At 45.3% G+C, this 142,679-nt stretch overlaps 3 protein-coding genes and 1 pseudogene across 17 annotated transcripts in view; 1 reads left to right on the top strand and 3 right to left on the bottom strand.

Moving 5' to 3' along the window:
• LOC102131002 (homeobox protein NANOG-like) overlaps positions 1-7,077 on the bottom strand; it is an 8,652-nt gene extending 1,575 nt beyond the window's left edge. The window contains exons 1-3 of one of the 2 annotated variants that reach the window (XM_065523498.1): positions 6,501-7,077; positions 2,508-2,770; positions 1-2 (exon numbers count right to left, since the gene is read on the bottom strand). The exon at positions 1-2 is cut by the window's left edge and continues 85 nt beyond it. In XM_065523498.1, the coding sequence (XP_065379570.1) occupies positions 1-2; positions 2,508-2,770; positions 6,501-6,534 (299 nt within the window). In that variant the 5' untranslated portion in view covers positions 6,535-7,077. The remainder of the gene's footprint in view (positions 3-2,507; positions 2,771-6,500) is intronic. The other variant, XM_074008549.1, reaches the window with a different exon arrangement.
• Positions 7,078-28,060: 20,983 nt separating this feature from the next.
• On the bottom strand, positions 28,061-38,571 carry LOC102116230 (myosin regulatory light chain 2, smooth muscle major isoform pseudogene; annotated as a pseudogene).
• Positions 36,292-93,556, top strand: LOC102116612 (solute carrier family 2, facilitated glucose transporter member 3). 13 transcript variants are annotated; one of them, XM_065523681.2, is made up of 12 exons: positions 36,292-36,364; positions 39,477-39,551; positions 44,687-44,745; positions 73,260-73,352; positions 74,319-74,479; positions 76,061-76,301; positions 77,206-77,368; positions 78,619-78,806; positions 85,147-85,251; positions 86,866-86,967; positions 88,408-88,611; positions 91,523-93,556. In XM_065523681.2, exons 5-12 carry the CDS (start codon positions 74,433-74,435, stop codon positions 91,739-91,741), a joined length of 1,269 nt encoding a protein of 422 aa, XP_065379753.1. In that variant the 5' UTR covers positions 36,292-36,364; positions 39,477-39,551; positions 44,687-44,745; positions 73,260-73,352; positions 74,319-74,432; the 3' UTR covers positions 91,742-93,556. The 13 variants fall into 13 exon arrangements, with proteins under 13 accessions (XP_065379753.1, XP_015285811.1, XP_065379754.1 ...); XM_065523679.2 differs by having other exon boundaries at positions 36,357-36,583; XM_065523680.2 differs by lacking the exon at positions 36,292-36,364 and adding an exon at positions 36,561-36,635.
• Positions 93,557-123,825: 30,269 nt separating this feature from the next.
• NANOG (Nanog homeobox) lies at positions 123,826-130,571 on the bottom strand. 2 transcript variants are annotated; one of them, XM_065523676.1, is made up of 4 exons: positions 130,147-130,571; positions 126,717-126,979; positions 125,047-125,133; positions 123,826-124,908 (listed from the first exon to the last, which is right to left on the bottom strand). In XM_065523676.1, exons 1-4 carry the CDS (start codon positions 130,295-130,297, stop codon positions 124,495-124,497), a joined length of 915 nt encoding a protein of 304 aa, XP_065379748.1. In that variant the 5' UTR covers positions 130,298-130,571; the 3' UTR covers positions 123,826-124,494. The 2 variants fall into 2 exon arrangements, with proteins under 2 accessions (XP_065379748.1, XP_045220601.2); XM_045364666.2 differs by having other exon boundaries at positions 123,826-124,911; positions 130,147-130,551.
• Between the last annotated feature and the right edge of the window lie 12,108 nt (positions 130,572-142,679).

Here is a 142,679-nt window from a genome sequence, read left to right as displayed (position 1 = left end):
ACCTGCAGGAAAAAGTGACAGAAATTACAAAATATTAGTAATACAGATGTTCCTTGAATCAAAGAATATCACTAACTTTTATTCCTGGCGAGGCGCCATGTCTCACACCTGTAATCCCAACACTTCGAGAAGCCAAGCTGGGCGAATTGCTTAAGCCTAGGAGTTCGGGCCAGCCTCACCAAAATGGTGAAACCCGGTCTCTACAAAAATTTAAAAAATTAGTCCGGCATACTTGGTGGCTCACGCCTGTAATCCCAGCACTTTGGGAGGCCGACGCGGGCGGATCACGAGGTCAGGAGATCGAGACCATCCTGGCTAACTCGGTGAAACTCTGTCTCTACTAATTATACAAAAAAAAAAAAATTAGCCAGGCGTGGTGGCGGGCGCCTGTAGTCCCAGCTACTCAGGAGGCTGAGGCAAGATAATGGCCTGAACCCGGGAGGCGGAGCTTGCAGTGAGCCGAGATCACGCCACTGCACTCCAGTCTGGGCGACAAAGCCAGACTCCCTCTCAAAAAAAAAAAATTAGCCAGGCATAATGGTGTGTGCCTGTGGTCCCAGTTACTCAGGCACAGAGATGGAAGGATCACTTGCACCTTGGAGGTGGAGGGTGCAGTGAGTCGAGATTGCACAGCTGCATTCCAGCCTGGGCAACAGAGAAAGACTGTCTTAAAAAAAAGAAGAAAAAAGAGAAATGACCATTTTCGATAAAAAATAAAGGTTAAAAACAAAAGAAACTGGAGGCTGCTGGCAGAAAGAAAAAAAGGAAAAAGAAGAGACAGTTTTTATTTTAATGAGAACCAGTGTAAGTTAGGAATTGTCCTAACCTGAAAAGTGGAGTTACGTCTTTTTTTTTTTTTTGAGACGGAGTCTTGCCCTTTTGCCCAGGCTAGAGTGCAGTGGCAAGATCTCGGCTCACTGCAACCTCCGCCTCCTGGGTTCAAACAATTCTCCTGCCTCAGCCTCCTGAGTAGTTGGGATTACAGGCAGCCACCACCACGCCGAGCAATTTTTTGTATTTTTAGTAGAGACGGGGGTTTCATCATGTTGGCCAGGCTGGTTTTGAACTCCTGACCTCAGGTGATCTGCCTGCCTTGGCCTCCCAAAGTGCTGGGATTACAGGTGTGAACCACCGTGCCCAGTCCATAATTCTTTTTGATAAAGGGAATGTTGGAAAGATTTTCACAATATTGGTCTGTGCAAGAAAAGAAACTGGTTAAGTTATATCACATTCACATAATAGATATATAATGAAAGAAAGAGGTGAAGAACCTTCCGATGTAGAACAACCAGACCTGGAACAATTCATCCTGGAGCAACCAGACCCAGAACATCCAGTCCTGGAGCAACCACTCCTGGAACGCTCAGACCTGGTGCACCCAGTCCTGGAACAATCAGGCCTGGAACAGTCCCTTCTCTAACTGTGGAGAGGAATCTCTGCAGTCCTGCTTGCAGTTCCAGCCAAATTCTCCTGCCAGTGACTTGGAGGCTGCCCTGGAAGCTGCTGGGGAAGGCCTTAATGTAATACAGCTGACGACTAGGTATTGTAGTACTCCACAAACCGTGGATTTATTCCTAAACTACTCCACGAACATGCAACCTGAAGATGTGTGAAGATGAGTGAAAATGATATTACTCAATTTCAGTCTGGGCACTGGCTGAATCCTTCCTCTCCCCTCCTCCCCTCCCTGATAGGATGTTTCTCGTTTGGAAACCACATGTTCTGGCTTCCATTATGCCTATCCAGTGAGTTTGATGAAGGGTGGGGTAATGGTTGGAGCCTAATCAGAGAGGTTTCTTTCTTTTTTCCTATTGGATCTTCCCTGAGAAAAGACATTTTGAAAACCTTGGCTGCTAAGGACAACTTGATAGAAGCTGTCTCTGGCTATAGATAACTGGATCTAATACTAGTTTGGATATCTTTAGGGCTTAGAATCTAACCTCAAGGATAAGAAATAAAAGTACAAATTGGTGTGATGAAGATATATTCCTATTGTTTGGGATTGGGAGGCGTTGCTCATTTTTTAAAAAAACTGTTGAAGTCAGGCATGGTGGCTCATGCCTGTAATCTGTAATCCCAGCACTTTGGGAGGGCAAGGGAGGCAGATCACCTCAGGTTAGGAGTTTGAGACCAGTCTGGCCAACATGGTGAAACCCTGTCTCTACTAAAATACAAAAATCAACTGGGCGTGGTGGCAGGACCATGTAATCCCAGCTACTTGGGAGGCTGAGGCAGTGAGCCCAGATAGTGCCACAGCAATCCAGCCCGGATGACAGAGCCAGACTCCATCTCAAAATAAAATAAAATAAAATAAAATAAAATAAAAACTCTATTAAGGTGAAAGGCGAAGGGTTAAGCTGTAACATACATCATCTTCATACTTAAATTATTGCAAGAGAGGGTGTGCTAACACATACCACACATATCTATGTGCATCCACAGAGATCTTAGCCATGCAAATTAGTCTGATTTTTGTTCACCTTATTGCAATGACAAAACAAGCCTACCTGTTTGTAGCTGAGGTTCAGGATGTTGGAAAGCTCTTGCATCTGCTGGAGGCTGAGGTATTTCTGTCTCTGAAATCTATCATTGAATACACACAGCTGGGGGGAAGAGAACACAGTTCTGGCCTTCTGTTTCTTGACCAGGACCTTGTCTTCCTTTTTTGTGGCACTATTCTCTGCAGAAGCGGATTGTTTGCCTTCGGGACTGGTGGAAGAATCGGGGCTGTCCTGAATAAGCAGATCCGTGGAGGAAGGAAGAGGAGAGACTGTTGGGAACAAATAAAAGGATGCTCTTCTCTAAAACTTTCTTCAAATATTAAAATATCCTGGTAAAAAAAATTGTTTTCAAAGTACTTTGATAATTCCCACAACCCGAGATCTAGGTAATAAGCACCTTCTTATTTATTTATTTATTTAGAGACAAAGTCTGGCTCTGACGCCCAGGCTGGAGTGCAGTGCGGTGATCTCGGCTCACTGCAACCTCCCCTTCCCAGGTTCAAGAGATTCTCGCCAGGCGCGGTGGCTCACACCTGTAATTCCAGCACTTTGGGAGGCCAAGGCAGGTTGATCACCTGAGGTCAGGAGTTCAAGAGCAGCCTAAGCAACATGGAGAAACCCCGTCTCTACTAAAAATACAAAATTAGCCGGGTGTGGTGACACATGCCTGTAATCCCAGCTACTCTGGAGGCTGAGGCAGGAGAATCGCTTGAACCTGGGAGGTGGAGGCTGCGGTGAGCCGAGATCGTGCCATTGCACTCCAGCCTGGGCAACAACAGCAAAACTATCTCAAAAAAAACAAAAAAAAAAAGAGAGAGAGATTCTCATAGTAGAGACAGGGTTTCACCATGTTGGGCAGGCTAGTCCTGAACTCCTGACCTCAAGTGATCTAGTCGCCTTGGCATCCCAAAGTGCAGGGATTACAGGAGTAAGACACTGCACCCAGCCATAGCACCTTTTTTTTTTTTTTTTTGAGACAAAGTCTCACTCTGTTGCCCAAGCTGGAGTGTAGTGGCGCAATCTCAGCTGGCTGTAACCTCCACTTCCCAGGTTCAAGCGATTCTCCTGCCTCAGCCTCCCGAGTAGCTGGGACTACAGGCTCGCACCACCGTATCTGGCTAATTTGCTTGTATTTTTAGTAGAGACACTGTTTCACTATGTTGGCCTGGCTGGTCTTGAACTCCTGACCTCGTGATCTGCCCACCTAGACCTCCCAAAGTGCTGGGATTAGAGGCGTGAGCCACCGCACCCGGCCCATGATAAGCATTTTTTTTTTCTTTTTTTGAGACAGAATCTCACTCTGTCGCTCAGACTGGAGTACATTGGTGCAATCTCAGCTCACTGAACCTCTGCCTCCAGGATTCAAGCAATTTTCTTGCCTCAGCCTCCCGAGTAGCTGGGACTATAGGTGCACGCCACCACGCCTGGCTAATTTTTTGTATTTTAGTTGAGATGGGGGTTTCGCCGTGTTGCCCAGGCTGGTCTTGAACTCCTGAACTCAGGTAATCCGCTCACCTCAGCCTCCCAAAGTGCTAGGATTGCAAGTGTGAGCCACCATGCCTGGCCGATAAGCACCTTCTTAACCAACCCTGGACACTTCGGCAAGCTTTCTACCGTATTGAGCCAAGAAGTGTTATCGGTATTTTGCACATAGTGGACCGAGTTGGGAGAGATCTGTAACGGCATGGCCAATATCATTGCTAAGCAGGGATACCACTTTTTGCTTTAAATTGATGCTCAAAAGCCCACACACTGGCTGTTAATCGGTCAGAATGGAGATCCACCAATTCCCGCCTATTGCATCTCACCTTAAATCACTTTCTGTTTATGATCTTCATTGCCACCTAAGTGATTTTTTAAATGACATGAATCTGGGGATCCTATATTACCAGTATCTTGGCTGGGCGTGGTGGCTCACACCTGTAATCCCAGCACTTTGGAAGGTGGAGGCGGGCAGATCACTTGAGGTCAGGAGTTCAAGACCAGCATGGCCAACATGGTGAAATCCCAGCTCTACTATAAATTACAAAAATTAGCCAGGAGTGGTGGCACTAGCCTGTAATCCCAGCTACTAGGAAGGCTGAGGCAGGAGAATCACTTGAACCGTAGAGACGGGGGTTGCAGTGAGCCAATGTTGCATCACTGCACTCCAGCCTGGGCAATAGAATGAGACTGTTGTCTCAAAAAATAAAAAATAAAGCCAGCAACTCACTGCCCAGTTCTCAATGCTAGAACCAGCAGGATATGTGAATTTTGATAGGCTTCTGTTTCAATCCAGGATTTTCCTTTACCAGCCCTCTGACCTCATCTCCAAAATTATTCCTTCGTTTATTAAAATGAGGTAACCAATTAAAATGGTCTAGCATAGGGCCTGGCATATACTGATTTTGTAACTAGAAATTAATTTTCTATACTACATAGTTTCAGTTGTCACTTAAATATGTATTTGGTCTGCGGTGACCCCAGTGTTCAACTCTCAATTCTACCCTGCAGTCACAGAACAAATGAAAAAGCTCTAAAGCAGCAAAAATTCAGTCTCCTGCTTCTTGCAAGTAGACCTGAAAAGCAAAGGAAGTTGTCAACTATTGATTAGAATTGGGGGAAATCTTAAATATTAGCTAGCTATCCAAACTGACACTTGAAGTGTGCTAAAGAAAACATGCTCATTCCCAAACCCAGCACTGTATTTTTAACATTTGAAATTATAAAGGCAAGAACATTAACACGAAGTTTAGAAAAACTGAGTGAATAGCCTGGTGCAGTGGCTCAATATCTGTAATCCCAGCTGGAGAAGCACTTGAGGTCAGGAGTTCGAGGCCAGCTTGGGCTACCAAGTGAGACCCCATCTCTACAAAAAGAATTTTTAAATTAGCTGGGCACAGTGAAGCACGCCTCTCTTCCTAGTACTTGGTAGGCTGAGGCAAGAGGATCACTGACCCCAGGGTTGAGGCTGCAGTGATCCATGATCACACCATTGCACTCCAGCCTGGGTGGCAGAGCGAGTCCCTGATTCTCAAAAAGAGAAAAGCAGGGTGACATTCAAATCTAAGGCTCAAATATAGCAATCGTGTTTACTTACTCCTTTTCCACAACCTACTCTTTGCAACATTAGTCATAATGTAAATGCACTTTTTAAGCTATTTTACAGTGTCAGTGTTACCAATGGCATTCTTGGTAAAGTTGGTTCATTCTTAAGTTTTTGAAAACTACTGAAAAATTGATTTTCAAAAAAGTGGTAGTGGCTTAATGAGTATCCCGAGTATCCCCCACCCCTTGCAGCTACCAGTCAGAAGCCCGAGTACTAGCACAGGTTTTGAAGGCAAACTGGACTTCTAGCTACGTTCTATTTGACTGTCAGTAGACTAAACTTTCTGGAATTATCTTTACGGTAAAGTTGGGTCAACACTTCCCAGGACTTAGGAGAAGTACACATGGGAGGTGCTCCCAAACTCAGAGCTGCCCAGTAACATCCACAAACCCAGAGAATGGAGAAGAGCCAGCCGTTAGTGACGTAGAAAGAATTACACAAATTATATATTAATCACAGAAATCTCATCGTGATCTGCCATGCCATTTTTGGCAAAACAAAAACATCATGCTCGTCCCTGAGCTATGATGTTAGGTCTTCTGGTTAATTAGCAGTAACATCTTCTATAGCTGTGTGTCCAGTGCTATGTGAAGGTGTACGCATCACCTTCATTTAACTTTGTTTCCACCATGCCTAAGCCCGTAGGTTCTCAAATTTACTGCACTGTTCAACTGCCAAATTCTGTGTCCTTCAACTCAGTGCATAATCCTGAGACCTGGGACACAGTTAAAAGGGCAGGTGCCACCAAGTTACAATTGAAATGGGTTTTTTCTCCAGAGGATTAGTTGATATTAACCACTTGCTTATAGTAATAGGGTATTAATGCTCAAGAGGGAAATGATCCCTTAACCCTCTCTACTTCCCTTTTCTCTTAAGGAACTTGGCCTTTCAAGGATAAATTTCTTTCTTACCAGTCTCTGTGTGAGGCATCTCAGCAGAAGACATTTGCAAGGATGGATGGTTTTCTTCAGACCCACAAACCGCAGGTGGAGGTGACCAGTCTTTACAGTCGGATGCTTCGGAGCAAGGCAGGTTTTATGGACAAGCTGGATTCACACTCATGTCATTATTGGAGAAGAGTAGGAAAAATTTAAGAAGTGGACTGGAAAAAAGGCTAAGATGGCTTTAAGACTTTTTTCTGGAAGATCTTAGAGAAATATGATCTCCAGGAGCGAAAGTATCAAGAATTTGGGATGAAGTGAGTCGCCTTCACAGCAACAGGAGGCAACCAGCTCAGTCCAGCAAAATGTTAAAAGCCTGGAGTCTCTAGATTTATAAAGAAAGCTCTATCACCCTTCGACCCACCCCTCCTGGCAGGCACACCCCCACCCTTGTGAATTCTCAGTTAATCCCGTCTGCCAGTCTCACCAAGGCCATTGTAATGCAAAAGTAGCTGTGGAGTAACCCAGACGAGGTCGGGCACTAGAAAACTGGACAACAGAACCTGAAGACAAATCCAGCAATAAATACTTCTAGGTTCACCACGTTTCCAACTTTTAAATCAGGAATGATGATATTGTCATGTCTTTCAATATTACCTCATGCCCATCTTGTGTGTTTGGGGGGTTTTTTTGAGGTGGGAGGGAGGTGTGTTTTCCAAAGGAATAAAGTTTTTAGAGTTGGATTCCAGCACTAACATTTACGGTCATAAATAGTCTAAAGTGGCCGGGTGCAGTGGCTCATGCCTGTAATCCCAGCACTTTGGAAGTCTGAGGTGAGCAGATCATTAGGTCAGGAGATCGAGACCATCCTGGCTAACATGGTGAAACCCCGTCTGTACTAAAAATACAAAAAATTAGTTGAGCATGGTGGCATGCATCTGTAGTCCCAGCTACTCAGGGGGCTGAGGCAGGAGAATCACTTGAAGCCGGGAAGTGAAGGTTGCAGTGAGCTGAGATCGTGACACTGCACTCCAGCCTGGGTGACAGAGTGAGACTCTGTCTCAAAAAAAAAGTCTAAAGTTTTCCATTGTCCTTTCTATTCCCAAACCCAACATTCAAGAAACCTGGCCAGGTACGGAGGTTTACGCCTGTAATACCAGCACTTTGGGAGGCCGAGGTAGGTGAATCACCTGAGGTCAGGAGTTCAAGATCAGCCTGGCCAACATGGTGCAACCTCATTTCTACTAAAACACACAAAAAAATTAACTGGACTGTAGTGGTGGGTGCCTGTAATCCCAGCTACTCAGGAGGCTGAGGCAGGAGAATTGCTTGAACCCAGGAGGCGGAGGTTGCAGTCAGCCAAGATCGTGCCACTGCACTCCAGTCCGGGTGACAGAGTGAGACCCTGTCTCAAAAAAAAAAAAAAAAAAAAAAAGAGAGCGAGAAAAGAAAAAGAAACCTAAGATTTCTTTCTCTTTTCCAATCTCCCACCCAGAAATGTAAACTGTTAGCAAGTCTCAATTATGTAATTTTTGAAGACACAACTCTGACTCATTCTCCTCTGCACTCTGCCCCTAAGGTCTGTACCCGGAGCAGTTGGCTTTGCTCCCACACAAGCTGACTTTTGTCATGCAAAGACTCCGACTGTTGAGAGTAAAAGTATTGCTGGGTGAGAAGCAAGGAGATGAAATGTGGCGTAATCTTTTTTCTTCTCAGACCTCCATTCTGGAGAACAGTCAGAACAGGGTCATCGGGGAGCAGGTAAGTGGAACTAGGTATATCATGCTTCAGGCAGGTAGTCCATGTCTCATTAGAAATAGGAAGATTTATTTTAAAAGGGAAAAACATGCCCTCCTGTCTTTCTTAATTAGCACAGTTTGGTAAGTGGGGGCTGTCAAGACCATCAAGACTCACCAAGGCTGAGCTTGCCCGCAGCTCTCCAAAGGGCAGGTACCAGAAGCTTTGTTCTTTGCTGAAGGGGGACTTTGCATTAAAGTCTGAGCTGAATTCCCCCATCCCCCGCCCCCTGTCCCATTGTGTCTAGGGTAAGAGTCTAGGGAGTGAAAGATCAAAGGGAAGGGGGCTGGTGGCTGGAAGGCCAACTTACTAGTTCTTTGCCAAGGAAAGCCATTTGAATACAGTTGAGGTTTAGGAAGCTGTCTGACTTCAGATTTGTTGGAACAGGCTGGCGTAAGGATGTGTTAAAATGAGCTAGCAATTTAGTAGAGTAGATCAAAACAGACCAAAAAGGCAATTATAATCTTGTGTGATAAGTACTGAAAAAAGTGCACTGGATGCTAAGAGAGTACAAATAATAGAGGTTGGGGTGGGGGAGGGATGGGCAGGGAAGACTGGACAATCTTCAGTGATCTGAGAAGGAAAAACGTGGAGAGAAGAGAATTCCAGAAAATTAACAGTTTGGGTAAAGGCACCAGAGAAAATGATGGGTTCCAATACTGTTGTTTAGCAAGACTCAAAGGCAGGGGGGCAACAGGAGGGAGTTGTGGGAGAGAACACGGCAACTAACACTTAGTGAGCAGATTACTATCAGAGTCTTGTGAACCAGAACGACTCCATCTTAAATAGGAGCTGGGGAAAATGAAGCTGAGACCTACTGGGCTGCATTCCCAGATGGTGAAGGCATTCTAAATCACAGGATGAGACAGGAGGTCAGCACAAAATACAGGTCATAAAGACCTTCTGATAAAACAGGTTGCAGTAAAGGAGCCAGCCAAAACTTACCAAAATCAAAATGGCAGAGAGAGTGACCTCTGTTCATCCTCATTACTACACTTCCATCAGCGCCACAACAGTTTAGGAATGCCAAGTCAACCTAAGGAAGTTATCCTATATGGTCTGTAAAGGGGAGGCATGAATAATCCACCCCTTGTTTAGCGTATCATCAAGTAATAGCCATAAAAAAGGGGAACCAGGCGACCAGGCTCATGCCTGTAATCCCAGCACTTTGGGAGGTCAAGGCGGGTGGATCATCTGAGGTCAGGAGTTCGAGACCAGCCTGACCAATATGATGGAACCCTGTCTCTACTAAAAATACAAAAATTAGCTGGGCGTGGTGGCACACACCTGTAATCCCATCAGGAGGCTGAAGCAGGAGAATCGCTTGAACCTGGGAGGCAGAGGTTGCAGTGAGCAGAAATCACGCTCCTGTACTCCAGCCTGAGCAACAAGAGCGAAACTCCGTCTCAAAAAAAAAAAAAAAAAAAAAGTGGGGGAACCAGGTCAGGCACGGTAGCTCACACCTATAATCCCAGCACTTTGTGAGGCCAAGGTATATCACCTGAGGTCAGGAGTTCGAGACCAACCTGACCAACATGGAGAAACCCATCTCTACTAAAAATACTAAATTAGCCGGGTGTGGTGGTGCACACGTATAATCCCAGCTACTCGGGAGGCTGAGGCAGGAGTGTCAATTCAACTGGGGAGGCAGAGGTTGGAGTGAGCCCACACCATTGCACCCCAGCCTAGGCAACAAAAGCGAAACTCAGTCTTAAAAAGAAAAAAAAAAAAGACAACCAGCAACGCTCTGAGCTGCTCTGTCTATGGAGTAACCTTTCTTTTATTCCTTTACTTTCTTAATTTTGCTTTATTTTCTTAAGTTGCTTTTACTTTGCCTTGCAGACTTGCCCTGAATTCTTTCTTGCGCTAGATCCAAGAACCCTGTCTTGGGGTCTGGATCGGGATCCTTTTCCTGTAATATTAATATGCATGAGGCACTGTCTTGTCCATATTGTAGCCATCTTAATTATATCTAGCCCAGGGCCTGATACCTGTGTATGTATATATTTGATCATGTTGGTTTATATGGAGATGGAGATGTCAAATTGGTCATTGGAAATTAGAGTCCAGAGACCTGAGAAGTAATAGGTGACCACAGGTAGAAAAAGACTGTACACTTTAAATTAAGTATTTTCTAATTAGTCTATATTCTCCTGGTATTTCTTTTCTTTTCTTTTCTTTTTTTTTTTTTTTTTTTTTTTTTTTTTTTTGGAGACGGAGTCTTGCTCTGTTGCCCAGGCTAGAGTACAGTGGCACGATCTCAGCTCACTGCAACCTCCACCTCCCGGGTTCAAGCGATTCTCCTGCCTCAGCCTCCTGAGTAGCTGGTATTACAGGTGCCCGCAACCGTGCCCGGCTAATTTTTTTGTATTTTTAGTAGACATGGGGTTTCACTATCTTGGCCAGGCTGGTCTCAAACTCCTGACCTCGTGATCCACCCACCTCGGCCTCCCAAAGTGCTGTGATTATAAGTGTGAGCCACCACGTCTGGCCTCTCCTGGTATTTCTCCTACTATCTCGGCTCGCTGCAACCTCCACCTTCCAGGTTCAAGCGATTCTCCTGCCTCAGCCTCCAGAGCAGCTGGGACTACAGGCGTGCGTCACCACACCCAGCTAATTTTTGTACTTTTAGTAGAGACAGGGTTTCACCATGTTGGCCAGGATGGTCTCGATCTCTTGACCTTGTGATCCACCAGCCTCAGTCTCCCAAAGTGTTAGGATTACAGGCATGAGCCACTGTGCCCGGCCAGTCCAAAATCTTAAAGCCATCTTTGTCAACTATGCCTTCAAAATATATCTAGAATTCAATGGCATCTTTCTTGTAATTTGATTTCTTTCATATGCTTCTGTTTTCCACTGTTGAGTGAGTTTTTGATCATCACATGAACAAAAGGGCTTGGTGAACCAGCAGAGTGTCAAAAAATGATTATGCTTTTTAAAAACATGCATTTCTTTATTTCTTTCATTACTGCTTGTATCACAGGACTGCTGGGCTGGAGATGACCTGTTTCTCTTGCCAAAAGAGTAGGTTCATATTTGGCATGTGTGCCAACCCAAGCTGCAGCTGACCTTTCCTAAGTGCTATAATGAAGAATCAAGTGTAGGATAGGGAGGGGGACACTTCATTAAGGAGGTCATATTAAAGCTAGGTAGATTTCTGGAGGAAGAACCAGAGACAAAACATTGGTGGCAAAACCCCTGATTCTGGAGATTTCCTGCCTTCTTCCCACATCACTAAGGGGCCAACTTAATGGTGCTATGGGAGAACCCAAGGAGACAAAGACAGAGTGTAAAGTACAGGACTAGAGGAAGGATTCTGTGATTCAGCAGTTTGACTTGTGACTCTGAATGAGAAAAAGCCAAAGGAAGATTTTGATCTAAGGAGTATCTTGATATGACCATCTTTAAAAAACAACAACGAAAAATCATTCTGACCGATACATTGGGACTAGATTATAGGAGGGCATGGGTGCCAACAGAGATGACAGTTGGGAGACTTTTTGAATAACTCAAGTGATAGGATTTGGATAGCGCAATAGGTAGCCTTGGAGATGATTAGAAAAGGTCAAGTGCAGCTTGGGTTGACATACATGCCAAATATGAACCTACCCTTTGGCCAGGCAACACAGGTAAGTAATACACATTCTGTCTATGTATCCATCTATGTATCTACCCATCTATCTACCTACCTATCTGATTTATCTCCCTACTATCACTGGAATATAAGCTCTGTGAGGGCAATTATTTTCATTTTTTGCCTGTTTTATTTATTGCCTTGTCTGCAACCCTAGAAGAGTATGTATGGTTCATTCACCAGCATCCTCAGCACCACCTAGGAGCTTGTTAGAGATGCTGATTGATGGGCTTCACCACAGAACAGGAATCTTTGGTGGTAGGGACCAGGAATCTGTGTTTTAAAGTTCTCCCTGTGATTTTTTTTTTTATTTTCATGACAGCCTACCATTGAAACCAGGTGATTTTTCTGAATGCTATTGAATACTCTGAATGCTAAGAACTACTCTTCTAGAGAACCAGGCAAAAAGTAGAAAATCATTGTTTGTTGATGAAGGAAGGGGCATAAATGAGAACTAAGGTTTGTAAACAAATAGAGGGTAGGAGTCATTTTCTTACATTTAAATATTGAACTGTACATCAATGTGATATGCAAAATAACTCTTAAAAACAACAATGCTCTTTGCCTCAGGTCCCCTACACTGACAATTCAATGAGCCTTGAACAATGAGTCTTTAATTTATGATAAACAGTCATCCTTCCTCTGGGAGGTAGAGTTACTCTCCAATTACCAATGATGGAAGTATGAACCCCACAGCTACTGAAACTACTTAGTTTAGAAATAACAAATGGAATTATACGGCATATTCTTCACTTATTTTGCCTATTATACCTATAAAAACACAAGCATACTTTTTTCCCTAAAAGAACCATTTTATTATGAAAAATTGTAGCTAGCTGTGGTGCTTCACGCCAGTAGTCCCAGCACTTTGGGATACTAAAGCAAAAGGACTGCTTTGAGCCCAGGTATTTGAGGCCAGCCTGGGCAACAAAGAAAAACACTGCCTCGAAAACAAAAACAAAACAAAACAAAAAATCAATTAGCTGGGCTAGGCGGCACATGCCTGTGGTCCCACCTACTTGAGAGGCTGAGGTGGAAGGATCCTTTGAGCCCAGAAGGTCAAGGCTTCAGTGAGCTGTGGTTGCTTCGCTGCACTCCAGCCTCAGTGACAGCCTGACCTTGTCTCAAAAAAAAAAAGGGGGGGCTGTCTGGGCGTGGTGGTGCACACCTGTAATCCCAGCTACTCAGGAGGCTGAGGAAGGAGAATCCCTTGAACCTGGGAGGTGGAGGTTGCAGTAAGCGAAATCGCGCCACTGCACTCCAGCCTGTGAGAATGGAAAAAAAAAAAAAAATGCTGGGGGAGGTAGCTCAGGCCTATAATCTCAGCACTTTGGGATGCTGAGGCAGAGAATTGCTTGAATCTGGGAGGCGGGGGTTGCAGTGAACTGAGATTGCACCACTGCACTCCAGCCTGGGCAACAGAGCGAGACTCCATCTTAAAAAAAAAAAAAAAGAAAGAAAGAAAGAAAGAAAAGAAAAATTTCACACTTACATAGTGAACAAGAAAGAAAGAAAGAAAGAAAAATTTCACACTTACATAGTGAACAATATAATAAATCTTAACATATGTTAACATATGTATCCATCATCTAGTTTTAATTAACTTGCTCGTGGCTGTTTCATCAATGACCTTACCATGAGAAGAAATTTTGAAGCTGAATAAAAGATTCAACTAACAGAAAAATATGTGAGACACCACCAACTCCTTTTTCCACAATGAGCATCTCTTATTGGGCTAGGCATCACTGAGACCTATGGAATGAGATCTCTGTAGGTGGGCCCAGAAATCTGTTCTTTACGAATCTCTGATTTTTATTTGTTTGTATGTTTACTTTTCTTTTTTCCTGCCCCATGATGTAGAGCTTGAAAGAATCTCTGATTTTTGCATATACTAAATTAGAGAAGCACTGCTCAAACTACAGTGCTTGGCAGCATTAAAAAAAAAAAAAAAAAAACTTACCAATTTATCAAATTAATGAATCATTTCCAATAGCTAAAACATTGACATTCAGAAAATTGCAGAGTTACAATAACTTTTTTTTTTTTGAGATGAAGTTTTGCTCCTATTGTCCAGGCTGGAGTGCCATGGCACCATCTCAGCTCACAGCAACTTCCCTCTCCTGGATTCAAGTGATTCTCCCACCTCAGCGTCCGAAGTAGCTGGGACTACTGATGCCTGCCACCACACCCGGCTAATTTTTGTATTTTTAGTAGAGATGGGGTTTTGCCATGTTGGCCAGGCTGGTTTCCAATGCCTGACCTCGTGATCCGCCCGCCTCAGCTTCCTGAAATGGTGTACAGGCTTGAGCCACCGCACCTGGTTTTTTTTAATTATTATTTTTTCTTTCCTATGGTGCTAGAAAAAAAATTTCTGACTCATGGTTCAGCTTTGGATTTGTCAGATTGTACTCTAACTAAAGGCTTTTTAATACTCAAGGACTGAATTATTATTTATACCAAATTCTAAGATCTCCTGGAGAGTTCGGAAGACTAAACCATCAAACCGCATTGTCAAAAATTGTCCTGTTTTTGCTTCCTGAAAAATATGAGGAAAAAAAAATGTCCTGACCTTGGATACTAGTGTTGCCAAGGTATTTCTGACTTCCTCTTTCCCACTCTACCCTCAGGGGATCTTTGACCCAATATAAAAAGGGATTTCTGTTGAACCCCTGATAAGTCTAGCCCGCATGGGAAGGAGGAATATCTAAGAATGCGTTCCAAAGTTTAGCAAACAAAAATAGAACGTTGCTCTGGAACAGATGTTACTGACCCCGAAGACAGTCGCCTCCTCAATTTCTCAGTAGGTGTTAGAGAAGGAGGAAGAAGAACGTGTGGGTGGAGCTGAAGAAAGTGAAGTGGTGATGATGTTCCTGGGGAGAGAAAAGTCCAGCACCTATGACAATTCTCTTATCTTGACCTTAGGTGTCGCCTCAGTTAGCTGATGTGGGATAAAATAAAGCTGTTGACCCTAATCATACAGCATCCAAAGAGTGAATTATCTAAATAGTGAGTTATCCCGGCCGGGCGCGGTGGCTCAAGCCTGTAATCCTAGCACTTTGGGAGACCGAGACGGGCGGATCATGAGGTCAGGAAATCGAGACCATCCTGGCTAACACGGTGAAACCCTGTCTCTACTAAAAAATACAAAAAACTAGCCGGGCGAGGTGGCGGGCGCCTGTAGTCCCAGCTACTCGGGAGGCTGAGGCAGGAGAATGGCGTGAACCCGGGAGGCGGAGCTTGCAGTGAGCTGAGATCTGGCCACTGCACTCCAGCCTGGGCGACACAGCGAGACTCCGTATCAAAAAAAAAAAAAAAATTGTTCAGGGTCAGTTACAGATCAAACTGCTTGTTCTATTCTTCCCCCCTCCCCTTCAACTACTGCACTTGACTAGTATTAAAAGCTTTTTACAAAAATAAATAAATATTATACTTAAAATATGACAGGACATCAGAGTATTTCAGTTACTGTAAAGGGATTGGAGGAAGAGGGAGTAAGAGGTCCCAGCCTCCAGGAGTAAATGAGTTTAATTATGTGAAAGAAAGAGCTCAAACTTGTGGCACACAGTGTGATGTTGAAAAGGAAATTCAGATTTAAGAAAGCGTTTGTGGGCCGAGTGTGGTGGCTCACGCCTGTAATCCCAGCACTTTGGGAGGCCGAGACAGGCGGATCACGAGGTCAGCAAATCGAGACCATCCTGGCTAACATGGTAAAACCCCGTCTCTACCAAAAATACAAAAAATTAGTCGGGCGTGGTGGTGGGCGCCTGTAGTCCCAGCTACTCCGGAGGCTGAGGCAGGAAAGTGGCGTGAACCCGGGAGGCGGAGCATACAGTGAGCTGAGATCACCCCACTGCACTCCAGCCTGGGAGACAGAGCAAGACTACATCTCAAAAAAAAAAAGAAAAAGAAAGCATTTGTGGGTTTTTTTGTTTGGTTGGTTTTGGGTTTTTTTGTTTGTCTGTTTTTTGAGACTGAGACGTGCTCTTGTCACCCAGGCCGGAGTGCAATGGCATGATCTTGGCTCACTGCAACCTGCGACTCTTGGGTTCCAGCGATTCTCCCCACTCAGCCTATCCAGTAGCTGGGATTACAGGCGCTGGCCACCATGCCCAGCTAATTTTTGTATTTTTAGTAGAGACAGGGGTTTTGCCATGTTGGCCAGGATGGTCTGGAATTCCTGACCTCGTGATCTGCCCTCCTCAGCCTCCCAAAGTGCTGGAATTACAGGCGCTACTGCTCCCAGCCCTGTTTTTTGTTTGTTTGTTTGTTTTGGTTTGGTTTTTTGTTTGTTTGTTTGTTTGTTTGTTTTTTGAGACGGAGGCTGGCTCTGTCGCCCAGGCTGGAGTGCAGTGGCGCGATCTCGGCTCACTGCAAGCTCTGCCTCCCGGGTTCACGCCATTCTCCTGCCTCAGCCTCCCGAGTAGCTGGGACTACAGGCGCCCACAACCGCGCCCGGCTAATTTTTTGTATTTTAGTAGAGACGGGGTTTCACCGTGGTCTCGATCTCCTGACCTTGTGATCCGCCCGCCTCGCCTCCCAAAGTGCTGGGATTACAGGCGTGAGCCACCGCGCCCGGCTGTTTTGTTTTGTTTTAGACGAACTCTCACTCTGTTGACAGGGCTAGAGTGCAGTGGCACAGTCTTGGCTCACTGCAACCTCTGCCTCCCGGGTTCAAGCAATTCTGCCTCAGCGTCCCAAGTAGCTGGGATTACAGGTTTATGCCACCATGGCCGGCTAATTTTTGTATTTTTAGTGGAGACAGGGTTTCACCATGTTGGCTAGGCTGGGCTCAAACTGTTGACCTCAGGTGATCCACCCGCCTTAGCCTCCCACAGTGCTGGGATTACAGGCATGAGCCACTGCTCCTAGCTAAGAAAGCATTTGTTAAGGGTACTAGTTTTGTTTTGGTTTTTTTTTTTAATTTGAATTGAGAAACAACCCCCATATGGTGAACAAGTCTGAAGTAAATATTGTTTTTTTGAGATAGCCTCACTCATCACCCAGGCTGGAGTGCAGTGGCTGGATCTCGGCTCACTGCAGCCTCTGCCTCCTGGGTTCAAGTTATTCTCCATCCTCAGCTTCCCGAATAGCTGGGATTACAGGTGTGCGCCACTATGCCGAGCTAATTTTAGTATTTTTAGTAGAGATGGGGTTTCGCCATGTTGGCCAGGCTGGTCTTGAACCCCTGATCTCAAGTGATCCGCCTGCCTCGGCCTCCCAAAGTGCTGGGATTACAGGTGTGAGCCACCTCACCCAGCCCAGGCTGATAATTTTTAAAATAAGCTCTCTATTTTAGATTGATAGATGAATTAAGAAGATGGTACACAGAATTCTCATACTCCTCATACCTTGTTCTGTCATTGTTAATATTTACATAGGCATCGTACATTTGTCACAATTGATTAATCAATATTAATCTTTTTGTTTTTGAGACGAAGTCTTGCTCTGTTGCCAGACTGAAGTGCAGTGGTGCGATCTACGCTCACTGCAACCTCTGACTTCCTGGTTCAAGCGATTTTCCTGTCTCAGCCTGCCGAGTAGCTGGGATTACAGGCATGTGTCATCACGCCCAGCTCATTTTGCTGTTGTTGAGGCGGAATCTAGCTCTGTTGCCCAGGCAGGAGTACAATGGCCCAATCTCGGCTCACTGCAACCTCCCACTCCTGGATTCAAGGGATTCTCCTGCCTCAGCCTCCTGAGTAGCTGGGATGACAGGCACCCACCACCACTCCCAGCTAATTTTTGTATTTTTAGTAGAGACAGGGTTTCACTGTGTTGGACAGGCTGGTGTCGAACTCCTGACCTCGTGATCCACCTGCCTCGGCCTCCCAAAGTGCAGGGATTACAAGCATGAGCCACCATGTCCGGCCTATTTTTTTTTTTTTTTTTTTTTGAGACCCAGCTAATTTTTGTATTATTAGTAGAGACAGGGTTTCTCCATGTTGGCTAGTATGGTCTCGATTTCCTGACCTCATAATCCTTCCGCCTCGGCCTCCTAAAGTGTTGGGATTACAGGCGTGAGCCACCCCGCACGGCCTCAATAGTAATTTTTATGGAATTCTGTTATCAATATTGGTTAATATTGATTAATCAGCTTTTTTTTTTTTTTTTTTTGAGACAGAGTCTTGCTTTGTTGCCCAAGCTGACGTGCAGTGGTGTGATCTCGGCTCACTGTAACCTCCAGAAGTGATTCTCCTGCCTCAGCCTTGATATTTTTTGTTGTTATTGTTGTTTCTTTTTAAAAATTTTTATTTATTTATTTATTTTTGAGATGGAGTTTTGCTGTTGTTGCCCAGACTGGAGTGCAATGGCGCGATCTTGGCTCACCGCAACCTCTGCCTCCCGGGTTCAAGTTATTCTCCTGCCTCAGCCTCCTAAGTAGTTGGGATTACAGGCATGTGCCACCACGCTTGGCTAATTTTGTATTTTTAGTAGAGACGGGGTTTCTCCATGTTGGTCAGAATGTCTTGAACTCCCAACGTCAGTGATCCACCCGCCTCGCCTCCCAAAGTGCTGGGATTATAGGTGTGAGCCACCATGCCCAGGCTGTTGTTTCTTATTTTTTTGGAGATGTCACTCTGAGGCCCAGGCTGGAGTGCAGTGGTGCCATTTTGGGTCACTGCAACCTCCACCTTCCAGGTTCAAATGATTCTCCTGTCTCTGCCTCCCTAGTAGCTGGGATTACAGGCAGGAGCCACAACGTCTGGCTAATTGTTTATATTTTTAGTAGAGATGAGGTTTCACCATGTTGGCCAGGCTGGTCTTGAACTCTTGGGCTCAAGTGTTCCTCCTGCTTTGCCCTTCCAAAGTGTTGGGATTACAGGCATGAGCCACTGTGCCTGGCCTAAAAACTTGTTCTTATATTTTTGTGTATTTATTTTTTGAGACAGAGTTTCACTCTTGTTGCCCAGGCTGGAGTACAGTGGCATGATCTTGGCTCACTGCAACCTCCACCTCCCGGGTTCAAGCGATTCTCCTGCCTTAGCCTCCCAAGCAGCTGGGATTACAGGCACCCGCCAGCACGCCTGGCTTTTTTTTTTTTTTTCATTTTCAGTAGAGATGTAGTTTCGCTATGTTGGGCAGGCTGGCCTTGAACTCCTGACCTCAGTTGATCCACCCTGCTTGGCCTCCCAAAGTGCTGAGATTACAGGCGTGAGCCATGGCACTCGGCCTCTTTTTTTGTTTTTGGGACAGGGCCTTGCTCTGTCATCCAGGCTGGAGTGCAACTTTTTTTTTTTTTTTTTTTTTTTTTGCAGAGTTGAGGTCTTGCTAGGTTTTCCAGGCTGTCTGAAACTCCTGGACTCAAGCTGAGGCAGACGTTAAAATAATAATAATAAGTACTGCATTTATTCACTCCAAGAAAAGAGCTAAGGCCTAGAATGTGGCAAGGCAAGGGTTAAAAAGAAAAGAAGAACAAGTTTTCCTCTGTTAGCAGCTCACTTCAAGGACAGTTATAAGATAACACTGTCCGAAAAGCCAAGGCCAAAGGAATGGGCTCTAGATAACCCTGCCTTCTAGGGCAAGGTTGAGGAAATAAAAGAAAGACAAATTCTTTTCTTTTTTTTTTTTGAGACGGAGTCTTGCTGTGTTGCCCAGGCTGGAGTGTAGTGGCACAATCTCAGCTCACTGCAAGCTCCACCTCCCAGGTTCACGCCATTCTCCTGCTTCAGCCTCCTGAGTAGCTGGGACTACAGGCGCCCACCACCTCGCTCGGCTAATTTATTTGTATTTTTAGTAGAGACAGGGGTTTCACCGTGTTAGCCCAGATGGTCTCGATCTCCTGACCTCGTGATCCACCCGCCTTGGTCTCCGAAAGTTCTGGGATTACAGGCGTCAGCCACCGTGCCCGGCCGAGAAAGATAAATTCTTCTTACTGACACTCCTTTCCTTGGTCTCTTAAGCATGACTATGTTTTACAAATGTCTGTATTTAGCCAGTTCTTGTTTTCCTTTCCAAATATCTACAAGACCACCAGCTAAGCAAGGCCGTAAGTTATACACTATATGATTAACTGCATTTGTTTTGCTTTTGTAAGCCTATTTATTTATTTATTTATTTATTTATTTATTTATTTATTTATTTTTGAGACGGAGTCTTGCTCTGTCACCCAGGCTGGAGTGCTGTGGCTGGATCTCAGCTCACTGCAAGCTCCGCCTCCCGGGTTCCCGCCATTCTCCTGCCTCAGCCTCCCGAGTAGCTGGGACTACCGGCTACTTTTTTGTATTTTTTAGTAGAGACGGGGTTTCACCGTGTTAGCCAGGATGGTCTCGATCTCCTGACCTTGTGATCCGCCTGTCTCGGCCTCCCAAAGTGCTGGGATTACAGGCTTGAGCCACCGCGCCCGGCTGTAAGGCTATTTATAAAAACTCCCGCTCTGTCTTTGTTCAAAGCTTAGCTTTTTGGACTTGAATCCACTGAGCCGGTGTGTACCTTACATGAACAATCCTCTTTTATTGCCCTGTACTGGTCTCTCTATTCCTCAGTTTGCCGCAACAAAGTGATCCTCCTGCCTAGGCCTCCCAAAGTATTGTGAATACAGATGTGAGGCTCCATGTCTCGGCTAGAAATGTTTAAAATAGGAGTTATCCATGGTTCCAAGTAAATTCTCAAATCCTTAAATGTGCTGTGCTCTAATCTGTCTTTATTCCTACTTAGTGTTACTGGGAACTGTAAGGTATTGGGAATTGATTTTTTTTCCTTTTTTTTTTTTTTTTTTAGACGGAGTCTCTATCTGGAGTACAGCGGCAGGGTCTCGGCTTACTGCAACCTCCAACTCCCTGGTTCAAGTGATTCTTCTGCCTCAGTCTCCCGAGTAGCTGGAATTACAGGCATGTGCCACCATGCCCAGCTAATTTTTGCATTTTTATTAGCGACGGGGTTTCACCGTGTTGGCCAGGATGGTCTCAATCTCCTGACTTTGTAATCCGCCCACCTTGGCCTCCCAAAGTGCTAGGATTATGACCCTGAGCCACCCTGCCTGGCCCAATTTCCATATTAATACATTCATTTTACTTGAGAAAGATATTTAACTATGTTTTTATTTTTTTCTGGTAAGATGTTTGCAAGAGTACAAATATTCATCCACAGTATATACTTTAACCGTCTAAAAATCTTTATAACTGGCTGGGCAGGGTGGCTCATGCCTATAATCCTAGCAGTTTGGGAGGCCTAGGTGGGTAGATCACTTGACGTTAGGAGTTCAAGACCAGCCTGGCCAACATGGTGAAACTCTGTCTCTACTAAAAATACAAAAATTTGCTAGGCATGGTGGTGGGTGCCTGTAGTCCCAGCTACTCGGAAGGCTGAGGCAGGAGAGTCGCTTGAACCCAGGGCTGGGTGCAGTGGCTGACACCTGTGATCCCAGCACTTTGGGAGGCTGAGGCGGGTAGATTACCTGAGGTCAGGAGTTTGACACCAGCCTGGCCAACATGGTGAAACCCCGTCTGTATTAAAAATACAAAACTTAGCCAGGTGTGGTGGCTGCCACCTGTACTCCCAGCAACCTGGGAGGCTGAGGCAAGAGGATTCCTTGAACCCAAGAGGCAGAGGTTGCAATGAGCCAAGATCACACCATTTCACTCCAGCTTGGGCAATAAGAGCAAAACTCTGTCTCAAAAAAAAAAAAAAAACCAATAAGTCCGGGCGCGGTGGCTCACACCTGTAATCCCAGCACTTTGGGAGGCTGAGGCAGGCAGATCATGAGCTCAGGAGTTCGAGACCAGCCTGACCAACATAGTGAAGCCCCTTGTCTACTAAAAATACAAAAATTAGCTGGGCATGATGTCATGTGCCTGTAATCCCAGCTACTCGGAAGGCTGATGCAGGAGAATTGCTTGAACCCGGAGATGGAGGTTGTAGTGAGGTGAGATGGCGCCACTGCACTCCAGCTTGGGCAACTGAGTGAGACTTCATCTCTAAATAAATAAATATAAGTTAAAACAAAAATTTAAAACATTTTTTTGCTGGGTGTGGTGACTCACGCCTGTAATCCTACCACTTTGGGAGGCCGAGTGGGGTGGATCACCTGAGGTCAGGAATTTCAGACCAGACTGGCCAACATGGTGAAACTCCACCTCTACTAAAAATACAAAAATTAGGCCGGGCGCGGTGGCTCAAGCCTGTAATCCCAGCACTTTGGGAGGCCGAGACGGGCGGATCACGAGGTCAGGAGATCGAGACCATCCTGGCTAACACGGTGAAACCCCATCTCTACTAAAAAAATACAAAAAACTAGCCGGGCGAGGTGGCGGGCGCCTGTAGTCCCAGCTACTCGGGAGGCTGAGGCAGGAGAATGGCGTAAACCCGGGAGGCGGAGCTTGCAGTGAGCTGAGATCCGGCCACTGCACTCCAGCCTGGGCAACAGAGCAAGACTCCGTCTCAAAAAAAAAAAAAAAAATACAAAAATTAGCTGGACGTGATGTCCCGTGCTTGTATTCCCAGCTACTCCAGAGGCTGAGGTGAGATAATCGCTTGAACTTGGAAGGTGGAGGTTGCAGTGAGCCAAGATTGCACCATTGCACTCTATCCTGGGCAACAAGAGTAAAACTCCATCTCAAAAAAAAAAATTTTTTTTTCGTACTCTCTCTCCTAAGCCCAGGAGGTTGAGGCTGCAGTGACCTATGATCATGCTGCTGTACTCCAGCCTAGGTAACAGAGCAAGACTTTGTCTCAACAAAATTTTAAAATATTATTCAGCTTTGGCCAGACATGGTGGCTCATGCCCATAATCTTAGCACTTTGGGAGACCGAGGCGGGTGGATCACCTGCGGTCAGGAGTTCAAGACCAGCCTGGCCAACATTGTAAAACCCTGCCTCTACTAAAAATACAAAAATTAGCCGAGTGGCATGTGCCTGTAATCCCAGCTCTTGCGAGGCTGAGGCTGGAGAATCGCTTGAATTCGGGAGGCGGATGTTGCCGTGAGCCGAGATTGCGCCACTGCACTACTGTCTGGGTGACAAAGCGAGACTCCGGATCAAAAAAAAAAAGAAAGAAAGGAAAGAAAAAATATTATTCGGCTTTAAAAAACAAGATCTTGCCATTCACAGCAGCATGGAGGATATCATGATAATTGAAATAAGCCAGACAGAAAAAGAATATATTACATGATCTCTCTCATATATGGGATATAGGAACAGATATAGGAACAGATATAAATACATCAGCCTCCTGAGTAGCTGGGATTACAGGTGTATGCCACCATACTCGCCTAATTTTTTTTTTCTTTGTACCCAGAACTTTCCTGGCATCAGTGAGTTTTAAAATTTTTTGACAGAGCTTAGGTCTCATTAAGTTGGCTGGGCTACCATTCATCTCTTCACGGACGTTTAGATTGTTTCCATATCTTGGCTATTGTGAATAATGCCGCAATGAATATGGGATGCAGTTATTTTTACAAGGGCTGGTTTCATTTCCTTTGGATATATACCCAGAAGTGGATCACAGGGTAGTTCTGTTTTAATTTTTTGAGGAATCTCCATACTGCTTTCCATAATGGCTGCACCAATTTACATTCCCACCAATGTAAACACTTCTTCTTTTCTCCACTTAGCACCAACACTTGATTTGGGTGGCTGGAAAGTCCAAGACCAAGGCCCCAGCAAATTCACTGTCTGGGGATGGCATGCTTCCTGGTTCACAGGTATCTGTATTCTTGCTGCATCCTCACAAGGAAAAAGTCCAGGAGAGAGCTCTCTGTTGTCTCTCTCTTTTTTTTTTTTTTTTTGAGATGGAGTTTTGCTCTATCACCCAGGCTGGAGTGCAATGGCACGATCTCGGCTCACTGCAACCTCCGCCTCCCAGGTTCAAGCCATTCTCCTGCCTCAACCTCCCAGGTAGCTGGAACTACAGGCATGCGCCAGCACGCCCGGCTAATTTTTTTTGTATTTTTAGGAGAGATGGGTTTCACAATGCTGGCCAGGCAGGTCTCAAACTCTTGACCTCAAATGATCTGCCCACCTCCGCCTCCCAAAGTGCTAGGATTACAGACATGAGCCACCGCACCCGGCTTAGCGTCTCTTTTTTTTTCTGAGACGAAGGCTTGCTCAGGCTGGAGTGCAGTGGCATGATCTCGGCTCAGTGCAACCTCCGCCTCCTGGGTTCAAGAGATTCTCCTGCCTCAGCCTCCAGATCACCTGGAATTACAGGCACGCACCATTGCACCCGGCTAATTTTTTGTATTTTTAGTAGAGACGGGGTTTTCCACCATGTTGGCCCGGCTGTTCTTGAACTCCTGACCTCAGGTAATCTGCCTGCCTTGGCCTCTCAAAGTGTTAGGATTACAGACTTGAGCCATGGAGCCTGGACCTGGTGTCTCTTTTAGAAGTATACTAATCTCATTTATGAGACATCACTCTTATTACCTAATCACATTCCAAAGGTCCTATATCCTATTACCATCACATTGGGGTTTAGGATTTCAACATATTAATATTGAGGGGGTAGAAACATTCAATTTGTAACAATAATTTAAAAAAAAAATTTTTTTTTTTGAAAGGGAGTCTCACTCTGTCACACAGGCTGGAGTGTAGTGGCATGATCTTGGCTGACTGCAATTTCTGCCTTCGAGATTCATGCAGTTCTCAGGCCTCATTCTCCCAAGTAGCTGGGATTACAGGCATGCATCACCATGCCTCGCTAATTTTTGTATTTTTAGTAAAAATGGGGTTTTGCCATGTTGCCCAGGCTGGTCTTGAACTCCTAGCCTCAGGTAATCCACCTGCCTTGGCCTCCCAAAGTAACTATATATACATATATATATACACATATATATACACACATATATATACACATATATATATACATATATATATATATATATATATTTTTTTTTTTTTTGAGATGGAATCTTGCTCTGTGGCCTAGGCTGGAGTACAGAGGCATGATCTCAGCTCACTGCAACCTCCATCTCCTGGGTTCAAGCGATTCTCCTGCCTCAGCCTCTGCAGTAGCTGGGATTACAGGCGCCCCCCACCATGCCCGGTTAATTTTTGTCTTTTCAGTAGAGACGGGGTTTCACCATGTTGGCTAGGCTGGTCTCGAACTCTTGACCTCATGATCCACCTGCCTCGGCCTCCCAAAGTGCTGGGATTACAGGCGTGAGCCACCGTGCCCGGCCCACAGTAACAATATTCTTAATGCAGTGTTTGAGGAAGAGGGGCCATGGACTGCATAAGATAAATTTTTGGCCCAGCGCCATGGTCCATGCCTGTAATCCCAGCACTTTGGGACAGTGAGGTGGGTGGATCATTTCAGATCAGGAGATTGAGATCAGCCTGGCCAACATGGTGAAACCCTGCCTCTACTAAAAATACAAAAATTACCCTGGATTCGTGGCAGATGCTTGTAGTCTCAGCTACTTGGGAGGCTGAGGCAGGAGAATAGCTTAAACCCAGGAGGTAGAGGTTGCAATGATCCAGGATCACACCACTGCACTCCAGCCTGGGGGACAGAGCAAGACTGTCTCAAAAAAAAAAAAAGAAAAGAAATTTTCATAGTAGACTATGTAAAAGGAAACCATCCCGTGAAGAAAATATTTTCTTTTTTCTTTTTTTTTTTTTTTTTTTTTTGAGACGGAGTCACGCTCTGTCGCCCAGGCTCTGGAGTGCGGTGGTGCAATCTCTGCTCACTGCAAGCTCCACCTCCTAGGTTCAGGCCATTCTCCTGCCTCAGCCTTCCAAGTAGCTGGGACTACAGGTGCCCGCCACCACGCCCAACTAATTTTTTTGTATTTTTAGTAGGGACGAGGTTTCACTGTGTTAGCCAGGATGGTCTCGATCTCCTGACTTTATGATCCGCCTGCCTCGGCCTCCCAAAATTCTGGGATTATGGGCGTTAGCCACTGTGGGGCCTGTAATCCCAGCTACTTGGGAGGCTTAGGCGGGAGAATCTCTTGGACCTGGGGAGCAGAGGTTGCAGTGAGCCAAAATCATGCCACTGCACTCCAGCCTGGGAGACAGAGTGAGACTCCATCTCAAAAAAGAAAAAAAAAATTTAGATTCCCCACAACATAATGAAATGTTCAAACGCTATTGAATTATACACTTTAAAGGGGTGAATTTTATATATTTGAATTATATCTCAATAAAGCTCTTTTTAAAGTTAGATTTCAGGCAGGGAGTGGTGGCTCACGCCTATAAACCCAGCACTTTGGGAGGCCAAGTTGAAAGGATTGCTTGAACCCAGGAGTTCAAGATCAGCCCGGGCAACATGATGAGACTTTGTCTCTGAATAAACAAACAAACAAAAAAACCAACAGGCATAGTGGCTTGTGCCCATGGTACCAGCTACTGGGGAGGCTGAGGTGGGAGGATCGCTTGAGTCCAGGAGTTTGAGGCCACAGTGAGCTGTGTTTGTGCCACTGCACTCCAGTCTGGGCAACAGAGCAAGACTTTGTCTTAAAAACAAACAAACAAATGAAAAGGCTGGGCACACGGGCTCATGCTTGTAATCTCAGCACTTTGGGAAGTCGAGGAGGGAGGATCACCTGAGGTCAGCACTTTGAGACCAGCCTGGCTAACATGGTGAAACCCCATCTCTACTAAAAATACAAAATTAGCTAGGCATGGTGGAAGGCTCCTGTAATCCCAGCTACTTGGGAGGCTGAGGCAGGAGAATTGCTTGAACCCGGGAGGGGGAGGTTACAGTGAGCCGAGATCACGCCATTGCACTCCAGTCTAGGCAACAAGATCAAAACTCCATCTCAGAAAAAAACAAAACAAAACAAAAAAACTAGTATTTATGTATAAAGTGCAAAGGAATGAGATATAACATTCATATACATTTCAAGACATGCAATACAGTATTATATATTGCTTTAGGAGGCATGCAGGCATAGTAAAATATTAAGTGTGTGGAAATGCTAAATGCAAAACGCAAGGTAAGTTTATTCTTATGGGAAGAGGGATGTTGTCAGGGAAGTATAAATAGAAGGCTTTGGCTGGGCGTGTAATTCCAGCACTTTGGGAGGCTGAGGCAGGTGGATCACCTGAAGTCGGGAGTTCAAGACCAACCTGGCCAACATGGCAAAACCCCGTTTCTACTAAAAATGCAAAAATTAGCCAGGCGTGGTGCCAGGTGCCTGTAATTCCAGCTACTCGGAGGCTGAGGCAGGGAAAATTGCTTGCACCCGAAAGTTGGAGGTTGTGGTTAGCTGAGATTGCGCCATTGCACTGCAGCCTGGGTGACAGAGCAAGACTGTCTCCAAAAAAAAAAAAAAAAATCAACTTTCCCGGAGCATAATCAGGTTTATAGAGAAATGCCATGTTTGGAGGGGATGGTTATTTTATTTTATGTATTTATTTTGATACGAAGTTTCTTTCTTGTTGTTCACACTGGAGTGCAATGGCATGATTTCAGCTCACTGCAACCTCTGCCTCCCAGGTTCAAGCAATTGTCCTGCCTCAGACTCCTAAGTAGCTGGGATAACAGGCATGCGCTACCACACCCAGCTAATCTTGTATTTTTAGTAGAGATGGGGCTTCACCATGTTGGTCAGGCTGGTCTGGAACTCCTGACCTCAAGTTATCTTCCTGCCTCGTCCTCTCAAAGTGATGGGATTACAGGCGTGAGCCACCGTACCAGGCGTGGAAGGGATATTTAGAGATATATTGACAAACTGCAGAATGTTCTGAACTCATTAGCTTCTACAATGGATTTCCCTTTCAGTCTCAAGACATTTCCAGAGGTTGGTAATTTATTTATTTACTTTTTTTCTGAAATAAAATCAACGTCCACTGTAAAAATTTAAAACCACAGTAGTATAAAAATAGGATATATTGCCGGGCGCGGTGGCTCAAGCCTGTAATCCCAGCACTTTGGGAGGCCGAGACGGGCGGATCACGAGGTCGGGAGATCGAGACCATCCTGGCTAACACGGTGAAACACCGTCTCTACTAAAAAAATACAAAAAACTAGCCGGGCGAGGTGGTGGGCGCCTGTAGTCCCAGCTACTCAGGAGGCTGAGGCAGGAGAATGGCGTGAACCCGGGAGGCGGAGCTTGCAGTGAGCTGAGATCCAGCCACTGCACTCCAGCCTGGGCGACAGAGCGAGACTCCATCTCAAAAAAAAAAAAAAAAAAAAAAAGGATATATAGGAACTTCTTTGCACTCCTCTCATTTAGTTCTACTCCACGGAATTAATGATTGTTAATATTTTCTTGTTTATCCTTTCAGAACTCCATTTATTGGTGAGAATGGTTTTATATAAAATGTCTTAGTCAGTCAGGAAGCTGAGGCAGGAGAATTGCTTGTACCCGGGAGACGGCAGTTGCAGTGAGTTGAGATCCAGCCACTGCACTCCAGCCTCTGCAACCGAGTGAGACTCTGTTTCAAAAAAAGAAAAGAAAAAAGAAAAAACATCTTAGCCAGGCACAATGGCTCATGCGAGTAATCACAGCACTTCCGGAGGCCAAGGTGGGAGGATCCCTTGAGGGCAGGAGTTCGAGACCAGCCTTGGTAACTCGTAGAGACCCCGTCTGTAAAAAAAATGTAAAGAAAAGCTTCACAACACAGTCTACTTATTTAATATACATCAAAATATGTTAAATCTGGAAAGCAATTTTTATTGAAGGGCAAGGTAATCTTTCCAACATACATTTTAAAATTTCATAGGGGTAAGAAAGTTGTAGAGGCAGAAATGGTGCAAGACCATTAGAAACACCATCACACCAGCTGGGTATGGTAATATACACTTGCAATCCCAGCTACTCGGGAGGCTGAGGTAGGAAGATCCCTGTAACCCGGCAGTTTGAGACCAGCATGGGCGGCACAGTGAGACCCCCGTCTCTTAAAAGCAAACAAACAAAAAACAGCCGGGCGTCGTGGCTCATGTCTGTAATCCCAGCACTTTGGGAGGCCGAGGTGGGCGGATCATCTGAGGTCAGCAGTTCGAGACCAGCCTGACCAACATGGTGAAACCCCGTCTCTACTAAAAATACAAAATTGGCTGGGCGCAGTGGCTCATGCCTGTAATCCCAGCACTTTGGGAGGACGAGGTGGGCAGATCATGAGGTCAGGAGATCGAGACCATCCTGGCTAACACAGTAAAACCCTGTCTCTACTAAAAATACAAAACAAAACAAAAAAAATCAGCCAGGTGTGATGGCACGTGCCTGTAGTCCCAGCTACTCGGAAGTTGAGGCAGAATTACTTCAACCCTGGAGGCAGAGGTTGCAGTGAGCCAAGATTGCGCCATTGCACTCTAGCCTGGGTGACAGAGCAAAACTTGTCTCAAACAACAACAAAAACCAAAAAACTGTCACAGTGGGATTTTAACAGAGGACACTAAGAGCATCCAAACACTACTTATGAAACAAATTGATAGAGCCTAGACTATGTCTCAAGTTATAACTGAAAATATACAGCTTATGAAACTAAGAGATGAGAGTACAAATTCAGGCTCAGTCAGTAATTGTTATTTATTGATGAAATCACGTTATTTCCCAGCAATTTAGCTTCCTCATTTATAATTTAGAGTGATGATTGCTGGGAAATGCAGTCTCATGCATGTAGTCTTTCAATCCTGACCTGGCCTCATAAGAATAGACCGTGGGCCTGGAATACTTCTTTACCAAGAGATAAAAGAGCCCAGTCGGGTGCAGTGGCTCACGCCTGTAATCCCAGCACTTTGTGGGGCAGGTGGATCACTTGAGGCCAGGAGTACAAGACCAGCCTGGCCAACACAGTGAAACGTCATCTACACTAAAAATACAAAAATTAGCCCGGTTTAGTGGTACACATCTGTAGTCCCAGCTACTCAGGAGGCTGAGGCACGATAATTGCTTGAACCTGGGTGATGGAGGTTGCAGAGAGCTGAGATTGCACCACTGTTCTCCAGCCTGGGTGACAGAGCAAGACCCTGTCACAAATTTCAAAACAAGAGGCCGGGCATGGTGGCTCATGCCTCTAATCCCAGCACTTTGGGAAGCCCAGGCAGGCAGATCGCCTGAGGTTGGGGTTTGAGACCAGTATGGTCAGCATGGTGAAACACTGTCTCTATTAAAAATACAACAATTAGCTGGGCATGGTGGCAGGTGCTTGTAATCCCAGGTACTCAGGAAGCTCAGGCAGGAGAATCGCTTGAACCCAGGAGGTGGAGGTTGCAATGAGCCGAGATTGTGCCATTTCACTCCAGTTGGGCAACAGAGCAAGACTCCATCTCAAAAAAAAAAAAAAAAAAAAGAGAGAGAGAAAAGAAAAAAGAGCCCAAGTGACCTGTGCTGGTTTATTGCCTCTGTGAGACTGTCTTTCCCTGTGGCAAGCCCAATGCACCAGAGGGGTACGCATAGCCAATTTCCTGCACTGGCTGCCAGGAAGCTGATCCTGCTCTGTAAGTAAAGTGTTGCTCCACCCATGGCTTGATTGCATTGTTTTGCACAACTCTGATGGCGAGGTGCATTGAGTGGAAACATTTGGACTTTTTTTTTTTTTTTTTTTTGAGACGGAGTCTTGCTCAGTCGCCCAGGCTGGAGTGCGGTGGCAGCGATCTCTGCTCACTGCAAGCTCCTCCTCCTCCCGGGTTTACGCCATTCTCCTGCCTCAGCCTCCCAAGTAGCTGAGACTACAGGCACCCGCCACTATGGCTGGCTAATTTTTTTTATTTTTTAGTAGAGACGGGGTTTCACCATGTTAGCCAGGATGGTCTCGATCTCCTGACCTCGTGATCCGCCCATCTCCGCCTCCCAAAGTGCTGGGATTACAGGCGTGAGCCACCACGCCCGGCTGGACTTCTATTCTTGTTGGTTGGCACAGTGATGATCTTTGCAATCCTCCATGTGGTAGGAGTCATTCCCTTGGTGTTGGTAACCAGCGTTCAGTGTTCTGCTCTCCTGGGATTGACAACCGGAGGCACCATATTTTGCTTAATGATCAAGTGAGGCTGGGCGTGGTGGCTCACACCTGGAATCCCAGCACTTTGGGAGGCCAAGGCAGGCGGACCATCTCGGGTTAGGAGTTTGAGACTAGCCTGGCCAACATGGTCAAATCCGGTCTTTACTAAAAATGCAAAAATTAGCTAGGCATAGTAAAAATTAGCTGGTGCCTGTAACCCCAGCTACTCGGGAGACTGAGGCAAGAGAATTGCTTGAACCCAGGAGGTAGAGGTTGCAGTGAGCAGAGATCGTGCCATTGCACTCCAGCCTGGGTGACAGAGTGAGACTCTGTCTCAAAAAACAAACAAAAAACAATGATCAAGTGAGATAATATTTAAACATTTCTACATAAATATACACCATATATTAAAATTCTATATACAGTCTAGTGATGTTAAAAATGTTGATATTGGGCTGGGTGCAGTGGCTCACACCTGTAATTCCAGCACTTTGGGAGGCCAAGGCAGGTGGATCACCTGAGGCAGGGAGTTCGAGACCTGCCTGACCAACACAGAGAAACCCGGTCTCTACTAAAAACACAGTATTAGCCAGGCATGGTGGCACATGCCTGTAATCCCAGCTACTCAGGAGGCTGAGGCAGGAGAGTCGCTTGAACCCTGGAGGCGGAGGTTGCACTGAGCTGAGCTCTGCCATTATACTCCAGCCTGGGGCATCAAGAACGAAACTCTGTCTAAAAAAAAAAGAAAAACAACAACAATAAAAAGAAACAAACAAAAAGACTTGATATTGTCCTTAATTCCTTCCAAAACTCACGTGAGCTTCTGCCAATAACTAGAGCGGAAGGACAATCATCAGATATATTTAGCATCGAAGGAACAAAAAGGACAAAATTATTAATTCTGTACCGCAATCAATAAAAAGCTAATGTCTGTATTTGTACATTTGGTAATATGATTACGTGTTAAATGGTGGCATGTATATGTGAGTGTGTGCCTGTGTGTGTGTGCCTGTGTGTGTTTTGAGTGGAGTGAAAAATAAGGCAGTAAATGGTTTTTCTACCACTGGCTGGAACACGAAAAAGTTTATAGGCACACCCAACAACAATGGAAACACAAATCATCTCCGGAAGTCAATATATTCCTTCTACTTCCTGTTATTTTACAAGAAACACTTTCTTACCTAGTTTGTTTTTCCTTATGCTTTCTCTTGGACATTTCTCTATTGTATTTCTTCCTCTTTTTACAAAACCATTGACTTATCTGCAAAAAATGAGGTGAGGGAGGTGATTAATAAAGGAATAAGGATATTGGTCTATGTGAGTAACAGTACTATAGAAGTGACTTTGTCTATCAATGAAGAAATGTCTATTGTCGTCATACCTGTTTATGTGTCATGCCAAATTCAAACGAGAGTGATAGACTCTCTTGTATTGTGGGGCACCTGTTTAACTTAAACTTTGCCCAGAGAGTGTCCATGAGGGATTTGCTGACTAATCTACCCTTAGAATATTGTTTCTTATTTTCCCTTTTCCTTTTTTCCAGTTCATCTTCCAGCTCCTTTTCATTTTCCTCTTCTTTTTCTCGCTCTCTCTTTCCGCCTGCTTCTCCTCCTCCTTCTCTCCATTTCTGCTCTCCCTTTTGTTCATTTTCACTGTAATTTCCATTTGATTGTTCTGGATTTTGATCCCAAGGCATAGCTGGTTGTTTCTGTATAAAAAGATCTGTGGAATAAGATCAAGCTGCAGCTAAATTTGACTTTCAGATCATAGTCAACAATTTTTCATATAAGAATATTTTGATTTTCCTAAATTAGCAATGTTGTACATTGGTGGAAAACATAGAGCAAAGAAAAAGTAAACTTACCAAAACTTAGTGAAGATTTTCATAAATAGAACAGAAAATTAAAAATAATTTCCCAGGCCAGGCATGGTGGCTCATGCCAGTAATCCCAGCACTTTGGGAGGCTGAAGTGGATGGATCGCCTGAGGTCAGGAGTTCAAGACCAGCCTGGCCACAATGGTGAAACCCCATCTCTACTAAAAATACAAAATTAGCCAGGTGTGGTGGCGGGCAGCTGTAATTCCAACTACTTGGGAGGCTGAGGCAGAGAATTGCTTAAACCTGGGAGGCAGAGGTTGCAGTGAGCTGATATTGCACCATTGTACTCCAGCCTAGGTGACAGAGCCAGACTCCATCTCAAAAATAAATAAATAAAAATAGAAATACAAAAATTAGTCAGGTGTGGTGGTAAGTGCCTGTAATCCCAGCTATTCGGGGGGCTGAGGCAGGAGAATCACTTGAACCTGGGAGGAAGAGGTTGTAGTGAGCCGAGATTTTGCCATTGCATTCCAGCCTGGGCAACAGGAGCAAAACTGTGTCTCAAATAAATAAATAAATAAATAAATAAATAAATAAATAAATAATAGTTTCCTGCTGGGCACGGTGGCTCCTGCCTGTAATCCAAGCACTTTAGAGGCCAAGGCAGGTGGATTGCTTGAGTTCAGGAGTTTGAGACCAACCTTGGCAATATAGCAAGACCTCATCTCTACTAAAATAAAAAAATTAGCTGAGTATTGTGGCATTCACTTGTGGTCCCAGCTACATGGGACCACATGAGATGAGAGGTTTGTGTGAGCTCAGAAGGTTGAGGTTGCAGTGAGTTATGATCATGCCACTGCACTCCAGTCTGGGTGCCCGAGTGAGACTGTATCTCCAAAAAGGAAAGAAAGACAAAGGAAAGAAAGGAGCTATCTGTTGAAATTAATAAATTTCCTTGTGATATTAGTCAAAAATAAATGACATTGAAATGAATAAATCATGAGATGCAACAAATTTTGTTGCAGGAAGTCAGGGACCCTGAACGGAGGGACCGGCTAGAGCTGCAGCAGAGGAACATAAATTGTGAAGATTTCATGGACATTTTTCAGTTCCCAAATAATACTTTTATAATTTCTTATGCCTATCTTACTTTAATCTCTTAATCCTGTTATCTTTGTAAGCTGACGATGTACGTCACCTCAGGACCACTGTTGTGTTAACTGTACAAACTGATTATAAAACGTGTGTTTGAACAATAGAAATCAGTGCACCTTGAAAAAGAACAGAATAACAGCAATTTTCAGGGAACAAGGGAAGAAAACCATAAGGTCTTACTGCCTGTGGGGTCGGGCAAAATAAGAGTCATATTTTTCTTCTTGCAGAGAGCCTATAAACGGATGTGCAAGTAGGGAAGATATTGCTAAATTCTTTTCCTAGCAAGGAATATTAATAATACCCTGGGGAAGGAATGCATTCCTGGTGGGGGAGTCTATAAACAGCCACTCTGGGGGTGTCTATCTTATGTGGTTGAGATAAGGACTGAAATTCACCCTGGTCTCCTGAGTACCCTCAGGCTTACTAGGATTGGGAAACTCCACCCTGGTAGATTTGTGGTCAGACCGGTTCTCTGCTCTCGAACCCTGTTTTCTTTTGTTTAAGATGTTTATCAAGACAATATCTGCACAGGTGAACACAGACCCTTATCAGTAGTTCTGATTTTGCCCTTATCCTGTTTCCTCAAAAGCATGTGATCTTTGTTCTGCCTTTCGCCCTTTGAAGCATGTGATCTTTGTGACCTACTCCCTGTTCGTACACCCCTCCCCTTTTGAAATCCTTAATAAAAACTTGCTGGTTTTGTGGCTTAGGTGGGCATCATGGTCCTACAGATATGTGATGTCACCCCCGGAGGCCCAGCTGTAAAATTCCTCTTTGTACTCTTTCTCTTTATTTCTCAGCTGGCTGACACTTATAGAAAATAGAAAGAACCTACATTGAAATACTGGGGGCTGGTTCCCCCGATAAAATTTACAAAAAACTCCATAGTAAAATGATAATCAATAAAGCCAAAAGTTGGTTCTTTGATGAGATTAATAAAATCATCTGCAAAGACTGACCAAGTAAAAAGAATGCACGCATAAATAATATTACCATGAAGGAAATATAAGTTTATTGTACTTGAATGGACATACTTCTTTTTCTTTTTTTAAGATGGAGTCTTGCTCTGTTGCTCAGGCTAGAGTGCAGTGGCACAATCTCAGCTCACTGCAACCTCCCCCTCCCAGGTTCAAGTGATTCTCTTGCTTCAGCCTCCGGAGTAGCTGGGATTACAGGCACATGCCACCACGCCCACCTAATATTTGTATTTTCAGTAGAGATGGGGTTTCACCCTGTTGGCCAGGCTGGTCTTGAACTCCTGAGCTCATGATCTGCCTGCGTTGGCCTCCCAAAGTGCTGGCATAAGCCACCACATCCTGCCTAAATACACTTTTAAAATACTCAACTCAAAGGCCAGGCTGAGATGAACATTTTAGTACCTACTTTTTGGTGAATATATGTATGCATTTCTGTTGAGTGTATACTTAAGAGTGGAATCCTTGGATCATGGGATAGGCATATATTCTAATAAATATTGCCAAACAATTTATCAATTTGTACCCCATTGACAAATGTGTGAGAAGTTCTGAATGTTCCACATTCCCCAGGTTTGGCATTCACTTCCTTTTTTCTCCACACCGCAATTCCTATCTTTGTTTTAGCCATTCTAGTGGGCGCGAATTGGTATCTCATGTAGTTTAAATGTCAAGTTCCCTGATCAACAATTCAGTTGCACACCTTTTGACATGTTTATTGTTGACTGGAATATCCTCATTTGAGAAGTGCAGTATAGACCCTTTTAATGGCCCTTATTTGCCATTGACTTATCAACCCTTTACTAAAGGCCATACTGTCATGGTGAGGCTCCAGGTAACTCCAAGGTAAGCCTCATGCTTGGGGTGGGGGAGAACAATCTCTCCAAAATACCTTTGTGCTGTCCGTAGGGGCCTTACCCTAGATAGCACCAATGAGGCAGCAGAGGATGACCTTTATTACTCCAAATCCCAAAACCCTAGAAAGTCTTTTCCAGGAGGTGGAGAGAAGGACCACGGGGCTTTTCAACCAAAAAGACCCCCTGAGTCCGAATTAACTCTTTTTTCTTTTTCTTTTCTTTTCTTTGTTTTTTGAAACGTAATCTTGATCTGTTACCCAGGCTGGAATGCAATGGTGGAGTTCGGCTCACTGTAACCTCTGCCTCCTGGGTTCAAGCGATTCTCCTGTCTCAGCCTCCCAAGTAGCTGGGACTACAGGAGCCCACTACCACGCCCGCTAATTTTGGTATTTTTAGTAAAGACGAGGTTTCGCCATGTTGGCCAGCCTGGTCTAGAACTCCTGACCTCAAGTTATCCGCCCTCCTCGGCCTCCAAAAGTGCTGGGATTACAGGTGTGAGCCACCGTGCGCGGCCTTAAAGAACTCTTCACCGGATCTCGCCCTGGGCCTTCCCAGCCGAGCGGGCCCGCCCGCGGGAATAGCCGAGGCACTACCTCCCGGCCGCAGGCGGTGAGGGGCTCGGGTATCTTTCAATGTAGATACGCTCACACCCTCCTAACAGCGGCGCCAAGGGTGGTGGGGCCCAAAACTGTTTCCCCGTCAAGAGTTCCCCTGCCCCGGTCGCAGGAAGACGCCTGAGGGGGGCGCTCGGAGGGATCCCAAGCGGCCTCCAGGGCTGGACCTTGCGGTGCGCAGTTGAAAAGCCGGGAGGGGCCGGACCACCCCGAGCGCAGGTGGGTGCTTGTCTTGCTTACGGAGGGCGCCCGATGAACCGAGTCACGTTTTGCGACCACATTAACGGACCATTCAAAGTCGAATCCTAGGCTTTTCGAGGCAGTTAGTGGGTGCCAACGGCTGCGGGCGGGGCCGGCGGGAGCGCAGTGGGGCGGTCGCTGTTACTGCCCGGCGCGGCGGCGGCCTGGGGCCAGCGCAGAGGCGCAGCGGCCCGGGAGGTGAGCGCTGAGCGAAGCCGCGGGGCCCAACCGCAGTCACGGGGTCTGGGAGGTGGGTGCGCCGCGCCGTCCCTGAGGCCGGGGGCTGCGGGAATGAGGACCTGAACTGGGGTAGAGGTGGCTGAGCTGGAGTCGAGGTGGGCGGCTACTCGGAGGTGGGCCGGGCTAAGGGAGAAGTGTCCTGCGGCTCTGGGAAACTAGCCTTGGACCCTTGGAGAAGCGATTTGTGATTTACTGAGCACCTACTATGTCCTGGGCGCCACTCTAGGTGCTGGGATCCCATAGCAAACGAAGCCACCCCAGCCCTTGCCCTCCTAGACTGTATATGTATATATATAGACAAGACAAGAAAATGTATAGATATGTAACAAAATGCCGTAAATTTTCATGAATAAAAATGTAGTAGGGCTAAGGGAGTGGACTGTAAAGTTGGGAGTGGGGAAGGGGTCGGTCTGAGAGGCCTTTGTGAGGAAGTCTTTTGGCAGGAGACCTGAAATGAAGTGAGGGAGCCTTGGGAGCATTATCCAGGCGGAGGGAACTGGATTCCGGAGGCGGAACTTCCTTGGCCTTGAAAGATACCTACCAGGAGTTTAAGTGCTGTGCGGGTGGCTCAGCTTTGTAGATTTGTGCGAGATGAAAATTGGAATTGTCTTAGAAAATTATGGATCGATCATTCATTTATTCAGTGCTGGATTCATTCAGTGATTTATATCTGAAGCGTGAGAGAATGGGAGTAAGGCCAAGTGCCCTTGGCAAAATACTGTTACTAGTTTTGTCCCAGTTTAATACACAAACTAAATTTAGAATTTCCATTGATTTTTAAGAAGAGCTCATCTGAGTTAATTTTACATATAAGTAAACAGTACCTCACTTTTTTTTCTTTTTCTTTTCTTTTTTTTCCGTGCTCAGCCCTCTATTGGAGATTCTGCCTCCCCTGGGACTGATGTCCTCTTGAGCACACTCCCACGGTGGGTGGCTGCCCCGGGTGGGTGTGCGCTGGTGGCTCAACAGGGTGTAGGGTAGGGGTCTAGTGTCCTGTCCTCTGAGAGGGAACTTTGGTGAACTTACGTTTCGGTAGGGATGCACGTGAAGTGGTATTGGATCCCAGGACTCGGGGCCCCTTCCTCCTGGGGGCACACAGGTTCCCTTCCTCCTTGGGGAGCAGCCCAGGAATGGCTGTCTTGGAGTCTTCCCTTAGTGCCTCCAGGACCTGGAGTCCCATCTCTTCAAAAGGTCGTCTTTCCTTGGAGGGGTCAGAGACTCCTGCCCAGGGCTCTAGAGTCACGGTGAGAACACCTGCCTCAGTCTTGCACTGCACTTCTCTTGGCCTGATTTCTCCACTGGGAGCTGGGACCCGAAGCCCTCAAAGGGAGGATCCCCGGAGAGAGGGTCGTGGGCAGAGAGCTGGTACAGACCGCAGGGAGGGGTGACTGGCTGGGGGCCCAGAGCATCAGGAGGGCTGGGGTGGCCCAGTCATCTTTGTCCTTGGCGCCATGTTTGAGGATGCAGGTGAACTCCACCTAGTTGAACTTGCCTTTCTTATCAATGGGCGCCTCCCAGTACATCTCATCCACTTCCTCATCTGTGAAGCTGTCACCCATGGTGGTGAGCAGCTCCTGGAGGTGGTCCTCATGAATGAAACCTGAGGATTCCTCATTGAAGCAGGTGAAGGCGTTTTGGATCACATCCTGGGGCTCTGTTCCATTCAGCTTCTCCCCAAACATGGTGAGGGAAGTGGTGGAAGGTGATGGGCCCTGGGGCCTCCCTCATCATGCCCTGCAGGTATTTATGTTTGGGGTTCTTCCCCTGGGAGGCCAGCTTGTTGTGCTGTCCCCCTTGTCATTGAAGCCATCATGATTCTGGTCAATCATGTTGAAAGCCTCCTTAAACTCCTGGCTGTGGAACTGGTCGAACATCGTGAAGACATTGGATGTGGCCCGCTGTAGTCGCTTCTTGGTGGTCTTGACTTTGGTCCACTTGCTGGACATTTTGGCTTCAGGTGGGTGGGGCTTCACTGGGTGCTTGGAGCTGGGCTGACCATATGACTTTACTTTTTCCGAAAAGTATATTTATTTGAGTTAAAAGGCTTCTGAGGTTTTTTTGTTTGTTTGTTTGACTTTGTTTTTCCCAAGTGTGAATGATCTAGAAGATAAGAACTCTAGATACAGGAACAAAAAGAGTGAGGCACAGGGTGGGGAAGATAGCAGAGAGAAATGAAAATGAAATAAGGAGGCTGTGGAATAGTGGAAGGGACAGTCTGTCCTAATTCTCCTCCTCCTCCTAATAGGAAATAATACAGGTTCAACATAACGTATCTCAGCAGACCTTCAGAACTATCAATCCAAGTCAGGAGAGCTGGTAGAGGAGGAAACAGAGTCACATTTGATAACTGGTTAAGCAGAATCATGATTTCCAACTTCCCTGTGGCTCACTGAAGCAGTTTAGGCTAAGGTGATGCTATGAGGAGAGGTGGCTTGTTCTAAGTGTTTTAAATTTTATGTGGCAAGGTAAACCACAAATTACAGAATTTTATGACAGCAAGATTACCTAATCCAATCGTTGCTCATTTTGCAGATGGGGAAACTGCTAGTTGGTGACAGAGAAACAACTCAAAATATAGGAGAGACATTTTTGCCTTACCTTCAGCTGTCTCTCCCCAGAACCCTTATTTGATAAAATGCTTCTCAATGGCTTCTGAATGAGTAGAATCAGCTTTGTTGAGGATCCCAGAATTGAGTTAATCTAAAACATCATTAGTATTATATAAATTTTCACTTTCTTCCAGAAGTATTTATTGGAGTGTCCATTGGCAAGGGGGCTAAACCACAGCCTCTTCCCTCAAGGAGCTTAAGTAGATGGAGTAAATGAATAACTAGACAATTACAATTTACAGGAAGCAGTACCTTGGAGAGAAATTGGAGAGGGAGTCAATTCCTAGGATAGCAGAGAGATGGACAACAGACCGCATGTGAGTATTAAAACTGATGTCAGATATCAAATTGGTTGGTCAGGGTTATGTTGATAATCCCAATACCTCCCATCTGCCTAAACTTTTCTTGTCTTGATGTGTAATAGATGTAAGTGGTGGTGGGAGAGACTATTGCAGCCAGTAGACTTGGTACATTCCCAAAATCTTTTTATTCATAAGTAATTACTATTTGCCATTTGCAGCCTTTTGTGCTTTAATATTATCAAGAACAAGACGAATGATAAAATATTTATGATCAGCATTGTAATTGCAAACAGGCCTCAGTAATAATCATACGCAACTGGTTTTGAGGGAATTTCCTTGTAAAGAACCATGGCTATATACGTGTGAAGAGTAACGTAGAGTAATATATGAATGTACACAATAATAATAACTTTATAGAGCAGACCATAGAGTGTAACTGAGTCATTGTACTTGCATACTGTGATAAAGATCCAGAAAATGTATTCAGCAATATATGAGCCTTTGGATTGGGCTGGAGGATAGGATAGGCAGCATCTGGTATTTAAATTATATAATGCCTAATTTATCGCATGTGCTCACCTCTGGAAACACTTTCACTAAGCTTGTTTTCTGGGAACTCACTCACATCTTGAATGCCTTGCATCTCTGACTCTCAGATTTTTTCTGAACATTTTAGTAGTCACGCTTAGAGAGGCAGAGCATACTTAGTCAACACTTTTTTTTTGAGATGGAATTTCACTCTTGTTGCCCAGGCTGGAGTGCAATGGTGCAATCTCGGCTCACCACAACCTCCACCTCCCAGGTTCAAACGATTCTTCTGCCCCAGCCTCCCAAGTAGATGGGATTACAGGCATGAGCCACCACCACCGGCTAATTTTGTATTTTTAGTAGAGATGGAGTTTCTCCATGTTGATCAGGCTGGTCTCAAACTCCCGACCTCAGGTGATCCGCCCACCTTGGCCTCCCAAAGTGCTGGGATTACAGGCTTGAGCCAGTGAGCCCGGCATGCTGTTTTTGTATTTTTGTAGAAATAGGGTTTCACCATGTTGGCCAGACTATTCTTGAAATCCTGACCTCTGGTGATCCACCCGCCTCGCCCTCCCAAAATGCTGGGATTAGAGGCATGAGCCACTGTGCCTGACCAGACATATTCTTTTATTCAGGTATTTTTTCTCTAGCAAAACAATTTACAGGCTAATATGCAGCATTTTTCTGGGAAGATGTAGTAGTTCTTTATTTATATAGTTCATTTATTCACTGAACTATTTCTCAAGTAGCTATTATACTACAGGCACTGTTGGTGCCTGGGACTGCCCTGATAGAGAAGGAAGTGATAAATTCCAAGAAGAAAAATAAAGCAAGATAAGGGGATAGAAAATGTTGGAATGGGCAGGGAGGATTTTGATTATTCTAAATGCAGGCATACCTCAGAGATAGTGCAGGTTTGGTTCCAGACTACTGAAATAAAGCTAATATCCAATAAAGCGAGTCGCAGAAATATTTTGGCTTCCCAGTGCATATAAAAGTTATGTTTACGGCCGGGCGCGGTGGCTCAAGCCTGTAATCCCAGCACTTTGGGAGGCCGAGACGGGCGGATCATGAGGTCAGGAGATCGAGACCATCCTGGCTAACACGGTGAAACCCCGTCTCTACTAAAAAATACAAAAAACTAGCCGGGCGAAGTGGCGGGTGCCTGTAGTCCCAGCTACTCGGGAGGCTGAGGCAGGAGAATGGCGTGAACCCGAGAGGAGGAGCTTGCAGTGAGCTGAGATCCGTCCACTGCACTCCAGCCTGGGGGACAGAGCAAGACTCCGTCTCAAAAAAAAAAAAAAAAAAAAAAAAAAAAAAAAAAAAGTTATGTTTACACTATACTGTTGTGTGTTTCCTGTACAATATCATTGTGTCTAAAAAGATGTATATACTTTAGGATCACCAGGTCAGGAGCTCGAGACCATCTTGGCTAACAGGGTGAAACCCCGTCTCTACTAAAAATACAAAAAATTAGCCAGGTGTGGTGGCGGGCACCTGTCGTCCCAGCTACTCGGGAGGCTGAGGCAGGAGAATCACATGAACCTGGGAGGCGGAGCTTGCAGTGAGCCGAGATTGCACCATTGCACTCCAGCCTGGGTGACAGAACGAGACTCCGTCTCAAAAAAAAAAAATGTATATACTTTAATTTAAAAATACCTTCTTGCTAAAAAATGCTAACAATCATCTGAGCCTTCAACATGTCATAGTCTTTTTGCCTCTGGAGGGTCTTGCCTCAGCATTGATGGCTGCTGACTGATTAGGGTTGTGGTTACTAAAGGCTGGGATGGCTGTAGCAATTTATTTAAGTAAGACAGCAGTAAGGTTTACTGCATCTATTATAGACTCTTATTTTCACTAAGGAGTTCTCTGTAGCATGTGATGCTGTTTGATAGCATTTTAGTCACAGTAGAATTTCTTTCATAATTGGAGTCAGTTCTCTCACACCTTGTTACTGCTTTATTAACTAAATTTATGTAATATTCAAAATCCTTTGCTGTCATTTCAGTAGTCACAACATGTTTCCTAGGAGTAGATTCTTTGTCAAGAACCACTTTCTTTTTCTTTTTTTTTTTTTTTTGAGACAGAGTCTCACTCTGTAGCCCAGGCTGGAATGCAGTGTAGTGGAACGATCTCAGCTCACTGCAACCTCCACCTCCCAGGTTCAAGCGATTCTTCTGTCTCAGCCTCTCGAGTAGCTGGGACTACAGGCACCTACCACCACACCTGGCTAATTTTTGTATTTTTAGTAGAAATGGGGTTTCACCATATTGGCCAGGCTGGTCTCAAACTCTTGATCTTGTGATCCACCTGCCTCAGCTTCCCAATGTCCTGGTTTTACAGGTGTGAGCCACTGCACCCGGCCAAGAACCACTTTCTTTGCTTATCCATAAGCAGCAACTCCTCACCCATTCAAGTTTTCTCATGAGATTGCAACAATTCAGTCTTATCTTCAGGTTCCACTTCTAATTCTAGTTCTCTTGCTATTTCTACCACATCTGCAGTTACTTCCTCCACTCAAGTCTTGAACCCCTCAAAGTCATCCATGAGGGTTGAAATCAACTTCTTCCAAACTCCTGTTAATGTTGACATTTTCAGCTCCTCCCATGAATCACGAATGTTCTTTTTTTTTTATTTTGAGACGGAGTCTTGCTCTGTCACCCAGGCTGGAGTGCGATGGCGCGATCTCGGCTCACTGCGAGCTCTGCCTCCCGAGTTCAAGCCATTCTCCTGCTTCAGCCTCCAGAGTAGCTGGGACTACAGGCACCACCACCACGCCCAGCTAATTTTTTGTGTTTTTAGCAGAGACGGGGTTTCACCGTGTTAGCCGGGATGGTCTCGATCTCCTGACCTTGTGATCTACCAGCCTCGGCCTCCCAAAGTGCTGGGACTACAGGTGTGAGCCACTGTACTCGGCATGAATGTTCTTTTTTTTTATTTATTTAGAGATAGGACATTCTTTTTATTTTTATTTTTATTTATTTATTTTTGAGGCAGAGTCTCACTCCCATCGCCCAGGCTGGAGTGCAGTAGCACGATCACAGATTACTGCAACCTCAACTTTCCAGGCTCAGGTGATCCTCCCACCTCAGCCTCCCAAGTAGTTGGGACTACAGGCGTCTGCCACCGTGTCCCACCCCTCCCCTGACCTAATTTTCTCTATTTTTAGTGGAGACCGGGTTTCACCATGTTGCCCAAGCTGGTCTCAAACTCCTGGGCTTAAGCCCAGCTTGGACTCAAGAAAGCAGTCCACCTGCCTCTGCCTCCCAGTGTTGGGATTACAGGCATGAGCCACCACGCCCTGCCACTAACGTTCTTAATGGCATCTAGAGTGGTGAATCCTTTCCAGAAGATTTTCAATTTATTTTTCCCAGACCCATCCAAGAAGTCACTATATATGGTGGTTATAAGCCATATTAAATATATATTTAAAATAATAAGACTTGAAAGTCAGAATTACTCCTTGATCTGTGGGCTGCCGCATGGATGCAGTGTTAACAGGTACGAAAACAAAACATCAGTCTTGTATGTCTCCATCAAAGCTCGTGGGTGAGTATGGGTGTTGCCAATAAACAGTAATATTTTGAAAAGAAACTTTTTCTCTGATCTGTAAGTCTCAACATTAGTCTTAAAAAATATTTCATAGGGCTGGGTGTAGTGACTCACATCTGTAATCCCAGCACTTTGGGAGGCTGAGGCCAGTGGATCACCTGAGGTCAGGGGTTCAAGACCAGCCTGACCAACATGGTGAAAGTCTGTCTCTACTAAAAATACAAAAAAATTAGCTGGGTATGGTGGCGGGCATCTGTAATCCTAGCTACTCAGCAGGCTGAGGCAGGAGAATCTCTTGAGCCTGGGAGGTGGAGGTTGCAGTGAGCCGAGATCCTGCCGTTGCACTCCAGCCTGGGTGACAGAGCGAGAGTCGTCTCAAAAAACAACAACAACAACAACGGGCCGGGTGCGATGACTCGTGCCTGTAATGCCAGCACTTTGGGCAGCCGAGGTGGGCGGATCACAAGGTCAGGAGTTCAAGACCAGCCTGGACAATATGGTGAAACCTCCTCTCTGCTGAAAAATACAAAAATTAGGCTGAGTGTAGTGGCACGTGCCTGTAGTCCCAGCTACTCAGGAGGCTGAGGTAGGAGAATCATTTGAACCCAGGAGGCTGAGGTTGCAGTGAGCCGAGATCGCACCACTGCACTTCAGCCTGGTCCACAGAGTGAGACTCTTTCTCAAAAAAAAAGAATAAAAAAATCAGTAAATTCCCACTTAAAAATGGCGAAAGATCTAAATAGACATTTCTCAGAGAAGACATACAAATGACAGACAGTTATATGAAAGGGTGTTCCACATCACTGATCATCAGAGATATACAAATCAAAACTATAATGAGATACCATCTCACTGCAGTTAAAATGGCTTTTATCCAAAAAAGAGGTAATAACAAATGGTGGCAAGGATGTGAAGAAGGGGGAACCCTCCTATACTCTTGGTGGGAATGTAGATATTAATACAGCCACTACAACTATCATATGATCCAGCAATCCCACTTCTAGGTATGTACCCAAAAGAAGGAAAATCAGTATATTGAAGAGATATGAGGACTCCCATTTTTATTGCAGCACTATTCACAACAGTCAAGATTTGGAATCAACCTAAGTGTCCATCAGCAGTTGAATGGGTAAGGAAAATGTGGTACATGTACACAATGGAGTACTATTCAACCGCAAAAAACACTGAGATCCTGTCATTGGCAACAACGTGGATGAAACTAGAGGCCATGATGTTAAGTGAAATAAGCCAGGCACAAAAAGACAAACTTTACGTGTTCTTATGCATTTGTGGGAGCTAAACATTAAAACAATTGAACTTATGGAGATAAGGGTATATAATGATTTTTTGTTTTGTTTTGTTTGTTTGTTTGAGAAGGTCCCACTGTGTCACTCAGACTGGAGTACAATGGCGCCATCTCGGCTCACTGCAACTTCCGCCTCCCGTGTTCAAGCAATTCTCCTGACTCAGCCTCCCTAGTAGCTTTAGTAGAGACAGAGTTTCACCATGTTGGTCAGGTTGATTTTGAACTCCTGACCTCAGGTGATCCACCCACCTTGGCCTCCCAAAGTGCTAGGATTACAGGTGTGAGCCACCACACCCAGCCTATAATGATTACTAGAGGCTGAGATGAGTAATGGAGGTGGGAGGAGTAGGGATGGCTCATGGGTACAAAGATACAGTTAAGCCTGGCCAACACGGCAAAACTCCATCTCTACTAAAAATACCAAAATTAGCCTGGCTTGGTGGTGACGCCTGTAGTCCCAGCTAGTAGGAATGCTGAGGCATGAGAATTGCTTGAACCTGGGAGGTGGAGGTTGCAGTGAGCCAAGATTGCATCACTGCACTACAGCCTGGGCGACAGAGTGAGACTTTGTCTCAAAATACATATATATATAGGCTGGGTGCAGTGGCTCACCCTGTAATCCCAGTACTTTGGGAGGCCAAGGCGGGTGGGTCACCTGAGGTCAGGAGTTCGAGACCAGCCTGACCAACATGGAGAAACCCTGTCTCTACTAAAAATACAAAATTAGCCAGGCATGGTGGCGCATCCCTGTAATCCCAGCTACTTGGGAGGCTGAGGCAGGAGAATCACTTGAAGCCAGGAGGCAGAGGTTGCAGTGAGCCTAGGTCGCACCATTACACTCCAGCCTGGGTAACAAGAGGGAAAGTCTGTCTCAAAAAAAAAAGAAACGTAAAAAGTATAATTTGAAAGTTTGTAACACAAAGAAATCATAAATGCTTGATGTGATAGATACCCCATTTACCCTGATGTGATTATTACACATTGTGTACTGGTATCAAAACATTTCTTGTGTCCCATAAATATATACACCTAGTATATACCCATAGCAATTTTTTTTTTTTTTTTTTTTTTGAGAGAGACGGAGTTTCACTCTTGTCACCCAGGCTGGAGTGCAGTGGCTTGATCTTGGCTCACTGCAACCACCGCCTCCAGGGTTCAAACGATTCTTCTGCCTCAGTTTCCTGAGTAGCTGGGATTACAGGCACCCACCACCATGCCTGGGTAATTTTTTTGTATTTTTAGTAAAGACTGGGTTTTGCCATGTTGGGCAGGCTGGTATCCAACTCCTGACCTCAGTTGATCCCCCCGCCTCTGCCTCCCAAAGTGCTGGCATTACAGGTGTGAGCCATCACGCCCAGTCAAAAATTAATTTTTTTAAGAGATGGGGTCTTGTTCCATTGCCCAGGCTGGTATTGAACTCCTGGGCTCAAGCAGTCCTCCCGCCTCAGCCTCACAAAGTGCTAGGATTACAGATATACGCCTCCATGCCCAGCCAAAAAGTTAAAAATTAAAAAAAAAAAAATTCAGTAAACCATGCTATAAAGAGATATGCTGTCATCCAGGCTAAGTTCTTCCGTTTATATGGTATAAGCACAGCAGATTTACACAATGAAACTAATGCCCCTGAAAAGAGAGTCAGCCTGTCTTTTGAAGCTTTGAAACCAGGCATTGACTTCTCCTTTCTGGCCATAAAAGTCCTAGATGGCATAGACCAGGCACGGTGGCTCACGCTTATAATCCCAGCACTTTGGGAGGCCGAGGTGTGCAGATCATGAGGTCAGGAGTTTGAGACCAGCCTGGCCAACATCGTCAAACCCCGTCTCTACTAAAAATCCAGAAATTAGCCTGACTTGGTGTTGTGCGCCTGTAGTCCCAGCTACTCAGGAGGCTGAGGCAGGAGAATTGCTTGAACCCAGTAGGCAGAGGTTGTAGTGAGCCGAGATTGAGCCGTTGCACTCCAGCCTGGGCAACAAGAGTAAAACTCTGTCTCACAAAAAAAAAATAACAAAAAAACAAACAAAAAAACCCCACGAAAGTCCTAGATGGCATCTTCTTCCAATATAAGGCTGTTTCATCTACACTGAAAATCTGTTGTATAGTGTTGCCACTTTTATCAATTATCTTAGCTAGATCTGGATAACTTGTTGTAGCTTCTATATCAGCATTTGCTGCATCACCTACCTGGTACTTTTAGGTTATAGGGACAGCTTTTTTCCTTAAACCTCATGAACCAACTTTTGCTACCTTCTAACTTTTCTTCTACAGCTTCCTTACCTCTCTCAGCCTTCATAAAATGAAAGAAATTTGGCTGGGCCCAGTGGCTTATGCCTATAATCCCAGCATTTTGGGAGGCTGAGGCGGGTGGATCACCTGAGGCCAGGAGTTCTAGATCAGCTTGGCCAACATGGTGAAACCCTGTCTCTACTAAAAAATACAAAAATTAGCTGGGCGTGGTGGTGGGTGCCTGTAGTTCCAGCTACTTGGGAGGTAGAGGCAGGAGAATAGCTTGAACCTGGGAGGCGGAGGTTGCAGTGAGCCAAGATCACGCGACTGCACTCACTCTAGCCTAGGCGACAGAGCAAGACTCCGTCTCAAAGAAAAAAAAAATTAAAGAAAGTTAGGACCTTGCTCTGGATTAGGCGTTGGCTTAAGAAAATGTTTAGTGGTCTATTTATATTTAGACCACGAAAACTTTCTCTATATCAGCAAACATCTGTTTCACTTTCTTTTCTTTCTTTTATTCTTTTTTTTTTTTTTTGAGACAGAGTCTTGGTCTGTTGCCAAGGCTGGAGGCAGTGGCGCAATCTCGGCTCACTGCAGCCTCTGCCCACTGGGTTCCAGCGAGTCTCCTGCCTCAGCCTTCTGGGTAGCTGGGATTAAGTGGGTACAGGCACACGCCACCATGCCTGGCTAATTTTTGTATTTTTGGTAGAGATGGGATTTCGCCATGTTGGCCAGGCTGGTCTCAGACTCCTGACCTCACATGATCCACCCACCAAGGCCTCCCAAAGTGTTGGGATTACAGGTGTGAGCCACCATGCCTGGCCCCTGTTTCACTTTCTTATCATTTGTGTGTTCACTGGAGTAGCACTTTTAATTTTCCTCAAGAACTTTTCCTTTGTGTTTATAGCTTGGCTACCTGTTTGGTGCAACAGGCCTTGCTTTTGGCTTATCTTGGCTTTTGACATGCCTTTATCACTAAGCTTACTCGTTTCTAGCTTTTGATTTAAAGTGAGATATGTTTGACTCTTTCACTTCAATAATTATATGCCATTTAGGGTTTTTAATTGGCCTAATTTTCAATATTATTGTCTCTGGAAATAGGGAGGCCTGAGAAGAGAGAGAAGGAGAGAGAAACGGGGAATGTCCAGTTAGCGGAGCAGTCAGAATGCATACAGTATTTATTGATTAGATTTATTGTATTTTTATTTTTATTTTTATTTTTATTATTTTTGAGACAGAGTCTCATTCTGCTTTCCAGGTTGGAGTGCAGTGGCACAATCTCAGCTCACTGTAACCTCCGCCTCCCAGGTTCAAGAGATTCTCCTGCCTCAGCCTCACGAGTAGCTGGGACTACAGGCATGTGCCACCAAGCCCAGCTAATATTTTGTATTTTTAATAGAGATAGGGTTTCACCGTGTTAGCCAGGATGGTCTCGATCTCCTGACCTCCTGATCCCCCCGATTCGGCCTCCCAAAGTGCTGGGATTACAGGTGGGAGCCACCGCGCCCGGCCCACATTCATTGTCTTGTGTGGCTGTGGTTCATGCCAAAACAAAGACAATAGTAATATCAAAGATCACTGATCACAGATCACCATAAGGGATATAATAATAAGGAAATGTTTGAAATATTGCAAGAATTACCAGAATGTGGCACAGAGACTCAAAGTGAGCTCATGCTGTTGGAAAACTGAGGCCAATAGACTTGCTTAACACAGGATTGCCGCAAACCTTCAATTTGTAAAAAAGCACAATAGGGGCAAAATGCAATGAAGCGAAGTGCAATACAGTGAGATATGCCTGTGGTGTGGTCAGGAGGGCCTCTGTACGGTAAATTTAAGCAGAAACCAGAATACATAAAGAGCCGGCCATGAGGAGATCTGGAGAAAGAGTGTTTCAGGTAGAGGAAACAGCATATGAAAATACCCTAGAGTTTGAAGGCTTATCCGAGTAGAGCCTGGGTCAGCTGACTCTTTTTGTACAGATAGAGGCTTTGTGGGACATAGCGGCTCAGTCACCAGTTATCAGTTCAAATGTCATAGCATTTAAGCAGCCAGGTTCATTACATAAACAAGTGAGCATGTCTATGTTATAGTAAAAGAGACTTAACAGTAAAAGCTCAGCCGGGCGCCGTGACTCACACCTGTAATCCCAACACTTTGGGAGGCTGAGGCCATTGTATCATGACGTCAGGAGATCTAGACCATCCTGGCTAACATGGTGAAACCCCATCTCTACTAAAAATACAAAAAATTAGCCGGGCCTGGTGGTACGTGCCTGTAGTCCCAGCTACTTGGAAGGCTGAGGCAGGAGAATGGCTTGAATCCGGGAGGCAGAGGTTGCAGTGAGCTGAGATTGCACCACTGCACTCAGCCTGGGTGACAGAGGGAGACTCCATCTCAAGAAAACAACAACAACAACAAAAAATAGTAAAAGCTCAAGCCACAAGGGGAAAAATTGATAAATTTGGGCTTATCAAAATGAAAAGCTTTTGCTCTGCAAAAGATCCCATGTATATGGTGAAAAGACGGGCTACATTCAGAGAAGATATTTGTAAACCACACATCCCAAAAGACTTGTTTCTAGAGAATGTAAAGCACTCTCAGAATTCAACAGTAAGCTGTAATCAAAACAACGTGGTGGCCAAGCGCGGTGGTTCACGCCTGTAATCCCAGCACTTTGTGAGGCTGAGGCTTGCAGATCACAAGGTCAGGAGATTGAGACCATGCTGGGGACCATGGGTCCCCCAGCAGCCGCCCCCACCCGACCCCACGGCGGCTGGGGTACCCATCGACGGGGGGTGGGACACATGGAGAAACCCCGTCTCTACTAAAAGTAAAAAATTAGCGGGGCATGGTGGTGCATGTCTGTAATCCCGGCTACTCGGGATGCTGAGGCAGAATTGCTTAAACCCAGGAGGTTTAAGCGGAGGTTGCAGTGAGCCGAGAACGCGCCGTTGCACTCCAGCCTGAGCAACAAGAGTGAAACTCCGTCTCAGAAAAAAAAAGAGTTAACAAGTAAGTGAGGTGGTGAGCAGCCTCAATTCCTGACTCAATACTGATGGAAGCAATCTGTTTAACAACCTCAGAAGGCCTGTGTAAGGCAGTGAGTCATTTGTGGGTTCTCATCTGGAAATGATCCCAAATCCTAGAACCCTCACCGCAAGGCGTTTTTCTTGCAGTGATTTATGGAGTCTTGGCATTCCAACTGGTCCTTCAAGCTGGGATTCTTTCCCTTTGTGCCTCTGATCAAGTCAGCACACACCTTCTCCAAGGATTTCACGCTGTGGCTGGTTGGGGTAATCCTCATTCAGTGAATTGTCACCTCTGGATCCAAGAGTGTATTTCCGGAGTTTTGTAAAGCCTAGGGCAGTGTGGCTATCCTGACCAACTAGTTCCTCAAGGAATGGCCAGGAGGACATGGCTCTCCCTCCAAGAGCCCTCTACTACCTTTTAGACCTCATTATACTCTCGCCCTGAGGCAATTTCCTTTCCTTTTATCTTCTCCATGATCTTTTCCCTAAATGTTCCCAAATTTATCCTCTTCTCCGAGGGCCTTGCTTCTTCAGGCCTAACTAAATAACACCATCCACAAGCCACCTCAGCTGTACTTATGCTAATTCTCACTTCCAGTTTTTCTCCAGGGGCGGTACTGGGAGGGATGGCGCAAAGATATACACTGCCACCTGGTGGCCAACTGCTAACCAGCTCTGGTAATACCAAGGATGCTATTAGCACCACAGCAATGGGCTCTGGAGGCGGATTTGCAAAACCACTAGGCGTGCGCGGAGCAGTGTCAGCTCTTTGGTTGGTAATAGCATCTCTCTGCCTGTAATTATCTTTCCTAGTCTATTTCTCTCAAAATTCTTTTCATCTTTCATGGTCCATATAAATGCCACGTTTCCCATAATCGCCTTCCTGAACTTTCAAGTTAGAGGATCTCACTTCTCTGAAAGTACTATAGGGTAGGTTCAGCATTTCGCTTGTAACTCTTATGATGCTGCTCTTTGCCTACTTCAAACTGTTGCTGACCCCCTAAAAACTCAGCTCCTTTTAAGTGCATGGCATCAGGATGTTGTAATAATCTGCTGATCTCCTGGGTCACTTTCCCCACATTCCCTGAAAATTTAGAAGTCTGATTGATTTTCTTGGTTTACACCACTCCTACTGTCATCAGTCCGGGCTATTCCATGATGCATGGAGATGGCTGGCCCTCAGTTTCTTGTCCACTCATTTCCAATCATCTCATTTTCCAGTCCACCCCAGTCATTTATTCCCATGGTTAATACCCTAGCCCTGGTCATTTATAATAAACGGGCTCCTTGCAAAACCTGTATATTTTGCACCTCACATTGACTATCACTCCTTTCCAAAATTTTTTTCTTTCTTTCTTTCTTTTTTTTTGAGACAGCGGAGTCTTTCTCTGTCACCTAGGCTTGAGTGCAGTGGCACGATCTTGGCTTATCGCCACCGCTGCCTCCTGGGTTCAAGTGATTCTCCTGCCTCAGCCTCCTGAGTAGCTGGGATTACAGGTGTGCGCCACAACGCCTGGCTAACTTTTTGTATTTTTAGTAGAGACAGGGTTTCACCATGTTGGTCAGGCTGATCTCGAACTCCTGACCTCAGGTGATCCGCCCTCCTCGGCCTTTCAAAGTGCTGGGATTATAGGCACCAGCCATCACGCCCAGCCTGTTCAACTGATTTTTGACAAGGGCACCAAGATTATTCAATGGGGTAAAGAATAGTCTTTTCAACAAATGGTAAAGGGACAAGAGGATAACCGTATGCCAAAGAATGCAATTGGACCTTTACCTCACACGATATATAAAAATTACCTCAAAATGGATGAAAAGTGCTACAACCATAAAACTCTTAGAAGAAAACATAAATGTTAATCTTTGTGATCTTGGATTGGCTAATGATTTCTCAGCTATGACAACCAAAGCATGACCAAATGAAAAACTGGATATATTGGATATATTCAAAATTTAAAATTTTGGGCTGGGCAGGGTGGCTTACACCTGTAATCCCAGCACTTTGGGAGGCTGAGGCAGGCGGATCGCCTGAGGTTGGGAATTCGAAATCAGCCTGACCAACATGGAGAAACCCCATCTCTATAAAAATACAAAAAATTAGCCAGGCGTGGTGGTGCGCGCCTGGAATCCCAGCTACTTGGGAGGCTGAGGCAGGAGAATCGCTTGAACCCAGGAGCCAGAGGTTGTGGTGAGCTGAGATTGTGCCATTGCACTCCAGCCTTGGCAACAGAAGCAAAACTCCGTCTCAAAAAAAAAAAAAAAAAAAAAAAAAAAAACAAGCGGGGGAGTGGGGAGGGATAGCATTAGGAGATATACCTAATGTAAATGACGAGTTAACGGGTGCAGCACACCAACATGGCACATGTATACATATGTAACAAACCTGCATGTTGTGCACATGTACCCTAGAACTTAAAGTATAATTAAAAAAAAGAAAAGAAAATTAAAATTTTTGTGTTTCAAAGGATACCCAAGAAAGTGAAAAGACAACCCACAGAATGGGAGACAATTATAGCAAATCATGTGTATGATAAGGGGCTTGTATCTAGAATATGTAAAGTCCTATTGCAACTCAGTAATAAAGTACCACCCATTTATTTGAACAAGGAGAGAATGATTGGTTTTGTCAGATGCTGAGTGGTTGAGTAAGAAGGCTTGAGAATGGACCATTGGATTTCATAAGATGGTGTTTGTTGATGACTGACAGGAATGGTTCAAATAGAGAAATGGGGCAAATGCCTTACTGGTATAGGTTCAATAGGGAATTATTTAAGGAAATGAAGAAATTTCACTTTTTTTTTTTTTTTTTTTTTGGAAAAGAGTTTTGCTCTGTCACCCAGGCTGGAGTGCAGTGGCATGATCTCAGCTCATTCTAGCCTCCACTTCCTGGGGTCAAACAATTCTCATGCCTCAGTCTCCCAAGTAGGTGGGATTAAAGGTGTAAGCCACCACACCAGGCTAATTTTAATTTATTTTTGTTTGTTTGTTTTTAGTAAAGACAGGGTATCACCATATTGGCCAGGCTGATCTCAACCTCCTGGCCTCAAGTGATCCTCCTGCCTTGGCCTCCCAAATTGTTGGGATTACAGGCATGAGCCACCACGCCTGGCCTGGAATTTTGCTTTAAAAAGGACTATATGGGCCAGGTCCAGCAGTGCCTGCCTGTAATCCCAGCTACTTGGGAAGCTGAGGCAGGAGAATTGCTTGAGCCCAGGAGTTCAAGACCAGCCTGGGCAACATAGGGAGACTCTCTGTCAAAAATAAATAAAAGGGATCACAGATACAGGGTACTATTCTATCCTCTGAAGCTAAAGGTAAGATTAAGAGAACTATTTAACTTTTAGAAAAGAATATATGTGTTTGTTTTGTTTTGTTTTGAGATGGAGTTTCATTCTTGTCACCCAGGCTAGAGTGCAATGGTGCGATCTCAGCTCACTACAACCTCCACCTCCCAGGTTCAAGTGATTCTCCTGCCTCAGCCTCCCAAGTAGCTGGGATTACAGGTGTGCATCACCACATTCGGGTAATTTTGTATTTTTAGTTGAGATGGGGTTTCACCATGTTGGCCAGGCTGGTGTCAAACTCCTGACCTCAAGTCATCCACCCACCTCGGCCTCCCAAAGTGCTAGGATTATAGGCATGAGTCACTGTGTCTGGCCTATATGTGTTTTACGAATGGTTTTTGTTTATGGTTTTTTTGTTTTTGTTTTTGTTTTTTGAGACAGAATCTTGCTCTATTGCCCAGGCTGGAGTATAGTAGTGAGATTTCGGCTCACTGCAACCTCCACCTCCTGGGTTCAAGTGATTTTCCTGCCTCAGCCTCCCAGGTAGCTGGGACTACAGGCATGTGCTACCACACCCAGCTAATTTTTGTATTTTTCGTAGAGATGGGGTTTCACCATGTTGGCCAGGATGGTCTTGATCTCTTGACCTCATGATCCACCTGCCTTGGCCTCCCAAAGTGCTGGGATTACAGGCATGAGCCACCATGCCTGGCCCAACCATCTTCTTAATTCTAAGACAGATATACTCTGGAACTTAGGGTTTGTTTACCATCTGATCCTTCTAAAATTTTGCATTCCAGCCTGAGTGACAGGGCGACACTCCATCTCAAAAAAAAAAAAAAAAATTTAGCCCTCATTAATACCCACTGCAAAGGCTTGTCAATACCGATTTCCTGTTCCCACTGCTGAAATTCTGACTCAGCAGGCCCGGGGTGGGGCTGAGAATTTATGTGTCTAACAGACTCCCTAAAGATGCTGATGTCATTCGTCCACAGACAATCACACTTGGCTAACGTAGGGTGCTGCTCCATTTAATAATTTCCATCGATGCTGTCAATAGTGCTCTTCCACAGTGGCTACGCGTTCTTAAATTGTGCATCTTGCACCACAGTAAAAGTTTAACGTGGGTTAGAGATAGCTTTTCTTTTGCAAAGTAGAAGAAAGTAATGAAAAGTAGAAAAGAAAAATAAGCAAACCACACACATTATTTTTTGAGACAGGGTCTTGCTATATTGTTCTGGTGGGAGTGCAATAACTGGCTATTCACAGGCGCCATCCCACTATGGATCAGCACGGGACTTATATGGGCCATGCTCTGTGGAGAAGCTAGTTCACTTCTCCTTAGGTAACCTTGTGGTCCCCCGCTCATGGGAGATTATCATATTGATGCCAGACTTAGTGTCTACACCTGGGAGGTGGAGATTGCAGTGAGCTGAAATCGTGCTACTGCACTCCAGCCTGGACATCAGAGTGAGACACGTTTAGGATAAGGGGGGCGTCACACTGGTTGAGGAGAATAGGCGGCTGCAGGGGTAGTAATAGCCTATTTAAATTTCTTCTTAAACTCCCAACTTAGGCCGGGCGCGGTGGCTCAAGCCTGTAATCCCAGCACTTTGGGAGGCCGAGACGGGCGGATCACAAGGTCAGGAGATCGAGACCACAGTGAAACCCCGTCTCTACTAAAAATACAAAAAATTAGCCGGGCGCGGTGGCGGGCGCCTGTAGTCCCAGCTACTCAGGAGGCTGAGGCAGGAGAATGGCGGGAACCCGGGAGGCGGAGCTTGCAGTGAGCCGAGATCGCGCCACTGCACTCCAGCCTGGGCAACAGCGTGAGACTCCGTCTCAAAAAAAAAAAATAAAATAAAAAAATAATAAAAAAAAAACCTCCCAACTTGCTGATACAGCCATTTGGGGAGCAAGGGGGTGGTCATCAAAAAACAGAGAGTTGGGCACAGTGGCTCATGCTTGTAATCCCAGCACTCTTGGAGTCTGAGGCAGGAAGATGGCTTGAGCTCAGGAGTTCGAGACCAGACTATGGGCAACATAGGGAGACCCCATCTCCAAGAAATAAAAAATGAAAACAAATGGAGGAAGCATGCTTTTGTTTTATCTGCCCCCCGAAAAGAAATTGAAATTGACATAACTGTCTCAAGAGGATGTAAAGATGAAATGCCTTATGTCCAGAGTGGGAATCAAGGGGTTACTCTGGGAAGTGATGAAGACGTCTTACTGGGCGGATGATGCTCATTGATTTCCCAAGCTATATATAAAGGGAGATGCTTGGCTGGATGCGGTGGTTCATGCCTGTAATCTTAGCACTTTGGGAGGCCGAGGCGGGTGGATCACAAGGTCAGGAATTCAAGACCAGCCTGGTCAATGTGGTGAAACCCCATTTCTACTAAAAATACAAAAATAAGCCGGTCGTGGTGGTGAGCACCTGTAATCCCAGCTACTCGGGAGACTGAGGCAGATAATTGCTTGAACACGGGAAGCGGAGGTTGCATTGAGCTGAGATCACGCCACTGCACTCCAGCCTGGACAACAGAGCAAGACTCCATCTGAAAGAAATGAAATGAAATAAGTGAAATGAAACGAAGAAATGAAATCCTGTAATCCCAGCATTTTGGGAGGTCAAGGTGGGCAGATCAACTGAGGCCAGGAGTTTGAGACCAGCCTGACCAACATGGCGAAACCACCTCTTTACAAAAAGAAAAAAAATCAGCCGAGCATGGTGGTGGGCGCCTGTAGTCCCAGCTACTTGGGAGGCTGAGGCACGAGAATTGCTTGAACCCGGGAGGCAGAGGTTGCAGTGAGCTGAGATCGTGCCCTTACACTCCAGCCTAGGTGACAGAGCAAGATACTTTGTCTCAAAAAAAAAAAAAAATTTAGGGCCAGGCACAGCGGCTCACACCTGGAACCCTAGCACTTAGAGAGGCCAAGGCGTGTCTATCACTTGAGTTCAGGAGTTTGAGATCAGTCTGAGCAGCAAGGTGAAACCCTGTCTCTACAAAAAAATACATAATTAGCCGGGCATGATGGTGGGAGCCTATAATCCCAGTTATTCGGGAGGCTGAGGCAGGAGAATCGCTTGAACCTGGGAGGTGGAGGTTGCAGTGAGCCGAGATTGTGCCATTGCATTCCAGCCAGGGTGACAGACTGAGACCTTGTCTCAAAAAAAAAAGAAAAAAGAAAAAGAAGAAAAAAAGTTAGACCATTCTAAACATACTTTTTGCCACTGCCTTTTTTTGAAGTAATGGTGAGTATCTTGTATGAGGAAGCAAACCACGCAAATGTTAACAATCACAGCAAAAACATGAACATGTGTGAATATACTTTGCTGATAATCAACATAGAAGTAATATTCTATATCACCTATGAGCTTGCACAATTAAAAAAAGATTAATATCAGTTTTGGCAGGGCTATAACAAAAAAAGCACTCTATATAATTATAATAGCAGGAATAAAAATTGCCTTCGTTAAGAGAGGGCAATCTAGCAATTCTTTCTGAAATTTAAAATACACCTACCTTTGAACTAGCAATTCCATATCTACAAGTTTTTTCTACAAAATGACCTCAGAAACTCACAAGGATATGGAGGCTAGGCGCAGCGGCTCATACTTGTGATGTCAGCATTTTGGGAGGGTGAGACGGGAGGATCACTTGAGCCTAAAGGTTTGAGACTACCCTGGAAAATACGGTGAGACCCTATGTCTACTAAAAGTAGAACGATTAGCGGAGTGTGAGGACGCACACCTGTAATCCCAGCTACACTGGAGGCTGAGGCAGGAGAATCACTTGAACCTGGGAGGCGAAGGTTGCAGTGAGCCGAGATTGCACCACTGGACTTCAGCCTGGGCGACAGAGTGAGACTCCATCTCAAAATACATAAACAAATAAATAAATAAAAGAAATTCACAAGGATAAATGCACAAATATGTTTATTGCAGCATTATTTGTAATAGCAAAGCAACCTAAATGGATGGTAAATTATAGTGTTCCCTACCATATCACATACCATTGTGCAGCATATCTGAATGTACTGATGTAAATAATGTCCATAATATATTATTGGGTGAGAAAAATGTAAAAATGTTGAAATGATATATATATTTATATAATGTCATTTTTGTAAAATTACACACGTAGGGCTGGGCGCTGTGGCTCAAACTTGTAATCCCAAGCACTTTGGGAAGCCAAGGTGGGCGGATCACGAGGTCAAGAGATCGAGACCATCCTGGCTAACCTGGTGAAACCCCGTCTGTACTAAAAATACAAAAAATTAGCCGGGCATGGTGGCACGCGCCTGTAGTCCCAGGTACTCGGGAGGCTGAGGCAGGAGAATTGCTTGAACTGGGGAGGCAGAGGTTGCAGTGCTGGAGTGAGCTGAGATCACACCACTGCATTCCAGTCTGGGCAACAGAGCAAGACTCCGTCTCCAAAAAAAAAAAAAAAAATTATACATGTATACAAGAAGAGAATATGTGTCTATATTCATCTATATATAGGTACATTACATAATATGTGTGCTAATACATGTGTATACACATACTCAAAAGTTTTTTCTGTTTTTGTTTTGTTTTGAGATAAGATCTTTCTCTGTTGCCTAGGCTCGAGTGCAGTGCTGCAATCATAGCTTACTAAAACCTCAAATTCCTAGGCTCAAGCCATCCTCCCATCTCAGCCTCCCTAGTAGCTGAGACTACAGGCACGCATCACGACACCTGAGATGAAATTTTGCTTACTGCCCGGGCTGTTCTCTAACTCCTGGCATCAAGTGATCCTCCTGCCTCTTCCAAAGTACTGGGATTACAGGCGTGAGCTACTGTGCCCAGCCTGTTCTCAAACTTGTTAGTCACAATTAAACTTGATATTGAATAGGCATGCTGAGAATATCTTTAATTTTATATATTTTTCCCATTTGTGTCATTCTAATTTTTTTTTTTTTTTTAGACGGAGTCTCACTCTGTCGTCAGACTGGAGTGCAGTTGTGCGATCTCGGCTCACTGCAACCTCTGCCTCTCAGGTTCAAGCCATTTTACTGCCTCAGCCACCCAAGTAGCTGGGACTACAAGCTCACACAACCACACCCAGCTAATTTTTTGTATTTTTAGTAGAGACAGGGTTTCACCATGTTGGCCAGGATGGTCTCTATCTCTTGACCTCGTGATCCACCTGCCTCGGCCTACTAAAGTGCTGGGATTACAGGTGTGAGCCACCGTGCCCGGCCTGATTTTTTTTATAATAAACATTATTATTATTATTATTTGGAAATGGAGTTTTGCTCTTGTCATCCAGGCTGGAATGCAATGGCGTGATCTTGGCTCACTGTAACCTCCGCCTCCTGGGTTCAAACGATTCTCTTGCCTCAGTTTCCTGAGTAGATTACAAGCACCTGCCTCCACACCCGGCTAGTTTTTGTATTTTTAGTAGAGATGGGGTTTCACCATGTTGGCCAGGCTGGTCTCGAACTCTTGACCTCAGGTGACCCGCCCACCTTGGCCTCCCAAAGTGCTGGGATTACAGATGTGAAACACCTCACTCGGCCAATTATTATTATTTATTTTATTTTATTTTATTTTATTTTTTTGAGATTGAGTCTTGCTCTGTCGCCCAGACTGGAGTGCAGTGGTGTGATTTCCGCTCACTGCAAGCTCCGCTTCCTGGGTTCACGCCATTCTCCTGCCTCAGCCTCCCGAGTAGCTGAGACTACAGAGTCCGCCACCACACCCGGCTAATTTTTTGTATTTTTAGTAGAGACAAGGTTTCACTGTTAGCCAAGATGATCTCAATCTCTTGACCTTGTGATCCGCCCGCCTCAGCCTCCGAAAGTGCTGAGATTACAGGCATCAACCACTGCGCCCAGCCAACATTATTTTTTAAAAATATACAATGAATAAGCCGGGTGCAGTGGCACACACCTGTAATCTCAGCCCCTTTGGGAGGCCAGGGGCATGGATCACGAGGTCAGGAGATCAAGACCATCCTGGCTAACACGGTGAAACCCCGTCTCTACTAAAAAAATGCAAAAAAATTAGCCGGGTGTGGTGGCGGGCACATGTAGTCCCAGCTACTCGGGAGGCTGAGACAGGAGAATGGTGTGAACCTGGGAGGCAGAACTTTCAGTGAGCCAAGATCGCATCACTGCACTCCAGCCTGGGCAACAGAGCGAGACTCCATCTCAAAAAAAAAAACAAAAAAAACCGTATATGTATATGTATATGTATATGTATATGTATATGTATACACACACACACACACACACACACACAATGAATAGGCCAGGCATGGTGCTCGTGCCTGTAATCCCAGCACTTTGGGAGGCTGAGGTGGGTGGATCACCTGAGGTTAGGAGTTCGAGACCAGCCTGGCCAACATGATGAAACCCCATGTCTACTAAAAATACAAAAAATTAGCCAGGTGTGGTGGTGCGCGCCTGTAATCCCAGCTACTTGGGAGCCTGAAGCAGAAGAATCGCTTGAACCTGGGAGGCAGAGGTTGCAGTGAGCTGAGATTGTGCCACTGCACTCCAGCCTGGGCAACAAGAGTGAAACTCCGTCTCAAAAAATAATAATAATAATAATAAATATATACCTAGATGTTTTCACATCAATATATATTGCGATACATCATTCTTTTTAATGGCTACATAGTATTTCTTTTTTTTTTTTTTTTTTTTTTTTTTTTGAGACGGAGTCTCGCGCTGTCACCCAGGCTGGAGTGCAGTGGCCGGATCTCAGCTCACTGCAAGCTCCGCCTCCCGGGTTCACGCCATTCTCCTGCCTCCGCCTCCCGAGTAGCTGGGACTACAGGCGTCCGCCACCTCGGCCGGCTAGTTTTTTGTATTTTTTAGTAGAGACGGGGTTTCACCGTGTTAACCAGGATGGTCTCGATCTCCTGACCTCGTGATCCGCCCGTCTCGGCCTCCCAAAGTGCTGGGATTACAGGCTTGAGCCACCGCGCCCGGCCGGCTACATAGTATTTCATTGTATGACAACACCATTGATTCATTCTACACTTATTGAGAGGCTACTCTATAACAGGCACCAGGCTGGATTGAAGGAACAAAGAACTTAAAATAGAAATTGACAGAGGGGTCAGGTTCAGTGGCTCATGTCTGTAATCCCAGCACTTTGGGATGCCAAGGTGGGCAGATCACTTGAGGCCAGGCATTCGAGACCAGCCAAGCCAACATGGCGAAACCTCGTCTCTACTAAAAATACCAAAATGGGCCAGGTGTTCTGGCGCAATCATAGTTACTTAGAAGGCTGAGACATGAGAATTGCTTGAACCTAGTAGGTGGAGGTTACAGTGGGCTGAGATTGTGTCATTGCACTGCTGCCTGGGAGACCAAGCAAGACTCTGTCTCAAAAAAAAAAAAAAAAAAAAAAATATATATATATATATATATGTATATATATATATATAAAAAATAAAAAGAAATTGACAGAGAGGGAGCTTCTTTAGAAAGACTGGTTAGGGAGGTCAGGCACGGTGGCTCACGCCTGCAATCCCAGCACTTTGGGAGTCCAAGGCGGGAGGATTACCTGAGGTCAAGAGTTGGAGACCACCCTGGCCAACATGGTGAAACCCCGTCTCTACTAAAAATACAAAATTAGCCGGATGTGGTGGCACACACCAGTAGTCCCAGCTATTCAGGAGGCTGAGACAGGAGAATTGCTTGAACCTGGGAGGTGGAGGCTGCAGTGCAGTGAGCCGAGATCGCACCACTGCACCCCAGTGAGACAGAGCGACACTTCATCTCAAGAAAAAGAAAGAAGGAAGGAAGGAAGGAAGGAAGGAAGGAAGGAAGGAAGGAAGGAAGGAAGGAAGGAAGGAAAGAAAGAAAGAGAAAGAAAGAAAGAAAGAGAGTGAGTGTTTAGGGAAGGTCTTTTTAAGTAGTGACATTGAAGTTGAGGTCTAAAATAATATGCTAGCCATGGGAGAAAATAACATTTTCGGCAGAGGGAACATATATATAGGGCCCTGAGATACAAAAGAGCTTGGTGTGCCTGAGGAACTGAGAAAGTATCAATGCAGTTGGAACTAGCAAATAGGAAGAAGTGAAAGTTCAAGATGAGAGGTTAGATAACAATTCCCCTCCCCTCCCCCACCCTCCCCCCACCTCCGGAGCCAGAGTGTTACTCTGTTGCCCAGGCTGGAATGCAGTAGCTTGATCTCGGCTCACTGCAACCTCTGCCTCCTGGGTTCAAGCAATTCTCCAGCCTCAGCCTCCCACGTAGCTGGGATTACAGGCGTGTGCCACTATGCCCAGCTAATTTTTGTGTTTTTAATAGAGACAGGGTTTCACCATGTTGGTCAGGCTGGTCTCGAACTCCTGACCTCGTGATTTGCTTGCCCTGGCCAACCAAAGTGCTGGCATTACAGGCATGAGCCACCGCACCAGGCCTTTTTTTGGAAGATCAGTTTTGGACATACTGAGTTTGAAGTGCTTACAAGATATCCATGTTGAGATTTATAGTGGGCAGTGTCTTTTGCAGGTGAAGCTTCAGTAGAGTGGTTGCAATGGAATGTGGGTAAGAGTGCTTTAACCTTTGAGCAAAAATCATGTTTCCTTTGGAAGTTATTGCTGAAGATCATTAACTAGTGGCCGGGTGCAGTGGCTCACACCTGTAATCCCAGCACATTTGGGAGGCTGAGGTGGGCGGATCACCTGAGGTCGGAAGTTCAAGACCAGCCTGGCCAACATGGAGAAACCCCATCTTTACTAAAAATACAAAATTGGCTGAGTGTGGTGGTACATGCCTGTAATCCCAGCTACTCGGGAGGCCGAGGCAGGAGAATCGCTTGAACCTGGGAGGCGGAGGTTGCCATAAGCAGAGATGTCACTCCCTTGTGAGCCATTGCACTCATGGGCCATTGCACTCCAGCCTGGGCAACAAGAGCGAAACTCCATCTCAAAAAACAAAAAAACGGCCGGGCGCGGTGGCTCACACCTGTAATCCCAGCACTTTGGGAGGCCGAGGCGGGCGGATCACAAGGTCAGGAGATCGAGACCACGGTGAAACCCCGTCTCTACTAAAAATACAAAAAATTAGCCGGGCGCGGTTGTGGGCGCCTGTAGTCCTAGCTACTCGGGAGGCTGAGGCAGTAGAATGGCGTGAACCCAGGAGGCGGAGCTTGCAGTGAGCCGAGATCGCGCCACTGCACTTCAGCCTGGGCGACAGAGCGAGACTCCATCTCAAAAAAAAAAAAAAAAAAAAAAAAAAACAAAAACAAAAAACAAACAAAAAAAAAAACAGAAGAAGAGAGAGGAATCAGTGAGACTCATTAGGAGACTACTTCAATACATCAAGGGACAGTCTATAATGGTTTTGACAAGTATGGTGTAGCAGGCATGAATGAGTGGAAGGAATCTAAGAGTATTGTGGAGATAAAAGTAACAGTTTTTGTTGGTGGATTAGATATGGAAGATGTGGGAAAGAGAAAAATCCTGAATAACTCCTAGCTTTTGCAATTTGGTGAATAGTGATAAAATATTTACTGAGATGTAAAAGACTAGAGAAGGAAAGATTTGGGGGTTTGAAAGATAAACAGGACTTCTCCTTTGGCTATGCGTAATTTGAGAGGCTTTTTGACCACCCAGGTACAAATAAGACAGGCTATAGATATATGACTCTAATCGCTTCTTAGCCTTTTGGCCAAGATCAAGTGATATATGACTCTGGAAGTCAGGGGAAAAGCCATCAGTTAAAAAGTTAACTAACTTACAAGACAGCCCATTATATTTTGGATAGCTCTAGTTATCAGAAAGTTCTTGCTGTTACACTAAGGTAACTGTAAATGTTATATAGATTTGATGCCCATTTCCATTTGGGGTTCCTGAAAAGTACACACTTTTCTAAGTACATTAAATATTGGAAGATAGTTATCACATTCTCTCCCAACATCTTCTATTTTCTGAGCTAAACAAACAATTCTAGTTTCTCCAGCTGTCCTTCATGACCTATTTCCAGACATGTTATCATTCTGGTTGGTCATATGCCATATAAGGTAGGATGCCAAGGACTAACGTGACCAGAATAATCATACACAAAATGTAGGACTATCATCCCTCAGATTTGCCATTCTTTCAGAAATATGTTTGCCTTTTATAGTTTATCTGTTTTCTTTCTTTTTCTTTTTTTAAGACAGCATCTTGCTCTGTCACCCAGGCTTCAGTGCAGTGGTGAGATCTTGGCTCACTGCAACCTCCGTCTCCTGGGTTCAAGAGATTCTCCTGCCTCAGCCTCCCAAGTAGCTGGGACTACAGGCATGCCGCCATGCCTGGCTAACTTTTTTTTTTTTTTGAAATGGAGTCTCTCTGTTGCCCTGGCTGGAATGCAATGGCACGATCTGGGCTCACTGCAACCTCCACCTCCCAGGTTCAAGCGATTCTCCTGCCTCAGTCTCCTGAATAGCTGGGATTACAGGCGCGCGCCACCATGCTTGGCTAATATTTGTAATTTTAGGAGAGACAGGTTTCACCATGTTGGTCAGGCTGGTCTCGAACTCCTAACCTCATGATCCGCCCACCTCGGCCTCCCAAAGTGCTGGGATTACAGGCATGAGCCACCATGCCCGGCCCTGTTTTCTTTTTTATTGTCATTAGTGTGTCAGTGTTCCTACCTGTCTCTTCTTATTTTCGTCTAATCCGTTGTTGGATTTGGAAATCAAATAACCAATTGAAGCTATCAGATGTTAACATTTTGCTTTGTGTGTTTAGGATATTTTGTAATAATTTAAAAGGAGAGAGAGAGTGCTTCCTGAGGAGACCAAAGCCTTTCTATGAGTTATGCTTTGAATTTTAGCGAGAAAACCTTTCTTTTTTCTTTGTTTCCTCTAGACTATATATAAAATAAATGAGTTTCCCAGACAGTTGAGTGTCAGATGGGTGAGGTATTTCAGCCTTTTGCAGAGGATCTCACTGGAGATTTTCTGAGATGTCTTGCTGAAATCAAGGTGCATGGTGTCTGAGGCGGTGGTTCTCAAACAGCGGTGATTTGTTCCCAGTGGGCATCTGGCAATGTCTGGAGATATTTTTGTCGTCATGATTGTAGGAAAAGGATTACATCCGTCTAGTGGGGAGAGGCCAGGGATTCTGCTAAACATTCCGCAATGCATGGGACAAGCCTCTGTGACAAGTAATGATCTGGCCCCAAATGTCAGTAATACTTATGTTTAGGACTATGGTATTTCTCTGATTTTATTAACTTTATGGCAAAAAGTTAGATAAGTTTTAAACTTAATGAAATAATTCCACTTCCACTGCCCTCTTCTTTTAGTACATACAAATCATCTCTGAATAATCTTTCTAGACTTTAGTGGGAAAAAAATGAAGCGCTGCTTTTTTCCACTTTTGTAAAATGGAAAAGTTTACATTTTTCTGTCACCATTTTCAATCTCCATAATTTTTAAAATATTAACAGTGCCCAGTGATTAAATTTGGACACTATGTTCATATACTGTTACTTAAAGAAAAATTATACTCTCACCATATCTCATTTTCCTTTCTGGCCTTTTGTTTCTCTTCCCCATGTTTATTCATTTGTCGCAGTTGTAAGGTTTTTCTTGAGGAGGTAAGTAATCCTGCTTTTCTTCTGTCATCTCTAAAAACTACGTAAATACAATACAACTTAAACTAGAAGCTCTGTTCTTATCTTTTAGGAACCCTAGTGAGACATGTAGCTATTTTGGAACGAGGCTATACTAATCATGTTGACTGGTTACTTATTAGTGAGAGAGACGGGGGCAGAAGTCACTGTCCTGTCACCAGGTAGATAAGAATGTGGGAGACAAAGAATGATGCTGTTCTCTGCACGTCCTCCACGTGGGGACACTGGAATCTTTTCCTGGGGCTGTGGTATTTCTTTTGTATTGACTGTAGCTGTCAGGATCAAAGAAGAACTAATGAGACAAAAGTAAATAGCTTCATTCTCAGGCTACCTGAGAGGAGTATGGTCTGATGGAGATTAAAAGATGAAAGGGGAGAAACAGATTTTCTCAGCCGTACCCAGATACAACTAAGTCACTCTTTTCACATGCTTCTGATTTTTCAAATTCTACGTTACCACTTAGAATCTAGTGGCAAAGGCTGGGCGCGGTGGCTCAAGCCTGTAATCCCAGCACTTTGGAAGGCCGAGACGGGCGGATCACGAGGTCAGGAGATCGAGACCATCCTGGCTAATACGGTGAAACCCCGTCTCTACTAAAAATACAAAAAAAACTAGCCGGGCGAGGTGGCGGGCGCCTGTGGTCCCAGCTACTCGGGAGGCTGAGGCAGGAGAATGGTGGGAACCCAGGAGGCGGAGCTTGCAGTGAGCTGAGGTCTGGCCACTGCACTCCAACCCGGGCGACAGAGCGAGACTCCGTCTCAAAAAAAAAAAAAAAAAAAAAAGAATCTAGTGGCAAAAATGATCTTTTCCTAATGCTTTTTTACTTACTACATTTTTATTATTTTTTAAGATAGAGAACAATAATGTTTCCTAATCTCAATGCTTTTATATTTAGAGCTAGAGATTTATTCAATCAGCTAGTTATTTATTAAATTATATATTGGCTATGTCTGTATGTTCCAGACCCAAACATGAACCAAGGAAAGGCTCCAAAAACTTGGCAGTTTCAAGTATGTATTTGAAAGAGGATTGATAAGTGAATACCTGATTAGTAGTTGAAATATTTATATAATTTTTCACCTTTCTTCTGGGGTAATGACTACTTCAGATGCATGAATCACGAAGTATTTGTTAGGGCAGTGTATTTGTAGAACCCTTGAGACTGCACAGAATAAAATAGCTAATATCTTTCTTCGGCCATAAGACCACCTTCTAGAATTAGAGAACTGAGACACAGGTTTAATGACTTAAGTTTTCAGCACAGTCTGTAGGATAGTCTGTAGCACAGTCTGTGCTGATACTTACGTTTTCTCACTTCTAACCTTGTCTTTGTTCTAAAAACAGAGGTGAGAGAAGATTGTTTGCAGAAAATGCTTTCCACCGTTATACCAAGTGTGTTTCTCTCCAGAAAGCCTCTGAAGCAACCAAGTTGGGGTTCAGGGTTGAGGTCGAGGAAAGCAATGGAAAAGCAAAAGTAAAAAAAGCACAGACCAAGAAAAAACATTTTAATTGAGGCAAAGCATCTAGGATAAAAGAGACATATTTGATGTATCTGGAATACAAGTAGTATGTAGGTGCTGTGACAGAGAAAAATACGCCCTAAGAGTTTACTTCGTAGCTGGTCTGAATGCAGTGGTCTTTACAACTAATTGATCACAACCAGTAACAAATTTCTTTGTTCCTTCTCCACTCTCACAGCTTCACTTGACTAGCCTTATAAATAAATAAATAATAAATAAATGGCCTGGCCTGGTGGCTCACTCCTGTAATCCTAGGACTTTGGGAGGCCACGGTGGGTGGATCATGAGGTCAAAAGATTGAGACCATCCTGGCCAACATGGTGAAACCCTGTCTCTACTAAAAATACAAAAATTAGCCGGGTGTGGTGGCACGTGCCTGTAATCCCAGCTACTTGGGAGGCTGAGGCAGGAGAATTGCTTGAACCCAGGAGACAGATGTTACAGTGAGCCAAGATCATGCCACTGCACTCCAAGCCTGGTGACAGAGCGAGACTCTGTCTCAAAAAATAAAGAAAGAAAGAAATAATAAATAAATCAATAAATTAGTTCATTCCTTACCTGAGGGCTTACACTTGAAGTAGCACTACTGGTATTCAAAGACTGCGGCAGCATCCTCAAACTTGTTTTTCCAGCATTATCCTTTACTAGACTCCTGTAAGTGCCTTATTCCTCAGCTAAACTGGACTAAGCACCATTCCCCAGTCTTCCCACAGACTGCCCACCACCAGACATGTGCCCAGGCCATTCCGCCTTGCTGAAATGCTCTTTTCTAATCTTTATCTCTTCTTTCTTAGTCTACCCATCTTTCAAGATCCATTCCAAATACCAACTTCAAGAAGCCTTTCTCGGTGTTTCCATGTGAATAAAATCTCATGATTCTTGGCTCTTTTTTTTAGCACTTTCTTGTCTTGTCCCCTCCAGCACCAGATTATAACTTGAGGTCAGAGACTTTGGGTTCCCTGCATCGTACAGCAGAGTGTTGTGCATTTTGTAGGCTTTCTGCTTTTCTTTTTTTTTGAGACAGAGTCTTGCTCTGTCACCTAGGCTGGAGTGCAGTGGCCTGTTCTCGGCTCACTGCGACCCCGCCTCCCAGGTTCAAGTGATTCTCCTGCCTCAGCCTCCTGAGTAGCTAGGACTACAGGCTCACCCCACTACACCCAGCTAATTTTTTTTTTTTTTTTTTTGTATTTTTAGTAGAGGTGGGGTTTTACCAGGTTGGCCAGGCTGGTCTCAATCTCCTGACCTCGTGATCTTCCCACCTTGGCCTCCCAAACTGTTGGGATTACAGGCGTGAGCCACTGTACCTGGCCCAGGCTTTTTCAGTATATATCCATATATATTTTAATTTTTTTAATCACCTTTAAAAAAAAGCTCATTCAATTCTTTCTGGGATTAGAAAGCTGTTATTTCTTGATTGACTTATGTGTACGTATGTAACAGTCTTGCTGTCTTGCCCAGGCTGGAGTGTAGTGGCATGATCACAGCTCACTGCAACCTCAACCTCCAGGGCTTGACTGATCCTCCCATGTCAGCCTACCAAGTAGCTAGGACCACAGGTGAGCGCCACCATGCCTGGCTAATTATTTGTATTGTTTGTAGTGATGAAGTTTTGCCATGTTGCCCAGGCTGGTCTTGAACTCCTGGACTCAAGCAATCCTCCCACCTCAGCCTTCCAAAGTGCTGGGATCACAGGCATGAGACACTGCGCCCAGCCTATGGATGTTTTTATCAAGATGTTATATTGTCCGAAGATTGAGAGGTCCAAATAAGAACTCAGTTAAAGCGGGTGCAGTGTCTCAGGCCAGTAATCCCAGCACTTTGAGAAACAGAGGCGGACTGATCACCCTGAAGTCAGGAGTGCAAGACCAGCCTGGCCAACATGGCGAAACCCTGTCTCTACTGAAAATACAAAAATTAGCCAGGTGAGGTGGCGGGTTCCTGTAGTCCCAGCTACTTGCAGGCTGAGGCAGGAGAATCACTTGAGCCTGGGAGGCAGAGTTTGCAGTGAGCCCAGATTGTGCCACTGCACTCCAACCTGGAGAACAGAGCAAGACTCTGTCTCAAAAAAAATAATGGAATTGGAAAAAGCAAAATGTTTGGCTAGGATGGGCAGGCACAAGGATGCTTAGGTAATAGAGACTGGAAAAGAGGATGGAATAGACATAGGAGCATTAAGTTGGTGGCTACCTGGGGCAAATGGAAAAAGGAAAAAAAGAACAAGAAAGAGAATTGTTTAAAAAAAAAAAAAGACAAACTGAGATACAAATATTGAAGAGCTGGAAGGAGAACAGTCAAGACATAAGAGTTGTGTCTAAGGGAAATATTTCTAGGTTTTGATTGTCCTAGGGAGGTTACGTTCTGTGCACGTCAGAAGATGACAGGCAAGAAAGGAAAGCGGGAACTAATAAGGAAGTGAAGGTAACCCCTTTATAACCTCCCACTGGTTCATTCCTTGGAGATAGAAATGACTCAGGGAGGCAGATGAGGATAAACAAACACTGCCTTGAAACGGTCTCTATGCTTAGCTACATTCTGTCTGCAGCTGCTTGAATCTAGGAGGCAGAGGTTGGAGTGAGCCAAGATCACGCCATTACACTCCAGCCTGGGTGACAGAGCGAGACTCCGTTTCAAAAATATATATATAATTATGAATATTCACATTGTAACCACAAGGTCTTTCTTTTGATATACTATAGTTTTTTCACGAAGATTAGTTCTGGACACCATACTTTAAGTGGTACATGAAATACACTTGGAATGGCCTTTAAAAAAGACCAGTAAAGAAAAAAAACAACTTGAAATGATATTATTCACCGTCGTTTAGCACCAGAATGTTAGATAAGAGACTTAATAAGGATAAAAATATATATATATATATATATTTTTTTTTTTTTAACCAATAATGGGATTTGTTTCATGTAGGGAAGGGTTACCGAGTGAGTTAAAGCAATGGAATAATTCTGCTCAGAGATCTTTAAACTATATACTCATATATCTGTAAATAAAATTGGTTAGATCAGTTTTCCCTCAAACTTTAGCTCCCTTTTTCCACTGTTTCCTTTGACCTCCACCTGGAGAGCCTGTTAAGACACAAATTCCTGAGCTCTGCTCTCAGTAATTCTGATTCTGTAGGTCTGAGGGGATAGGAGGGGCTTGAGTGTGCATTTCTATTTCTTCTTTTTCTTTCTTTTCTTTCTCTCTTTCTCTTTCTCCCTTCCTTCCTTCCTTTCTTTTTTTTTTTTTTTTTTTTTTTGAGACAGAGTCTCACTCTGTCGCCCAGGCTGGAGTTCGGTGCGCGATCTCGGCTCACTGCAAGCTCCACCTCCTGGGTTCACGCCATTCTCCTGCCTCAGCCTCCCGAGTAGCTGGGACTGCAGGCGCCCGCCACCACGCCCGGCTAGTTTTTTGTATTTTTAGTAGAGACAGGGTTTCAACGTGTTAGCCAGGATGATCTCGATCTCCTGACCTTGTGATCCGCCTATCTCGGCCTCCCAAAGTGCTGGGATTACAGGTGTGAGCCACCGCGCCCGGCTCTTTCTTTCTTTCTTTCTTTTTGACAAGGTCTGCCTTTGTCACCCTGGCTGGAGTGCAGGGGCACCATCTCGGCTCTCTGCAGCCTTGACCTCCCAGGCTCAAGCTATTCTTCTGCCTTAGCTTCCTGGGTAGCTGGGTTTACAGGCGTGCACCACCATGCCCAGCTAATTTTTTAATTTTTAGTAGAGATGGGGTTTTGCCAGGTTGCCCAGACTGGTCTGGAACTCCTGAGATCAGGAGATCTGCCCTCCTTGGCACCCCAAAGTGCTGGGATTACCCGCCCGCCTTGGCCTCCCAAAGTGCTGGGATTACAGGTGTGAGCCACCGTGCACGGCCAGAAAATGCAGTTTCTAATCATAATTCACAACTTATTAATATTCTGACCTTAAATTGGTCATTTAAATTATCTTTCAGTTTTTATACCCATAAAATGGTGATAAGATTAACTACTTACTTCCCACAAAAGTTTTGAGGATCAATTGAAATAATGTATAAAAACATTATTAAAATACCATATGCATATTAAGACAAAGATGTAGCTCACTTGTTTTTGCTTAGAATTTACGATTTATAGCCAGGTGTGGTGGCTCACACCTGTAATCCCAGCACTTTGGGAGGCTGAGGCGGGTGGATCAACTGAGGGTCAGGGGTTCGAGACCAGCCTGGCTAATATGGTGAAACCCCCTCATTACTGAAAATGTAAAAATTAGTTGGGCGTGGTGGCATGCGCCTGTAATCCCAGCTACTTGGGAGGCTGAGGCACGAAAATTTCTTGAACCTGGGAGGTAGAGGCTGCAATGAGCTGAGAGTGTGCCACTGAACTCCAGCCTGGGCGACAGAGTGAGACCCTGTCTTTAAAAAAAAAAAAAAAGGAATTTATTATTTACCGCCAAAAAAAAAATAGCAACCCAGCAATCTCATTCCTAAGTATATACCCAAGAGAAAAGAATTCATACATTGAGCAAATATCAGGAATGTTTATAATAGCTCGAACTAGAAACAATGATGCGTACATCAGTGGGAGAATAGATAAATAAATGTTGGCATAGCCAAAAGTGGAATACTACTCAGCGGTAAGAAGGAATGAACTGCCAACACCACCACATAGTACTCATAGACACTACACTCAGTGAAAAAAACATCTGAGCACAAAAGAGTACATACTCTATGGTTCCATTTAAAGGTCAAGAACAATAAAATTCATTGATGATGGCAGAAGTAAAAATAGTGGTTTCTTCTGGAGGGGAGGCTATAGACTGGAACCAGCACAAGGAAACTTTTTGAGGAGCAAGAAATGTTAAAGAATCTAGATCTTGATCAGGGTAATGGTTGTATCTGTGAATACAGATGTAAATATTCACCCAACTGTAAACTCCAGATTAGTGCATTTTTATCTGCTTTATTGTATGTGTACTTCAGTAAAGAAGAAAAAATAAAGGAAAAGACATAAATAAAGAAGGGAGAAACTCACCCTCAATTCTGTCACCACTAGAAGACAATTTTTTTTTTCTTGAAATGTTTCCATTCTAACCAGACTTAGAGGGTAATCTAAGTCTGTTCATGCTGCTATAACAAAACAAAACAAAACAACACAGGCCGGGTGCAGTGCCTCATGCCTGTAATCCCAGCATCTTGGGAGGCCCAGGTGGGTGGATCACCTGAGGTTAGGAGTTTGAGACCAGCCTGACCAACATGGTAAAACCCTGTCTCTACTAAAAATACAAAAATTAGCCGGGTGTGGGTGTGGTGGCGGGTGCCTGTAATCCTAGTTAATCTCTCAAAGATAGTGAATGATGAGGGGAGAAAGAAGGGACTTTTACTAAAGGGAAAAGATGTAACAGCATTGTACTGGCAGGGTCCTCCAGGGTATCGATGCTTAGTTGTGACTGAGACATCTGGGAGGCTGCAGGCAAGGTCAGTTCTCCTACTGAAGCTTCCAGCCTGCTATCTACCCTGTCGACCTGAAAGGAAAGGAATTTAAGATAGGAAAGTTTGAAGGGATTGGTGGGGTTGCGGGAAAGGACATAGAAGATGGCTTTAGGTATACAAATTGAGCTGCCCCAAGGTGGCAATCTAAAATAATATCCACTTCCCCAGCTGAATTATTCCAGGCAAGGTGAAGATGACTGGTTCCCCCCACTAAGAAATGTCTCTCTTTTTTTTATTTTCACTTTTTTTTGAGATAGAGTCTTGCTCTGTTGCCCAGGCTGGAGTGCAGTGGCATGGTCTCGGCTCACTGCAATCTCCACCTCCCAGGTTCAAGCGATCCTCCTGCTTCAGCCCCTCCTAGTAGCTGGGATTACAGACACACACCATCATGCCCGGCTAATTTTTGTATCTTTAGTAGAGATGGGGTTTCACCATGTTGGCCAGGGTGGTCTCGAACTCCTGACTTCAGGTGATCCACCTGCCTCGGCCTCCCAAAGTGCTGGGATGACAGGCATGAGCCGCCACGCCTGGCCAGAAATGTCTTATTTGTTAGGTTTGTAGTGAGCCAAGTGTTCTTTCTTCCCCCATCCAGGGGTTAGGTTAGGGATAGCAGAACAGTATTTAATAAACCAGAAGACTCAAATGGGAACAGGATGCAGTGGGTAGATCCAGTAGGTTACATGGCCCTGAGAGATAAGAGACTCAAAGAGCTGCCCAGCAGTGAAGACACAAACTACCACCACCCTCCCCCACCACCACCCCTGGGCTTCTGTGGAGTCTGGGTACAGATCAGACTGCACTGTGTTTGTTTCCAAAATGATCAATTCTTAGTGATCCTACCCAAGGCTGTGTTGTCCTCTGCCTTCCCAGTTCTTGAGTGGAATTCTTTGCCTACCTTTACCTGATGCAAGTTTTTAAATATTTCCAAACTGACCAACCCAGTTTCTCTTAACTTCTTCCTTCCCCAATTTTCTTTCCACTTTCACCAAGTTAACTTCACATTCTTATCTCCAGATAAGTTCTTTAGTATAATCTATTCCTTTGTCTTCCCCATTAATTACCTAAATCTCATGTGATGTTTGTCCTTTTCATACCACTCACAGGTCAAATTCTCCTAATACAGCTCCATAATTAATAAGAAACAGTCACCAATCACAAGTTTTAAGGACCACTCTCTCCTCCCTGTCTTCCCTCCCTCCAGGTCACCCCAGCTCTGATCTTTGCCATCACAGTTGCTACAATCGGCTCTTTCCAGTTTGGCTACAACACTGGGGTCATCAATGCTCCTGAGAGAGTGAGTACCAGGCCACAAGAATTAGAATCTGGAATAGGGAAGTTACTCCTTTAAGCAGAGTTTCAAGAAATCAGAATTTAAGGCCAGGCACGGTGGCACCTGTCTGGAGTCCCAGCTACTCCGGAGGCTGAGGCCTAAAGATCACTTGAGCCCAGGAGTTAAACACCATCCTGGGCAACACAGTTAGTGAGGGTCCCTCCCCAAACTAGGGGATTTTAAGACAAACTTTATATCTATCCTGTCCAAGACTGAAGATGGAGACAATATTGGTGGGGAAAATTAGTGGGTTCATTTAATCAAAGCAAAAAGCTCATTTACTCCCTGAACCCTGGGCGGTGCTGTTCTTCCTCCCACTCTTTCACCCACAGTGATAGACTTCCTGTATTATCCCTTAGGGGTTAGGCACAAAGAAGCTGGATTCGCTTTGCGAGGGCCGAGGTGAACATCAGTGCTGCCACCTACTGGGATATTCAGGACAAATGAAAAATTACTATTCCAGGGAGAGTTAACATTAACTCCAATATGTTGTCTGCCTCTCCCATTCCCGTCTATTTATTCCCTTGATTCTCTAGGGAGGAAATGATCCCTAATATTTGTTTTGTTTGTTTGTTTGTTTTGAGACGCAGTCTCGCTCTGTCACCCAGGCCTGAGTGCAATGGCGCTATCTTGGCTCACCGCAAAACTCCGCCCCACAGTTTCAAGCGATTCTCCCACCTCAGCCTCCCGAACAGCTGGGATTACAGGCGCCTGCCACCACAACCCGCTAATTTTGTACTTTTAGTAGAGACGGGGTTTCACCATGTTCGTCAGGTTGGTCCCCAACGCCTGACCTCAGGTGATCCATCCGCCTCAGCCTTCCAAAGTACTGGGATTACAGGTGTGAACCCCTGCGCCCAGCATATTTGTATCTTTTGTTCTCATCCAATTGTAATAGTGTGTCCTCCCACCAACCCTTTTATTTTGCAGATCATAAAGGAATTTATCAATAAAAGTCTGACGGAGAAGGCAAATATCCCTCCCTCTGAGGTGCTGCTCACGTCTCTCTGGTCCTTGTCTGTGGCCATATTCTCCGTCGGGGGTATGATCGGCTCCTTTTCCGTCGGCCTCTTTGTCAACCGCTTTGGCAGGTATTGACTAGAAACTGGGCAAGGAAGTGGGCTCTACAGCTGCACTGAGGACAAGTGTGGAGAGTTAGAGCAGGGAGATGATGATGCCTTTGAATAAGAACACCTTGAATTCTAATCAAGGGAAACCTAGTCCAACTGGCCCCGAATATGACTGCTCTTCTACCCTCCATAGCTCCCGCCCAGCTACGCAAGAGATGAACTGTGTGAGTGATTGGCCTTTGCAGTCCAGCTAGGGCTAGTTCAGAATTATTCCCTAGTAAGCTCAACTATGGGGTTTCCAGAAACATACTTAATTTACAAGGTCCAAAGTTGACTACTTTTCTAAAAAAAAAAAAAAAAAAAAATGGGGTCTCATATAAATGTTGTTGTTATCTTACACAGGATTGGTAGGAATTATCTTTAGTCTCTGGCAAATGTAGATAATGGCCAAAAAAAGAAAACTGAATCTTCTTTTTTTTTTGAGACGGAGTCTCGTTCTTGTCACCCAGGCTGGAGTGCAATGGTGCAATCTTGGCTCACTGCAACCTCTGCCTCCCTGGTTCAAGTAATTCTCCTGCCTCAGCCTCCTGAGTAGCTGGAATTACGGGCACCCACCACCACACTTGGCTAATTTTTGTATTTTTAGTAGAGATGGGGTTTCACCATGTTGGCCAGGCTAGTCTCGAACTCCTGACCCCAGGTGATCCGCCCACCTCAGCCTCCCACAGTGCTAAGCTTACAGGCATGAGCCACCGCACCTGGCTGAAAACGGAATCTTCTTATTTTATACTAGCGTAGTAACCTATTTTAGAAGGTAGAATATATTTTCAGTTATGACTGACGAAGGAACTGTTTTAATTTGCCAATTAGATATTCTAGAAATGGAGTGGAACTCACGTTTAAAAACTGATAAGGCAACCTAATTTACTTGCTAATGTTCTTCCCCCTGTGCCCTCCCTCTGCCCAAGAAGTAGGGTCTTGCTCTGTCACCCAGGCTGGAGTGAAGTGGCCCGATCATAGCTCACTATAGCCTCGACCTCCCAGTCTCAAGCAATCCTCCCACCTCAGCTCCCTGAGTAGCTGGGACTACCGGTGGGCACCATCATGCCTAACTCCCAACTAGAAATGTTCTGATAATAGAAAGTAAAAAAGGTCTGGGTGTGGTGGCTCACACCTGCAATCCCAACACTTTGGGAGGCCGAGGCGGGCAGATCATGAGGTCAGGAGTTAAAGACCAGCCTGGCCAAGATGGTGAAACCCCATCTCTATTAAAACACAAAAAAAATTAGCTGGGCATGGTGGCAGGTGCCTGTTATCCCAGCTACTCAGGAGCGTGAGGCAGAGAATTGCTTGAACACGGGAGTCAGAGGTTGCAGTGAGCCGAGATCACGCCACTGCACTCCAGCCTGGGCAACAGAGCGAGACTCTGTCTCAAAAAAAAAAAAAAGAAAGAAAAGAAAAGAAAGAAAGTGAAAAAGAAAAGTTAGACCAAGAAAGGAGTTGATATGAGCCTGGAGAAGAGCAGAATAATGAGGACAGAAGAGGAGAGGTTAGGAGCCTCTCACTTTGCTAATTCCACTTTGTCTTTGATTAACCTTACAGGCGTAATTCAATGCTGATTGTCAACCTGTTGGCTGTCGCTGGTGGCTGCCTTATGGGACTGTGTAAAATAGCTGAGTCGGTTGAAATGCTGATCTTGGGCCGCTTAGTTATTGGCCTCTTCTGTGGACTGTGCACAGGGTTTGTGCCTATGTACATTGGAGAGATCTCGCCTACTGCCCTGCGGGGTGCCTTTGGCACTCTCAACCAGCTGGGCATCGTAATTGGAATTCTGGTAGCCCAGGTACTCTAGAACTTCTCATACTTAATGAGTGTTAGTTTCATGGGTCATTAAAAAAGTTAACATAGATAAAGCACTGAAGAATATCTGGTATATGTTCAATTATATATGGAAGTTTTAGATATTGTTACTATAGCTCATAGATAGTAGCTCAAGAAGCAGGTTGAGTAGAGAAAGGAAAAGAAACACAATTTCTTTTTTCCTTTTTTATTTTTTATTTATTTTTTTTTTGAGACGGAGTGTCACTCTGTCCCCCAGGCTAGAGTGCAGTGGCACCATCTCGGCTCAACCTCTGCCTCCTGGGTTAGTTATTCTCATGCTTCAGCTTCCCGAGTGGCTGGGATTACAGATGCGTACCACCACGTCCAGCTAATTTTTGTATTTTTAGTAGAGACAGAATTTCACCATGTTGGCCCAGCTGTTCTCAAACTCCTGACCTCAGGTGATCCACCCACCTCGGCCTCCCAAAATGCTGGGTTACGGCCGTGAGCCACTGTGCCTGGCAATTTTTTTATTTTTTCCAATGGTAAAATAATGTATGATTTTCTGAACTTTTGTTTTGTTTTGTTTTGGAGACGGAGTCTCACTCTGTCGCCCAGTCTGGAGGGCAGTGGCATGATCTCGGCTCACTGCAACCTCCACCTCCTGGGTTCAAGTAATTCTCTGCCTCAGCCTCCTGAGTAGCTAGGATTACAGGTGCCCACCATCACGCCTGGCTAATTTTTGTATTTTTAGTAGAGACGGGGTTTCACCATCTTGGCCAGCCTGGTCTTGAACTCCTGATCCACCTGACTCAGCCTTCCTGGAATTACAGGTGTCAGCTACTGCACCCAGCCAACTTGTTTTTTAATGAACTTGTGGCCTATGAAGTATGGGGTTTATAGCATTATCTTTGTGTGGTTTCTAGATCTTTGGTCTGGAATTCATCCTTGGGTCTGAAGAGCTATGGCCCGTGCTATTGGGCTTCACCATCCTTCCTGCTATCCTACAAAGTGCAACCCTTCCATGTTGCCCTGAAAGTCCCAGATTTTTGCTCATTAACAGAAAAGAAGAGGAGAATGCTAAGCGGAGTGAGTATCTTTCACTCTTTAGTATACGAAGTATATGGTTGTGGTTTGTTTTAAGGATGAGGGTACTGGACCTATTTTCTGTCGTACCCTTTCCCTGACCATCAGAATCCAAGTGAAGACGGTTCTGATTACTCTTCCTTGTTTTTTCTTTTTTTGAGACAGAATCTCGCTCTGTCGCCCAGCCTGGAGTGCAGTAGTGCGATCTCAGCTCACTGCAACCTTCGCCTCCTGGGTTCTAAGCAATTCTCCTGTCTCAGCCTCCGGAGTAGGTGGGATTATAGGCGTGTGCCACCACCACCACGCCCAGCTAATTTTGTGCTTTTTTTTTTTTTTTGGAGACAGAGTCTCCCTCTGTCGCCCAGGCTGGAGTGCAGTGGCATGCTCTCGGCTCACTGCAAGCTCTGCCTCCCAAGTTCACACCATTCTCCTGCCTCAGCCTCCTGAGTAGCGGGGATTACAGGCACCCACCACCATGCTTGGCTAATTTTTTGTATTTTTAGTAGAGATGGAGTTTCACCGTGTTAGCCAGGATGGTCTCAGTCTCCTGACCTCGTGATCCACCCGCCTTGGCCTCCCAAAGTGGTGGCATTACAGGCATGACCCACCGCGCCTGGGCAACTTTTTTTTTTTTTTGAGACGCAGTCTTGCTCTGTTGCCCAGGCTGCAGTGCGGTGGTGCAATCTCGGCTGACTCCAACCTCTGCCTCCCAGTTTCAAGTGATTCTCCTGCCTTAGCCTCCCAAGTAACTGGGACTACAGGTGCGTGTGCCACCACGCCAGCTAATTTTTTTGTGTGTGCCACCACGCCAGCTAATTTTTATTAGAGATGGGGTTTCACCATGTTGACCAGGCTGGTCTCGAACTCCTCACCTTGTGATTCGCCTGCCTCGGCCTCCCAAAGTGATGGGATTACAGGTGTGAGCCACCATGCCTGGCCCATCTAATTTGTATTTTTATTAGAGATGGGGTTTCACCATGTTGGCCAGGCTGGTCTCGAACTCCTGACCTCAGGTGATCCACACGCCTTGGCCTCCCAAAGTGCTGGGATTACAGGCATGAGCCACCGCGCTGGGCTCTGATTACTCTTGAGTAAAATTTTCAGCCCCTAAAGAATGAGGTGAGAAGGCAGGTTCAGGAATGCATGCTATCGATCACCTCATCTCATGCAGCCCTTTCCTGGCTGCCTTACAGGAAGAATGAATTTGGGGCAGCACATTGTCTTTATCCTTTCCTCTTTCTTCTTTTCACCAGTCCTCCAGTGGTTGTGGGGCACCCAGGATGTATTTCAAGACATCCAGGAGATGAAAGATGAGAGTGTAAGGATGTCACAAGAAAAGCAAGTCACCGTGCTGGAGCTCTTTAGAGTGTCCAGCTACCGACAGCCCATCATCATTTCCATTGTGCTCCAGCTCTCTCAGCAGCTGTCTGGGATCAATGCTGTGAGTATGATACTTTAGGGTCAAAGGTGTCTTACAAAATTTCACTTAAAATGCCGGGCATGGTGGCGGTGTGCCTCTGTAGTCCTAGCTACTCAGGAGGCTGAGGCAGGAGAATCACTTGAACCCGGGAGGTAAAGATTGCAGTGAGCTGAGATTGCGCCACTGCACTCTAGCCTGGGTGACAGACTGGGAGTCTTCATCTAAAAAAAAAAAAAAAAAAAAGACAAAAATTAGCTGGGCGTGGTGGTGCTCTACTCGGGAGGCTGAGGCCGGACAATCGCTTGGACCTGGGAGGTGGAGGTTGCAGTGAGTGGAGATTGAGCCATTGCACTCCAGCCAGAGCAACCAGAGCAGAACTCCTTCTAGAAAGAAGAAAAGAAAGACAGACAGAAAGAAAAGAAAGACAGAAAGAAAAGAAAGAAAAGAAAGAAAGAAAGAAAGAAAGAAAGAAAGAAAGAAAGAAAGAAAGAAAGAAAGAAAAGAAAGAAAGAAAGAGAAAGAAAGAAGAAAGAAAGGCAGGCAGGAAGGAAAGAAGGAAGGAAGAAAGGAAGGAAGGAAAGGAAGGGAGAAAGAAAAAAGAGAGAGAAGAAAGGAAAGAAAGAGAGGGAAGGAAGGAAGGAAAACAAGAAAGAAAGAGAGAAAGAAAGAAAGAAAAAAAGAAAGAAAGAAAAGAAAAGAAAAGAAAAAAGAGCCTGGAAGGACACTGGCAACTTCAGACTGAGCTGACTTTACCAGTCTGTATGTGTTTACAACTAGAATAGGCAATGATTGTTTAAAGAGCTAGCATTTGGCAGGTAGCCCTTGTATTCCATGCAAATATCAGCTTCCTGCTATTGAATGTGGGTTGCGGGAAGAGAGTATTCCTATGCCTTCTAGTGGATCGTGGATAAAATATGGATATGAAGAGCACCCTTGTGCTTCATCCCCTGAGGGTTTTCCATTAGTCTTTGATCAATGAGATTAAATAATTTTGTAACAAAGCATTTTGCAAAACTTACTATTGTGAGCATCAAAATGCTCAAAATTAGTAGAGATGGGGTTTCACCATCTTGGCCAGGCTGGTCTCCAACTCCTGATCCACCTGATCCAAGTTGGTTCTTGGCCTTTTCTCCTTCCTAGCACACCAGGATATTTGTATTTGAAGTGGCAGTGCTTCTTGTGAGGGGTTAGAGGCTGTTTTATCAGAACGTACAAGGAGCCAGATGTGGTGGCTGCTACTCAGAGGTTGAGGTGGGAATATCACTTATGTCCAGGAGTCAAGCCTGGGCAATATAGCATGACCCTGTCTTAAAAACAAAACCAAACAAAAAAAACTTGGAAGGAAATACACAGTAGTTAGAAAAAGCCTCCTAGGTGATTGGTGATTTTGATGAATCCCAGTCTCAAATTCCTCATTTGGAAATGATAATGTAGGCCACACGTGTTACTGGAGAAAAATGTGCTCCCGAGACCTTCCAGAGCAGCAGAGCTGGGACTCGGCAGGTGAGGCAGCTACGTGCAAGTGTAGCCCTGAGAATGAGCACCTCTTTAAAGAATGTACCTTGCATTAATTCTGTGCCTATTACAAAAAAAAGAAAGAAAGAAAAAAAAAAAGAAAAAAAAAGATTGTGCCTGAGGCAACTCCCTACCTGCCTCAAGACAGTCCTGGCCCTGCAAAACAGGATTAGAAAAAAAATCACCTGTGGGAAATTACAGATGATCCATGAGCACTCTGAGAGACAGACTCCTCCCACTTCAGAGTATGGTGTGTGCTTGCTTGCTTGCTCTTTCTTTTCCTCCCTCCCTCCCTCCTTTCTTTCTCTTTCTTTTCTCTTTTCTTTTCTTTTTTTCTTTTCTTTTCTTTTTTTCTTTTCTTTTCTTTCTCGCTCTGTCACCCAGGCTGGAGTGCAGTGGTGCAATCTCGGCTCACTGCAACCTCTGCCTCCCTGGTTCAAGTGATTCTCCTGCCTCAGCCTCCCGATTAGCTGGGACTACAGGCACGTGCTACCACGCCCCTCTAATTTTTTGTATTTTTAGTAGAGGCAGTGTTTTACCGTGTTAGCCAAGATGGTCTCTATCTCCTGACTTTATGATCTGCCTGCCTTGGCCTCCCAAAGTGCTGGGATTACAGGTGTGAGCCACCACACCTGGCTCTTTTTTTTTTGAGAGGTAGTCTTGCTCTGTCACCCAGGCTAGAGAGCAGTAGCGCAATCTCAGCTCATAGCAACCTCTGCCTCCCGGGTTCAAGTGATTCTCCTGCCTCAGCCTCTCAAGTAGCTGGAATTACAGGCAGCCAACACAACTCACAGCTAATTTTGTGTTTTTAGTAGAGATGGGGTTTCACCATGTTGGCCAGTCTGGTCTTGAACTCCTGGCCTCAAGTGATCCACCCACCTCAGCCTCCAAAGTGCTGGGATTACAGGCATGAGCCACCACGCCCGGCCTGTACATTAATTATTGTTGGACTAAGGTGGCTCCCAATTTAGTCAATGAGCAGATTTTGCTCCACATATAATCATCACCTAAAGCTGGCTGCACCAGAATTATGGGGGATGGGATTCCTGAGTCGGCTGAATGGAAAGTCTGTGTATAAGAGGGCTGGAAATTGTCTGTAAAAAAATAAATCTGGGCCGGGGGCGGTGGCTCATGCCTGTAATCCCAGCATTTGGGTGGCCGAGGTGGGCAGATCACCTGAGGTCAGGAGTTAGAGACCAGCCTGGCCAACATGGCAAAAGCCCGTCTCTACTAAAAATATAAAAATTAGCCGGGCGTGGTGGTATGCACCACCTAAAAATCAATCAGTCAATCCATCTGATGCATAGGAGGCTTGAAAATCACTTTTCCAGCCTACTTTTGTGCAAACGATGGTGTTTTTTTTTGTTATTGTTGTTGTTTTGAGACAGAGTCTCACTCTGTCACCCAGGCTGGAGTGTAGTGGCGCGATCTCGGCTCACTGCAACCTCCGCCTCCCGGGTTCAAGTGATTCTCCTGCCTCAGCCTTTTGAGTAGCTGGGATTACAGGCATGTGCCACCTCACCTGGCTAATTTTGTGTTTTTAGTAGAGACGGGGTTTTTCCAGGTTAGTCAGGTCTCTAACTCCTGACCTCAAGTGATCCGCCCGCCTATGCCTCCCAGAGTGCTGGGATTACAGACGTGAGACACCTTGCCTGGCCCAAGAAGTTTTATTGAGATGTGTACATGTACATTAGGTTTTTGATGTGTAGACATTATGATAAAGAGAATTGTCGTAACTATTTATAGCTTATTTAAACTGCTCAAGTAATGACTTTTGCACCAACCTAATATCTTTCCCCACAAGCTTGATGTCATCATAAAATATGTTGGGATTTTGTTTTGTTTTGTTTTGAGACAGAGTCTTGCTCCGTTGCCCAGGCTGGAGTTCAGTAGCTCGATCTCGGCTCACTGCAACCTCTGCCTCCCGGGTTCAAGCAATTCTCCTCTCTCAGCCTCCTGAGTGGCTGGGACTACAGGCACTTGCCACCACACCTGGCTAATTTTTGTATTTTTAGTAGAGATGGAGTTTCACCTTGTTGGTCAAGCTGGCCTTGAACTCCTGACATCAGATGATCCGCTTGCCTCTGCCTCTCAATGTGCTGGGATTACAGTTGTGAGCAACTGCACCTGGCCAATTATAATCTTGTTTTAGAAAATATAAATATACATAGTTTGTATCTTACATCTTAGGGATTTAGAGAGTTATTTCTTGAGAAGGTAAATCCCAATGTAGAGGTCCATATTCATCAAAAAGACTAATAAATATTGCTATGGAGGCAAATACTCTGGGTGAAACAAACTGAAGCGAACCTAGGTAACCTAGATAATGTTCCCTTGTTAACTTGTGGTCTGAGTCCAATATTTTAATATTTCTTTCTTTTCTTTTTTTTTTTTTTTTTTTTTTGAGACAGAGTTTCACTCTTATTGCCCAGGCTGGGGTACACTGGTGCGATCTCGGCTCACCGCAACCTCCACCTCCTGGGTTTAATTGATTCTCCTGCCTCAGCCTCCCGAGTAGCTGGGATTACAGGCTTGCACAACCATGCCCTGCTAATGTTGTATTTTTAGTAGAGATGGGGTTTCTCCATGTTGTCAGGGTGCTCTTGAACTCCCAACTTAAGGTGATCTACCCGCCTTGGCCTCCCAAAGTGCTGAGATTAGAGGCGTGAGCCACCGCACATGGCCAGTTTCTCATAGCTATGGTAGTTGTAGCAACCTTATTTTTTTTTCTTTTTTTTTGATACAGAGTCTCGCTCTATTGCCCAGGCTGGAGTGCAGTGGCACAATCTCAGTTCACTGCAACCTCCACCACCCAGGCTCAAGCAATTCTCCTACGTCAGCCTCCCAAGCAGCTGGGATTACAGGTACCCACCACCACACCCAGCTAATTTTTAAATTTTTATTAGAGACAGGATTTCATCATGTTGGCTAGGCTGGTCTCGAACACCTCAGGTTATCCGCCTGCCTTGGCCTCCCAAAATGCTGGGATTACAGGAATGAAACACTGTGCTCGGCCAGCAAACTTACATTTTAGCGCAGTGCCTAGTAAATAACAAACATAGTAATTTATTTAATATATATTAAATTACAATAGTAGCTGGTATTATTTCATAAAACACTTCAAAAGGGCCTAGGCCTAGGAAATACAGCCCAAACTCTGCTTATTCAATGAGCAGGATAAGGTTATTCAATTAGTTCACTATCAAATTGAGACATCAATGTGTCTATCAATGTTTTGAGGGTTTGGGGAAGAGTCAATTAAACAAGCATTTAGCTGGGCGTGATGGCACATGCCTATAATCCCAGCAACTTGGGAGGCTGAGAGGCAGGAAGATCACTTGGGACCAAGAATTTGAGAACAGTGTGGGCAACAGAGTTGCTGTCTCAACTTATAAAAAAGAAATCAGTTAGTAGGAATTACACCTTCATATAAGTTGGTGAAGTGGACATAAGCAAGAGTAAACGGAACAGTGGGAATAAGCATAGTTAGAAGGAACAATGGAAATTAGTAGCTAACATTGAGAACATTTAAAAAGAGAAAGGAGGGGCCAGGCGCGGTGGCTCAAGCCTGTAATCTCAGCACTTTGGGAGGCCGAGACGGGCGGATCACGAGGTCAGGAGATCGAGACCATCCTGGCTAACACGGTGAAACCCCGTCTCTACTAAAAATACAAAAACTAGCCGGGCGAGGTGGCGGGCGCCCGTAGTCCCAGCTACTCAGGAGGCTGAGGCAGGAGAATGGCGCAAACCCGGGAGACGGAGCTTGCAGTGAGCTGAGATCCAGCCACTGCACTCCAGCCCGGGCTACAGAGCAAGACTCCGTCTCAAAAAAAAAAAAAAGAGAAAGGAGGGCGAGGTGCAGTGGCTCACATGTCTAATCCTAGCGCTTTGGGAGGCAGAGGTGGGCGGATCACGAGGTCAGGAGCTCAAGACCAACCTGACCAACATGGTGAAGGCCTGTCTCTGCTAAAAAAAACACAAAAATTGGCTGGGCACGGTGGCTCACACCTGTAATCCCAGCACTTTGGGAGGCTGAGGTGGGCGGATCACGCGATCAGGAGATCGAGACCATCCTGGCTAACACGGTGAAACCTTGTCTCTACAAAAAATTAGCCGGGCCTGGTGGCACATGCCTGTAGTCCCAGCTACTTGAGAGGCTGAGGCAGGAGAATCGCTTGAACCCTGTAGGCGGAGGTTGCAGTGGCCAAGATCACGCTGCTGCATTCCAGCCTGGGCAACAGAAAGAGACTCCGTCTCAAAATAAAAAAAAGAAATACAAAAATTAGCCAGGCGTGGTGGCAGGAGCCTGTAATCCCAGCTACTCGGGAGGCTGAGGCAGGAGAATCGCTTGAACCCGGGCGATGGAGGTTGCAGTGAGCCAAAATCGTGCCACTGCACTCCAGCCTGGGTGACAGATTGAGAATCTGTCAAAAAAAAAAAAAAAGAGAGAAAGGAGATAAGATTTAGAAGATAATTCATTTGCAGAAGGGATATTAGGATTGAACAAAAACCGTAAGGACTTCTTACCTCCTGGGACCTTTAAGTATTTTTTAAATTTTATTTTATGGAGACAGAGTCTCGTTCTGTCTGGCCTCCCGAGAAGCTGGGACTACAGGTGTGCCCCATCATGCCTGGCTAATATTTGTATTTTTAGTAGAGACGGGGTTCCACCATATTGGCCAGGCTGATCTTGAACTCCTGACCTCAGGCGATCTGCTTGCCTCGGCCTCCCAAAGTGCTGGGATTATAGGCCCGCGCAACCATGCTCAGCCTTAAGTATTTTTTGAGGGTTCTGTGTAACTGGTATGAAGTTTGTATCAAAGTTGCATGTTTTCTTTTCTACTAGGTGTTCTATTACTCAACAGGAATCTTCAAGGATGCAGGTGTTGAAGAGCCCATCTATGCCACCATCGGCGCGGGTGTGGTTAATACTGTCTTCACTGTAGTTTCTGTAAGTTGGATGGTTTGATAATTTTGGGGGGAGAAAAGAATCCTTGCTACAGATGTTGAAAGATGGATTGCACAGTTCCACCATTATTTAGTTACACCTTTTTTGTTGTTTATTTATTTTTATTTTTTTTAATTTTTTGAGACAGAGTCTTGCTCTGTTGCCCAGGCTAGAGTACAGTGGCACGATCTCAGCTCACTGCAACCTCCACCTCCTGGGTTCAAGTGATTCTCCTGCCTCAGCCTCCCCGAGTAGCTCGGACTACAGGCATGCGCCAACACGCCTAACTCATTTTTGTATTTTTAGTAGAGACGGGGTTTTGCTATGTTGGCCAGGCTGGTCTTGAACTCCTGACCTCTGGTGATCCGCCTGCCTTGGCCTCCCAAAGTGCTGGGATTACAGGTGTGAGCCACCACGCCCAGACTATTGTTTAATTTTCCTTTGGAAAAAAGAGATACATTCAATGCTGAATGTAGTCTTCACTCTTCAAGCAAATATGGGATGGATGGGAAAAGAGGAAGTATAGAAGGGACTATGCAGTATGCTTTGAACTTGGAATTGGAGGAGAGGTTTTTGGAAAAACTTTCAAACTGTTTTTCCTGTTTTTACACTGAAACAACAATAATAACAGAAGATTTCTGTGACCCCCAAAATATTTAAGGATTTGTCCCCATCACGTAAGCAATCAGTTCTGCAGTGGACACCATCTAGGTGTCCTGTGATTTAATTCTGACACATCCTGGAGATAGCATCGGATCTCGCAGGTTGGTGGCACAGTTCCCAAGACTGCCCCCCACTCCTGATGCCCATCACAAGCTCCAGGTTGTTTACCTGTGCTTCTGACCCACCAGCTATAGATCGGGATTCCCACCACGCCCTCTTTGGGTTGGATTAATTGGCTACAGTGGCTCACAAAACTCAGGAAAAATGTTTCCTGGTTTGATTTAAAGGATATTTTAAAGCACAGAAATAAACAACCAGATGAAGAGATTCACAGGACGAGGTCTGGAGGGACCCTGAGCGTGGGAGCCTCTGTCTCCGTGGAGTTGGGGTGCACTCCTAGCGCATAGATGATTTGTTGCTGACCTTCCTGTCAGCTTCCACGGGTTCAGATATCTGCAAGTTCCCCACACCCTGCCTTTGGGCCTTTTCTGCAGACTTAATTGGTTCTCTATGATTGAAGCATGGACAACTGTTCTGAAACGTGATTGGACAAAAAGGGAATGATCTGAACCCAGCCAGGCCTGTCTGTTTGGATTATTTTGGCCTCTCTGTAGCGTTTCGGGTGGGGCAGGACCCACTCTGAAATGAGGGTTTTATGACCCGCAGTCAGATTAGCGTCCTGCCAAGTGGGAGGGCAGGAGAAAGTCAGAGAAGAATTCTATTTTCTGAGGCCTGCGGCATCCCAACATTATGACAAAAGACTCTACCAAGGGCTAGGGGGATTTTGAGCCAGGACCTGTGAATGGAACACAATATGTATGTATATAAAATCATAAATCACAGGAGGTGTATCCGTAACAAGTGTCCTGCTGTTGGTAAGGCAGATTCCAAGTAGCTCAGACACTGTTTTCATGGAAAGGAAAACTGAAGTTTCATGTCATATTCTTCTTCCAGCTATTTCTGGTGGAAAGGGCAGGAAGAAGGACTCTGCATATGATAGGCCTTGGAGGGATGGCTGTTTGTTCCATGCTCATGACTGTTTCTTTGTTATTAAAGGTGAGTGCTCTTTGAGTGAAGAAAAGCGAGGGAGGGGGAAAGGAGGAGAGGTTACAGTTGACTTCTGTGACACAAGGGGTGGGTTGTTAAGGTTGCAGTTTGTCAACAAAGTCAGAGGAGAGAAGCAGGACGCCCAGAGTTTTTAAGAAACGTGGGTCTTCAGAGAACTAGAGATAAACTGTTAGAATCCTTACATTTATAGAACATTGTTAGAGTCTATAAAATAAATTATCTAATTTAATTCTTTGTTTGTTTGTTTGAGACAGAGTTTTGCTCTTGTTGACCAGGCTGGAGTGCAGTGGTGCAATCTCGGCTCACCGCAACCTCTGCCTCCTGGGTTCAAGTGATTCTCCTGTGTCAGCCTCCCCAGTAGCTAGGATTACTGGCATGCGCCACCACGCCCAGCTAATTTTGTATTTTTAGTAGAGACGGGGTTTCTCCATGTTGGTCAGACTGGTCTCGAGCTCCCGACCTCAGATGATCCACCTGCCTCGGTCTCCCAAATTGCTGGGATTACAGGCATGAGCCACCATGCCTGGCCTAATTTAATTCTTAAAATAATATCAAGGTAATCACACTTTATAGATGATGACAGGGTCTCAGTACAAAGTGATATATATGAGATCACATAGATGGGATTCAAAAATTCAAGCCTGGCTGGGCGCAGTGCTTCATTCCTGTCATCTTAACACTTTGGGAGGCCAAGGTGAGAGGATTGCTTGAGCCCAGAAGTTCAAGACCAGCCTAGGCAACATGACAAGAAACTGTCTCTAAAAAAAAAAAGTACATTTTTTGTTTGTTTGTTTCTTTGTTTGTTTGGTGACAGGGTCTTGCTCTGTCACCCAGGCTGGAGTGCAATGTCGCTATCTCAGCTTGCTGCAATCTCTGCCTCCCAGGCTTAATTGATTCTCCTGCCTCAGTCTCCCTGGTAGCTGGGATTACAGGCACGCGCCACCACACCCAGCTAATTTTTGTGTTTTTTAGTAGAGACAGGGTTTCACCATGTTGGCCAGGCTGGTCTCCAACTCCTGACCTCAAATAATCCCTCACTTCACCCTCCCAAAGTGCTGGGACTATAGGCGTGAGCCACAGTGCCCAGCCAAAAGAAAAACAAAAAATTGTGTTTTAATTAGCCACGTGTGGTGGCACATGCCTGAAGTCCCAGCTATTTGAGAGGCTGAGGTGGAAGGATTGCTTAAGCCCAGGAGATCAATGATGCAATGAGCTGTTATAGCACCACTGCACTCTAGCCTGGGCAACAGAGTAAGACCCTGTCTCAAAAAATAAAAACAGAAATAAATCCAAGCCTATTGATTCCACAGCCACTCATCGTATTGTACGCCAGAGACAAGAGGAGCTTGCCATTAGTTGCCTCTGGGAACCTAGATTCTGGGTTACACTGTCTTTAAATTTAATTTTCTCTGTTCCTTCCTCTTACAGGATACCTATAATGGGATGAGCTTTGTCTGTATTGGGGCTATCTTGGTCTTTGTGGCCTTTTTTGAAATTGGACCAGGCCCCATTCCCTGGTTTATTGTGGCCGAACTCTTCAGCCAGGGCCCCCGCCCAGCTGCGATGGCAGTGGCCGGCTGCTCCAACTGGACCTCCAACTTCCTAGTCGGATTGCTCTTCCCCTCTGCTGCTGTAAGTAAACTCAACTTATCTATGTATCTATGTATCTATGTATCTATGTATCTATGTATCTATGTATCTATCTATCTATCTATCTATCTATCTATCTATCTATCTATCTATATTTTTTTGAAACTGAGTCTCGCCCTGGTGTGCAGTTGCCCAATCTCAGCTCGCTGCAAACTCCACCTCCCGGGATCAAGCAATTCTCCTGCCCAAGCCTCCTGAGTAGCTGGGACTACAGGCGTGCGCCACCACCCCCAGCTAATTTTTGTATGCTTAGTAGAGAGGGGGTTTCCCCATGTTGGCCAGGATGGTCACCAGCTCTTGACCTGGTGATCTGCTCTCCTTGGCCTCCCAAAGTGCTGGGATTACAGGTGTGAGCCACCGCGCCTGTCCCACTCACCTTGTCTTAAAACCAGCCTACTTAGGCTGACATATTGAAGATACACATTAATACAGTAGTCAGGCTGGGGGAGGTGGCTCACTCCTGTAATCCCAGCACTTTGGGCGGCTGAGGCAGGCGGATCGCCTGAGATCGGGAGATAGAAACCACCCTGACCAACATGGAGAAACCCCGTCTCTACTAAAAATACAAAATTAGCCGGGCGTGGTGGTGCATGCCTATAATCCCAGCTACTCGGGAGGCTGAGGCAGGAGAATCGCTTGAGCCCAGGAGGCGGAGGTTGCGGTGAGCCGAGATCGGGCCATTGCACTCCAGCCTCGGCAACAAGAGTGAAACTCCGTCTCAAAAAATATATAATAATAATAATAATACAATAGTCCTTCCTCATCTGCAGTTTCAGTTACCTGAGTGTAAAAGTATTAAATGGAAAATTCCACAAATAAACAATCCATAAGTTTTAAATTGCACCCGGGCGCAGTAGCTCAAGCAGGTAATCCCAGGACTTTGGGAGGCGGAGGCGGGAGGATCACTTGGGGTCAAGAGTTCGAGATTGGCCGGGCGCGGTGGCTCACGCTTGTAATCCCAGCACTTTGGGAGGCCGAGGCGGGCAGATCACGAGGTCGGGAGATCGAGACCATGGTGAAACCCCATCTCTACTAAAAATACAAAAAATTAGCCAGGCGCGGTGGCGGGCGCCTGTAGTCCCAGCTACTCAGGAGGCTGAGGCAGGAGAATGGCGTGAACCCAGGAGGCGGAGCTTGCAGTGAGCCGAGGTCGAGATCGCGCCACTGCCCTCCAGCCTGGGCTATAGAGCCAGACTCTGTCTCCAAAAAAAAAAAAAAGAATTCGAGATTAGCCTGACCATCATGGTGAAACCCCATCTCTACTAAAAATACAAAAATTAGCCAGGTGTGGTGGCACAAACCTGTAGTCCTAGCTACTCGGGAGGCTGAGGCAGGAGAATCACTTGAACCCAGGAGGTGAAGTTTGTGGTGAGCCAAGATCTTGCCATGACACTCCAGTCTGGGTGACAGAGCTAGACTCCATCTCAAAAACAAAACAAAACAAAAAAATTTACAAATAGAGACGGGGGCCTGCTATGTTGCCCAGGCTGGTCTCAACCTCCTGGGTTCAAGTGATCCTCCCACCTCAGCCTCCCAAAGCTCTGGGATTACAGGCATGCACCCCTGTGCCCAGCCTAAGAATGTATCTTTTGTCCATAAAATTGTGAAGAAGAAAAAAGAGGATGGGTGAGGTGGCTCACGCCTGTAATTCCAGCACTTTGGGAGGCTGAGGTGGGCGGATCACGAGGTCAGAAGTTCGAGACCGGCCTGGCCAATATCGTGAAACCCTGTCTCTATTAACAATTCAAAAAATTAGCTGGGTGTGATGGCAGGAAGCGCCTGTAATCTCAGGTACTTGAGAGGCTGAGGCAGGATAATTGCTTGAACACGGGAGGCAGAGGTTGCAGTGAGCCGAGATGGCACCATTGCACTCCAACCTGGCAACAAGAGTGAAACTCCATCTCAGAAAAAAAAAAAAAAAAAAAAAGGTGGCCAGGCACAGTGGCTCACACCTGTAATCCCAGCATTTTGGGAGACCAAGTCGAGAGGATCACCTGAGGTCGGGAGTGTGAGACCAGCCTGAACAACATGGAGAAACCCCATCTCTACTAAAAATACAAAATTAGCCAGGCGTGGTGGCACATGCCTGTAATCCCAGCTATTCGGGAGGCTGAGGCAGGAGAATCACTTGAACCCAGGAGGCGGAGGATGCGGTGAATGGAACTCATGACATTGCATGCCAGCCTGGGCAACAAGAGCAAAACTCCATCTCAAAAAAAAAAAACCTGTGGGTAACTGGGGACTACTGTAATTACTGATGCCATGAAAGATTGGACATCAAGGGCTGTAAACCAGATTTTCAATAACACATAGGAAAAAAAATGACAGCAGGAAAGATTGAAATGGGATGGCAAAACTGGGAACTTTATTCATTTTGTTATTATGTGAGATGGAGTCTTGCTCTGCTGCCCACGGTGGAATGCAGTGGCTCACTCTCGACTCGCTGCAACCTCCGCCTCCTGGGATCAAGTGGTTCTCTTGCCTCAGCCTTCTGAGTAACTGAGATTACAGGTGTATGCCACTACTCCCAGCAATTTTTTTTTTTTTTTTTTTTTTTTTTTTTTGTCTTTTTAGTAGAGACAGGGTTTTGTCATGTTGGCCAGGCTGGTCTCAAACTCCTGGCCTCAAGTGATCCACCCGCCTCGGCCTCTAAAAGTGCTGCGATTACAGGCATGAGCCACTACACCCAGCTCAGAAACACAGATTTTAAAAATAATACTCAAGGCCGGGTGCAGCTCACTACAGGCGTAAGCCACTGTGCCCAGCCTCTGTTTTTATTAAATATGGAAAGGTTATAGCTTGAAGCATATTAGAAATATGAATGTGAAGGAAATTGAGTTTGTCAATGACCAGATTTTTATAAAAACCTTCCTTTCTTCTGTCCTCTCACTAGCACTATTTAGGAGCCTACGTTTTTATTATCTTCACTGGCTTCCTCATTACCTTCTTGATCTTTACCTTCTTCAAAGTCCCTGAGACCCGTGGCAGGACTTTTGAGGATATCACACGGGCCTTTGAAGGGCAGGCGCAAGGTGCAAATAGATCTGGGAAGGACGCCGTCATGGAGATGAACAGCATCCAGCCTCCTAAGGAGACCACCACCAATGTCTAAGTCATGCCCGCTTCCACCTCCCTCCCAGCATGGGAAAAGCCATCTCTCCCTGAACAAGGAGAGACCTCATCAGGATGAACCCAGGATTGCTTCTGAATGCTGCCACTTGATTCCTTTCTCGTCCCACGCACTCCATGAGCACCCCAAGGCTGGGGTTTGTTGGATTTTCAATGGCTTTCTAAAGATTTTATTTCCTGGACATTCTCTTCTGCTTAGGAGAGACCGAGTGAACCTACCTTCATTTCAGGAGGGATTGGCCACTTGGCATATGACAACTTTGCCAGCTTTTCCTCCCTTGGGTTCTAATATTGCCGCATTAGGGGATACAGGAGAAGAAAAGTAAGGTGCAGTTCCCCCAAGCTCAGACTAACCAGGAAGCAGATGCACATATGAGTGTGGAAGGCAGAGGGGGTTTATGTAAGAGCACCTTCCTCACTTCGATACAGCTCTACACGGCAAATTAACTTGAGTCTTATTTATTTCATCCTCTGGTTTAATTACATAAATATTTATTTTTTAAGTGTAATTTTGCCAAATAATAAAAACAGAAGGAAATTAAGATTAGAGGGAGGTGTTTAAAGAGAGGTTATAGAGTAGAAGATTTGATGCTGGAGAGGTTCAGGTGCAATAAGTAGAATTTAGGGAGAAATGTAGTTCATTATTGGAGGGTAAATGATGTGGTGCCTGAGGTCTGCATGTTACCGCTACCAGTTTCTGTCTTTCAGATGGAAACTCTTTAATTTCTCAGAAAAGTTGTATGCCTATTTAATAAAGCTACTGATTTCCTTTGGAAATTTAAGGTAATAGTTTACATGTAGTAGTACTTGAAATCTAGGATTATTAACTAATATGGGCATTGTAGTTAATGGCAGTTGATGGGTTCTAATTTTGGACAGAGTTGAGGGAAGGGAAAGTGATTTCTAGAAAGCCTGTTCCCCTCACTGGACGAAATAACTCCTTCTTCTTGTAGTAGTCTCATGACTTTTGAAGTAATCCTGTCACCTATCTTGTGGGAGAGCCATCCAAATGAGAAACCTAAAATAATTGGTTCTTGGCAGAGATTCATTATTTCTCTACTTTGTTCTTTAGGAGATTTTAGGTGTTGATTTTCTGTTTTATTTTAACTCATACCTTTAAAGGAATTCCCCAAAGAATGTTTACAGCAAACTTGGAATTTGTAACTTTAGCTCTGGGAGAGGATTTTTTTCTGAGCGATTATTATCTACAGTGTGTTGTGGCTTTAGGGTCACGGCACGCTTGCATATGTCTGTTACCATGTCACTGTGGTCCGATGCCGAGTGCCCTTAGGGGACTTGAATCTTTCCAATAAACCACGTTTGAGATAGCATGAGTCAATGTGCAGTGTAGCCACACTTGAGAGGATGAATGTATGTGCACTGTCACTTTGCTCTGGGTGCAAGTACGTTATTGGTGACTTATTTTCTCTGTGTTTGTTCCTACAGCCCCATTTTCATATGTTGCTCAATCTCCCTTTCCCTTCTTGGTGTTTACACATCTCAGAACCTTTAGCCAAACCCTTGCCAATGACAGTATTTTGGTTCTCAGTTCTCACTGTTGCCTCTGCTCATGGAGCTTTTGAATAAAAATGCACCTAGCTATGGAGTGGGGTTTAGCTGGAAAGGTGACCTTCCAACTTCACGTCAACTTCTGGCTCTTCAAACAGGTTGGCAGTAAGGCAGGGAAGTTGTTTTCCTATTCCTCACTGAGAAGACTGTGAATATTTCCAGATGGATTTTCCATTATTAATGTTAGTTTGATTCTTTGTTTTAAAATAAAAATTCTGAGTGTACATGACATCACGGACACATTATTATTATTATTATTTGCCGTTCCTATGACAACAAAATCTGCTTTAAATCCTGAGTTGACTACTCAGTACCTGTTGTGACCTTGAGACTTGTATGAGACCCTCATACTCATATGAGACTCTGTTCTTAGAGTCTCATACATATAAGAGAATAGCAATATTTGGCTGGGCCCGGTGGCTCACGCCTGTAATCCCAGCACTTTGGGAGGCCGAGGCAGGTGGATCACCTGAGGTTAGGAGTTTGGGACCAGCCTGGCCAATATGGTGAAACCCTGTCTCTACTAAAAATACAAAAAAATTAGCCGGACGTGGTGGCAGGCGCCTGTAATTCCCAGGTACTCGGGAGGCTGAGGCAAGAGAATTGCTTGAACCCAGGAGGTGGAGGTTGCAGTGAGCCGAGATTGTGCCATTAGACTCCAGCCTGGGGGATGAGAGTGAGACTTTGTCTCAAAAAAAAAAAAAAAAAAAAGAGAATAGCAATATGTGTTTACTATGCAGATTAAGTGAAAAAGCCTTTGTGCCTTGCTTTTCATACTTGATGAATTACGTTGCTTTCTTTCCCCAGTGAGAACTAGTTTTGTTTTGTTTTTTCTGTTTTTCTCTTGTGTTCCTTTCCGCTTCCTTCCTCCTCCAGTCTTTGCTCTCTACAATTCATCCCACACTGCTGTCAGGGCATCCTTGTGACATACAATAGTTCCTGCTGTCCCCAGGGGACTGGTTCCTAGACGCCTTCTTAGATATCAAAATTCAGGGATACTCAAGTCCCTTACATAAAATGCACATAGTCTGGGCGCGGTGGCTTATGCCTGTAATCCCAGCACTTTGTGAGGCCAAGGCAGGCGGATCACGAGGTCAAAAGATCCAGAACATCTTGGCCAACATGGTGAAACCCCGTCTCTACTAAAATTACAAAACTTAGCTGGGCGTGGTGGCACTCCAACCTGGCGACAGAGCAAGACTCGATCTCAAAAAAAAAAAAAGAGAAAAGCATGTAATTATTATTGTGATGATTTAAATGCAAATAATCTATGCACATCATCTCATGCACTTTAAATCATCTCTAGATTACTTTTAATATCTAATACAATGTAAATAATTGTTAAACTGTATTGTTTTTTATTGTTGTATTTTCTTTCTTTCCAAATATTTTCCATCTGTAGTTCTTTGCATCTGCAGATACAGAAGGCGGACTGTATATCACTATCCTACTTAAAATCCTTTGGCCGGGCACGGTGGCTCACGCCTGTAATCCCAGCACTTTGGGAGGCCGAGGCGGGTGGATCACGAGGTCAGGAGATTGAGACCATCCTGGCTAACACGGTGAAACCCCATCTCTACTAAAAATACAAAAACAGTTACCCAGGCGTGGCGGCAGGCGCCTGTAGTCCCAGCTACTAGGGAGGCTGAGGCAGGAGAGTGGCTTGAACCCAGGAGGCGGAGCTTGCAGTGAGCCGAGATCGGGCCACTGCACTCCAGCCTGGGCGACAGAGCGAGACTCCGTCTCAAAAATAAATAAATAAATAAATAATCCTTCAATAGCTTCCAGTTAACTACAGAAGAAAACTTAACCCCCCTAGTGGATCATGTAACCCCTCTAAGACAAGATCCCTGCTACCTCTGCAGTTTGACTTACCATTTATTTCTTAGCTCCTATTTATATAAAACATCTTCCCCATTACCACATTCATTCACACCTCCATGCCTTCATTTATAAGTTCTGACATTCCACATAGTGAAAATATTTGAGGAGCCACCTTTTCTATTTCTATTTACCCCAGTCATGTGCTCCATAAAGCCCTTCGTATTCCCAAAATGTTCCTTACACCGTGAAATTGTGCATATTAGAAAGAATGAAAAGATGAAATACCCTGACTGTCCCAAAAGTGCCTGGTGAGTACACAATTATTAATTTGTTTTGAGGCAAGGTCTCATTCTGTCACCAAGGCTGGAGTGCAGTGGCATAATCACAGCTCACTGGCAACCTTGACCCCCTGGGCTCAAGGGGTCCTTCTACCTCAGCTTCCCCAGTAGCTAGGACTGTAGGGGAGTGCCACCATACCCATCACCAGCTAATTTAATTTTTGGTAGAGATGAGGTCTTGCTATGCTGCACAGGCTGGTCTCCAACCACCTGAGCTCAAATGATCCTCCCACCTTGGCATCCCAAAGTGCTGGGATTACAGGCGTGAGCCACTGCACCCCACCTCTCCACAATTGTCATAGCTCCCTCTTTTCCACCTTTGCTTTCTTATGATTTATTCTCTGTATCACCAATTTTTTTTTTTTTTTTTTTTTTTTGAGATGATGTCTCGCTGTGTCGCCTAGGCTAGAGTGCAGTGGCATGATCTCGGCTCACTGCAACCTCCACCTCCCGGGTTCCAGTGATCTCCTGCCTCAGCCTCCCAAGTAGCTGGGATTACAGGCACACACCAACACACGCGCCTAATTTTTTTTTTTTTTTTTTTTTTTTTTTTTTTGAGACAGAGTTTCGCTCTTGTTGCCCAGGCTAGAGTGCAATGGTGCGATCTCAGCTCACTGCAACCTCTGCCTCCTGGGTTCAAGTGATTCTTCTGCCTCAGCCTTCTGAGTAGCTGGGATTACAGGCATGCACCACCAGGTCTGGCTAATTTTTTTGTATTTTTAGTAGAGACGGGGTTTCTCCATGTTAGTCAGGCTGGTCGCGAACTCCTAACCTCAGGTGATCCACCCGCCTCAGCCTCCCAAAGTGCTGGGATTACAAGTGTGAGCCACCATGCCCGGCCGCGTCCATCTAATTTGTGTGTTTTTAGTAGAGACAGGGTTTCGCCATGTTGGCCAGGCTGGTCTGGAACTCCTTACCTCAAGTGATCCGCCCACCTCAGCCTCCCAAATTGCTGGGATTTCAGGTGTGAGCCACCATGCCCATCCCAGAGTGATCTTTTAGAATTGAATCATGTCACTCTGCTGCTTAAAGCCTTCCAATTACACCTTACCACTTAAAATAAGATCCAGACTCCTTCACCATGACTAGCAAATCTAGTGACCTTAGGTCCCAGTTTAAATTTCCTCAATTCATTTTCGTTTTCTTTTTTTTTTTTTTCTTTCTGAAACAGAGTTTCCCTCTTGTTCACTAGGCTGGAGTGCAATGGCATGATCTCAGCTCAGTGCAACCTCTGCCTCCTGAGTTCAAGTGACTCTCTTGCCTTAGCCTCCTGAGTAACTGGGATTACAGGCGCATGCCACCACGCCCAGCTAATTTTTGTATTTTTAATAGAGACGGGGTTTCGCCATGTTGGCCAGGCTGGTCTCCAACTCCTGACCTCAGGTGATCCTCCCGCCTTGGCCTCCCAAAATGCTGGGATTACAGGGGTGAACCACCGCACCCAGCCTGCCTTGATTCATTTTCAAAACTTCCCTGTTACAGTTACCCTACCTAAAAGGTTTGCCTTTTCAATTTCACCTCTTATTGTCCTCCTTGCATACTGAAGTCAAGCCCCATTTGTCTTTCCAGTCGTCATATACATCATATTCATTATCACTTAGGTTATTTTTGCACTTGTCCCCTGGTGCTTGGAATATTCTGCCTCCGTTTTTCATGACTGAATCTATCTTATGAATTAGGTCTTAGTTAACAACTTCTGTAGAATATAAGTGTCATAAGAAGCATACTTTGTTGTCTTATTCATGCCTAGAACACTATCTAACATTTAATTGACTTTTTTGTGTGGTTTTTGTTGTTGTGTTTTTGGTTTTTGGGTTTTTTTGAGACAGAGCTCATTGTGTCGCCCAGGCTGGAGTGCAGTGGGGCGATCTCGGCTCACTGCAACCTCTGCCTCCCGGATTCAAGAAATTCTCCTGCCTTAGTCTCTGGAGTAGCTGAGACTACAGGTGCAGGTCACCATGCCCGGGTAATTTTTGTATTTTTAGTATAGAGGAGGTTTCACCATATTGGCCAGACTGGTCTCAAACTCCTGACCTCAGGTGATCCACCTACCTCAGCCTCCGGAAGTGCTGGGATTACAGGTGTGAGCCCTAATTGATGTTTATTACGTGTATCAGTCTGGGTCCTATCAGAAGACAAAAATCACACTTTTTTTGTTGTTGTTGTTTTGTTTTTACAGGGAAAGGTTAATATAAAGAGTACCAAACTACAATAAAAGTAACTGTAAGATGTAAGATAAAATGCAGTTTCCTAGAGCTGAGGGAGATTATCCAAGAAAGGACATACTTGGAAGGAAGGCCACTGCCATCTCCTCAAAACTGAGGTGCACACCCTACTGGAGAATGTAGAGTTGCAGTCCACGGGAGAGCAGAGAAGTGTGGTGGTTTGCCTGGGTCAGTGCTGGTGTTCAGGCCCTGGGCAAGCAGGGAACACACAGCTGGTGACCAGACATGCAGATGTGCAGAGGGAGTCGCACCAGAGGGGTAGGAGGCCTGGAGTGTGGCATCCCTGTGGAAAGTGACCACCAGGCCAGGGCATGGCTGGGGCAGGTCACCACCAAATTTCCTCTCATCTGTACTGCTGACCTATGGTGCAGCCACTGGAACCAGCAAGAGAATCCCCCTTCATCCTAGAGTATCCTTCCAGCACCATCTACTGAGAAAGCGTTGTTCTTAGTACTCTAAAAAGGAAATGCTTAAAGGAATTCCATCCATTTAAAAGCAGGTATTGAGGGATGAATTGGGAGCTGACAGTAAATTGATAACTAGCACAATAAGTGTCAGATGGCTGCGTAGATAATAGTGAGATTTGGTTGAGGGGATTTCCCCCTTCCACACCTCCCAAAGCCGCCTGGGCTTTTAGAGAAAATTCAAGGTAAAACTTGTCCCCAACCCTGAAGCCCCCCTTCCTTCTTTTTGGAATCAAGTGTTTGTTGCAGAAATTTGGCCAAGGTTCCAAGTGGTCCCAGTTGGTTGAGGTTGGGCCAGGGGGTCGCCTGCCCAGGGTTGGGCAAGTGAGACAAGGAAAAGGTGGAGGGAGCGTCTCTGGGCCTGGGGCTTCAGAGCTGCAAGATGCAAGAGCCAAGCTGCAGGTGAGGCTCTGCGCCGTGGGCCTTCATCATGCCGTCCTCTCTCATCATGAGCTACAGATACCCAAAGAATGGCACCGATGAATCATCTAGTAACAAATCTGTCTTTCTGATCGCGGGCCTTCGCTGCACTGGCGTGGCTGAAACTGCGGTTCTCACCAACGTCCACCTTCTTCCTCCAGTTCGCCGCCCTGCGCCCAGCGAGCACCGAGCCCGCCAGCTCCAGACTTGGCGCTGCGGCCGCCATCACCCACTTCCCACCGCCCCAGCGCCTCAGGAGGCTCGGACTGGGGGGGTTGGGGGTAGGGCTGCAAAACTGGAGACCCTGCAAAAGGCTGGGTCTGGGCCGCGCTGTCTTCCCCGCGAGTCCCCTTCACTGCGCAGGCGTGGGCAGCTGCGGAACCCTGTTTTCGTTTTTGGCTTTTTTTTTTTTTTTGGACGGAGTCTCGCTCTGTCGCCCAGGCTGGAGTGCAATGCAGGATCTCAGTTCACTGCAACCTCCATCTCCCGGGTTCAAGCGATTCTCCTGCCTCATTCTCCCAAGTAGCTGGGATTACAGGCTCCTGCCACCATGCCTGGCTAATTTTTGTATTTTTTTTTATTTTGAGACGGAGTCTCTTTCTGCCACCACGCCTGGCTAATTTTATATTTTCAGTAGAGACAGAGTTTCGCTATGTTGGCCAGGCTGTTCTCGAACTCTTGACCTCATACAATCCACCCGCCTCGGCCTCCCAAAGTGCTGGGATTACAGGTGTGAGCCACCGTGCCGGGCCTCTTTTTTTTTTTTTTTTTTTCTTTTTTAAGATGGAGTCTTGCTCTTGTCGCCCAGGCTGGAGTGCAGTGGCGCTATCTCGGCTCACTACAACCTCCGCCTCCGGGGTTCAAGCGATTCTCCTGCCTCAGCCTCCTGAGTAGCTGGGACTACAGGTGCCTGCCACCATGCCTGGCTGAGTTTTGTATTTTTAGTAGAGATGGGGTTTCCTTATGTTGTCAGGCTGGTCTTCAACTCCTGACCTCGTGATCCGCCCGCCTCGGCCTCCCAAAGTGCCGAGATTACAGGTGTGAGCCACCATGCCTGGCCTAACCCTGTCATTCTTACTTGGTTTTGCTCATAATCACTAATATTATTTGCTGTGACCCAGGATATACCTGGAACCCAGTGACCTTGACCTACCTTCAAATGCAGGTAAGTGAATTTAGCTGCCCTTTCTGGATTACTCTAGGCTGTGTTACTTGATAGGGTTGAATGCTGAGTTAGGATACGTTTCAGGGATTACATGCAAATTTCATTTTTTAAAATAAGGAAATTGGTCAGGTGCTGTGGCTCAAGCCTGTCATCCCAGGACTTTGGGAAGCTGAGGAGGGAGAATCTCTTGAACCTGGGAGGCAGAGGTTGCAGTGAGCGGAGATTGTGCCATTGCACTCCAGCCTGGGCGACAGACCAAGACTCTGTCTCAAACAAACAAACAAACAAACAAACAAACAAAAAAAGAAAAAGAAAAAAAAAGTGAAAGAAGGCAGTCATAAAAGACCACATATTATATTACTCAATTGATATGAAATTTCCAAAATAGGCCATTCTACAGAGAGAAAGAACACAGAGTTAGTGGTGGCCTTGGAAGGGAAGAGGAGGTGGTGAAGAACACAGAGAGGGCCGAGTGCAGTGGCTCACGTCTGTAATCCCAGCACTTTGGGAGGCTGAGGCAGAGGGATCACTTGAGCCAGGAGTTCAAGACCAGCCTAGGCAATATAGGGAGACCCAGTCTCTACAAAAAATTTAAACTTTAGCCAGGTATGTAGGCCGGGCGCAGTGGCTCATGCCTGTAATCCCAACACTTTGGGAGGCTGAGGCGGGCAGATTACAAGGTCAGGACATTGAAACCATCCTGGCTAACATGATGAAAGCCCGTCTCTACTAAAAAGACAAAAAATTAGCCAGGCATGGTGGCACGCACCTGTGTTCCCAGCTACTCAGGAGGCTGAGGCAGGAGAATTGTTTGTACCCAGGAGGCGGAAGTTGCAGTGAGCCGAGATTACGCCACTGCACTCCAGCCTGGACAACACAGCGAGACTCCGTTTCAAAAAAAAAAAATTTAGCCAGGTGTGATGGCACATGCCTGTGGTCCCAGCTACTCGAGAGGCTGAGGCAGGAGGAACACTTGAGCCTGGAGGTCGAGGTTGCAGTGAGCCCAGGTCACACCACTGCACTCTAGCTTGGGTGACAGAGAGAGTCCCTATCTTGAAAAAGGAAAGAAAAGATATAAAACCAAAATATCCTCTGATAGGAAACTGGTAAACATAAATTTTGCAATGTCCGTGGAATGTAGTACTATGCAGATACTCTGCATAATTAGGTAGATATTTGGTGCTACAACATCCATGATGTGTCACTGAGTAAATAAAAGAAGTTAGAGAACAGCATCTTCAATATGTCCCCATTTGTTAAAATAAAAAAAGAAGGAAGACAAGAAAAGGAATCTTACTTATGTAGGCTTATGTAAATATAGAGAGTTTCTCAAGGGATATTGAATAAATTGTTAATAATGATTAACTCTTTGCAGTGAGCCGAGATAGCACCACTGCACTCCAGCCTGGTGACAGAGCAAGACTCCATCTCAAAAAAAAAAAAAAAAATTAAAAAAAATTACCTCTGAATAATGCAAAGAGATCTTATTGAGAAGACCTTTTACTTTTTAATTTTTTCCATCTTGCTTTTTAAATATTTTGCTACTTTTAAAAACATATGTACACACAACAAAAAATTTAGAAAATTCTCAATCATCTCTCTTTTTAAAACATTGTAGCTTTTTCCTTCTTCACAGATTTGGGAAGCTTCCTTGATCTTGGAGTTTTCCCAGGAAGGTGTCACAGAGTGTGAAGGCCACAAGATAAAGTCTAGGTAATTTAAAAGGAGATCCCTGCATAAAGGATGAACATGAGATAAAACCATGGTTCAGAAGACAGCAGTCGTCTTTTGCTTTTTCACCTTGGTGCTGGACAGAAGAGGAAAAAAAAAAACCTCGCTAAGAATTCTTTTGTTGTTGTTGTTGTTGTTGTTGTTGTTTTGAGACAGAGTCTTGCTCTGTAGCTCAGGCTGGAGTGCAGTGGTTTGATCTCAGCTCACCACAACCTCCGCCTCCCGGGTTCAAAGGATTCTCCTGCCTCAGCCTCTTGAGAAGCTGGGATTACAGGCATGCGGCAACACATCGGCTAATTTTTTTGTGTTTTTAGTAGAGATGGGGTTTCACCATGTTGGGCAGGCTGGTCTCGAATTCCTGACCTCGTGATCCACCTGCCTCGGCCTCCCAAACTGGTGGGATTACGAGGATGAGCCACTGCATCCAGCCCAAGAATTCTTAACTACACATTGGTCCCCATGCAGTTTTGTTGGCTGATTTTATGCTACCTGTGTGACTAAAAATCTACAAACAGAAAATATAACTTAAAGCGGTTCTAGGTTAGTGCAGGTTCTAAACAACTGAGAGAAGCAAACATAAATCTTTTCTGGAGGAATGCCAGTCCAACTCAGAGTTCAAAGTAGTCAAAATTATGAAATACGAGGCGAGGTTTGGTGGCTTATGTCTGGAATCCCAGCACTTCAGAAAGCGGAGGTGGGTGGATCCCCTGAGGTCAGGAGTTCAAGACCAGCCTGGCCAACATGGTGAAACCCCATCTCTACTAAAAATACAAAAAATTAGGCTGGGCAGGGTGCTCATATCTGTAATACCAGCACTTTGGGAGGCCGAGGCAGGTGGGTCACCTGAGAGTTCGAGACCAGCCTGACCAATATGGACAAATCTCATCTCTACTAAAAATACAAAATTAGCTGGGCATGATGGCACATGCCTGTAATCCCAGCTACTTGGGAGGCTGAGGCAGGAGAATTGCTTGAACCTGGGAGGCAGAGATTGTGGTTAGCCGAGATCACGCCATTACACTCTAGCCTGGGCAAGATCAAAAATCCATCTCAAAAAAAAAAAAAAAAATATATATATATATATATATACACACACACACACACACGAAATATGTGTCTGGGGTCGGTGGGTCACATCTGTAATCCCAGAATTTTGGGAGGCCAAGGCAGACGGATCACTTGAGGTTAGAAATTCGAGACCAGTCTGGCCAACATGGTAAAACACTATCTCTACAAAAATTCAAAAATTAGCTGGGTGTGGTGGCATTCAACTGTAATTCCAGTTACTCAGGAGGCTTAGGCAGGAGAATCGCTTGAACCAGGGAGGAGGAGGTTGCAGCGAGCTGAGATTGTATCATTGCACTCCAGCCTGGGTGACAGAGGGAGATCTGTCTCAAAAAAGAAAGAAAGAAAGAGAGAGAGAGGAAAAGAAAAGAAAAGAAAAGAAAAAGAAAAAGAAAAGAGAAGAGAAAAAAAATTAGCTGGGGTTGGTGGTGTGCACCTGTAATGCCAGCTACTCAGGAGGCTGAGGCGGGAGAATCGCTTAAACTCAATCACTATTTAATGAATAAGCCTTAGAGATGATAAATCCCAAATATTTTACATGGGGGAAAAAACTATGAAAGAAAAACCAACCAGATTTTTTTTTTTTGGTTTGTTTTTTAATGTAGCAGGGCAAGCCTCAGATAAAACTCCTCAGATATCATATTAAAGAAGGAAAAGGTTTTTATTCAGCCGGGAGCATCGGCAGACTCACGTCTTAAGAATCAAGCTCCCCAAAAACTAAATTCTTGGCCTTTTTAAAGGCTTACAACTTTGAGGGGTCCACGTGAAAGGGTCGTGATAAATAGAGCAAGTGTGGGAAACGTGACTGGGGGCTACACGCATCAGCTAACAGAACAAAAAGTTTTACAATGCTTTTTTCATACAGCATCTGGAATTTACAGATACTACAAGTAGTTTAGGTCAGGGGTTGATGTTATTATTATTACTTTTTTTAACTCCTAGGGCCGGGTGGTGGTGCCAAGGTTGTCTGGCTATTTACCTTACTTTTGTTTTTTTTCCAACTTTTTGCTTTCTCTCGCCTCCTGTCTTGTGAGCTAGGCAAGGTGGGGGGAGGAGGGCAGCAGGAGTAGTAGTGGCCTCCATCCTTATTAAGAGATGGGGTTGGCCGGGCATGGTGGCTCACACCTGTAATCCCAGCAGTTTGGGAGACCAAGGTGGGCGGATCATGAGGTCAGGAGTTCGAGAACAGCCTGACCAACATGGTGAAACCCCGTCTCTTCTAAAAATACAAAAATTAGCCAGGTGTGGCAGCATGCACTTGTAATCCCAGCTACTAGAGAGGCTGAGGCAGGAGAATCGCTTGAACCCAGGAGGCGGAGGTTGCAGTGAGCCAAGATTGTGCAACTGCACTCCAGCCTGGGCGACAGACTGAGACTCTGTCTCAAAAAAAGAAAAAAAAAGGGAATGGGGTCTTGCCATGTTGCCAAGGCTGGACTTGAATTCTGGGCTCAAGTAATCCTCCTGCCTCAGCCTCTTGAGTAGCTAGAATTACAGGCACATACCACACAATCAACCACCTTTAAAAGAGAGGAAAGGGGTTAGAAAGAGAAGAAAGACAGAAAAAGCAGTACAAAATAGAAAACCGATGATAGAATGAAAGAAACAAATCTTATTATATAAGCAATAACAAATAATGGAATAAGCTTTTCAAATAACAGAAAAAGATGATCACATTCGATTTTTTTATATATATATATATTTTTTTTTTTTTGAGACGGAGTCTCGCTCTGTCGCCCAGGCTGCAGTGCAATGGCATGATATCCGTTTATTACAACCTTCACCTCCTGGGTTTAAGTGATTGTCCTGCCTCAGCTTCCTGAGTAGCTAGAATTACAGGCACCCACCACCACACCCAGCTAATTTTTGTATTTGTAGTAGAGACGAGGTTTCACCATGCTGGTCTTGAACTCCTGACATTGTGATCTGCCCACCTTGGCCTCCCAAAGTGCTAGGATTACAGGCATGAGCCACCATGCCCAACTATTTATTTAAATTTTTTTTTTTTTTTTTTTTTTTTTGAGACAGAGTCTTGCTCTGTCGCCCAGGCTGGAGTGTTGGAGTGCAGTGGTGCAATCTCGGCTCACTGCAAGCTCCGCCTCCCAGGTTCACACCATTCTCCTGCCTCAGCCTCCCAAGTAGCTGGGACTACAGGCGCCCACCACCACACCCGGCTAATTTTTCGTATTTTTAGTAGAGACGGGGTTTCACCGTGTTAGCCAGGATGGTCTGGATCTCCTGACCTCATGATTTGCCCACCTCAGCCTCCCAAAGTGCTGGGATTACAGGCGTGAGCCACTATGCCCGGCCTTTGTTTTAAAACTGAAAACAAGTTGCTGAGTTTTTCTGATTATGGAGGATCTGATTTCCTTTCCTCATTCCCTCTCTGTGGATATAGAAATCCACACTTACATACTAAGCCATTAGTGTCTATTATGCTGGCCCGGCATGGTGGCTCATGTCTGTAATCTCAGCACTTCGGGAAGCCAAGTTGGGAGAATCACTTGAGCCCAGAAGTTCAAGACCAGCCTGGCCAACATGGCAAAACCCGTCTCTACGAAAGATACAAAAACAAGCCAGGTTGGCTGGATGTGGTAGCTCATGCCTGTAATCCCAGCACTTTAGTAAGCCTAGACGGGCACATCGTCTGAGGTCAGGAGTTCACTGCCAGCCTGGTCAACATGGTGAAACCCTGTCCTACCAAAAGTACAAAAATTAGCCAGGAGGCCGGGCGCGGTGGCTCAAGCCTGTAATCCCAGCACTTTGGGAGGCCGAGACGGGCGGATCACGAGGTCAGGAGATCGAGACCATCCTGGCTGACACAGTGAAACCCCGTCTCTACTAAAAAATACAAAAAAACTAGCTGGGCGAGGTGGCGGGCGCCTGTAGTCCCAGCTACTCGGGAGGCTGAGGCAGGAGAATGGCGTGAACCCAGGAGGCGGAGCTTGCAGTGAGCCAAGATCACGCCACTGCACTCCAGCCTGGGCGGCAGAGCGAGACTCTGTCTCAAAAAAAAAAAAAATTAGCCAGGCATGGTGGCGGGTACCTGTAATCCCAGTTACTCAGGAGGCTGCGGCTGGAAAATTGCTTGAACCTGGGAGGTGGAGTTTGCAGTGAGCTGAGATCCTGCCATTTCTCTTCAGCCTGGACTACAGAGGAAGACTCCATCTCGAAAAACAAAAGAAAACAAGCCATGCATGGTGGCACATGCCTGTATTCCCAGCTACTTGGGAGGTTGAGGTGGGAGAATTTTACCTGAGTCCAGGAGATCGAGTCTACAACGAGCCAAGATCGTACCACTGCACTCCAGCCTGGGTGACAGGGTCCCAGTCTCCAAAAAAAAAAAAAAAAAAGTATTATGCTATAAATTTGTCTTCCCAAGGATTATAATTGTTTTTTATCGGAGAGGGGAACAGAATATCACTATATTGCCCGGGCTATACTCCTAGGCTCAAGCAATTGTCTGGCTTCAGCCTCCTGAGTAGCTAGGACTACAGGTTCAAGTCACCAAGCCCTTCACATTACAATTGTTTTCTTTTAATTAATTAATTAATTATTTGAGATGGAGTCTCTCTCAGTCGCCCAGGCTGGAGTGCAATGGCGTGATCTCGGCTCACTGCAACTTCAGTCTTCCGGGATCAAGTGATTCTCCCGCCTCAGCCTTCCCAGTAGCTGGGATTACAGGCACCTACTGTCATGCCTGGCTACTTTTTGTAGTTTTGTAGAGATGGGGTTTCACCATGTTGGCCAGGCTGGTCTTGAACTCCTGACTGCAGGTGATCTGCCTGCCTTGACCTCCCAAAGTGCTGGGATTACAGGCGTGAGCCACCGCGCCTGGCCAATTGTTTTTTTAATTATTGAAAGCTAGGAACACTGAGAAAAGCAGGGAAAGAGTAGGACCTTCCTGGTAGGAGCAGAAACCCATAAATTTAGACAGGGTAAAGCCTCATAAATCCTACAGTCAGGCCAGGAGTAGTGGCTCGCGCCTGTAATCCCAGCACTTTCAGAGGCCAAGGTGGATGGATCACTTGTGACCAGGAGTTCTAGAGCAGCCTAGCTAACATGGAAAAACCTCATCTCTACTAAAAACACAAAAATTAGCAGAGTGCGGTGGCATGCACCTGTAATCCCAGCTACTTGGTAGACTGAGGCAGGAGAATTGCTTGAACCTGGGAGGCAGAGGTTGCAGTGAGCCAAGATCACGCCATTGCACTCCAGTCTGGGCAACAGTGCGAGACTCCATCTCAAAAAAAAAAAAAAAAAATTAGCTGGGCATGGTGGTGCACGCCTATAATCCCAGCTACTCGGGAGGCTGAGGTGGGAGGATCGCTTGAACCCAGGAGTTGGAGGCTGCAGTGAACTGTGATAGCACCACTGTACTCCAGCCCGGGAGAAGAAAAAAAAAGAGTAGACTAAGTTTGGACTGACTCATGTAGCTCATGCCTATAATCCCAGCTCTTTGGAAGGCCAGGGCAGAACAATAGCTTGAGGCCAGGAGTTCAAGACCAGCCTGGACAACATAGCAAGACTCCAATCTCTACAAAAATAAATATAAAAAAAATTTTATTTCAAAAAAACAATTAGCGAGGTGTGGTGGTGCATGTCTGTAATTCTAGCCACTGGAGAGGCTGAGGCGGGAGGATCACTTGAGCCCAGGAGTTCGAGGCTGGAGTCAGCTATGATCGAGTCACTGCACTCCGGCCTGGGTGACAGAGCCAGACCCTGTCTCAAAAAAAAAAAAAGAAAGAAAGAAAGACAGAAAAAATATTTAAATGCTCATGCAAATGTAAACTGAAAAAAAGTAATAAAAATAAGTAACGTTAAAAATAAAATGATTGGCCGGGCGCAGTGGCTCAAGCCTGTAATCCCAGCACTTTGGGAGGCCGAGACGGGCGGGTCACGAGGTCAGGAGATCGAGACCATCCTGGCTAACACGGTGAAACCCCGTCTCTACTAAAAAATACAAAAAACTAGCGGGGCGCGGTGGCAGGCGCCTGTAGTCCCAACTACTCGGGAGGCTGAGGCAGGAGAATGGCGTGAACCCGGGAGGCGGAGCTTGCAGTGAGCTGAGATCCGGCCACTGCACTCCAGCCTGGGCGGTAGAGCGAGACTCCGTCTCAAAAATAAATAAATAAATAAATAAAATAAAATGATTTAAAAACTGAATGTATTCCTCACTCTTCCACAGCTCAGGTGACAAAAAACTGAAATCTATTATTTGATTTTTTTTCTTTTTTGATGATGGTGCTGGGGAATGTTAACCCAGGGCCATGTGCTGAAAGCTGAAATTTTATGGCTGGAAGTGCCCAAGACCAACAGAGCAATTTGAAATTAGCAGTGAATTGGCTGGACATGGTGGCTCATGCCTGTAATCCCAGCACTTTGGGAGGCCAAGGTGGGTGGATCATGAGGTCAGGAGACCAAGACCATCCTGGCTAACACAGTGAAACTCCGTCTCTACTAAAAAAAAAAAAAAAAAAAAAAAAAAAAATTTGGCCAGGCGTGGTGGCGGGCGCCTGTAGTCCCAGCTACTTGGGAGGCTGAGGCAGGAGAATAGCGTGAACCCAGGAGGTGGAGCTTGCAGTGAGCCGAGATCGCGCCACTGCACTCCAGCCTGGGCAACAGAGTGAGACTCCATCTCAAAAAAAAAAAAATTATGAGTGAATCCTACCAAAAACAACTAAAAATGAGGGGAAAAAAACCATAGAGAAAGTCATTCCTAAAAGTCTGATCATATTTTCTGCTCAAATTCCTGACTGACCAGTGAATTTTGCAAGCACAGGTAAGTCTTCAGGCCAAAAAGCAGCAGAAGACGACCCTAGATCAGGATAGACAGATCAGCTCTTGCTCGTTGCTGGGATGATCATGTTTTTGCCTACTAGAGCAAAAATACAAAGTGCGCAGAAGAACACAAGAGAATCCAGAATTTCCACAACATAATATTTACAACATCAAGCTTTCAATCCAAAATGACTAGCTCACATCACCCCCACAAGTGTCGGGCTGTGAACTACTCCTAAAGACTGGCGGTAGATCCCACGAGCCTACCTCCTTGGTGCCATCTTGCTGGATGCCCCACACCTGTCCCATACTATAGCTGTGCTAGATGTTCTGATTCTAACAAATTCCGAATTTTCCTCAGCTAACACATGACCTTGACCATGAAATCTCCACAAGAAGGCCGGGCGCGGTGGCTCAAGCCTGTAATCCCAGCACTTTGGGAGGCCGAGACGGGCGGATCACAAGGTCAGGAAATCGAGACCATCCTGGCTAAAACGGTGAAACCCCGTCTCTACTAAAAAATACAAAAAACTAGCCGGGCGCGGTGGCAGGCGCCTGTAGTCCCAACTACTCGGGAGGCTGAGGCAGGAGAATGGCGTGAACCCGGGAGGCGGAGCTTGCAGTGAGCTGAGATCCGGCCACTGCACTCCAGCCTGGGTGACAGAGCGAGACTCCGTCTCAAAAAAAAAAAAAAGAAATCTCCACAAGGATCTCTTGTAAACTGTGAGGGAAGCTGAAGCCAATCCTATGACTCCGACATTCTGTTCAGCTTGTCTTCTGTTGTCTTTATTCAACCGTGGCCCTGTTCATACACACCTGTGGGCTTGCTACCCAATTTTCTAAAGCTAAATAGGTGACAAAAGAGAAAGAGGCCGGGCGCAGTGGCTTACACCTGTAATCCCAGCACTTTGGGAGGCCGAGGTGGGCGGATCACAAGATCAGGAGATTGAGACCATCCTGGTCAACATGGTGAAACCCCGTCTCTACTAAAAATACAAAAATTAAAAATTAGCTGGGCGTGGTGGCGGCGCCTGTAATCCCAGCTACTTCCCAGCTACTCAGGAGGCCGAGGCAGGAGAATCACTTGAACCCAGGAGGCGGAGGTTGCAGTGAGCCAAGATCACACCATTGCACTCCAGCCTCGATGACAGAGCAAGACTCTGTCTCAAAAAAAAAAAAAAAAAAAGAGTCTGATATACTTTTAGTTAAACTCCACAGCAACAGATTTCTTTTTTTCAATGTCCTCAGCAAATTTGTATCTTCATTACAATACCTAAACACATTCTTCCAAGAACATTTCTATGTCTGCCTCCTGGCTTGGTTTATAACCACTATGAATCACTTGTAAAAGCAGTGTCACTTATTCTGCTAAGGTTTTCAATCTATTTTTTTTTTCCATAGGGCCTCCAGTTTATTCCATCTAGTGGACCTCCTACTTCATCAAGTACATCTGAGTATATCTGACCCATCATTGTCAATCCATCATTGTCAATTGATTTCTATCTTGAACCACATGTAATTGAAGAATATGTCTGGGCATCCATTCCCTTGCCCCTGAATATGTGATGATTAAGGAAAGTTCCCTAACATTGTAAAACAGCTGGGAGATTGGTGAGCCCAGCGCCATGATAGACCACTAGAGGGGGGTGTGACTCTCTAAGTGAGCTTGACATTGACTTATGGCTTTGCCCAAAGACAGACAGTCTAATCTGTGTTTCAAAAGCAAGAGTTCCAGTATTCTAGCTTGCCTAAAGGTAATAGTACAAGTACTTGAGTTATTTTCATATTTCAGAAATGTTCATGGAAATGTTTCTTTTACTAGCAATTATTTATTTCCATAGAGGCTACTCTTATGCTTTCCAAATAGATATATATATTATTTTTGTCTGATATGTTCTAAAAATAGAGAAAAAGCAAAAAATGCCTAATTTTATTTCCTAGAGATAACTATTACTTTCATTTCTATATCTGTATCCATCTTTCCACACTTAATTTATCTCCATATATGACATGAATGGGATCACCTTAACCTATAAATGAATCTGCTTTTCTACCTTAATAATGGAATTTTCCTATACATTTAAATCTGCCTCATCCTTTTTGTTTTTGTTTTGTTTTGTTTTTTTGAGACAGGGTCTCACTCTGTTGCCCAGGCTGGAGTGCAGTGGCGCGATCTCAGCTCACTGCAACCTCTGCCTCCCGGGTTCAAGCAATTTTCCTGCCTCAGCCTGCCAAGTAGCTGAGATACAGGCACTCGTCAGCATGCTGGGCTTATTTTTGTATTTTTAGTAGAGACGGGGTTTCACCACGTTGGTCAGTCTGGTCTCAAACTCCCGACTTTGTGTTCCACCAGTCTCTGATTCCCAAAGTGCTGGGATGACAGGCGTGAGCCACTGCACTCGGCCATCTTTTTTGTTTTTTAGGCTACATAAGTACTCCAGTGTATCAGAACACATTTAAGGAAAGTCCTATTGATAGACATTTAGATTTTTAAAAAATTTTTTGGCCGGGCACGGTGGCTCACACCTATGATTCCAGCACTTTGGGAGGCCGAAGTGGGCAATTCACGAGGTCAAGAGATCGAGACCATCCTGGCCAACATAGTGAAAACCCGTCTCTACTAAAAATACAAAAATTAGCTGGGCTTGGTGGTGCCCAACTGTAGTCCCAGCTACTAGCAAAGCTGAGGCAGGAGAATTGCTTGAACCCGGGAGGTGGAGGTTACAGTGAGCCGAGATCGCGCCACTGCACTCCAGCCTGGCGACAGATTGAAACTTCACCTCAAAAAATAAATAAATAAAAATAAAACATTTTTTAGCTATTACCGACAGTGCTGTAATGAGTATGTGGTTGTTTGATTAATGCTTTGACATAGTCAAATTAATGCCTTGGCATACATTCCTAGGGGTATATCGAAGGATGATCACATTTAACATTTCCATGCAGGTAACTGACATTAATTGCACATATTCTGTGAGCTAGACAAAATACATATTAGATGACAGAAATCACTTCAAGTATTATTTCTATTTACACAAAAGGGAATACCTGAAAGGCTGCAAAATAATTTGCCCAAGGTCATAATGGTGGAGCTGGGATTTTAATGTGTGTATTTTCTTTTTGGTTTTTTTTTTTTTTTTTTTTGAAACAGAGTTTCACACCTGTCTCCCCGGCTGGAATGCAGTGGCATGATCTCAGCTGATTGCAGCCTCTGCCTCCTGGGTTCAATCAAGTGATTCTCCTGACTCGGCCTCCCGAATAGCTGAGACTACAGGCATGCACCACCACGCCCGGCTAATTTTTGTATTTTTTTGTAGAGAAGGGATTTTGCCATGTTGGCCAGGCTGGTCTTGAACTTCTGGCCTCAAGTGATCCACCCACCTCGGCCTGCCAAAATACTGGGACTACAGGTATGAGCAACCTCGCACAGCCTATTTTTGTTTGTTTTTTGAGACAGGGTCTTCCTCTGTCGCTCAGGCTGGAGTGCAGTGGCACAATCACAGCTCACTGCAGCCTCAACCATCAGGCTCAACTGATTCTCCCTCCTCAGCTTCCCAAGCAGCTGGGACTACAGGCAAGTGCCACTGTGTCCAGCTAATTTGTTTTATTTTTTGTAGAGATGGGAATTTGCTATGTTGCCCAGCCTTGTCTAGAACTCCTGGGCTCAAGTGATCTTCCCACCTCAGCCTCTCAAATTGCTGGCACTACAGGTGTGAGCCATGGCACCCAGCTTTCATGTAACCCAGAATGAAGTAGGACTCTATCAACTTTCCCCCAAACTGAGAATTGTTACTTCTATTTCCTAAATAATGTATTATTTATCTATTCATCTGAAATGTAAATTTGGGGCGTATTTTTATCCTCCCAGAAAATGTTTGTATCTATGTGGCTTGTATTTTTTAATTCAAATAGAATAAATCATTCATATGGTTTTGTGCCTTGTTTTTCCTTTTTTTTTTTTTTTGAGACAGAGCCCTGCTCTGTCGCCTAGGCTGGAGTGTAGTGGTATGATTTCTGCTCACTGCAATCTCTACCTCCCGGGTTGAAGCGATTCTCCTGCCTCAGCCTCCCAAGTAGCTGGGATTACAGGTGTCCACCACCACGCCCGGCTAATTTTTGTATTTTTAATAGAGACAGGGTTTCTCCATGTTGGCCAGGCTGGTCTTGAACTCCTGACCTCATGATCTGCCCACCTCAGCCTCCCAAAGTGCTGGGATTATAGGCGTGAGCCACTGTTCCCAGCCTGTTTTTCTAACTAATAATATAGTGATCTAAACTAGAATTCTTAATCAAATATGCAGTTTCTATATATATTTGGTAGTATTCCTGGACGCTCTACCTTGTAAAATTGATTTAGTGGTAGTTGTGCTAGAGCAGATATACACTGGTTGCTATGTAGCAGAAACTGCTAGTTTTCCATTCACATACAATTCTCTTAACTTCTTCTGAAGGCCATGTCTTTTACTTTGGAGGTAAATCTTTTTATTTTATTACTATTTTTTTAGAGACAGGGTCTCCCTCTGTCACTCAGGCTGGCTGGAGTGCAGTGGTACAATCATAGCTCATTGCAGCCTCAAACTCCTGTGCTCGGGCAATCCTCTAGCCTCAGCCTCCTGACTGGCTAGGACCAAAGGCCACGCACCATCACACCTGGCTAATTTTTAAAATTTTTCTGTAGACAGGGAGTTTTACTATGTTGACCAGGCTGGTGTCAAACTCCTGGCCTCAAGTGATCCTTCAGCCTCGGCCCCCCAAAATACTGGGATTACAGATGTATGCCACTATACCCAGTTGTGGGAGACAAATTGTAATGATCTCATTTGCTTTGCCAAATTGTTAGTTTAACCACGGGCTCCTGTCAATTTTGGATAATGTGTGAGGAGAAGTCACAGAAAGACTTCTGAGATTTTTCTGACTTTCCAATTGCCTGCACATAAAGTCAGTATCTGCAACTACCCTTAATTATAGCAACACCAGCGATCAGATTTGATCTCTAAATATTCTTCCTTGCTAAAAGTAACCAATGCTTCTTGGAGAAATGGCCAATTCTAGAAAAATGTGTAAAATGGGCTGACAATCAATTGCACAAAAATAAGAACAAAAACAAAATTAGCAGGGTGTGGTGGAGGGCACCTGCAATCCCAGCTACTTGGAAGGCTAAAGCAGGAGAATCACTTGAACCCAGGAGACAGAGGTTGCAGTGAGCCGAGATTATACCACTGCACTCCAGCCTTCAAGACAGGAGCAAGACTCCATCTAAAAAGAAAAAAAAAAAAAAAAAAAAAAAAAGCCCAGGTACAGTGGCTCACACCTGTAATCCTAGCACTTTGGGAGGCCAAGGCAGGTGGATCACAAGGTCAGGAGTTCAAGACCAGCCTGGCCAAGATGGTGAAACCCCATCTCTACTAAAAATACAAAAATTAGCCAGGCGTGGTGGTGTACGCCTGTAATCCCAGCTACTCGGGAGGCTGAGGCAGGAGAATCACTTGAACCTGGAAGGTGGAGGTTGCAGTGAGCAGATCACGCCACTGCACTCCAGCCTGGGCAACAGAGCCAGACTCCGTCTCAAAACAAACAAGCAAACAAAAAAACTCCACGATCTCTAACATAGCTGTTGAAGAAGGAAAGAAAAAAAAAAAAACCTCCAAAAATCATTTTGATTAGGGTAGTATACTTGAGTCAGGAACAGTGGCTTATGCCTGTAATCTCAAAACTTTGGGAGGCCAAGGCAGGTGGATTGCTTGAAACCAGCTGGGATTACAGGTGCCTGCCACCATGCCCAGCTAATGTTTTTGTGTTTTTAGTAGAGAAGGGGTTTCACCATATAGGCCAGGCTGGTCTCAGACTCCTGACTTCAAGTGATCCACCCGCCTTGACCTCCCAAAGTTCTAGGATTACAGACATGAGCCACCACATCCAGCTATGAAATCATTCTTTGATCATCTCCTTACTTCTGTCATACGCAACACACTGTTTCCTAATGAATGCTAATCTAGGCCCTTATAAATAGGCATAATCATTTAAATAGACTAATCTCTGGTCTTGCTCCCTTCCGATACCTTCCCATAGTACAGGGAGAGCAATCTAAAATGCAAATCTAAGTATGTTACTCCTTAAAGTTTTTAAAGGCTCATATTTGCCTACCCTATTTTAGTGTTTCTTTAGTGTATACCATCTTATACTACCATCCTCTCTCTCTTTTTCTGAGACCCCATCTCTACTAAAAATACAAAAATTACCTGGGTGTGGTGGCACACACCTGTAATCCCAGTTACTCAGGAGGCTAAGGTAGGAGAATTGCTTGAACCCGGGAGATGGAGGTTGCAGTGAGCCACTACACTCCAGCCTAGGAGACAGAGAAATAGTTCATCTCAAAAAAAAAAAGCTGAGCATGGTGGCTCATGCCTGTAACCCCAGCACTTCGGGAGGCTGAGGCAGGCGGATCACGAGATCAGGAGTTGGAGACCAGCCTGACCAACATGGTGAAACCCTGCCTCTACTGAACATACAAAAATTAGCCGGGCATGGTGGCGTGTGCCTGTGGTCTCCGGCTACTCGGGAGACTGAGGCAGAATTGCTTGAACCTGGGAAGCAGAGGTTGCAGTGAGCCGAGATTGCGCCACTGCACTCCAGCCTGAGTGACACAGCGAGACTCCATCTCAAAAAATAAAATAAAATAAAATAAAATAAAGAAAAATAAAGATTAGCTTCAAGGCTAACAGAGTATCTTCCTATTGTAGGCTGAGCTCCCAGGGGCTAGAAGAGGGCTGAGTGCAAAGTGCAGCATATTAGAGAGCACACTCATCAAAAAAACAAAAACAAAAGAACAAAAAAAACCCAGAAGTCTTCATGTGCCGCACAGGCTCACTGCAGCCTCGAAATCCTGGGCTCAAGGGATCACCCTGCCTCAGTCTCCAAAGTAGCTAGAACTACAGGTGTGCATGAACATAACTGGCCACTTTTTTTTTTTTTTTGTATTTTTTGTAGAGCTGGGGTCTCACTATGCTGCCCAGGCTGGTCTCAAACTCCTGGGCTCAAGCAATCCACCCGTCTCAGTTTCCCAAAGTGTTGGGATTACAGGTGTGAGCTGCCACACCTGCCTATAGCATGCACTCTTGATTTTCTGAGAAGCGATCAACAAAGTTTAACCCTGTTACTACCTAGGCTCTCAAAGCGTCTGTCAAACTCTTGAGTTTATATGTATTTTTGAAGTTCAGTAGTTGAAGTCAAAACGTCCACCTTTGGGGTTGGGTCTGATTGAATTTGACGTTAACATTCTTGAGGGAAACTTGAGTTCACTCCAAGTTCTCACATATGGTGTCTGATAAGACATCAGACTAGAAGGAAGAGGGGAGGTCACTCCACATAAAACTATGTAAGTTTCTGGGGTTACTTCAAAGCTATGTAACATAGTGCAACAGAGAGCAACATCTGGGGCTTTGTAGTCAAGCAATTAAGGGCTTGAATCCAGATTTTACCACATACAACCAGTACTACCTTTGGCATGTCGCTTAAGCTCTTGGCTTTTTTCTTCTATAAAAATTATTACTGAAGCCAGATGCAGTGGCTCATGTTTGTAATCTCAGCACTTTGAGAGGCCCAGGTGACAGGATCACTTGAGCCCAGGAATTCAAGACCAGCCTGGGCAACATAGCAAGAGCCCTGTCTCTACAAAAAAAGATTTTAAAAATCAGCTGGGCCAGGCGTGGTGGCTCAAGCCTGTAATCCCAGTACTTTAGGAGGCCGAGACGGGCGGATCACGAGGTCAGGAGATCGAGACCATCCTGGCTAACATGGTGAAACCCCGTCTCTACTAAAAAATACAAAAAAAAAAAACTAGCCAGGCGAGGTGTTAGGCGCCTGTAGTCCCAGCTACTCGGGAGGCTGAGGCAGGAGAATGGCCTGAACTCGGGAGGCGGAGCTTGCAGTGAGCTGAGATCCGGCCACTGCACTCCAGCCTGGGTGACAGAGCAAGACTCCGTCTCAAAAAAAAAAAAAATCAGCTGGGTGTGGTGGCGTGCACCTACAGCCCCAGTTACTGAGGTGGTCGAGGCAGGAGGATCATTTGAGCCTGGGAGATTGAGGCTGCAGTGAGTCATGAATGTACCACTGCACTCCAGTCTGGGTAACAGGGTTTTTAATTCTTTTAATTTAAATTTAATTTTTAATTTTTAATTTAAGTTAAATTTCAGTTTAAATGTTAAAACTTAAATTTTAGTTTAAAAGTTAAAATTCAAATTTTAAATTTAAAGCAAAATTTAAATACATAATGTGGCTGTGTGCAGTGGCTCATGCCTGTAATTCCAGCACTTTGGGAGGCAGAGGCGGGAGGATCACCTGAGGTCAGGAGTTCCAGACCAGCCTGGCCAACATGGTGAAACACCATCTCTACTAAAATTATAAAAATTAGCTGGGAGTGGCGGCGGACACCTGTAATTCCAGCTATTCAGGAGGCTGAGGGAGGAGAATCACTTGAACCCGGAAGATGGAGGTTGCAGTGAGCCGAGATCCCGCCATTGCACTCCAGCCTGGGTAACAAGCCCAAACTCAGTCTCTAAATAAATAAAAACTTCCAGCCTCGTCTGAAGGTAGTGAGTTACCTCAATTGTTTGTTCACAGTGAATTACAGATCAAAATCCTTGTTCTACCTCTTTCCCACTTCTCCCTACTGCACTTGACTGGTCTTAAAAAAAAAAGAGCTTTAGATTCTTAACCCACAAATGGTCGTTAACCTCAGAGTACAGCTTAAGGTTCAAGTGAAATACGGTTTATAAACATGTTCCTATGTAATTGAGTGCTGTGGAAATTTTTTTTTTTTTGAGTCTTTCTCTGTTGCCCAGTCTCGAGTGCAGTGGCACAATCTCAGCTCACTGCAACCTCCACCTACCAGGTTCAAGTGATTCTCCTTGCCTCAGACTTCTGAGTGGTTAAGATTACAGGCATGTGCCACCATGACCAGCTAATTTTTGTGTTTTAGTGGAGACAAGGTTTCACCATGTCAGGCTGATCTCAAACTCCTGAGCTTGTGATCCACCAGCCTCAGCCTCCCAAAGTGCTGGCATTACAGATGTGAGCCACTGCGCCCGGCCCAGTACTATGTAAATCTAAGGTACTCTTAAAGGTATTTACCTCCAAATTGGAACTCATTTTACTTTTCACTGTTTTTTTTCTTTCCGAAGACCGGGTCATGCTCAGTCTCACAGACTGGCGTGCAATGGCGCGATCTCAGCTCACTGCAACCTCCGCCTCCCAGGTTCAAGCAATTCTCCTGCCTCAGCCTCCTGAGTAACTGGGATTATAGGCACCTGCCACCATGCCTGGGTACTTTCTGTATTTTTAGTAGAGATGGGGTTTTGCCACATTGCCCAGGCTGGTCTTGAACTCCTGACCTCAGGTGACCCACCCACCTCGGCCTCCCAAAGTGTTAAGATTACAAGCATGAGACACCATGACCCACCTGCAAATAAATTTCATAGCTGCTCAATGAACCAAGGAGAGCTACTTTTGTGGCCAGGAATACCTGCCCCTTTGTCTCTCTGATAAGAGCACATTCACACCCATGTTCCAGGTACATCTGTTCTGCAGATTCCTGGCCCTAAATGAATCTCAAATTCTCACCCTTGGTTCTTGTCCTTAGCTCTTGTGACTACACCAGTGTATCAGAGGACATATCTACCCTTTCTACGCTACATGCACCTTATCCTAAATGGATTTATGATTCCCATCTTTTTGCCTGTGTTTTGTTGCATGTATTTAATTGATTTAATACGATTCTAGTATTCTAATTCGACTGGCGAGCTTCTCTGTTTCCTTTTTTTTTTTTTTTTTGAGACGGAGTCTCGCTCTGTCGCCAAGATTGGAGTACAGTGGCCGGATCTCGGCTCACTGCAAGCTCTGCCTCCCGGGTTCCCGCCATTCTCCTGCCTCAGCCTCCCGAGTAGCTGGGACTACAGGCGCCAGCCACCACGCCCGGCTAGTTTTTTGCATTTTTTAGTAGAGACGGGGTTTCACCGTGTTAGCCAAGATGGTCTTGATCTCCTGACCTCGTGATCCGCCCGTCTCGGCCTCCCAAAGTGCTGGGATTACAGGCTTGAGCCACCGCGCCCGGCCTACTCCGTTTCCTAATAGCTTGCTTGGTAGTATCATTGGAGGTAGTGCTACCATTGCATTTAAGTAATTTCCCAGGTGCTTAGCCTTTTAAAATTCTCAAGGACACTTTATTCGAGGACCTGAGTTTACCTGAGTTTACGCCAACTATCCAGAAGCCAGGAATAGCTTAAGGAGAGACTCACCACCGGCAGCTTCTTTTCAATCAAGTTTCACTGCAACCTCACACCCAGGAACCCATTCAAATTCCTACATTTCAGTATCCTTAGTCGAACTAACTTCCTGTGCCAGAAGCTTTTGTCTGTCCCAGTGACTTCTTTCTTTAACAAATTCCCTTCATCTCTCCCTTCAGTCAAAGTCCATGGGGGCCCCAGGAGGCATGCAATATTTACCAAGGGCTCTCCCCCACTTTCCTGCCTCGGTCTGGCAGTTGTTTGCCTTTACTTTTAGGTTTGTAGTCACAACTTGTTTTTTCTTCCTTAGACACACCAGGTTTTCTGAATGGTAGGATTATTTGGAGTAAAACTAACCTTGTCCTTCACCCCGAGAACCGAGCTTGAAATTCACTAATCAAGGCCTGTATACCTCCCACTTCTGAGTTTCAAATTTATATTATGAAATTCACAAAACCCAGGCAAACTCAATCCATGCTTCTCTCCTTCGGTACAAACTGAAATGGAAATGAAAGCTGAAAAATCAAGAAAATGAATTTTAAAAACTAAAATATGGTAAAGCTACTAAAATATAGTATTAGAATACACACCTCCTTTTGGGACAAGAAAAAGCAAAATTTTCTAAGGGAAAGGAAGAAATGTGAAACAGAGAGCCCGGCACATGAACTTACTATCCTTTTTGCCTAATCTCCTATTATATTTATTTTTATTTTGAGACAGTGACACTCTGTCGCCCAGACTGGAGTGGGGTGGCATGATCTTGGGTCACTGCAACCTCCATCTCCTGGGTTCAAGAGATTACAGGCGCAAGGCAAAACCTCTAGCTAATTTTTGTATTTTTAGTAGAGACAGGGTTTCACCTTATTGGCCATGCTAATCTCGAACTCCTGACCCCAGATGATTCACCTGCCTTGGTTTCCCAAAGTGCTGGGATTACAGGTGTGAGCCACAGCACCTGGCCCACTAATCTTACTGCTTTTGACTGTAGTTATTACTGTTACTTTAAAGATTATTCCAAATAGATCTCTAAATTCTTACATGCCAAGAGGTTGAAGATTACTACTGGGTGATTAAAAACAACAACAACTTTCAGAAAACATAATACAGGGCTGGGCTGGTGGCTCATGCCTGTAATCTCAGCACTTTCGGAGGCCAAGGCTAGTAGACTGCTTGAGTTCAGGAGTTTGAAACCAGCCTGGCCAACATGGGGAAACCCCATCTCTCCTAAAAACACAAAAGTTAGCTGGGCATGGTGGTGTGCACTTATAGCCTGGGCTATTTGAGAGACTCAGGTAGGAGGATTGCTTAAATCCCGGAAGACAAGGCTGCAGTGAGGTGAAATGGTGCCACAGAGCCCCAGTCTGAGCAGCAGAGTAAGCCCGTCTTAAAAAAATAAAAAATAAGGCCAGCGCGGTGCCTCATGCCTGTAATCATGCCTGAGGAGGGTGGATCACCTGAGATCAGGAGTTCGAGACCAGCCTGGTCAATATGGTGAAACCCCGTCTCTAATTACTAAATACAAAAAGTTAGCCGGGCGTGATGGCACATGCCTGTAATCCCAGCCACTCTAAAGGCTGAGGCAAGAGAATCGTTTGAACCTGGGAGGTGCAGGTTGCAGTGAGTAGAGACTGCACCATTGTGCTCCAGTCTGGGCAGCAAAAGCAAAGTTCCATCTCAAAAAAAAAAAATTGATGCCCAGGCGCGGTGGCTCATGCCTGTAATCCCACCACTTTGGGAGGCCGAGGCAGACAGATCACCCGAGGTCAGGAGTTCAAGACCAGGCAGGCCAACATGGTGAAACCCCGTCTCTACTAAAAATACCAAAAATTAGCCAGGTGTAGTGTTGGGTGCCTGTAATCGCAGCTACTCAGGAGGCCGAGGCAGAATTGCTTGAACCCAGGAGGCAGAGGTTGCAGTGAGCCGAGATCGCACCATTGTACTCCAGCCTGGTCAAAAAGAGCAAAAACTGTCTCAAAAAATAAATTAAAAATTAAAAAAACAAAAAGTAGCTGGGCTTGGTGGTAGGGGCCTGTAGTCCCAGTTACGTGGGAGGCTGAGGCAGGAGAATTGCTTGAACCAGAGAGGCAGAGGTTGCACCGAGCCAAGATCGCACCACTGCACTCCAGCCTGAGTGACGGAGCTAGACTCGATCTCAAAAAAAAAAGTTACTTACACACCATCTTTAAAAAAAATTCTGGCTGGACGTTGTGTCTCATGCCTGTAATCCCAGCAGTTCGGGAGGCTGAGGTGATTGGATCTCTTGAGCCCAGGAGTTTGAGACCAGTCTGGCCAACATGGTGAAACCTTGTCTCTACTAAAAATGCGAAAATTAGCCAGGTGTGGCGGTGCATGCGTATAGTCCCAGGTATTCGGGAGGCTGAGGTGAAAGATCAACCTGGGCCCTGGAAGTCGAGGTAGCAGTGAGCCGAGAACATGCCACTGCACACTTCAGCACGGGCAACAGAGAGAGACCCTGCTTGAAAATAAAACAACAACAACAACAAAAAGTCCTGGTTTAAATCTGTTACAGGCATTCTTTCTTTTCTCATACATTTAAAATATAAGGTGTTTAAAGTTAAAAAGCCAAGTATAGGCAACGGGGTCTTTACAAGTCATACTCAAATTTTCTCAACTCGTAAGAGTGTGAAGTAGTGACTTGGAGAATGGAATTTTCATACTATTTTAGTTGCTCAAGCAGTACTTCCTATTATCTCCTCGGTCCATAACAAACAGGGCTTGGCACGCAGCTGAAGTATCTGACACTTGAAATGAATTGTCCTTTATGTTGTAGCAGAAACTACCTTTGAGCAAAATGCCCTGGCTGGTACCTAATAATCCCAGCTACTTGGGAGGCTGAGGCAGAAGGGTTGCTTGAGCCCTGAAGGTTGAGGCTGCAGTGAGCTATGATCACACCACTGTCCTCAAAAGCCTGGGGACAAAGCAAGAGCCATTTAGAAAAAACAAAGAAAAAAAAAGGCTGGGTGCAGTGGCTCACACATGTAAACCCAGCACTTTGGGAGGCCAAGGCAGGTGGATCACCTGAGGTCAGGAGTTCCAGACCAGCCTAGCCAACATGGCAAATTCCCATATCTACTGCCAGCTACTAGAGAGGCTGAGGCAGGAAAAAGAATCACTTGAACCTGGGAGGTGTAGGTTGCAGTGAGTCCAGATTGTGCCACTGCACTCCATGCTGTGCCCGTTTCAAAAAAAAAAAAAAAACTGCTGGGCACGGTGGCTCATACCTGTAATCCCAGCACTTTGGGAGGCCAAGGTGGGTGGATCACAAGGTCAAGAGATCGAGACCATCCTGGCCAACATGGTGAAACCCCATCTCTACTAAAAGTAGCAAAAAGCTGGGCATGGTGGCGGGCACCTATAATCCCTGCTACGCAGGAGGCTGAGGCAGGAGAATCGCTTGAACCTGGGAGGTGGAAGTTGCAGTGAGCTGAGATTGCACCACTGACTCCAGCCTGGTGACAGAGCAAGACTCTGTATTAAAAAAAAAAAAATTTGTGCCAGGCATGGCGGCTTACGCCTGTAATCCCAGCACTTTGGGAGGCTGAGGCGGGCAGATCACGATGTCAGGAGTTCAAGATCAGCCTGGCCAGCATGGTGAAACCCTATCTCTACTAAAAATACCAAAAAAAAAAAAAAAGATTAGCCAGGCGGGGTGGCAGGCGCCTGTAATCCTAGCTACTCAGGAGGCTGGGGCAGGAGAATTGTTTGAACCCAGGAGGCGGAGGTTGCAGTGAGCCAATATCGTGCCACTACACTCCAGCCTGGGAGACAGAGCGAGACTTCGTCTCAAAAAAAAAACAAAAACAAAAAACAAAAAAAAGTTGCGCCACTGCACCCCAGCCTGGACAATAGAGCGAGACTGTTTATAAAAAACAAACAATAGGCCAGGTGCAGTGGGTCATGCCCGTAATCCCAACACTTTGGGAGGCCAAGGCAAGTGGATCACGAGGTCAGGAGTTCAAGACCAGCCTGGCCAACACAGTGAAACCCCGTCTCTACTAAAAATACAAAAATTAGCTGGGCGTGGTGGCTCGCACCTGTAGTCCCAGCTACTTGGAAGGCTGAGGCAGCAGAATCACTTGAACCTGCGAGACGGAGGTTGCGCTGAGCCAAGATTGCTCCACTGCACTCCAGCCTGAGCAACAGAGACTCCGTCTCAAAAAACAAAACAAAAAAAAAACGAACACTGGCAACTATACCTTACTTCTTTTCTCTTGGCCAATATCTAGATAATCAGATTGGATAGTCTTAGAGAGCAACATTGGACAATTGGGGAAATAATGAGCGAAAAGACTGGAAAAAACCACTCTCGTCACCTGCATCATGCTGCTTCAGAGTGAAGGGAAGTGCTATCAGATCAGATACATTTAGGGCAGGCACAAGATGGGAAAAGGACAGTAAAGGATTATTAGTATAATTCACTGATGCCCGCGTAGCTGCTCTTAAGGTGAGAACATAAAACTATTTCAACTAGCCTTAGAATTTACTTGCAGCCGGGCGCGGTGGCTCAAGCCTGTAATCCCAGCACTTTGGGAGGCCGAGACGGGCGGATCACGAGGTCAGGAGATCGAGACCAACCTGGCTAACCCCGTGAAACCCCGTCTCTACTAAAAAATACAAAAAACTAGCCGGGCGAGGTGGCGGGCGCCTGTAGTCCCAGCTGCTCGGGAGGCTGAGGCAGGAGAATGGCGTGAACCCGGGAGGCGGAGCTTGCAGTGAGCTGAGATCCGGCCACTGCACTCCAGCCTGGGCGACAGAGCGAGACTCTGTCTCAAAAAAAAAAAAAAAAAAAAAAAGAATTTACTTGCATATTGGCCTCTGATGAAACTTTAAATGTTGGCATCAATTATAGATTCATATGCTGAAATAACCCATTGTGTATTTGTAGACTAGCTACAATGCATGTAAGTGCCCTTTTTTCTAAAACTGGCATATTTGTTTATTATTTATTTATTTATTTATTTTTGAGATGGAGTTTTGCTCTTGTCGCCCAAGCTGGAGTGCAATGGTGTGATACCGGCTCACTGCAGCCTCCACCTACCAGGTTCAAGTGATTCTCCTGCCTCAGCCTCCCAAGTAGCTGGGACTACAGGCATGGGCCACCATGCTCAGCTATTTCTATCTATTTCTAAGACAACAATCTCCTCAGTTAATTTCCTTCTTCACACCAACCAAAAATTTTAACAAAGATTTATGTTTAAGCATATATTTACTTATCGAAACACTACGTGAAATCAGGGTAAAATCAACTCAAGGAAAAATAGTTGTTTGATTCATTTGTACTTAAACCGACTAAAGTAGTACTAATGTCATTATGATGCAGCAAATACAAGACCTCTTTCTACAAAGATTAGCATAACCAACAAATTAGGGAATATAGTAAAACTGAGCCAAAGAGGGTGAGGAGATCAATTAGGTATGTTACAGCTGAACCCTTTACCTCAATGGTTTTTAAAAAATAAGCAAAGCCTCCCAATCCCAAACAATAGGAATATCTTCATCACACCAATTTGTACTTGTATTTCTTATTCTTGAGGTTAGATTCTAAACTGTAAAGATATCCAAACTAGTATTAGATCTACTTATCTATGGCCAGAGACAGCTTTTATCATGTTGTCCTTAGCAGCCAAAGTTATTAAAATGTCTTTTCTCCAGGAAGATCCAATAGGAAAAAAAGAAACCTCTCTGATTAGGCTCCAACCATACTCCACCCTCCATCAAACTGACTGGATAGGCATAATGGAAACCGGAACACGTGGTTTCCAAGTGAGAAAAATCCTATCAGGGAGGGGAGGAGGGAAAAGGAAGGTTCAGCCAGTGCCCAGACTGAAATTGAGTAATTATCAATTTCACTCATCTTCACACATCTTCAGGTTGCATGTTCGTGGAGTAGTTTAGGAGTAAATCCACAGTTTGTGGAGTACTCAAATACCTAGTCGTCTGCTGTATTACATTAAGGCCTTCCCCAGCAGCTTCCAAGGCAGCCTCCAAGTCACTGGCAGGAGAATTTGGCTGGAACTGCAAGCAGGACTGCAGAGATTCCTCTCCACAGTTAGAGAAGGGACTGTTCCAGGCCTGATTGTTCCAGGACTGGGTGCACCAGGTCTGAGCGTTCCAGGAGTGGTTGCTCCAGGACTGGATGTTCTGGGTCTGGTTGCTCCAGGATGAATTGTTCCAGGTCTGGTTGCTCCACATTGGAAGGTTCCCAGTCGGGTTTACCAGGCATCCCTGGTGGCAGGAAGAGTAGAGGCTGGGGTAGGTAGGTGCTGAGGCCTTCTGAAAGAGAAGGAGGGATTAACAGAAAGGGTACAAGGACAACCAGCACTGTCTGTGACTGGTGTTGTGTGTTTCAGGGATGGACAAGATTGAAAGATCACTGAAAGGAAAGAACAGAATAAAGTTTCCTGTTACCTGAGTCACACCATTGCTATTCTTTGGCCAGTTGTTTTTCTGCCACCTCTTAGATTTCATTCTCTGGTTCTGGAACCAGGTCTTCACCTGCAGGGGAAAATGACAGAAATTGTAAAATATTAGTAATACAGATGTACTTTGTTTTTTGTTTTGTTTTTTTTTTTTTTGAGACGGTGTCTTGCTCTGCCGCCCAGGCTGGAGTGCAGTGGCCGGATCTCAGCTCACTGCAAGCTCCGCCTCCCGGGTTTACGCCATTCTCCTGCCTCAGCCTCCCGAGTAGTTGGGACTACAGGCGCCCGCCACCACGCCCGGCTAGTTTTTTGTATTTTTTAGTAGAGACGGGGTTTCACCGTGTTAGCCGGGATGGTCTCGATCTCCTGACCTCGTGATCCGCCCGTCTCGGCCTCCCAAAAGTGCTGGGATTACAGGCTTGAGCCACCGCGCCCGGCCTACAGATGTACTGTGAATCAAAGTATATTGCTAACTTTTATTCCTGGCCAGGCGCCATATCTCACACCTGTAATCCCAACATTTTGGAAGGCCAAGGCGGGCAGATTGCTTGAGCCCAGGAGTTCAGTACAGGATGGCCAACATGAGGAAACACCACCTCTGCAAAAATACAAAAAATTAGCTAGGTGTAATGCTGCATGTCTGTGGTCCCAGCTTCTCAGGCGGCTGAGGTGGGAGGATCGCTTGCACCTGGGAAGTTAAGGTTTCAGTGAGCCGAGATTGCATCACTGCACTCCAGCTGGGCGACAACAGAACCAGAGTGTCTCAGAAAAAAACAGAGAAATGAACATTTTGGGATAGAAAATAAAGGCAAGGGCCAAGTGTGGTGGCTCACACCTGTAATCCTAGCAGTTTAGGAGGCCGAGGCAGGTGGATCACTTGAGGTCAGGAGTTGAAAACCAGCCTGGCCAACATGGTGAAGCCCCATTTCTACTAAAAAATACAATAAAATTAGCCAGGCATCGTGGCGGACACCTGTAATCCCAGCTACTTGGGAGGCTGAGGCAGGAGAATCTCTTGAACCCAGGAGGTGGAGGTTTCATTCATTTGTACTTAAACCAGCCAAAGTAATGCTAATGTCATTATGATGTCTCATTATGAGGCCATTGCACTCCAGTCTGGGCGACAGAATGAGACTCCATCTCAAAAATAAACAAGAGAAAAAAAGGAAATAAAGGCTGGAAGAGGATAAGCCCATTAATGAAAGAAAATGGCCAATAAATAATGAACAATGATTAGACTTAGTAAGCAAGTGCACACAGATAAAAACAAAACAAGCTGGAGGTTGCTGGCAGAAAGAAAAAAAAGGAAAAAAATAAAGTTTGTATTTTAATGAGAACCAGTGTGTTAGGGATTCTCCTCCTAACATGGAAAGTGGAGTTACATACTTCTTTTTTTATTAAGGAAACGTTGGAAAGATTTTCACAATATTGGTCTGTGCAGGAAAGTGGTCAAATTATGACACATTCACGTAATAGAATATTTAAGGAAAGAAAGAGGTGAAGAAAGTTACGAAAGCATTTCATCTTCATACTTAAATTATTTGCAGGAGGCGATGTGCTGACACATAGAACACAAATCTATGTGCATCCACAGAGATCTTAGCCATGCAAATTAGTCTAATTTTTGTTCACCTCATTGCAACAACAAAACAAGCCTACCTGTTTGTAGCTGAGGTTCAGGATGTTGGAAAGTTCTTGCATCTGCTGGAGGCTGAGGTATTTCTGTCTCTGAAATCTATCATTGAGTACACACAGCTGGGCGGAAGAGAACACAGTTCTGGCCTTCTGTTTCTTGACCGGGACCTTGTCTTCCTTTTTTGTGGCACTATTCTCTGCAGCAGTAGGTTGTTTGCCTTTGGGACTGGTGGAAGAATCGGGGCTGTCCTGAATAAGCAGATCCATGGAGGAAGGAAGAGGAGAGACTGTCGGGAACAAATAAAAGGACACTTTTGTCTAAAACTTTTTTCAAATATTAAAATACCCTGTTAAAAAAAGTGTTTTCAAAGTACTTTGATAATTCCCAGAGACCCAGATCTAAGTAATAAGAAGCAACTTCTTAACCAGCCCTGGCACTTTGGCAAGCTTTGTACAGTATTCATCCAAGAAGTCTTATCAGTATCTCCATTTTGTATATAATAGACCGCGTTGGGAGAGATCTACAAGAGTGGCCAATGCATTGCTAAGCGGTTTTTTTAACCACATTTTTTTTTTTAAGATACCACATTTTTTTTTTTTAAGATGGAGTTTCGCTCTTGTTGCCCAGGCTGAAGTGCAATGGCGCAGTCTCTGCTCACCACAACCTCCACCTCCCGGGTTCAAGCGATTCTCCTGCTTCAGCCTCTGGAGGGGCTGGGATTACAGGCATGCACCATCACGCCCGGCTAATTTTGTATTTTTAGTAGAGACAGGGTTTCTCAATGTTGGTCAGGCTGGTCTCGAACTCCTGACCTCATGATCCGCCTGCCACGGCCTCCCAAAGTGCTGAGATTACAGGCGTGAGCCACCGCGCCGGGCCGGCGCTACCACGTTTTACTTTAAACTGATGCTCAAAAGTCCCCACACTGGGTGTTAATAGGTCAGAATAGATATCCACCAATTTTCACCTATTGCATCTCACCCTAAATCACTTTCTGTTTATGATCTTCATCAACACCTTCGTGATTGCTTAAATGACATGATTCTGGGGATTCAATAAAACCAGCACCTCGGCCAGGTGTGATGGCTCACGCCTGTAATCCCAACACGTTGGGAGGCCAAGTTGGGCGGATCACTTGAGGTCAAGAGTTCAAGACCAGTGTGCCAACATGGTGAAACCCCATGTCTACTAAAAATTACAAAAATTAGCCAGGAGTGGTGGCACATGCCTGTAATCCCAACTACTGGGGAGGCTGAGGCAGAGGAATCGCTTGAACCCGGGAGGCAGTGATTGCAGTGAGCTGAGATCCTGCCACTGCACTCTAGCCTGGGCGACAGAGTGAGACTGTGTCTCAAAAAATAAAAAACCCGCGACTGACTGCCCAGTTCTTAATGCTACGACCAGCATGATATGTGAATTTGCATAAGTTTCTGTTTCCATCCAGGCCTTCCGTTTACTAGCTCTGACCTCATCTCCAAAAATTTTTATTTATTTATTTAAACGAGGTAACCAATTGAAATTCTCTAACATAGGGCCTGGCATATACTGATTTTATAACTAGAAATGAATACCTAGTTTTCCCAGTGTTTATCTCTCAATTCTAACCTGCAGTCACAGAACAAATGGACAGGCTCTAAAACAGCAAAATTCACAATCTCTTGTGTCTTGCAAGGAGATCTGAAAAGCAGAGGAAGCCTTTCAACTAATGATTAGAATTGGGGAAAATCCTAAATATTAGCTAGTTATATAAACTGTCACTTGATGTGTGCTAAAGAAAACACGCCCACTTGCTCATTCCCAAACCCAGCACTGTTATTTTTAACGTCTGAAATTATAAAGGTGGCCAGGCGCAGTGGCTCAGCCTGTAATTCTAGCACTTTGGGAGGCCGAGGCAGGTGGATCAGTTGGGGTAAGGAGTTTGAGACCAGCCTGGCCAACATAGCGAAACCCCGTCTCTACTAAAAAATACAAAAATTAGCCGGGCGTGGTGGCATGCGCCTGTAATCCTGCTACTCGAGAGACTGAGACAGGAGAATCACCAGAATCTGGGAGGCGGAGGTTGCAGTGAGCCGAGATCGCGCCACTGCACTCCAGCCTGGGCAACAGTAAGACCTTGTCTCAAAAAAAAAAAAAAGAAAAAAAGTATAAAGACAAGAACATTAATGCAAAGTTTTGAAAAACTGGGTGAATAGCAATGCGGGTAGGTCAACGCCTGTAATCCCAGCGACTTTGGAAGCTGAGAGTGGAGGATGGCTTGAGGTCAGGAGTTCAAGACCAGCCCGAGCTACAAAGTGAGACCCTGTCTCTACAAAAAGAATTTTTAAATTAGAGGGGTATAGTGACACACGCCTCTCATCCTAGTACTTGGGAGGCTGAGGCAAGAGGATCACTTGAGCCCAGGGTTGAGGCTACAGTGATCCATGGTCATACCATTGCACTCCAGCCCGTGTAACACAGCGAGTCCCTGACTCTCAAAAAGAGAAAAGCAGGGTGACATTCAAATCTAAGGCTCAAATATAGCAATCGTGTTTACTTACTCCTTTTCCACAACCTACTCTTTGCAACATTAGTCATAATGTAAATGCACTTTTTAAGCTATTTTACAGTGTCAGTGTTACCAATGGCATTCTTGGTAAAGTTGGTTCATTCTTAAGTTTTTGAAAACTACTGAAAAATTGATTTTTCAAAAAAGTGGTAGTGGCTTAATGAGTATCCCGAGTATCCCCCACCCCTTGCAGCTACCAATCAGAAGCCCGAGTACTAGCACAGGTTTTGGAGGCAAACTGGACTTCTAGCTACGTTCTGTTTGACTGTCAGTAGATTAAACTTTCTAGAATTATCTTTACGGTAAAGTTGGGTCAACACTTCCCAGGACTTAGGAGAAGTAAACATGGGAGGTGCTCCCAAACTCAGAGCTGCCCGGTAACATCCACAAACCCAGAGAATGGAGAAGAGCCAGCCGTTAGTGACGTAGAAAGAATTACACAAATTATATATTAATTACAGAAATCTCATCGTGATCTGCCATGCCATTGTTGGCAAAACAAAAACATCATGCTCGTCCCTGAGCTATGATGTTAGGTCTTCTGGTTAATTAGCAGTAACATCTTCTATAGCTGTGTGTCCAGTGCTATGTGAAGGTGTGCGCATCACCTTCATTTAACTTTGTTTCCACCATGCCTAAGCCCATAGGTTCTCAAATTTACTGCACTGTTCAACTGCCAAATTCTGTGTCCTTCAACTCAGTGCATAATCCTGAGACCTGGGACATGGGAAAAGGACAGGTGCTACCAAGTTACAATTGAAAGAGGAGTTTCCAGAGGATTAGTTGATAATAACACTTGCTTATAATAGTGGTCTATCATTGCTCAAGAGGGAAATGATCCCTTAACCCTCTCTCCTTCTCTTTTCCCTTAAGTAACTTGGCCTTTCAAGGATAAATGTCTTTCTTACCAGTCTCCGTGTGAGGCATCTCAGCAGAAGACATTTGCAAGGATGGATAGTTTTCTTCAGGCCCACAAATCACAGGCATAGGTGAAGATTCTTTACTGTCGGATGCTTCCAAGCAAGGCAAGCTTTGGGGACAAGCTGGATCCACACTCATGTTAGTATTGAGGAAGAGGAGAAAAAAATGTAAGAGGTGGACTGGAAAAAAGGTTAAGGCAGCTTTAAGACTTTTCTGGAAGATGTTAGAGAAATATGACCTCCAGAAGCAGAAGTATCAAGAAGTCAGGATAAAGTGAGTCGCCTACACAATAACAGGAGGCAACCAGCTCAGTCCAGTAGAACGTTAAAATCCTGGAGTCTCTAGATTTATAATGAAGGCTCTATCACCCTTAGACCCACCCCTCCTGGCGGGCACACCCCCCGCCCTTGTGAATTCTCAGTTAATCCCGTCTGCCAGTCTCACCAAGGCCATTGTAATGCAAAAGTAGCTGCGGAGTAACCCAGACAAGGTCGGGAACTAGAAAACCGGGTAACAGAACCTGAAGACAAACCCAGCAATAAATACTTCTAGGTTCACCACGTTTCCAACTTTTAAATCAGGAATGGTTCAACAGGAATGGGATAAAACTTTAAAAATAAAGAAAAAGGCCGGGCGCGGTGGCTCACCCCTGTAATCCCAGCACTTTGGGAGGCCATGGCGGGCGGATCACCTGAGGTCAGGAGTTCGAAACCAGCCTGGCCAACATGGCGAAACCCCGTCTCTACTAAAAATACAAAAATTAGCCGGGCGTGGTGGTGGGCCCCAGCAGTCCCAGCTACTCCGGAAGCTGAGGCGGGAGAATCCCTTGAACCTGGGAGGCGGAGGTTGCGATGAGCCGATATCGCACCACTGCACTGCAGCCTGGGCTACAGAGCGGGACTATGTCTCAAAAAGGGGGGTGGGGGTGGGGATGCATGTACCTTCAATTCCTGAGGTTACTGAAATTCTCATTAGGGCGATTTCTTGATTTGAGATAACTTAATGTCTCAAAATCTGTCTAGTTTGGCCAGAAATTTCAACTAGCTCCATTTTCCTCTTTCATTCACTCTGAGGTCATAGTAAAACACAACATAGCATCATAGTATGAAGCCAAGGCATCAGTTAATGTTGAAAATGGTACTTGTGCCGGGCGCGGTGGCTCACGCCTGTAATCCCAGCACTTTGGGAGGCCGAGGCGGGCGGATCACGACGTCAGGAGATCAAGACCATCCTGGCTAACACGGTGAAACCCTGTCTCTACTAAAAATACAAAAAATTAGCCGGGTGTGGTGGTGGGCGTCTGTAGTCCCAGCAACTCGGGAGGCTGAGGCAGGAGAATGGCCTGAACCCAGGAGGCAGAGCTTGCAGTGAGCCGAGATCGCATCACTGCACTCCAGCCTGGGCGACAGAGCGAGACTCGGTCTCAAAAAAAAAAAGAAAAGAAAATGGTACTTGTTTTCAGCCCCTACCTTAGTTTCCTTTAGTTTGGTCTCTTGTCTATCCCTCCTTCCAGGTAGTCCACTTCTGACTTTTTCCCTCTGGCTCTTTAGCTTCTTCTCAGGTCTGGTGATATTGTCCTGTCTTTCAAGACTACTCGGTGCCCATCGTGTGTGTGTGTGTTTCTGGGCGAAGGGAGGTGTTTTCCAAATGAACGAAGTTTTTAGAGTGGGGTTCCAGCACTAACATTTATGGACAAAGTCTACAGTTTTCGATTTTCCTTCCTATTCCCAAACCCAACATTCAAAAAACCTAAGATTTGTTCCTCTTTTCCAATCTCCCACACTGAAAAGTAAACTCTTAGCAAATCCCGATTATGTGATTTTTGAAGACACAACTCTTTGCCTCATTCTCCTCTGCACTCTGCTCCTAGGTCTGCACCCAAAGCAGCTGGCTTTGCTCCCACACAAGCTGCCTTTGTTCACAATGGAAAGACTCCAACTGTTGAGAGTCAAAGTATTGCTGGGTGCGAAGCAAGGAAGTGAAATTGGAGGTAATCTTTTTTCTTCTCAGACCACCATTCGGGAGAAGATTAAGCATAGGGGTATCAAGGAGCCGGTGAGTGGAACTAGATAAATCAAGCTTCAGGCAGATAGTCTGTGTCTCATAGGAAATAGGATGATTTCTTTTAAAAAGGGAAAAACGTGCTCTCCTGTCTTTCTTAATCAGCAGTTTGGTAAGTGGGGGCTGTCAAGGCCAGCAAGACTCACCGAAGTTGAGCTTGCCCGCAGCTCTCGAAAGGGCAGGTACCAGAAGCTTTGTTCTTTGCAGAAGGGGGTCTTTGCATAAAAGTCTGAGCTGAATTCCCCCATCCCCCGCCCCCTGTCCCATTGTGTCTAGGGTAAGAGCCTCCGGAGTGAAAGACCAAAGGGAAGGGGGCTGGTGGCTGGAAGGCCGACTTACCACATTCTTCGCCTAGGAAAGCAATTTGAATAAAGTTGAGGTTTAGGAAGCTGTCTGACTTTAGATGTTTTGGAACAGGCTGGAGTAAGGATGTGTTAAAATGAGCTAACGGCTGGTCTGGTCGCGGTGGCTTACGCCTGTAATCTCAGCACTTTGCAAGACCGATTATCTGAGATCGGGAGTTCAAGACCAGCCTGGCCAACATGGTGAAACGCTGTTTGTACTAAAAACACAAAAATTAGCTGGGCGTGGTAGTGCATGCCTGTAATCCCAGCTACTAGGGAGGCTGAGACAGGAGAATCACTTGAACCTGAGAGGTGGAGGTTGCAGTGAGCCGAGATTTCGCCATTGCACTCCAGCCTGGGAGGCAGAGTGAGACCCTATCTCCAAAAAAAAGAAAAGATTTAGTAGAGTAGATCAAATAGACCAAAACGATAATTACAATGCTAATTATAATTATAATGTTGTGTAATAAGTACGGGGAAAAAATGCGCTGGATGCTAAGAAAGTACAAATAATAGAGGTGGGGTGGGGGAGGGGTGGGCAGGGAAGACTGGACAATCTTCAGTGATCTGAGAAGGAAAAATGTGGAGAGAAGGGAATTCCAGAAAATTAACCTTTTGGGTAAAGGCACCAGAGAAAATGATGGATTCCAATACTGTTGTTTAGCAGGACTCAAAGGCAGGGGTGCAACAGGAGGGAGTTGTGGGAGAAAACACGGCAACTAACACTTAGTGAGCAGATCACTATCAGAGTCTTGTGAACCAGAACGACTCCATCTTAAATAGGAGCTGGGGAAAATGAGGCTGAAACCTACTGGGCTGCATTCCCAGATGGTGAAGGCATTCTAAATCACAGGATGAGACAGGAGGTCAGCACAAAATACAGGTCATAAAGACTTTCTGATAAAACAGGTTGCAGTAAGGGAGCCAGCCAAAACTTACCAAAATCAAAATGGGAGACTTTTTGAATAATTCAAGTGATAGGATTTGGATAGGGCAATAGGTAGTGTTGGAGATGATTAGAAAAGGTCAAGTGCAGCTTTGATTGACGCACATGCCAAACGTGAACCTACCCTTTGGCCAGGTGACACAGGTAATATACATTCTATCTATCTATCTATCTATCTATCTATCTATCTATCTATCTACCTACCTACCTACCTACCTATCTGATTTATCTCCTTACTATCACTAGAATGTAAGCTCTGTGAGGGCAATTTTTTTGTTTGTTTGTTTGTTTTTGAGATAGAGTTTCCCTCTTGTTGCCCATGCTGGAGTGCAATGGCGCAGTCTTGGCTCACTGCAACCTCCGCCTTCCGGGTTCAAGCGATTCTCCTGCCTCAGCTTCCCGAGTAGCTGGGATTACAGGCACACACCACCATGCTCGGCTAATTTTTTGTATTTTTAATAGAGACGGGGTTCGACATGTTGGCTAGGCTGGTCTAGAACTCCTGACCTCAGGTGATCCACCCACCTCGGCCTCCCAAAGTGCTGGGATTACAAGTGTAAGTGTAAGTCACCGCACTGGCCTATTTTTATTTTTGCCTATTTTATTTATTGTTTTGTCTGCAGCCCTAGAAGCGTATATATGGTTCATTCACCAGCATCCTCGGTATATCTGGGAGCTTGTTAGAGATGCTGATTTATGGGCTTCACCACTGAACAGGAATCTTTGGTTGTAAGGACCAGGAATCTGTGTTTTAAAGTTCTCCCTGTGATTTTTATGTTTTATTTTTTTTTTGTGACAGCCTACCATTGAAACCAGGTGATTTTTCTGAATGCTATTAAGAACTACTCTTCTAGAAAGAACCAGGCAAAAAGTAGAAAATCATTATTTGTTGATGAAGGAAGGGGCATAAATGAGAACTAAGGTGTGTAAACAAATAGAGGGTAGGAGTCATTTCCTTACAAACTGCACATCAATGTGATACACAAAATAACTCTTGAAAACAACAATGCTCTTTGCCTCAGGTCCCCCTACACTGACAATTCAATGAGCCTTGAACAATGAGTCTTTAATTTACAACAAGCAGTCATCCTTCCTCTGGGAGGTAGAGTTACTCTCCAATTACCAGTGATGGAAAGATGAACCCCACAGCTACTGAAACTAGGTAGAGATTACAAATGGAATTATACAGCATATTCTTCACTTATTTTGCTTGTTATACCTATAAAAATACAAGCAGCTAGGTGCAGTGGCTCACACCTGTAATCCCAGCACTTTCGGAGGCTGAGGCGGGCAGATCACGAGGTCAGGAGACCAGCCTGACCAACATGGTAAAACCCCGTCTCTCTAAAAATACAAAATTTAGCAGGGGATGGTGGCATGCACCTGTAATTCCAACTACTCAGGAGGCTGAGGCAGGAGAATCGCTTGAACCCAGGAGGCAGAGGTTGCGATGAGCCAAGATCACACCATTGCACTCCAGCCTGGGCAACAAGAATGAAATTACGTCTCAAAAAAAAAAGATTTCTTTTTAAAATTTTTTTTTCCTATGGTGCTTGGAAAAAAATTTCTGACTCATGGCTCAGCTTTGAATTTGGCAGATCTTACTCTAACTAAAGGCTTTTAATATTCGAGGACGGAATTACTGTGTATACCAAGTTCTAAGGTCTACTGGAGGGTTCAGAAGACTAAACCATCAAACCGAATTGTCAAAAATAGTCCTGACTGGTTTTTGGCTCCTGAAAAATAGGAGGAAAAAAAAATAGTCCTGACCTTGACCAACACTATTGTCGCCAGGGTAATTATGACTTCCTCTTTCCCACCCTACCCTCAGGGGATCTTTGACCTACTGTAAAAAGGGATTTCTTTTTCACCCCTAGAGCCCGCAGGGAGAGGAGGAATATCTAAGAATGCCTTTCAAAGTTTAGCAAACATAGAACGTTGCTCTGGAACAGTATAATATTGTTGGCCAGAAGAGAATCACCTCCTCAATTTCTCAGTAAGTGTTAGAGAAGGAGGAAGAACATGTGGGCGGAGTTGAGGAAGGTGAAGTGATGATGATGTTGTTGGGGAGAGAAGAGTCCAGCACCTATGACGATTCTCTTATCTTGACCTTAGCTGTTGCTCCAGTTAGCTGATGTGGGATAAAATAAAGCTGTTGACCCTAATAATACAGCATCCAAAGAGTGAATTATCTAGGTAGTGAGTTATCCCAATTGATTGTTCAGGGTCAGTTACAGATAAAACTCCTTGTTCTACAATTCCCCACCTTCTCACTACTGCAATTGACTAGTATTAAAAGCTTTTTACAAAAATAAATAAATAGTATACTTAGACTATTGCAGGACATCAGAGTATTTCAGTTGGAGGAAGAGGGAGCAAAAGGTCCCAGCCACTAGGAGCAAATAAGTTTAATTATGTAAAAGAAAGAGTTCAGCCAGGTGCGGTGGCTCCTGCCTGTAATCCCAGCACTTTGGGAGGCCAAGGTGGGTGGATCAGGAGGTCAGGAGTTTAAGACTAGCCTGGCCAAGGTGATGAAACCCCATCTCTACTGAAAATACAAAAATTAGTCGGGCATGGTGGCAGCCGCCTGTAATCCCAGTTACTCGGGAGGCTGAGGGAGAGAATTGCTTGAATCTGGGAGGCGGAGGTTGCAGTGAGCCCAGAGGATACCACTACACTCCAGCCTGAGCAATAGAGCAAGACTCCATCTCAAAAAAAAGCACAAAACAACAACAACAACAACAAAACCAGAGTTCAAAGCTAGGGCACATAGTGTAATGTTCAAAAGGAAATACAGTTACAAGAAAGCATTTGCTAGGCCGGGCACGGCGGCTCAGGCCTGTAATCCCAGCACTGTGGCAGTCCTAAGACAGGCAGATCACCTGAAGTCAGGGGCTTGAGACCAGCCTGGCCAACATGGTGAAACCCCATCTCTACTAAAAATACAAAAATTAGCTAAGCATGGTGGCGGTCACCTGTAATCCCAGCTACTCAGGAGGCTGAGGCAGGAAAATCACTTGAATCTAGGATGCGAAGGCTGCAGTGAATGGAGATTGTACCATTGCACTTCCAGCCTGGGCAACAGAATAAAACTATGTCTCAAAAAAAAAAAAGGAAACGAAAAGAAAGCATCATTTGCTAATGGTACTAGTTGTTTTCTTAAATTTGAATTGAGAAACAACTTCTATATGGTGAACAAACCTCAAGTAAATATCTTTGTTTTGAAACAGAGCCTCACTTGTCACCCAGGCTGGAGTGCAGCAGCCTGATCTATGCTCACTGCAACCTCCACCTCCTGGGTTCAAGCATTCTCCTGCCTCAGCCTCCTAGTAGCTGGGATTACTGGTGCACGCCACCATGCCCGGCTAATTTTTGTTTTTTTTTTTTTTTTTTTTTTTTTTTTTTTTTTTTTTTGAGACGGAGTCTCGCTCTGTCGCCCAGGCTGGACTGCAGTGGCCGGATCTCAGCTCACTGCAAGCTCCGCCTCCCGGGTTCACGCCATTCTCCTGCCTCAGCCTCCCGAGTAGCTGGGACTACAGGCGCCCGCCACCTCGCCCGGCTAGTTTTTTGTATTTTTTAGTAGAGACGGAGTTTCACCGGGTTAGCCAGGATGGTCTCGATCTCCTGACCTCATGATCCGCCCGTCTCGGCCTCCCAAAGTGCTGGGATTACAGGCTTGAGCCACCGTGCCCGGCCCCTAATTTTTGTATTTTTTAAGTAGAGATGGGATTTCCCCATGTTGGCCAGGCTGGTCTTGAACTCCTGACCTTGTGATCTGCCTGCCTCGGCCTCCCAAAAAAAAAAAAAAAAAAAGAATATTAGAAGCCAGGCACGGTGGCCCATGCCTATAATTCCAACAGTTTCTGAGGCAGAGGTGAGACAGTTGGTCGAGTTCAGGAGTTCAAGATCAGCCCGGGCAACATGATGAAACCCAGTCTCTACAAAAAATACAAAGATTGGTCCTGGCGTGGTGGCTCATGCCTGTGATCCCATCACTTTGCGAGGCCGAGGCGGGCGGATCACCTGAGGTTGGGAGTTCGAGACCATCCTCACCAACATGGAGAAACCCTGTCTCTACTGAAAATACAAAAGTACTCGGGGGTGATGGATCATGCCTGTAATTCCAGCTACTTGGGAGGCTGAGGCAGGAGAATTGCTTGAACCCAGGGCAGGTGCGGAGGTTGCGGTGAGCCGAGATTGTGCCATTGCACTCCAGCCTAGGCAACAATAGCGAAACTCTGCCTCAAAACAAACAAACAAAAAACAAAGATTATCCGAGCATGGTGGCATGCACCTTGTAGTCCCAGCTATTCTGGAAGCTGAGATAGGAAAATCACCTGAGCACAGGAGGTTGAGGTTGCAGTGAGACCTGATCATGCCACTGCACTGTAGCCTAGGTAACAGAGTGAAACTGTCTTAAACAAACAAACAAACAAACAATGTTGTTTAAAATAAAATGCATTTATTTTGTTTTATTTTTTGAGAAGGAGTCTTGTTCTGTCACCCAGGCTGGAGTGCAGTGGAGCAATCTCAGTTCACTGCAAGCTCCGTCTCCCGGGTTCAAGTGATTCTCCTGCCTTAGCCTCCCGAGTAGCTTGGATACAGGCGTGCGCCACCATGCCTGGCTAATTTTTTGTGTGTGGTTTTTTTTTTGTTTTTTTTTTGTTTGTTTTTTGTTTTTTGAGACGGAGTCTCGCTCTGTCACCCAGGCTGGAGTGCAGTGGCGCGATTTCGGCTCACTGCAAGCTCCTCCTCCCGGGTTCACGCCATTCTCCTGCCTCAGCCTCCCGAGTAGCTGGGACTACAGGCGCCCACAACCGCGCCCGGCTAATTTTTTGTATTTTTAGTAGAGACGGGGTTTCACCGTGGTCTCGATCTCCTGACCTTGTGATCCGCCCGCCTCGGCCTCCCAAAGCGCTGGGATTACAGGCGTGAGCCACCGCGCCCGGCATAATTTTTTGTGTTTTTAGTAGAGACGGGGTTTCACCGTGTTAGCCAGGTTGGTCTCGATCTCCTGACTTCATGATTCACCCACCTCGGCCTCCCAAAGTGCTGGGATTACAGGTGTGAGCCACTGTGCCTGGCCAATAAAATGCATTTAAACTAGATATATATATATAAATATATATTTATATATAAATAATATAAATAAATATTTATATAATGAATAGTATAAATATTATATATAATATTTATTATATTATATAGTATATATATAATATATATACACACACACATATATGTGTATATACACACACACACACACGCCAAGAACACTTGTAGGAAAAATAGGAACTTTCATACACTACTGATGGGAATGTAAATTGGTACAAGCCTTTTGAAGAGCAAGTAGAAATACCTAGTAAATTAGAAAATGTAGCCAGGTGTGGTGGCTCACACTCGTAATTTCAATACTCTGGGAAGCAGAGGCGGGAGGATCACTTGAGGCCAGGAGACCAAAGGGCAACATAGTGCGACCTGTGTTAAGGAAAAGAAGAAAAGGAAGGACAAAAGAAGAAAGGGAAGGGGAATGGGAAGGCAAGAAAGGCAGGAAGGAAGGAAGGGCACCTACCCTACCATGACCTAATAATTCTGGTTCCTGCTGTACTTCCTGGAGACATCCCTACATGTGTGCACAAGGAGATACATGAAAAGGTGTTTGTTTATAAACATTGTCACATTGTTTATAATAGAAATAAGCGATACGTTACAATAAAAAATTGTAGTTTAAGGCCAGTCACGGTGGCTCATGCCTGTAATCCCAGTACTTTGGGAGGCTGAGGCAGGCAGATCACCCGAGGTCAGGAGTTCAAAACTAGCCTGGCCAAACATGGTGAAACCCTGTCTCTACTAAAAATACAAAAAGGCCGGGAGCGGTGGCTCAAGCCTGTAATCCCAGTACTTTGGGAGGCCGAGGCGGGCGGATCACGAGGTCAGGAGATCGAGACCATCCTGGCTAACACGGTGAAACCCCGTCTCTACTAAAAAATACAAAAAATTAGCCGGGCGCGGTGGCGGGCGCCTGTAGTCCCAGCTACTCGGGAGGCTGAGGCAGGAGAATGGCGTGAACCCGGGAGGCGGAGCTTGCAGTGAGCTGAGATCCGGCCACTGCACTCCAGCCTGGGCGACAGAGTGAGACTCCGTCTCAAAAAAAAAAAAATAAATAAAAATAAAAATAAAAATACAAAAATTAATTGGGCGTGGTTGCAGGTGCCTGCAATCCCAGCTACTTTTGAGGCTGAGGCAAGAGAATCGATTGAACCCGGGAGGTGGGGGTTGCAGTGAGCCAAGATTGTGCCTTTGCATTCCAGCCCGGGTAACAGGAGCAAAACTCCGTCTTACAAAACCACCAAAAACAAAACAAAAATTAGCCAGATGTGCTGGCACGCGCCTGTGATCCCAGTTACTCGGGAGGCTGAGGCAGGGGAATTGCTTGAACCTGGGAGGCGGAAGTTGCGGTGACCCGAGATTCTACCACTGTACCCCAGCCTGGGCGACAGAGCGAGACTCCGTCTCAAAATTACAGTGTACTATATTTATACTGGGAAATAATTTATACTGGGAAATAATTTTTAGGTTTTTATTTAATGAAATGACACAAAACATTTTAAGGTTTTCTTCATAAAGGCTTAATATATATATATATCTTTACCTGTGTAATGGTTTTATACATTTTGGTTAGGTTAATTTCTTAAACAATTTATTCCTTTTTTTTTTTGAGACAGAGTCTTGCTCTGTCACCCAGGCCGGAGTGCAGTGGCATGATCTCAGCTCACCGCAGCCTTCACCTCCGGGTTCAAGTGATTCTCCTGCCTCAACCACCCGAGTAGCTGGGATTACAGGCGTGCACCACCATGCCCGGCTAATTTTCGTATTTTTAGTAGAGACAGGGTTTCACCAGGTTGGCCAGGTTGGTCTCCAATTCCTAACTTCAAGTGATCTGCCCTCCCCGGCCTCCCAGATTGCTGGTACTACAGGTGTGAGCCACTATGTCCAGGCCTTTTTTTTTTTTTTTTTTTGGAAACAGGGTCTTACCCTGTCACCCAGGTTGGAGTGCAGTGGCCTGATCATGACTCCCTGCATCCTTGACCTCCTGGGCTCAAATAATCCTCCCACCTCAGCCTTCTGAGTAACTGGGACCACAGGCATGCACCACCACGCCCTGCTAATTTTTAAAAAAATTGTTCTAGAGACAGGGTCTCACTATATTGCCCAGGCTGGTCTCGAACTCCTGGCCTCAACTAACTCCCCAGCCTCTGCCTCTCAAAGTGCTAGGGTTACAGCAGAGAGCCACCATGCCAAGGCTACTTCTATCTCTTACATCTAGGATACCCCTCTCTCCTCATTGGCCACTCCTTCTTAGCCTTCCTTGATCCTCTCCTTCAAGCCTACAGGTGGCATACCCCAGTCTTCTTCCTGTTTTTTTGTTTTTGTTTTGAGACAAGGTCTGGCTCTGACACCCAGGCTGGTATGCAGTGGCATGATCAGAGCTCACTATAACCTCCAACTCCTGGGCTTAAGTGATCCTCCTCTCTCAGCCTCCTGAGTAGCTATGCATGACTATGCCTGGCTAATTTTTTTGTAGCGACAGGGCCTATGTTCTCTCTGTTACCCAGACTAGTCTTAAATTCCTGGCTTGGAGCCATCCTCCCACCTCATCTTGGCTCTGTTATTTTAGAGACAGGATCTTGCTTTGTCACCCATGCTGGACTGCAGTGGTATAATCATGGCTCAATGCAGCCTCAACCTCCTCTTTTTTGAGACAGAGTTTCACCCTTGTTGCCCAGGCTGGAGTGCAATGGCAGGATCTCAGCTCACTGCAAACTCTGCTTCCCGAATTCAAGTGATTCTCTCACCTCAGCCTCTTGAATAGTTGGGACGATAGGTGTGCGCCACCAGGCCCAGTTATTTAATTTTTTATAGAGATGAGGTCTCATAGCCTGGGCAACATGGCAAAACCCTGTCTCCACAAAAAGTACAAAAAAACAGCTGTGTGTGGTGGCGTGTGCCTGTGGTCCCAGCTACTTGGGAGGCTGAGGTGGGAGAATCAGCTGAGCCTGAGGAAGTCAAGGCTGCAGTGTGCCGTGATTGTGCCACTGCCCTTAACCCCGAGTGACAGAGTGAAAGACTGTCTCAAGAAAAAACGAAGGAAAAAAAAGAAAAAAGAGTACATCAAGAAAGAATGAATGTCCATTCCTTCTTTCCTTCCAATGATTTGGAACATCATTGTTCCAAATGATGCTGAGGAATAGTTACATGATGACTGAGAAGCCAAGAAATGTGCCACAGCTGGAATGGTGGGGAATGCTTTAAGGGAGGGAGGTAGGGCCGTTCACTGTGGCTCGCACCTGTAATCCCAGCGCTTTGGGAGGCCCAGGTGGGTGGATCACCTGAGGTCAGGAGTTCGAGACCAGCCTGGCCAACATGGTGAAACCCTGTCTCTACTAAAAATACAAAATTAGCTAGGTGTGATGATGCATGCCTGTAATCCCAGTCACTTGGGAGCCGGAGGCATGAGAGTCCCTTGATCCCGGGAGGTGGATGTGGCAGTGAGCTGAGATCATGCCATTGCACTCCAGCCTGGGCAACTAGAGTGAAATTGTCTGAAAAAAAAAAAAAAAAAAAAGGTAAGGCAAGTAGAATATATACAGGTACAGACGAGCCAGTTGGTATAACTGGTGCTGGGAGGATGAAGAGTTTTTCCTTGCTTCGCTTCAATTCTGTAAAAGATATAAAAGAGGTCATCAGCCAAGAGTGAAAAGAGAAGAGATGTTGAACACTGGAAGAGAGAAAAGGGGTGGAAGTGGAGAATGAATGGCTTCGGGAAATATACTAGGTTTGTAAGGCAATAGTGAGGGTTCACTTGAGGGTTGTGATCATACATTTAACATGAAACCAGCCAGTGTTATGGTGTTTCATGTTTAACTGCTCAGGTGAAATGTGAAATGAGTGGAGAGTTTAAAAAGGGCTGTGGCTTTGCAAGGTGAATTTGAAGAAATAATATAAGGAAGGAAGGAATTGTCATGTTAGATAACAGAATATAAACTTCTGTCATAGGGAGTGGAAGGTGAAAGATAGATTGAAATATTGGAACAGGAATACCAGAGATAGTGAGCTGGAAAGTTAAGGATGGAAGGCCGGGCGCAGTGGCTCACGCCTGTAATCCCAG

The sequence above is a fragment of the Macaca fascicularis genome, chromosome 11 (assembly GCF_037993035.2).
Source record: "Macaca fascicularis isolate 582-1 chromosome 11, T2T-MFA8v1.1".
In the NCBI taxonomy this organism is placed as follows: domain Eukaryota; kingdom Metazoa; phylum Chordata; class Mammalia; order Primates; family Cercopithecidae; genus Macaca; species Macaca fascicularis.
Note: the sequence above shows the minus strand (reverse complement) of the source record. Positions and strands in the feature narration are given on the sequence as shown.

Excerpts from the sequence above, each read along its gene's own strand:
- NANOG (XM_045364666.2), bottom strand. The coding sequence starts at position 130,297 with ATGAGTGTGGATCCAGCTTGTCCCCAAAGCTTGCCTTGCTTGGAAGCA. Across the intron at positions 126,980-130,146 it reads GATGCCTCACACGGAGACTG|TCTCTCCTCTTCCTTCCTCC; the intron begins GTAAGAAAGACA and ends TGTTCCCGACAG. Across the intron at positions 125,134-126,716 it reads TGAACCTCAGCTACAAACAG|GTGAAGACCTGGTTCCAGAA; the intron begins GTAGGCTTGTTT and ends TTTCCCCTGCAG.
- LOC102116612 (XM_015430325.4), top strand. Across the intron at positions 76,302-77,205 it reads TTGGAATTCTGGTAGCCCAG|ATCTTTGGTCTGGAATTCAT; the intron begins GTACTCTAGAAC and ends TGTGGTTTCTAG. Across the intron at positions 86,968-88,407 it reads CTGTTTCTTTGTTATTAAAG|GATACCTATAATGGGATGAG; the intron begins GTGAGTGCTCTT and ends TTCCTCTTACAG.